Source organism: Oxyura jamaicensis, chromosome 1 (genome assembly GCF_011077185.1).
Source record: "Oxyura jamaicensis isolate SHBP4307 breed ruddy duck chromosome 1, BPBGC_Ojam_1.0, whole genome shotgun sequence".
In the NCBI taxonomy this organism is placed as follows: domain Eukaryota; kingdom Metazoa; phylum Chordata; class Aves; order Anseriformes; family Anatidae; genus Oxyura; species Oxyura jamaicensis.
In genome coordinates, this window is record NC_048893.1 from 15297227 (window position 1) to 15441405 (window position 144179).

At 39.0% G+C, this 144179-nt stretch overlaps 1 protein-coding gene across 1 annotated transcript; it reads left to right on the forward strand.

Annotated features, from left to right (window-relative positions):
• Positions 1-5427: 5427 nt before the first annotated feature.
• Positions 5428-107947, forward strand: CPNE8 (copine 8). The gene is made up of 20 exons (XM_035338256.1): positions 5428-5743; positions 17842-17882; positions 24393-24439; positions 37620-37723; positions 40266-40305; positions 43345-43421; positions 54942-55005; positions 58128-58231; positions 59381-59485; positions 64517-64558; positions 70820-70895; positions 78252-78305; positions 81701-81762; positions 88223-88269; positions 89138-89319; positions 91175-91302; positions 94880-94982; positions 98335-98392; positions 101231-101304; positions 106221-107947. The coding sequence occupies exons 1-20, from the start codon at positions 5622-5624 to the stop codon at positions 106407-106409; spliced, it is 1719 nt and encodes a 572-aa protein (XP_035194147.1). The 5' UTR covers positions 5428-5621; the 3' UTR covers positions 106410-107947.
• The last annotated feature ends 36232 nt before the right edge of the window (positions 107948-144179 follow it).

Genomic DNA, 144179 nt, shown 5'->3' on the forward strand with positions numbered 1-144179 from the left:
TTATGCAAATCCAGCTGATATTTCTTTGAAATATGAAAGGCCTAGATGTGAGTGGGCATGGCAGGAAGGATGGAATAAAGAATTCCAATCTTTTAAGCGTAGTCCAAGAACACAGGAAATGATGGAAGAGGAAGAAGTAGATTTCCTTTTCTGAAGTTAAGATACAGAATATCTGTATCTAAGATATTCAGGTTGGATATTAGGAAAAAAATCATCTCAGAAGGAGTGCTTAGGCATTGGAGAAAGCTGCCAAGGGATGTGGTGGAGTCCCTGTCCCTAGAAATGTTTAAGGAAAGGATAGATATGGTATTTAGGGATGTGGCTTAGAGGGCAATATTGGTGGTAGGGGGACAATTGCACTGGATAATCGTAGAGGTCTTTTCCAACATTAATGATTCTATGAGTCTGTGATACTGTCCATAAGTGCTCAGCAGATCTTGTGATAAACATACTGAGGTTTTATTTTGGAGCTGTCTGATCTTATACTCATTGAAAGCCCTTGATTATTATTTAGACTTCTCAAGATAAATTGTATGCAATCTTTTTGTCACCATCCTTGCTGCCATACTAAACAGTAGCACCTGAAATTGTCTGCTGCCATAAGCTAGTGATGAGTTGTCTTTCTAGAAAAATGGCTTAAAACACATCCTTACATGTTTCTGGCAACTTGTCCAGAAATGAAATCAGTCTGGCCCGTGGCTCATTCGAAGGTGTATCAATATTTCTTAATTCAAAAAGTACGATTCCTTAAACTGAAATCTAAACTGTAATCTGACTTCATTGGCTGCTAAAAACAGTACTAAAAACACTCCAAGACACGATTAAAACTTGAGATCCATAGTACATGCTTCACTCTGAGATGAGATCCAGAAAATGTGCTTTCTAGATCTAAAATTTCTGTTTATTGATGGAGAGACCTGACTATGCAGTACCAAGTGAAAGATGTGAAATGCATTACATGACTTCTCCTGGATGACTTTGAGATTGCATCAGAGGTCTTTGCTATTTTGAAGAGAGACTGAAAACTGTGACAGGAACTGATGCTACCACCACTTAACCTGGAATGACTATGCTATGGAAGAATGCTTTCCTTAGGATGTGGAAGGAAGTTTTATGGTTTTATTGATGATGACCTGTCTTTTCTGGCCTGTAATGAACTGGAAGCAAGCTTGAAATAATCCAGGAAATTTTACCTGGTGCTAAAGGTGCTGTGATGGATTACGTAGCCATCTCTGTAGATAAGGAGAGTATGGTGCAATGAGAAAAATGGAATCGGTACTGAGGTGTACAAACAAATGGAGTACTAACTGCTGTCGTAAAGAAATGGTGAAATCATCTGATGTCTCTACACTGATGACTCACGAACTTCTTCATGCTTATGCCATGATGACAAGGTGCTCTTTTCTCCTGCAGACATCAAGGATATATTTCAAAAGCTTTGATATACAGGCCTAGATACTTTATACTAATGAATGTATTCTCCTTGACACCTGTGAAGTGCAGATATAAGCCCTTGAAAAAAGAGTGTTTAAAGTGAAAACCTTGAAGGAGTGGAGATTTCTTCTTTATGTCTAACCTCTGAGTCAGACAACTCCTTTAGACTTTACTTTTACAAAACCAGAGCTTCATCAGAATTTGTGTGTTTTGAAAGTGGGCTACAAAATCATGGAATTACAGAAGATAATTCATAATAGACGAATGATCGACACACTGTATCACAGATGGTTTTTAAAGCCTGTGGTCTACATTCAGCCATAGTATTTGCTGATGGTTCTGCTAATAACACTGACCCCAGCAAATGCTAAATGTCTTGTCTTTGGTCACTGGATTAAAATAACCAGCAGCAGCAAAGAAAGAGAAAGTATAAGAATCAAAGACAGGAAAGAAAGATGTAATGATTCTCAAACTACGTTTTATACTGGCATTGTTTCAGTGCTATGTTCAGCTGTTATAAAGGACTTAGTTTTGCCTAAATTCAATCCCTTCTTTCGGCTTTTGAAAGAAACAGTTTGACAGCAACCAGGATTAAAAAAAAATATAATAATAATAATAATAATATATATATATTTTGGAAGTTAATCAATACAATTACTGAAAAAATGCTTGAAGAAGAAGCAGGGAATATATATATGCTCATCACAAATTCAGACTTACTATTTTGGTTGTTATACAAATGATTTTGTCTTAGAATCGTAGTTGTTTTTTCCAGTAAGGCTGAAGCTCACTTCTAATCTCACTCCTATACTCTTCCACATATTCTTTCACATCTACAAAAGAAAAGAAGCCATTCTGAGTTCCTTGGCTTCCTCCAGAATAGTTGGTGTTCTTTTGTTTGTTTGTTTTTAGGAGTATGTTCTTCTTTTGTTTGTTTGTTTTTAGGAGTATGAAGATTGAATTATAAAGTGTTTTTCTTGAGATGTCAAGTTAATGATCTACAAGGCAGAAAGCTGAGGAAGTGGAGGGGAGGAATCAGTGTTTGCATCCTGTGGCATTCGGGTTCAGTTATACTGCTGAAACCTGGAAACAGTGATGTTGTAAAGCAATTATTCAGTGTTACACATTACAGTTATTTTGGCATCTGTAATTTGTTCATAGTTTATGCTGTAATTACTTCAAGTATGTCCTTCATTCCTAAAACTGGGTTGCACTTATTGAAACAAGATATGTAGCTGTCTGATAATTAGCAACAGCTGACAATAATAAAATAACAATCACAAAAGAAAGTGAGGAAAATATATCCTGCTTTCCACTCCAAAATTTTCAGAGCCAATAATCTCATTCAAATGTCTATGTAGCACATATAAAAAACAGCCCCAATGTTTCTTTTGCACTGTCACCTGATGGCTATTTTGTACGCAAATTCCAGATATAGCCCTAATCCTTAGGTACTGTTCAAGTCACCAGACCATACTGGCATTTAAGAATGAGCAAAACCAAGGTGCCTCTTTGGAATGAGAACAATGTATATTTAGCTGCATCAGTGAGTATCTTTCAACCATCTCTTGTTTACTTTTTAGTTTTGATCTTTCCCATTTATATCACTCTTAGTGCCTGAGAACTATGTACTTACTCTAAGCTGAAACATTAGAAGATCAAATAGCTGTGCCTTGGTAAACATGAGGAGAGAACATGGGTATGTCCCCAGCAATACTGGTGACGTGATTTTCTTTAGCTCCTCCATTATTTTCACAGGATGCTCTACTTATGGAATCACCAATAATTGACTATTTTGTAAGCAAAATAAAAGATTAAAATCAGATAAAAGTATAACATCATCGAACAAAACCTTCATCTAACCTCATATCCTGTCTTCAGCAGTGATCTAAAGTGGCTTAGTAGGGAAGGATATAAGATCATATTAGACTCACATGATATCCTTTTAAGTTATACATGCCAGTAGTTATCATACTAGTTATATATAGCAACAAGCTATAGTTATTATACCTATTCATGCTGTTAAAGTTATTCATGACCTTTCCTGTGGGCTCCACTAAGTTTAAATTTTTACAGCAGATTACAAAGAGGGAGTAACAGTAGTATAATGCTGAAAACAACTTTTAAAGTTTTCTTAAGAACTGTTCTTTAGTTTTTAGTCATCTAGCACCCTATTCCTACCTGGCATTAGTCTCTCAAGACATCAACTATCCCTCACCCATCCCTTCACACTGCTGTATTGAAAAAGATAATGGTGAAATAAATTTGCTTATATTAGGATTTTCAGCTTTCAGTTTGCTGGCTTGGCTGACTGCAGACACACCCAGAATACTTGTGAAGCATGTGGTTTTCTGTCTGCACTGAATACTTCAAGGCTGATCTTAGAGGAAATACTTTGCTGATACCTTACGAGAAATGACTTTGTGATCAACAACTAGACGAGAAGGAATAGAAAGAAAATTCAGGTTACACCTACCTGAAAACAAAGAGGCAGAAGATTGAGCAGGGTGTGAAGTTGGAACTTTGTGAACAGAGATATCTGTGTTTATCTTCCTCGAGTTTCTGCCACTGAAACTCTGGCAAGATTTCAGATGTATGCACGGGAAGTATGTGTTCTGTAAATACGACCACGTTACTGTTTTATGTGCTCACACTGTTTAATCTGCTGACTAGAAGTTAAGCAGGTGTCTAAATTCAAGTTCTTTCATCATCATTTTTTGATGTACTACCTGAGATCATGTATGTAACTTGAATTACACTAAGAAGAATTCAGAGATGAAATTCAGAATGAACGTATTCTGACAATGTTTGTGGCTTCAGAATTGCATTTTGTCTTTTGGAAATAAACACATGAAACAGCTTTATTTCTACTTGTATAACCATAAACAGCCAGAGGAGTAGACATTTGTACAGGATTCGGGGTGATATCCTGTGATCTTTGACCTACCCTACATATTGTGCAACTACAGACATTGTAGTTATGTTGCGTAAATACGGTGTATTGTATAACTACAACGTGTGTAGTTATATTGTGTAAATACAGACAACTACAACACAGGTGTTTAGTTTGCTTGTGCCTTACTTTCCTGTCTGTGAAATGGGGATCGTATCACTTCCATCTAGTAAAAGCTCTGGGATGAGAAATTAATATTTGGAGCTACTTGGATGCCATGACAATGGATACAAATTAGACATAAAATTACATAAGAAATAAGATAATGTAACTTTTACAGTAATTGTGAATTACTTTGTACAGATTCAGCATGGCTGAATAAATGGTCTTTAAAGAAAGGCATGACCCTGCAGAAGAACACCTGAGGGTGAAATTCACATTTTCAATGTGTTAGTGTAGAGAACAACCACAGTAAAAACTTTTTTTTTTTTTCCCTCAAGTATATTGTAGTAATTGGTTTTGGACAGAAACGTGACCATAAAATCACAGAACCATTTAGGCTGGAAATGACCTGTGAGATCGTCAAGTCCAACTGCTACCCTAGCACTGCCACCAGTAAAGCACGTCCCTAAGCTCTACATCCACAATATTTTGCAGACCTCCAGGGATGGTGACTCACAGAACAGAATTATAGAATCGTTAGGGTTGGAAAAGACCTTCGAGATCATCTGGTGCAACAACCATCACCCTGCTACCAATGTCACCCGCTAAACCATGTCCCTAAGCGTTTCCCTGGGCAGCCTGCTCAGGGAGTGCTCAGGAATGCCTCGCAACCCTTTCAGTCAAGAAATTTCTCTAAGGATCCAACCCAAACCACCCCGGGCACCACCTGAGGCCGTGAAATCGGCGACGCTGTTGGTGGTTTCTCTCCGAACAGGGCATCGAGCAACCGGGCGCTCGCGGCCGCTGCAGCCGCCCCTGTCCCGCGCCCCCTGGCGGAGAGACGGAGCCGCCACCTCATGGCGGAGCCGCCACCTCGGAGCGGAGCCACCACCTCGGAGCGGAGCCACCTCACGGCGGAGCCACCACCTCACGGCGGAGCCACCGCCCTCCGCTCCCGGCTGAAACATTGCCGTGGCTGCCCCTGAAGTTGCTTCTTGCACCGCGTCCCCTCAGGCGGCGGCTCCCGCTCGCGGTGACGGCGTGGCGCTGTGGGGAGGGCCGCCTGGCGCCGCCTCCCTCCCTCCCTCTCTCTCCTCTCCCTCCTCCATCCTCTCTCCGTGCTGCCCCATCCATGTTCGGGCTGGAGAAGCCGGCCAGGAGCGGGGGGTTCCCCAGCATGGCGTCCGTGGGGGATTTTAACGCGCTCAGCTCCAGCATCCCGGCCACGAAGGTGGAGCTCTCCGTGTCCTGCAGGTGAGGCGGCGGCCGGGGGTGCCCCCCTCAGCGGTGGGGGGACGGGGCGGCGGCCGCTCGGACACCGAGCCTTCGGCGGGGCTGCTGCGGGTCCCCCCGGGGAAAAGCGGCTGCTGTGGCCCCGGTTGTCGCTGCCGGATCCCTCCCGTGTCCCATTCGGGTCCCTCCCGGGCCAGCCGTGTGAGGAGCAGGGCGAGGGGCGCCGCGCCGTGCCCGCGCCTCGCCTCCTCCAGCGGCTCTTTAACTTCTGGAGCTGTCCCAAGTGCCGCGGGTGGGGAAGGAAAAAACTCCCATCCGGAATGATCCCTTAATGTATTTTTATTTTTTGAAGGCTCTCTTGCAAAAGTCTTGCGAAAGCGGGCGTGTTACCTCGTCACGTTTTACCCCAATGCTGCCGCTAGTAAACTAAAAATAAGAAAATGCACGCCCGTAACAGAAATCCCAGTGTGTACAGCTTCGTTCCTCAACATTTATTCGGCCTCTGTGTGTTTTTCGGTATTTAAAAAATAACGGTTTCTCCCTTGAGGGAACAGAGAATTTTCTGTTGGAGGTCTAAAATTATTTTCTGTGGGTTTCTACGTGTGCGTTTCCATTCGCGTTTCGCAGCTCCGCTAATTGGGAAGCAGCCGTTCCTGTCGCCGGCAGAGTTGGCAGCGTCCAGCGGCTGATTTGAAGTGTCAGTGTGGTTTCCTGATGCGAGACGAGGCAAAGTTTGTACTACAGTCCCTCGCTCCATTTTCTGCTGTAGCTGCCCGAGAGTTGCTGCTGCTAACGCTGCTGCTTGTGAGGGCAAAAAAAGCTTAAATTGTCAGACTGCTTCCTCTCTTCCCTTAGCAAATAAAGTATGGCTCGGTGTTTTATCAAGGGTGCACGTCAGAAGAAGGCAGAGACCATGAGAAATGTAATACGATTGAATTTGGTATACTAAATCTGTCCCTAGGCTGACATAGGAACACGCTGATGCTCTGCCTGTCTCCACAAAGTTTACTAGCAGCAACCACAGAAACCTCGCTCCCGGGAAAGGCGTGCTGTTATGTGTAAAAGCAACACAGGACCTTTTATATTGCTTTTATTTTTTTTAAATAACCTGTCACCGTTACAGATGGCAGAATTCTTATGCTAGTTTTGACCCAGTTCATGATAATAGGAGTTTATTTCCTTCCAGGTATTGTTTGCATCAATCACTCTGCAATGTTTGCTTCTTACCTCAGTTTTACAGTTATTTGAGAATCCATCAGATAGTTTAAAAAGGCAGGTGTATCATATAGCATGATCACTGCTGATGTTAGTTACCTTATTTATAGCTAATTTCAGGACACAGTTTACATGTCAATTTCTCTGTACATCTCTTCAAAAGCCAGGTCTGTTTTGTTTAAGCTGGAAAAAAAAAAAGTTTTAAAAACAGTTTTTCACCCTTGTATGTCTCAATATCAAGTGTAGAAGGATGGGAAATACCCAGGTGATTCCCTTCTTCATGTGCTGGAATGACAGCTTTTGATTACAAAATCATGCTTTGAAATTGAGTGTAAAGTGAATGGGACAGAGATTAACCAGTAACATATGGCTGTGATTCATCTGTAAACACATTCATTGGTTAAAGCGCTGGAAAAGCAGTGCAAAACGGAATTGTGAAATACAGCAAGAGTCCACTGTGCAAAGTTCAGGGAATGCTGAAAATTCCTTACTAATTAGCAGTTGTATATACTTAAACATATGGAGAGAAATGCTTTGACAATAGTTTGAGTCATGACATTAATTTTCACTTGATATCTGCAGAGTTGTAGAGCCAATTTGATTACTAGTTTACATCAGTCGTTATCAGCTGATAATTATACCTTTTTCCTATATATTTTTGCCTTATTTATTTGTTTTGATTATAGTAATAATGGGAACTTCTTTCAGTTTACACGTGGTGTAATTGGTGGCCATTGAAGCAGTGCAGTGTGTTTGGTTCTATGTCTGACTCTGCCACAAAACACACTTCTGATTCTAGACAATCCTTTTAACTCTGTGTTTTCTGTTTTGGTTATTTCAGTTCATTATTCAGTAAGGAAACAGCTTCTACTCGCATTTCAGTGTGGTTCATCTGCTGGCATTTCCCAAGTCAGATTGCTCAGCATGCCCATACTGTCAACGTGATCAAACCAGCCAGGTTTCAGTACTATGCAGATGGGGTTACACGACTTCTTATTCTGCAAGCCAGCCTGCTTTAGCTTTGGGGGCCTGCAAGCCAGCTGTTAGGTGAGGTGCATCTCATGGCATTGGAAATCTTTGTCTATGAATGTCAATTGATGTTCTTCCAGGGTTTCTTTATGAATAAGAATCTTTCCTATGATACTCTTTGCTTATTGAACACCAGCATTGGCTGTAGTTTTGCAAATACTAGGAAGGCAAGATAGTCATTTAATTCCTTCTAATTATTACTACCCAGTGTGTATCAGACAAAAAGTTTATTATCTTCTTCCAACTCTTTTAAGATGTAGATTTATGAGCTTCTAAGGCTTTTTTATCATGAATCTATATTCTTTGGCTCAAGAACCAGATCTAATGTGGCAGAACATCTTGAACATCTCATCCCAGGGGATCTTTCGGTGTTGGTAAGAGTCCACTGTTGCCTGGACCAGTTGTTATAGAAGCCATCTCCTTCTGCGCCCTGTAGCTCCCTCCATCACGTGCCCAGGAACGCATCCATGGTCTGATGAAGACTGTCACCTGCCATGCGGTCTCTTTTTGACTGCAGGCTGGCATCACTTTGGATGATGGTCATGTGGTGAAAGAAAGGATGAGGACATTGGCCTTCCAGTCAATAACTGAAAGAGAATATAGGTTGTTCTTTATCTTTACTGTTGTTTTCCAGACAAAAGGTTCCTTTTCCTCCGAAGGTGTATTTGCATAGCATACCGATTTAGGCCTGTGTCTAGACTTGAATCTACACTTAGAAGCTGTGGGTGGAAACTTGTGGTCCCACGTGAGCTGGAGGTAAGCTTCAGGCCGTGTTTCAGGGAAGAAAGTAATGAGAACATTTGAGATTGCTCATCTTGTGCCTGCCATCCTGTATGTCCCTCTCTGGTCGTGTTCTTCGTGAACTGCAGTTAAATGATGGAGGAACTTCATATCCTGGTCCCACCTTCCCTACTGTCAGTGCAGTTACTCAGTGGGCTCTGACCTGTGTGTACTGACCTGGAGTCTCCTGACTGAGCCACAGTCTTTATGAAAAGTTATCTTACAAGGAGAGCCAAGAGTTTCATAATGTCCCATGTTAATTTACTTACTGAGTGAGAAGTTATCAAACAGAAATGTCTTCCTAATTTATTTTTTTTATTATCTATAGGAAAGTGAAGTTGTATTTTGATCATTTTATGACTTCTAGTATTTTATCAAAGATGCCATGGTCATCAGAGAGATGGCAGAAGGCTTATAAAATGTTGACATGGGTCTGCTAGGCTTTCTGCAGGGTCGAGCAGACTGTCCTCATCATTCTGGGTTTGTGCCGGGCGGGCTCTGTGCTGTTGGTGTTCCCGTAGCCGGCACAATATGTGGAAAGGCAGCACAAACTTCTGGTTAATTCAGCAGAAATACATTTGCTTGCCTGTGCCTCATTTGAATGAACTCTCTGCTGCTTCACAATTTGTACAGAAATCTCGTGTTAATGAATGGGCTGAATGGAATTAAGCAAATCCAGTTCTCAGTTATGAAAATAATCTATTTTCAAGTTTCTTGCGTGGAGGAACAAAACTTCCTACCTCAGGACTTTTGCCTTTCTGTTTGTTTGGCTGTCTGGAAGTCTTAACCAGTTGCTTTCTGGTGGTTGTGGTACCCAACAACATGTTTAATTATATTGTTGATTGTCCTAAAGATTGATTCTTAGCAAGATCTCTTCTCTCCGGCCCATATACCTACCTCCTTGGTATTTGGAATATTAATCATTTGATAGAAATTACCATGGCAGAAAGATGCCGTGATAAAAGAGAGACCCCACATAAATTCTTTGAGCTTGTAGCTCTGTGTAATACAAAGTACAGGAACTAAAATTCACCCTGATTGTAAGTCTGGTTTTCATTTACTTGCTCTTTGGGGTACATGTGTCCAGGATGGATTAAAAATCTGTGTAGTGGTTGTGTATGGCTGACAACAGAAGGTTGATCTTACATCTTTGTCTTTGAAATGAAACTTCCTAGACAACCAGCTGCCTTCAGCTGAGGAAAACTGGTGTTTCAGGAAAAAAACAAACAAACAAACAAACAAACAAACAAAAACAAAAACAAAAACAAAAGCATAGACATGGGTGGCAGTGTCCTTCAAAACAGTCACAGAGGTGTATTTCAGATCACCTGCATGGTTTGGTTTTCCCGTACGTGTCCATATTGTTTGAACTTCAACAGGCACACGTGTGAATTGTACAATTTAAGAATTTGAGATCTGTGGCCCTGTAGAGGCAGACTTGCTACTGTTAGGAACAGGTCCCAGGTTTCATGCAAGTTGTGCAAGGTCTCAGGACTTGTCAGCTTCTGTCTGAACTTGTCTCTGCCCAGCTGGAGCTTTGTTTGTGTTTGCTGAGCTCCAGCAGCAGTTTTTCTAATGACTGGGTGGCCGCTGCTGAGATAGTTTCACTTTGGCTTTATAATTGTGTGATATAACCGTAGTTTTTCTATAGATAATTTTAGTAAGTGGTTGTTTTGTGCAGAATGGGGTAGCTGTGACCCGCACAGAAGGGCATAGTGGGGAGCCTCAGAGTTTGGAGGAGGGAACCATCAACATCGTACTCCTCCTGAGATGTCCTGCACCAGCCCTGCCACCACCATGAACTTCATCCTCTTGTGGGATGCTCGCTGGCAGCTCTCTGTGACGCCCTCCCACAGCTGAAGCTGACAGTCTTAGGCCTCAGGAAGGGAATTCAAGCAAAAGCCTGACAGCAGAAAAAGGATCAGGTACTAGGAAGAGTGTGACAGCTTCAACTGTATTAAAACTTCCTGTATTAGTACTATTTTCCTTCTTTTCTTTTTTTTTCTTTCTCTGCCCATCTAAGCAATGCCTCCTCCCCCAGCCCACAGTGGCTGAGAAGGAACGAGGAATCTTACATTGCTGGTTTACATTCACTTTCTAAATGATGTATACCTTTTAAGATGGATGCCTTTGATGAATACCTTTTAAGAACAGTTTCAGAAAAAAACATGCAAAATCTGTTTTCATGCTTTATATATGGTTATACATTAATTAAAACATTCTATTAACTATACATCCTTCAAGAAGCCATATCTAAAATAGAACAGCATCTCCACAGGCTTGGATGGAGTGGGTAAAAGCAGCTGGAGAAGGACTGGTGAGTTGACATTAGCTTGAAGTGACAGATCTTTGGGCTACCAGGGCCCCTTAGTGCCATCACCCAGGATACGTCTCTAGAAGCTCAGAGCTACAGACTGGTTACCTGCCCAGCATTAGGAATATAAATGTAGATGGCTCATTTTGTTGTTTTCAAGTAGTAGTTGGGCTTGTGCTGAAGCAGAGTTCAACCAGTTTGTGTTGTGCTGTTGTGGTTTAACCAGGCAGACAGCTAAACACGGCACAGCCATTCGTTCACCTCCCACTCTGCAGTGGGATGGGGGAGAAAATTGAAAAGAAAAGTGCAAGAACTGGTGGGTTGAGATATTGAGTTCAATAAAAAAGAAAGAGGGAAAAAAAAAAAAAGAAAGAAACAAATGGGGAAAAAAAAGCAAAGCAAGTGATGTACAATGGAACAGCTCACCACCAGCCAAATGATGCCCAGCCAATCCTCGAGCAGCAGCCCCCTAGCCAACTTCCCATTGATTTTATTGTAAAAAGAAACATGGTTTTATTGTTCACCATGACACCACACGGTATGGGACATCCCTTTGGCCAGTTTGGGTCAGCTGTTCTGATTCTGTCCTCTCCTGGCTTCTCGTGCACCCCAAGCATACCCATTGGCAGGGCAGCAGGAGAAGCTGAAAGTCCTTGCCTCTGTATAAGCACTGCTCCGCAACACCTAAAACATCGGTGAGTTATCAGCATTATTTTCTCCTAAAACCCAAACACAGCACCAAACCAGCCACTGTGAAGACAATTAACTCTATCCCAGCCAAACCCAGGGCATGTTCCTAAATGGACTTTAATTTAAAGTGGAACAGCCCAAGTTTCTCTACAGGTCTGCTTCATCTGTAAGAGTATCTTTTCCTAACTAAGTATTTCTAGTCAGTTTCCACAAAACAACAGCTGCAAAACTATTGCTATGTTGAAGTATGCAAATTTTGCAATTTTGTTGTTTTAACCCCCAAGAGCAGTCAGCAGTTTTAGTAGAGGTGTTGACCTAGAACTGCTTTTGTACATCTAGCCAGGGAAGGTTTTCTGTATGTTGCCATAAAAACTTGTGCAAGCCTTGCTTCCCTCTTTCTCTTCAGGGAGTGACCTCTGAACCAATATGTTCGTAACTTGACAAAGAGTGTTACTTGGGAGGCTGACAATTAGTTCTTCATCTTCTTCTGAGCAAGAAGTGTCAGTTACTTCTCCAAAGAGATACTGTGGATGTTTTCTTAAGTTTGCTTATCAGAGATGCATTTGCTTTCTTCCCAGTCCTTCAAGTGCCCTAGGGAGGGGAGGGAGGCAATCTGAACAGAAAGTGAGAGATCATCCTAATTGCCTCTTAGTCAGGAGAACCACCAGTTTCTCACCTCTGGGCCTTCCCTAGAAGAACCAGTCATTCTGAAAAGAAGGTAAAACTCTGAGAAATTGTCTGGTCTACTTTGAGGTCCAGGGCATTTTGAATCTAGAGACGTGGAGGCTATTAGCTTCCTTTTCATTGCATTCTGGCAGAATACAGGAGAAGAGCGGGAGTAGCTATGGAAGGGTGACTACTTAAGCTAGCACTACAGCTGAATGGTTGTTTGTGAAATTACTCTGCAAGAAGTCAAGTGGACTCTTCACTCAAGTAGACTCTCTGGACCATATGTCGTCTTACTTGGGGCTGACTGTTGCAAGTCCAATGGTATCAGTTAAAGTTGAGGGACGGTGACTACTAAGGTGTAATACAATTATGTTACAGTCCGTAGTAAAGTGGATGTTGTTCTGCACAAAAAATAAAGAGGAAATACTTCTGTTTTTCAGGATGTTCCTTAAAAAAAGTGCATGGGCCTGTTAATAAGTGAAGGAAATTTAAATGCATTTGTTTAATGAACTAGGTAAAGCCAAAGCTGCATGGACAAGCAGAGCAGAACAGGGAATTAATTTGCTGCTTCCCGTGTTCAGCCACTCCCAGGAAAGCAGGGTTCATCACGTGTTTCTTGGGAAGACAAACACCATCACTCCAAATGTCCCTGTTTCTTCCTTCTTTCTCACTAGCTCATGTTGCTGAGCATGGCATCAGGTGGCATGGTCCAGCTGTCCTGGTTCTGTCCCCCCCAGCTCCTGGTACACCCACAGCCTGCTCACTGGCAGGGCAGCACAAGCACCAGAAAAGTCCTTGGCTCTGTGTAAACACTGCTCTGCAACAACTAAACACCAGTGTGTTATCAGCACTATTTTCATCACAAATCCAAAACAAAGCATTACACAAACCTCTGAGGAAAATTAACTCTCTTCCAGCCCAAACCAGGATAACTGATTAATGAGCTAGGAACAATTCATTTTCCCATGGAGTGATTCAAGTGTACTTCGAGAAAAGTAGGGTATGCTCATAGAAGAATCTAATACATTGAAAATGTAAGTTTTCTAAAAAATGAAATCAATCTTACATGGGTAACTAAATTTTGTTACCCGTGGGATGGGGAAGTGAATTGCAGAGGTAGAAGTGAGAAAACAGGTGGGTTGATATAAAGACAGTTTAATAGGTGAAGCAAAATACAGAATTTATTCATAGCTTCCTGTTCAGAGACAGGCATTGGGCCATTTCCAGGAAAACGTGGCTCATCACACATAGCAGTCACTTGGGTGGGGAATGAGATTGAGGAAAAAACAGAACAAAACAAACAAAAAAACACCGTGTGGGGTTGAGATAGGAGCAGGTATTTTTGAAACAAGAGAAATAGACTTTAAAATATTCAGCTCTGTATTTCCTGTGGTCTATTCTTCAGTGCCAGATTTCTGCAATTTCTGATGGAGGAATCAAATTTACTTCTAAGTTAAATATAAGAAGGGTTAAATTTATAACAGAAAATTACGGAGCAGGAAGTTAATACATTGATTATTAAAAAAAAAAAAAGTCAAATTAGAAGCAAAGTATTAATGAACTAGGTGAGTAAATGCTAGTTTTTAAGGTAGGTCAGTCTTTGTCAACATATATATGTTATGTATATACAGTATATTCAAATCACACAAAGCAACATAATAATGATTTCTGTTCAGCAACCACTGCTAACTAGATCATTTAATCATAAAAAATCTGGTTTAGAAATATGAGATCTTACAGTTTTACATGAAACATAGTAGAAAATTTTTGAAGCAAAGCACTGGGCAGAAGCTGTATCATATTGACAAATCTTTCTGGAGTTTGTGAAACTGTGAATAACATGATTCTGCAAGGCATAGCTAAATATGTTTTAACTTCTCTTTTTACAGATTTTTTTATTTTTTTTTTTTTATTTTTCACCTGTGGAAATTGCTCTCGTTATACAGATAAAGAAATCTTTATTCGAGCATTTCTAATCTTCTAATCTCCCTTGTATTTTCCAGTGTAGACTAAGTAGGTGTTATTGCCATGGCTCCTATTTTTTTTGTTGTTGTTTGTTTGTTTGTTTGTTTTCCCTTAGTCATCAATGCTACTGCAAGTGTTTTGGAAGGTCCACTCCAGAATACATCCAGAACAGGTGCAAAATGAATTCCTTCAGAATCTGTGATGGTAGAATAATACTTTCTGCACAGATGTTACTGGGCTTCTTTGCTATAGGTATTTGATGTACATGTTCCATTTTCCTCCAGGTAAAAAAAAGAAAGAAAAAAAAAAAAAAAAGGCTCTTTTCTCCTTTTTTATCCTTCCTTAAGACTGATAGTCATTCCTTTTCTTTTTGCATTGTTTATCTGAAAGGTATAATGGGTAGAGAACGAATATGCTTACTCTGTTCAGTTGAAATAGGAGTCTGTTTCTCTTGATATTTTGTTAGGAGGAAGTAACAGAAGTTTTGGGCATTTCTAGTTCCTGAGTTTGGGAGCTTTACTAGGAATGTTTCCCGAGGCAAAACAGCGTACCACCAAAGATAATGCTTTTCGAAGGAAAAAAGTTTTCTGATCAGACTCTGCAGAAAATGCGCTGTTGACTATTAAGGGGATAAAGACTACATAAAATTCTAGAAATACATCCAGTATTCTTTCTCCTTTTGCTTTTTGCATTGCTTCTGGTTGTAGCTTGTTGTATGCTTCTGTGCCATGCATACTTAAAGGAACATTTTGATTGTTTTCCCACTAAAATGAAAATGGACAAAGGAAATTGTGCAGTCTCCTGAGCTATTAGAGGAATTAGTGGGAAAATAAGGCTCTTTTTTTCCTGTTGACATTGGTCTTTAAGTTCCTTCCAAAATTGCCTGCACTGCTTGAACAGCCTGCTAAGTTCTTGTGTTGCTATTTTAGTTGGTTATTAATGATTTGGAAAATCAGACGTGTCTGCAAACTTTGCTGAAGACATTGTTTATTTATAGTAAAATGTACGAAAGATCAAATTGAGCATGTTACAAGCTGTATCATCTCAAAACTGTGAATTAGTGATACTTACTGACCTGAGTTACTGTGTTAAACTTCGGTATCTCAAGCCTTACCCTCCTTTAAGGGATGTCGGCTATATGGCAATGTTTTAGTTCATTAAGGCCCTGCACAGTGAATGGTTGATGACTAGGAAGATTCTCACAGTGTTACAGATTCTTACCTTGTTCTTACAACTTCCCATGGCAGGTACTATTTGCCTCTCTTGGAATCAGAGAAGCAGGATAGACTGAGCTTTACGATACCTGGGATGGCCAGTCTATCTACGGGAGGTCTACCCATAACATAATGCGCTATTTTTTCATACAACCCCTAATCTGAATTTTTCTAGAGTTTTATGACATTCTCAGATATTCATTTTGAGATCATAAAAACAATCTAGTTACCACAAATTAATTATATATCTAGGTACGTATAATTAAAATGAGATATGACACAATTTTCATTTTAGATTGGCAATTCTGGCATTGCAGAACTTTCTGTACCATACTTTGAAGCAGTTTGCAGTGGTCATTTTTAAATAGAAACTTGAATATACTGTTTTTCCTTGGTTTGTTAAGATTTCAATATATATTTGCACATTGTTGGTTAAGATTGAATACAGTCTCTCTGAATATAATCAAGTGTAAATATAAAAATCCCATTTCTGAATGGATTAGGGAAGTTCTGAAGAAGTATGTGCAGACTTCAGGTTCATTCACAGATACTAATCTTAATCCTTTGGCTAAATAAATATATGGTTCTTTTAAAGCTATCTTTTTTCATATTGCTTGTTCTGAATTGTGGATTTGGCAATATCTAAACTGGGGATCCGGTATTTTTTCCTTGCTGAAGTCTGAATGGACTGCTTTGAAAACCTATATTTAACAACATATTAATACGCATTTCAGCACTGGTCAGTAGCTTGAAAATGTGATTTAGATCTGAATGAGAGTAATAAATTGTGACCTTTAATGAGGCTGCACTAATTATTAAAAATAAGAAGTTGTAAGGCATGTAAACTGGTTATTTAATACATCTTCTTGCTCCAGGGTAAGATCAAAGAACTAATCAGGACTTGCAGCTACGTAGTGTATTCTTAAAGACCTTCAGTGGCAGAGATTTCACATCATGTCTGGCCACCTTTAACAACAAAAGATGGTAAAACAATGGGAAAGTTCAAGTTCTGTACTTGTGCAGAAGGCTCAGCTTGTGGTCAGGCCTGTTCCTTTTCGTTCTGCCTACATGAGGATCAGCATCATTTTCCTCTTAGACAGTCCTAGATTTTTGCTTCCTCTGGACTCTAGTGGCTCCATGAATTCCTTGGAATGCAAGACATTGGCATGCCTAAAACTTTATTGTTGGAATTAAGTGTTTGCCAATAGTAAGAATAAGAGACAGGTCCTCTGAAGTGGCATTTTTTGTTATTAAATCTCATTTATTTAGTTTGTGTATTTAATAGTAAGCCCTGTTTTCCAAAGGCATGAGGTTTTTGACTTGCATTCAATTTGTAGTCTATTGTGATGCCTAGAACCATTTTAACATCACTGCTGTATATCCAGCTATTCTCTGTTCTGCTTTTTTTGCTGTTGGTTAATACCTAACTTAATTTGGCTGCCTAAGTTTTATAGCTCTTTCTTGTCCCTGTTCAATAGTTTTCGGTTTTCAGGTCACTTTTCAGGATTGTCAATTTTTTTTATTATTATTATTATTATTTTCTTTTTATTTATTTATTTTTTTTAATTTTGGATGATGAAATGGTTGGGATGATGAATTGCTTTCTGAGAAAGAATGTTTTTTTTGGTCAGTCCTGCTCCTCTAGACTTATTGGTAGTAATAAGAGGGCTCAGGTATGGCCATGACATTAGGACTGTATCACGTAACAAAGAAATTTGTTCTCCCTACTTTTTCTTTTGTAGGTGCTTAGAAGTTTCCTATTTTTGGTATATGTCCTGTTTATCCTTTAGTTTTGCTTAACCTTACTCATCCATGGTAAATTCTTTTAGGTATTTGGTGATGGTTCTGAGATCTCATAACCATTCTCTTAAATGAAGTCCAAGCTTTTTTTAGTTCAACTAGCATGTTAATCTGTGGTAGAAGTTGTTGATTTAAAGTTATTTCTATTCTTGATGTCCCTTACATATATTTAATGTGCTTGTTACGTGTTGCTTTTCACTTCAAAATACTGGAGTTTCAAGGTTTAGTTTGCTCAAATACAGAATGTATAACAAAAAAAAGGGTGAGAAGACTCAAGGGATGGTGCTGACTGACTTCAAGTAAATCTTATGCAGTAGGAGGGGAAAAAACTAAGCAGACTTCTAATCAGTATTGTTAAAAACATACGTACATTGGCGTCTGATCTGTATTTTTCACCATTTTTAATAAGCTGACTTTTCTCTTTTTTTTTTTTTTTTAAACAGAAATCTTTTGGACAGAGATACATTTTCTAAATCTGATCCAAGTAAGTATATAGCATATTATTTTGCCTCCTTGTCATATATTCCAAACTTGTAAACACCAGATAAAAATTTAGAAGGGTGGTGTCTTTAATGTCAGTTAGGTTTACATTGTCTTTGTGACAGTTATTTGAAACAGTGCTGGTTATGCTCATAGCTTCTATTACAGGTACTGGAATTTTAAAGACTTGGCAATCACTCCTGCTTTCCTGAACTATATGATCCCTGAGTTGAGTAGTCAAGCTACATTTTCTTAAAATTAATAAATGCAGAAAAATCATTAATTTAAGAAAAATAATCATATGTTGTTCTAGTTTGTTTTCAAAGATACTTGATAAACAGGAAGCACTTCTTGCTGCTAGTACATATTGTCCTCTAATTTTGTTTGCTTTTTTTCCTGATAGTGGTTGATCAAAGTACTTCTTCAGTGTTAACTGACTAGTCATTAGATTATGTTGTCTCGGTCATGTTGTCTCCTCTGCAGCTCTCCATGTCTATTTTTATCTGTGTTCCTTTTTTTTTTTTTTTTTTTTTTTTTAATAAGCCTGGGCTTTTCTTCCTTAGAATAAATACTGTATGTTGTGCTTACTGACACTGGAAGTAGCCCGAGACATGCATGCTTCCATCTCGTGTCTGGACGTGTAACCGTGTCCTGATGGGATGTACTTGAATACTGAGTCATGTGGCAGTGCCAAACATTCGAGTGCTTTTGTAAGGGTCTATTTGTCGGTTCTTAATCAAAAGTTTCTTGAGAGAGATTCCACAATAGACTTTGATTACTTCTGCTTCCTGGGGAAAAGCTGCATGAAGTTAGGAGTGCCTTTGACATTTCTAAGCTTTAAAACTTCATTTTTTTTTAAATGGAGACATAGGCAATACCATACCTCTGACGTAGAGAAATCATGCAGAAGCAGAAACAAGTATCTTGCATATAGCAAACTGGTTTTTAAGCAATTTTGAAAAGTGGTCAATGATATGTTGCCCCTGATGAATTAAATTCAGGGCTTTCTGTATTGAATCAAGGCATCTTTCAGCAAAAGCAATGAGATGTCTAGTTTTTAAACTTGAAGACTATTAGGGATAAGTGCTTCAAGATTTTCTCAGGTAGGAAACTGTATTAGGCATAAATCACAGGATTTGAGTAGCAGGCAACTGCCGTGTGACTTGTGTGGGAGGAGGCCACGAATCACTTTGTGGCTGTCACAGTTAGTTGCAGTCAGCTTTGGAAGCCTTGTGAATAACCGCTGCCAGCTGGAACTTCTGCCAGCCAGGGGAGCACACAGTGCCCCTGCCAAAACACATTTCAGAAAGAGGCAGCAGCTAGGGGCTAGAGACACAGCTGCTGAAGATTCTCCTGGAGCCATACTTCTGAAGATATGCTGCTGGAAATGCACTCTTTAAACAAGACACTCCATGCAAAAGACTTTAGAAGAGTCTACAGTCTGGGGGCAGCCCACGCTGGGGCAGGGACACCTCTACAAGGGATTGTGGCTGGTGGGTGATCCATGCCAGGGAAGGGATAGGAAAACCTCTAGAAACATTACTATCTTTAAAATGTTTCTGAGAATTATTCCAGTGGTATTTTTTATAGATTCAAGTTGAAGTATGTGGAAATATTTTTTAAAGCATCATAACCTTGCCTATCACTTCCAAACATATTGCTTTCTTGTTTCTGGTAAGTAGCTTATTTAAAGCACTCAAATTGATGGTGTGCTTTGGAGGTCTAGGCTCACACTGTAAGCATCCAGTTATTCTGCCAATCAGCCCTGTCTCTCTCAGGCTAGCAGATTAAAAACATGTAATACAGTATTACCGGCCTTTGTAAAGAGAGAATGGGGAAACTGTTAAATCTAGAAGTGCTCGTGCTGTATTCACGTTCAAGAAGTGACTTGGCAAAGCAGCTTTGATTGTGGATACCCTCCAAACAGTGTAGATTTAGTATTGTGGAAGCTTTTTATTAGCTGATCAGTTTGCTGCCAGTGTCCTTGATTTCCATGCAGACATATGGGCCTACAGCTAAAAGGATAGGAGTGTGGTATAAAAAGTGCTATTCTTTTCTCTACTTGGAAGTATAGCAGGATATCTTTCCTCTGTGTCTGTTTGGACAAATGTCATGCTTACGCTGATCTGTAACAGTAACTTAATCCCGTTAGCTAAAAAAGGTGTCAAAACCAGCATCGTGGTTTCACAAGATCCACTTTTAGACCCACTGAATTCACAACCATCAGATCTCATAAAAGTTAGAGCCATGCAGAGTTCTTCTCTATGTTCAGGTCTCATTGGATTTGAGTAGACCAATTCTAATACATGTTTCAAACTGCAGTGCAGTTACCTAGAGATCATAGCTATTGTGAAAATTCAATTTTGACCTCTTGGTCTTTTGCTTAGAGAGAGCCACACGTGAATATAGTCGACTCCCATGTCCACAAAAGCTGCCTTCTCCTGAAAATAAAGAGGAACTTGTGATTTCTCCAGTTCTCTGAGGAAGCTTGCTTATCCGTTTTTGATACTGTAACTGCTACTCAGTATTTGTTCAAATGCCAGCCACTTCACTGCAATCTAGAATATTCTTGCCAAGAGAGATCTGGTACTTTGCCTCCCTAAAGGCAAATTACCAAAATAATGCAGAGTTATTAGACATAGATGGAACAGACTTGGATAGCCCTTGAATACTCATGAAGTATTTTAAACAATACTGAAGTCTCTTACTGACAATGCTTTCTCTTCAGTGGTGTCAAAGCAAGTCATATACTGATTTACTGTAATTTGGACTTTGCTGTCTTTCCAGTTTGGAGATTTTTTTTTCCTAGCAATATTTTTGAGAAAACCCATTCTTTTTAATTTTTTCTCATAGAGACTGAGCTAAAGCAGTGCATCCATGATGGGACAGGGTTAAGATGTTCTGCAGAAGAGATACAGATTAATTTAGTTGGTGTGTCTTCCTTGGGACAGTTTGGCAAAAACATGGTAATGGTGTGAACTAGGTGCTGGATCATGAAAAGATTTAGGTTGCATGGAGCCAAGGCCAACTGTGCTGTGGCTAGGGAATAGATGTTTTTATGTTTGGGAAAACTGAGGTGGGCAGTTTGGATGTTACAGTTGCCTGGCTAAATGTTGAGTATATATGCATTGAATAGGAGAAAGAATAGGAAAAGTAGGATAAGGGAGGCCCAAACTATGTGGGAAAGTGAGAATGGGAAACTACAGCATTTTGGGAACTGAATCTAGAACTGAGAGATAATGGTTGAAACATCTGCCCTCTTCTTCATTGAAAGATTTAATTTCATTTATGTAGAATTCGACGCTGTGTTGTAAGTGTCCAGAGTTTAAAATGACTAAATGTTAGTATTTTTGATTGTTGGTATCTTCTGTTGGAAGAGCTCATGCAGAAAAGCTGCATTTCTTTGGTTGCAAATTACTTCAAAGAAGTTGTCTAGGGTCTTCATAAAACCTTCTCTCCAGAAGCCATTAAAGTTAGTAAATCATGCCACCAGTGGAGACCAATAACATGGACAGTTTTGTGACAGTCTGTGGGGCAAGCAGTTTTAGAAGAAAGTAGAAGTTTTTAATCTGTTCTAAATTTTCAAAGTTTTTATCAGATAGTCTTTTCTAGGGCTTTCATCACCCTTTCTTTACATCCAAGACTGACTTTTTTTTGAAATGTAGTTTATGAGATGCACATTTCCATATTACTGTCAAACTTGCATCTTACATGTATAATAAAATAAATATTACTGATGATGACTATTAGTCTGTTTTAGTTATATATTAAGTACATGCCATATCTGCAGCTTAGCTAAATAGCAGAAAATTGCTAGTCATGTCATAGTACAGACTTTTAGTTCCTTTCTCGTCGTTTAAGTATAATAATAATAATTTAGGTATATAAATGATTCTTAAGCTAGAGATGTGGTCCCACTCCTGGGTAGTGGTTTTGGAAGCACTGGGGAGCCCCTGGGAGTGGAAGGGAACAGAAGTCTGCTAATGCTTCAGCAGTGAAAAAGTGGGAAGGATGGCATTGCTTACTGTATGTCCTCCAAAGAGAAAAACCCAAATAATAGTAAATTGACCATGAAGAAATTGACTTCAGCAGACAGAGAGGTTTGAGCAGCCTTCCAAAAGGTAGAAATAGAGTAAGAGACTGAATTGGCTTTAAGGTGGAGCTTTACTACTTTTTAACCCTTTTACATGTTGTGACTCCCATCTCATCAACCATAGCAGGAGACTAAAACTATCCAACAGTAATCTTTTTTTTAAATTTTTTTATTTTCATAGCTTTTCTTTCATTTGGCTTCATAAACTGGGGAGATAAGGCAGTGCCAGAATGCTTCTTTTCTGAAAATTTGATAGTAGAGGGTGTTTTACAGTTGTATTGTTGCTTTCTTCTCCTCAATATTAAATCTCTCATTTTTTAATATTCTTTCTGTTCCACAGCTGCAATGCACAATTGTTACTTGATTTACTGTATTAACACTAATACACTGGGCAGGATGTAGTACAAAAAGTAGAGCAGGAAATCGATGGTGAAAATGATTATGTTTAAGAAAAAACTAGACAATGGAAATATTTGAATAGCAAAAGTGCACATTATCTGTAAAGAGTGGCTTTTTCTCCAAATGTATATCAGTTGTATTCTCAACAGGGGTTACAGTTATGAGAAAATTTTAATTGCAAACTTAGATGTAAAGTGTTGGCAAAATGGACATAATCCACAATTATATCAGCTTTTGAAATTAGTAAGACATCTGCATTCTTGGAAACTACCACTGAAGACTGGAAAATATTTATCATTGCAGAACCGGTAGCCTTAGTTTAAAAAACAGTTGCCAATGGGGAAAGTGGAAGGGATCTTTGACAGACTACATGATTTTATGTTAGTAGGGTTATCTCCAGAGAATATTTCTTAGTTTGTTTTTATCTATGGAAACTTCCATTGACAACACTTCGGTTATCTGCCAGGATTATCTTGGCACGGATCTCAATAGATACAAAGGTTAGTCAGAAATTCAGTAGCCTTCAGACACATCCACAGCTGACTTTATGGCTTCCATTTCACTCTTTTTTCCCATTTAACTGCATTCTTTATGTAGTACATTTCAGCAATCTACTCCAAAGAGCGCTGTAAAAATAGGCTCATTGCTTTGGATTCATCCTACTACGAGCAGGGACCAAAGCTAGGAGTGTGATTGTCCAAGGTTTCATTTAAAGTAAGTGTAGAAAGACAGACATCTCCACAAAATGACTTTGATTATTATTATTTTTTTTTTTTTTGTAAAAGCTTTTTTCTTCTACATCTTACTTGAAAAAAAAAATAAAAAAGTATTAACATTTAACTTATATGTCAAGCTAAAATATTGAACTTGCTATTTTCCATTCTTCCTCTTATTCACTACTGCCTGATGTTTTTTTTTTAGTGTGGAGCAAATACCTTCCAAGTAAGAAGAAAACATAGTTTGAAGCTTGCCTTCATTTCTTCTTAGGTCAGTTTATGATTCTGACTTCATCGAGAATGAAACCAGGCTTCTACCTTTATTGTTCAAGGCAGCAACCCAAAATAGTGCTATTTTTAACCTTGTGCTGAAAAGTAATGATTGGCACAGGAGAAGAATTTGTCACAGAAAAGTGTTCGCATGTCTGTCTTTCCCTTATTTAGGAAAGGGTGAGAGTTTCAGGTTAAAATTGCTTTCAAATTGCTAGCTACGAGTAGTTCAAAACTGCAGAAAATAAAGTTTGCAGTACTCCAAGTGCAAATGATTTACACATATACCGGTGCTTGTAGCTGTGTATGGAAGACAGATAATCAGCGTACCTCTGTCACCAACCCCTGTGAGGGGAGCTGCGGGTGGATGTGTGGTGGGTTAGAGCAGTAGAAGAACAGATCTGTAAGCACCGTGAAGCCAGTGAGATTGTGCTGCTTGGTGCTTCAAACACAGCTTAGGTAGACAGATATCATTGATTCTATTTTATTACGTTTTAATTAAAATGATATATATGCAAGATACTTAAATATATGAGAATAATTTGTAGCAGAATTGAGGAAGAATACCTGAGAAATTTTCTCCTTTTCCCACTTTCATTTCCTGTCTCTTTTTCTAGTAGGAACCTCATTTGTTTTTATTCTAATTCTCTCATCTCTTGAAAGAAGCATAATTTAAAGTAATTATGCATTAGATTAACCAGGATAGTTAGACCATCCAGACCACCCACATTTAATGAAGACCTGCTTTTATGTAATTTAACTTCTAAGGATTTTAGGTGATTTACTGGAGGTCAGCCATAAAAGTCACCTCCCATTTCAGAACCACACTATTTATTAGCTCACTGCAGCAACAGCTAGACCATATTGTCACTGATCTGGGTAGGCATACTGAAAACTGAGGGGAAATATTACTATTTGATTGTCCTAGTTAATAATTTCAACAGCAAAACAAACTACAGAATCAGCTTATTTAATTTAAAAATACATTCAGTTCTGAAAATGATCAAACTTTTTTTTTTTTTTTTTCCTTTCACAGTCTGTGTTTTGTACACACAAGCCATTGGAAACAAAGAATGGAGAGAGGTAAGATGCACATGGGTATATATAAACTTTATGGGTGTGTTTAATGCTGGTAATTTGCCCTGGCAGAAAAACCGATGTGACAGCCTCTTGAAAGCCATGCTATACAATGGGAATCTTATGTTACAGTAAGCAATATCCAGTCACATTACTCTCAGTTTTCATATCTGTACCCATATGTCCATCAAAAGGGAAAGCAAAATAAGAGAAAATACGTATTTCCTATTTTATACCCACCATGAGTTTTGTGAAGTCAAACTTAACTATCAATGTGGACAAGGTTTGTGAATATCGAGAGGAAGACACTCAAGCAGCACAAGATCTAGGGGAAGATTTGGCTGCTGTGCCACTTAGTGTCATCAAAACTAACCCACAGGTGTGGTAGAGACCTGCTTTTCCTGTGCTTTAGGTGTGGCTGAATAGAGTATTTACCAGGCAAAAAGGGAGGGATGGTGTTATACATAGATTGCACTGTCTTCTTAGCCTATCCATGTAAGTACTGGAGAGATATGCCTTAAGAAACTAAATCAAACATCTCTAAATTGGGTAACTGCAGAATATCAACATATACAGCCTGGAACTGTCTCCCTGTGCTTCGTCACCTAATTCTTTTTCCTGGGAAGAGAAGCATTGGAGGAAGGGTGGTCATCTTTTCCTTCGTTTCATAAAATGTACTTCTTAGCTGCCTTACAGAGATGATTGTACTGTTCACTGTATGCATGCCACTGTGTAGCTATGTGTAGAGACAAGAGAGAAATGAACAAGGAGCCCTGATATTCTTGTTTTCAGAAATGATATTTTAAACGATTACTACTGTCTGAAAATTTCCAGCAGAAGGGCCAAGGCCACAGAAACCAGAACTCTTCCCTTATTTTTGCTGTCATTGCTAGTTGGCTGGAGAGACATATTTTTTGCTTTGCTGAAAGATAGTGAATATAGCTTTCAGTTCTGTCAAGCTGAGAAAATTGAATTTGTCTACGTCTTGGACAAAGCTCATATGACTGGGCAATATGTGAAGCATTTTATCTACTGTGTTTATAGTTAAATTGCTGCTCTCTCTTGTTCTGAATTGTGTACCAGACATGCTTTCAATATGCCTACAGGATCACATTCCTCTGATGATTTGTGTGAAGAAATGTCAGTTTGAAGATCCTAAATGGGAACTCACTATTCTTAACTAAATTGGCAGAAGTAGAGGACATGCATAGACCTCTGAATGCCTCGATAGGTAACTCTGAAAACAGAGGATTCTTTAGACATTCAAGTACCTAAGTGACTTGGTACAATTTGGTTGTCAAGCCTAAGCTGCTATTAAATCATCTGGATCATTTTTTGATCTAGGATTAAAAGTTTTTTGTCAGAATTTTGTTGTTGTTGTTGTTGCTGACTAAGGTGGGTGTGTAATTTGTGAAATTTTCATTCTATTCTGGTGTAACTGTTAAAATTGGTATTAGGCATTCTCCTTATTGTAATTGTCCTGATGGTTGAATGGTAATACTAGCATCTTTCTTAGAAGATGTTCCATGAGACAGTTGTGAGGTGCTTTAGGAGACTGTGAATGAAAAATTTCCATCTGGTTTCCATTTTAATAGATCTAAATTTGTAACCATTGAAGCATCCTACCATCTTACGGCTTTATATTGTTTTCTGCTGTTTTATCTTCTTCATCAAAGCAAAATAGGATAATGCACTTGTATTGTGTCTTCTCACTGATTACAGAATGTCTTGTCTAGATGATGCCCTTTGGCATGTGGTTATGGTATCAAGTGCCAGTTTAGGAGCTACAGGGGTTAAAACAGACTTTTAACATGTCAGTTGCTAGAAAATCTTAGCTTATTTTCCCTCGTAAGGCATAATTATCTCTATCTGGTCTATTATCTAGCTATAGGTATTTACGACTCAGTTGACTGTTTAAACTATTTATGGTTAATGGAAAAAGATAACTCTTGAGGGCAGTTCATCAGATCTAATTTAGATGTCCACTGTAGATCAGATGAATCATTCTTTAGAAATGCCTCTAAGTGACGATCGCTTTTGACTCTGTTGGATGTAAAGTTCGGTAAGTAGAATCCTGTTCCTAATAGCTGTTATGACAGTCAAAATTCAGAGGTTGTCATGATAGAGAGATAGGGTCAGGATTGCATTTGATATATTGTGGTGTATGATATTTATATCAGTGGTAAAACATATGGTGGTAGGTAGAAGACTAGTCGATAATGTACATTAGATGGGTAACCACGTCTTTATTTATTTATTTATTTATTTTTCCTGTCTGCTGTGGTGAATACAGTAATGTGTTTTTAAACAAAACTCTGTGTTATTTGTCCATTTTGTTGCATTAAAACACTTGTTCAATATTTTACTAGCTTGTAGAGGTAGACGCCACCTGGAAATGTGTGGAGAAAACTGAGACAAATAATAAGACCCTGATGACACATGTAGACATTAAGGAATGGTGTTCAGTCATGGCAACATATTTTACCTTGTTTCTGTTCCATATCCTTTTATCCATAGTTGTCTTCCTTCTTTTAGCTAATGATTTTCTTTCAAACTTGGGAAATGCTAAGGGATTATAAGCATAGTAAATCATTTCATAATCTCCATAATTGCCCTGGCACTCTGTTCTACTAGCGTGTTGTGTTTTTTTTTTTTTTTTTTCCCTCAACTGAGATACTCAAGTTGATTCAAAAGAATCATTAAATCGAACCCTTCATTTAATTTCTGAGTAGATGTTTTCTGGGCATTGACTCCTGTTTGCCTGCAGTACAGATTCTAGTGTTTTACTCAGTGTTATTCTTGCACACCAAATCCAAACAAAAAATGAAAATGTTTAGTTCTCAGTTTAGTAGGGTGTTATTTTTCAGAACAGTTCATCTGTTATCACTTGTAAGTTGATCATCAGCCGTCCATTAGTGTAATTGGCAACAAATTGGCAATATCACCAGAATCTGAGCTTTGGTTTTAAAAACATATACTTCCCCTTACTTTGTGAAGATACATTCAAATATGGCAAAGTATAACTTACGTATTGTTATCTGCAGAAGCCTTAAATAATATTTCAGAAGAATGTGAATTTCTTCATTTCAAAGAGGATGTTATTTCTAAAAACCAGAGAGAGCACTTTAAAGGGGACTGTTAAGTAAATAATAGAATTGATGAAATACTCTACCAACTGCAGTTTTACTGGCATTATCCAGCAATGGTAAGTGTTAAGAAACTGTATAGAGCAAGGCTCTGAGCCCCTGGCACCCACTGGCAGAATGCATTGGATGCAAATTAAATTTGTATACCTGTCTGGAAGTTATTTCTCTTGCTGGTCCTCATCATGTTGACTTCCAGCTTCACGAGCTGCCAAATGTTTTTGTTGTTGTTGTTTTTTTTTGTTTGTTTGTTTTTTTTAATATATATATATTCTCAGTAAATTTCCATTGAGTCTTCTGAAATTTTTCATGGCTTCTCATTTGTTAGACCTTCCTATTCATTAATCATGTTAACATTATTATTATTATTAATCTGTATGAAATATGCTAGGGGTGAGAAGAAGGTTCTGTTTTGATTGAGTCATCAAATAGAGAAGGAGATGAGGCAAAGTTGTGGTGGAGTTGATCCCCTGATAGCAAAGGTAGCCAGTTTGTAAACGAATGAAAGAATACTCTGTCATTAGGTGTACCTAGTTCCTATACTGTACAGTTTATCAACAGAAAGACTTCTTCATTTATGTGTTCACAATTGGTTATTCACCCATCCTAAATTCTGTATTTATTCTGTATTCCCCATGTTCATGTAGTGTTTCATTCATCCATGTGGAATTTCATCTGCCATTTTATTGTCTGATCACTCAGGATGAAAAATGGTCTAGTCTCTATACCCGTCTTTCAGAGTCTTCAGACTTTTCTATAGATATATTAGCAGTTCTTCAAATTCTTTATGTATATGTGCAATTCTGTAAAAATGTATTTGTTTTGTCCCTTTATTATTTCAGACCTTGTTCCAGATCATTTAGGTTTGTGTTGTACTGCAAGGGTCAATCACAGGAACTTGTTGAGTGCTTGCAAGGAGTTTTCATCCAGCAAATTGACCGCTTATTCTTACGCTTTCTTTCCTATGTACCAATAAATGAGTAACTTATTGTAATATTAATAATAAAACAAATTAATTATTAGTAAATGATAATTAAATTATTACATTAATAAATTGACATTCAAGATGAGTGTATCCTCTCTTTCTGTGTAAGGTATTATATAATCTAATTGATTTTGCTCAGAGTGAGCACTTAGTCATGTGTCTGGTAATTATGTATTTCAGTGTAGCATCTACAATTTCATTACTGTTTTTACCCTATAAGATATGCTTTTGAGTCTTCCTGTGTAGATTTCAGTCTGTCTTAAAGAAAATGACAGACATTTTTATAAATTATAAAATTTATATAAATTATAGATGTTATATTTTATATTTATTGTGATTTAGATCTTTTTAAGTGTACTAGAGAAAGTTTCTTTGCAATGATAGCTTGTACCCTCTTCAGCAGAGGGACAAGTGTAGCAGCTCCATAGAAAACAATACATGGAAGCAAACAATGAAGAGCATTGAAGAAGCCTACACTATCCCAATGAAGAAGAAAGAATAAATTTTCCTATTGTGTGATATTCAATTCACTGGAAGACTTTCTCTGGCAAATTTCTTAAAAGAAGCAACAGTTTGAGGGAATAGAAGTCATCTTCCTTTCAAGAAAGTCATGTTTCCTTTCACGGCAAACAGTTCATGGAAAAAAAGTCAAAGTGCAGAAGAACTAGGAATCCGTTCTGTTTTTTACATACTTAGGATTGAAGGACCTTCAGTTAAAAAGTGTTGCTTAGAAATCACTATAATTTGTACATGGAATATACAGGTCTAGTACGAGTGCCTGCATGCATGTGTTAGAAGCACCTTGCTGTTTTTCTGATAATTAGTATTTTATACACTAAAATAATTATTTTTCCTTTGGTATAAACACACTGTAGAATATTTTCTGACTATGTCTTTTCTGTAGTGGGATTGCCACTTTATGTTGGTTCTACCCAACTGGGCAGCTGAACTCCACCACAGCCGTTGTCTCACTCCCCCTCTTCAAAGGGAAGGGGTAGAAAATACGATGGAATGGGCTCAGGGGTTGATAAGGGCAGGGAGATCACTCATCAGTTAACGTCATGAGCAAAACAGACTCAACATAGGGAGATTAATGTAATTTATTAACTATCTCAAGGAGACTACAGCAGAGAGAAAATAAAGCAAACTAAAATCACCTTCCCTCACCCTGCTTCTTCCCAGGATCAGCTTCAATCTCAGTTCGTTTACCTCCTCCCAAGCAGCACAGGGGAACAGGGAATGGGGGCTGTGGTCAGTCCCTGACGCTTCATCTCCGCCACTCTCTCCGCCCCTGCTCCCCATGGGGTCCCTCCCACGGGATGCCATCCTTCCCAAACTGAGCCTGCGGGGGCTGCCCACAGGCAGCAGCTCTTCAAGAATTGCTCCCACACGGCTCCGTACCACGGGGTCCATCCATCAGGAGCAAACTGCTCCAGCACGGGTCCCCCATGGGCAGCAGCTCCCCCAGACCGCCTGCTCCTGCGTGGGCTCCTCTCCATGTGCTGCAGCTCCGGCCCGGGGCCTGCTCCTGCAGGGGCTCTCCATGGGCTGCAGCCTCCTCCAGGCCACATCCACCTGCTCCACCGGGGGCTCCTCCAGGGGCTGCAGCGTGGAGATCTGCTCCATGTGGGACCCATGGGCTGCAGGGGGACAGCCTGCTCCACCAGGGGCCTCTCCAAGGGCCGCAGGGGAACTTTGCTGCATGCCTGGAGCACCTCCTGCCCTCTTCCTGCACTGACCTTGGGGGCTGCAGGGTTGGTTCTCACTCCTCTCACTCTCCCAGTTGCTGTTATGCAGCAGATATATTTTTTGCCCTTTATTAAATCTGCTCTTCCAGAGGCCCAACCAACATTGCTCGCTGTCTTAGCTGTGGCCAGGTGCAGGTCCCTTTTGAATTCTTCTGGAACTGGCTGCTATCTGACATGGGCAGATGCTGGGCTCTTCTCACAGACACAACCACAGCAGCTACCAAACACTTGCCATGTAAACCCAATGCACACTTGTGAATTTTTTGTTTGTTTCCTTGTATCCTCTAATTCTTATGATTTGAGGCTATTGATGATTATTGTAACAGGATCATTTTGTTGTTTCTTCCCCCAGTTCAAGTTCCTTATTTGTTCTGTTCACATACTGTGAAACTAGGTTATAATTTCTGAGATGAGGATTATTTTTTGTTGTATATTCATATGCCATTTTGTGCAGTGAGCTTCCAAAGGAGACTGCTTCTTGGAGCTTCCTAAAGAATTTACAAAAACCATTTAGACCAGAGCCAAGAACCTAGTGGTAGTTTAAACTATTATTTATTTTCCTAAAACTGTTAATAGAATACGGTGTTCTGGCTGTTCATATTTCAGGCAAGATGTTTAAAAGTCAAAAGACAAGAGAGAAAAGTAATGAATTATTGAAAGACTAGATAAAATATGCCACACTAAAAAACTTAAGCTCATATTATTTGCCTAATGAAAGAGTGAATTAACGATAATTGTAATCAGCTATTAATATCACCACTATGAACATAAATTTCATAATGGAAAACATTTCTGTCTAACGATGTAATAAAAAGATCCAAGAGATGGAAAAGGAAATGAGATAAAATCAGCCAAAAAAAAAACACAAGGTTTTTCAGAACAGGCATAATTAATTATTGGAACAACTTTATTGTAATTGTGGTAAAACATCATAAATTTTAAAAACCAAGAAAAGATGTCTTACTAAATATTATTCTCAAGTTCAGTCACAGCCTTAAAGTTGAAGTAAGAATTAATTCAGAGAATTCCGAGCAGTTGGTTAGGTTAGACCTCAGAGTTACGGTTGCTACTTTATATCTTCTGATTGAGAAATACAGAACAGATATCTAACTTGCTAGTTTTATAGTTCTGATATTAAAATGAAGGTTATGATTTTACATTACCCTCAGAGCCCCTTGGGTTGGATCACTAAATTGAGATGGTGTAAAACTTCAAATGACTAAATAAATAAATAAATTTCCTTTCTACCAGGAGAACTTGCATTAGGAGGTGGCAAAGATTCATTCTCCAGTCCAAAAAATAAACAATTTTCTTGATTTTTTTTTCTTGAATTTCTTTTCCCTTTAAATAGTTAAATTGTTTTTCTTACTCACCTGAATGACATTTCTAAAAGTATTTGCTTGTTGGCCATGTTAAGATTTTAGCTTTACACAACTGTTAGTGGGGAAACTATGCCAGGAGGGGAACTAATTAATTAGCAGCTATGCTATTAGTTGTAAGTCACTGGATTATAGAAATAACCTGTTCTGTTTAAAAAAGCTTTAGTTTATTGGCAAAAGGGATTTAAGAAGATGATGTTTTGTTTAGCTGAAAAGTGTAGACTGATGATTTTTAGAGGCCAGTATTTCAATGTCATCTGTAAGACAAATTTTGACAATTAAGTAATTAGTTATATTACTTTAATATGACAGAGCTGTTTAAGTAGTCCTTGGAAAAAAGTAAACAGACCAAAAAACTGAAGCCTCATGTAAGAAAAGTCATTTAAAGTAATATAAAGAAAAGTTAGCTTTGCCACTGAATTCAATCTCTTGAGTTTTGTAACAATTTTGTTGTGAAGGCAGCAGCATAGCAGGCATTCTGTCAGGCCTCCTCTGGTCTCAGTCTGATTTAATCATCAAGATACTGCATATTTATCTTCTTTCACTGATAGGCTTCTGTCATGCATTTTAAATCAAGTCCAAAAGATTTCCCAAGTGTAACTGGTTATTGTTTTAAGTGGGATATTGTTTACTGAAAAAAATGCAGTTTTGCAGGGACTGAAGCTATTTATAAGTTTATATTTTACTGTTTGAAAAAATTAACTGACATTTAGCCACAATTTTATAAGAAATTATTTTTTTTTTTCATTTGAAGTATCTTTTTCTTCAAATTCATACATAGAACTATTTCTAATGGAACTGTAAAACTTAACAACCGAAGATATGAAACGTGACATAAGCAATGAATAATTTGGTTGAAGGGAACCTTTGGGTTACTGAGCATCCAACTCATCTGCTGTGTTTTGTTCAGTCTCCTGACCCAAGCAAAGCCATCTTCACAGTTAGGTCTGGTTGCTCAGGGCCTTTTCCCAAATCAGGTTTGAAATTCTGTAGTGGCAGAGACTGCACAATGCTCTGAGTGAACCATTCCAGAGCTTAATCACTCATTCTGGGAGGCTTGTTTCCCTATGCCCCATCATAATTTCCTTTACTGTATATGGTGATGGAAACATCTTGTCTATGTTTTCTGTGAACTGTCTGGCTTAGTCTTCTACAGTGCTGTTGAGGTAGTAGAGGGTGGTAGTGTCAGTAGATCCTCCTTTCTCCTCTCCAAGCTGAGCACACCAAGCTCAGATGTTCCAGCCTGCAGATCATTTTTCTTAGCATCCAGCAAGTGGAGGCTAGCGAGCAGACCTTTGCTTTAAAGCCTGAGGTGCAGAGGCTATTCTCTCTTACGTGTTTAGCCAAGCATTATAAAAGCAGTGTATGCAATTTCTTGATCAGTGAAATTCAAGTCTTCAAAGTATCATCTTGAGGCTTAGGCTTGTGTGGAATATGCTTGAGGATTGCACCCTTGGAACGGCCTCATGTTTGAGGATTGCATGTTCAGGGAATGGGCAATTGAACAGAAGAGCAAGCAGCTTTTATAGTATGAACTGTACATAGACAGTGAGGGTCATACATTATAAGTCTGTATTGATTTTCTGATTCCCGGTGGTATGAGTCCCTGTACTGTCCCTCAAGTGAATGATATGTTCTGAAATTCTTGAAAGCATTTTGATTGGGTTTCTCAAGTATAGAGCTGTTTGCTTCCTACTTCTCCAAGAGGGATTTGTTCAAGAGTGGGCTAGGTCTTAATTTAATTATTTCAGAAAGTCCAGAACAATGCAAGGAGGGACAGGGCCTTGCTGACCTTACTGCCTTTGCCAGTTTTCTTTTCAGGACCCTCTCCAGCTATCCATCAATCTTTGGCACATCTGACTCTGATTACAGAACTCTTCTTCCAGATCCAGAGCCACATTATTCATAGAACCAGAGAATCATGTAGGTTGGAAAAGAGCTTCAGTATCATCAACAATCAACCTGGCCACTGAGTCCCATCACTAAACCGTGTCCCTTAGTGCCACGTCCATATGTCTCTTAAATAACTTCAGGGCCTAGGACTCCACCACTTCTTTGGGCAGCCGGTTCCAATGCTAGACCAATGCTCTGTGAAGAAGCATCTGGTGCAACCTGTGATGGTTTCCTCATGTCCTATCACTTGTTACCTAAGAAAAGAGATAGACACCGTCCTTGCTGCCACCTGGGGAAGAGAAGGCTCACATGTTATTCATGTGTATAAATACCTGATGGAAGGGAGTAAAGAAGACAGAGCCAGACTATTCTCAGCTGTATTCAGTGAAAGGACAGGAGACAATGTGTGGTAAAATTCTGTTTAAACATAAGATTTTTTTATTTTTATTTTTTTACTATGTACACTGGAAAAGGTTGCTCAGAGAGAATGTGGAGTCTACACACTTGGAGGTACTCAAAACCTGACTGGGCAATCCACTTCAGCTGATCTGTCTTGGACCAGGAAAATTGAACTAGACAATTTCCCCGTCCCTTCCAACCTCAAGTATTCTATGATTTTTGTCTGTTTTATTTAGCCATTAACTTTATTCCTCTCTGAATGGCTCCTTGAAAGTCAACTGTAACCTCTTGTTGTGCAAACTGCCTTTACTGTTTCAAGAAGTATTACATCAGAAAATTATCAGTTTATGAAGGTGTCAAGTCAGAGGTTTGTCAAGAGTGTTGTGAGTACCCCTAAAGGGACTCTTTTGACAAGTTGATCCTCTGAGGTCACATCTTTCAATTTAAATGATGACTTGGGCAGCAGAAAGCACTTAGGTTACAGCTGCTTATGTTCTTCATGCTTCTCTTTGTCTTCTGTGTATGTAGAAGTAGGCCCCACATGATGAAAGATCCTCTTCAAGCTTACCCTAATCTGTGCGTTTAAAGGATTTCAGTAACCTTTTTCTTTTTCCTGCCTGGTGATTAAGGGGTCTCCCAGGACAACCTAGACTTAAATCTGTACATATGGGAAATATCTTTATCAATATCTTTGCATATGTGCATCTGATTCTATTGGACATAACATGAGAGCCCCAACTTAGTAAGTACTCTTTACTTACCTGCTGTGCCTCAGGTAGCTTTGCAAGTTACAGTGCAGTCATCCTAGGATCTGGTACACATCTTTTTGAATGCCCCGAGTGTTTTCCTTCTTAAGTAGCTGAGTGTTCATCAGATTTCAATGCTAACTGTGAATCTCCTCTGCTTGTGGCTGATTCCAGTGTTTGAGAGTATTTGGCCAGCTTGCTGTGCGAATGCAAATGCAAGAAATAGGACAAGCCAGGGAAAAAAAAAAAAAAAAAAAAAAAAAAACACTCCGATGATGTATTCTTGCTTAGAACTGCAAAATGGATGGTCCTTATGACCCCATTGTTTGCATTTCTCATTCCTCGTTTGATGCTTGTGTCAGAGAGTGGCTACTCGTTCTCAGTGCACAACTTCGGACAGTGCCAATTGCTTAGATATTGCTGCATATTTCATCAGCCATTCCAACCTTCAGTTTTTCCTGGCTCCAGTATTGTTGAATGCTATAAAGCATTCAGTTGACAGGGGAAGATTTTCTTTATAAACACAGAGATTTATTTGACCTGGAAGCTGATTGAAGACTTCAGCTGTTCATAAAAAATTGAATGCTGTTATTCAAAGGCAAAAGAAAGGCCTTTTAGCCATGCATATATTCCAGCCATACTTGTTCCTATAGAAACACCAGCTTTCTAGTGCTGCTATAATTTCTCATTCATAAATACCTGGCCACAGTAGTCACCAGTGTTGGTTCAAGAGAGTGTTTTTTGTTTGTTTGTTTGTTTTTTGTTTGTTTTTGTTTGTTTGTTTGTTTGTTTTTTGTTTTTTTTTTTCAGCACTCTACCTGTCCACTTTATTCAAGCATTTCAGAGGATATATTGAGTCTTTTCTCAAGAGAGTGACTTCTTTCACCTGAAACAAACTGTAAGGATTGGACTATTTGTTCATGTTCTGATCTGTTCCCAGGATTCGGTGCACAAATGCCAGCCCTCTCTTAAGAGATTCAGGGAGATCATTTTGAATATCCAGTATCTCCACCACTCTGGAGAGCTTCTGGAGATTTCTCCTGCCCACTTCTGTACAGTGCTTACCCCCTTCATAGTTATTGCTTTGGCTTAGGAGAGTGATTGCTCATGAGCGATCCTGCTTCCTAAACAATTTACTTTAGGACACGCTCAGAAGCCTTGCAGGGGATCTCAAGTGAGTTTCCAGTGAGGTCAGGAAACCATTCTATCTAGGTTTTAAGAACTGATGTGAAGTCTTGGCAGAGGGGCATAGTAATTGACAACACATGTTAAATATTATTTGTCTTTTTATTTGGAGAGGATATTGTTCATCAGGAAGATAGTTTTGCTTTTCTGTCTTACACGAGAAGTGCTGGAATATGGATATCTCTGAATATCATCACAACCAAACATCTCACAGCACAGCAAAAGTGAAAGTACCTAATGGGATTCAAGCACACTCTAAAGATGCAAATCACCACTGTGCCACTTCAGAAGACAGTTCCTGTTTCTGAGACTTTATAGAGCTGGTTCTTGAAGGTGTATGAACTTCTCTTGAATATTTTATTGTACCTGAGGTGGGTAGTTGATTTTCACAAGGCAGTCACACTCTCAGATATAGATGACCCATGTGAGTGAGTGGTGTTTGGAGTGAAACCCTTGCAGTTTGAGTGAGCTCATGCACAGTCATTTGAAGGAGAAAACAGTTTTTGAAAATAATGGAGTTCCTTTAAAGCACACAAATAATGTGGCTGGAGTTCTTTACTGCTTTATTTTAATGAGAATCAAGTAATAAAAGGAAATTACTGAGTTTTGAGAGGAAGTGACAGTAGAGTATGCACTGTCCTTCCATCCACAGATGTGTTGAGTGTTCAGGGCCCAGGGTAGGGAGGCTCCTGTTGGAGACTTGGGGGTTCGGTGCAATGGCTACAATCACAGCTGTGATCTGAAAAGTTTTTTATTTTTATTTTTATTTAATTTAGTTATGAGAAAGTAGCTGTCTTTATTCTTTCTTTATCCATGTTTATGGATTTAATTCGGTCCTGTCAATGAAGAGGTTGGCAGTCTTTGACTCATTCAAAGTTTGGAGTCACAAATTGCAGTTTTGAGGATTATTAATGATGATCTTTCAGAAAAGTGTCAACCACCTTTTCAGTAGGCTATATTAAAATGTCTTGGTATTTTCAATATGTAGGACAAAATGAAATGTTCATGTCATTAACTCATCCTTTTTTGTTTTGTTTTCTGTTTCAAAAAGAAAGTGTCTTGAAAGAACAGCTAAAACACAATACTCATATTTTATGACCTGTTATTTCTATCTGTGATGTGTATGAACTGAAGTCAATCAAAAGTTATTTTTTTAAATCTAAAATATTTTCTGCTTGTCAAGAGCTTGGTGTAAACACCAAGGGGGAAAAAAAAGTGTTTTGCAGAAAGCTCAGAGAGAGGAAATATAAAAAGAAATCTGAACTGAGGTGAAGTAAGAGTTGGATAGTGCAAAAATGATTCACTTCTAACAGAAGAACTAAATTTGCTAATATTTAAATCTATCTGTAGTAAGCAGTCTATGTAAGCTTTTGCTTGCTATTGTCTTTTTTGAGGAAAAAGTGGATTTTTATGCTACTGAATTTCTTTCTCAATTTTTTGTGGATTGACTTTGGGGTCTGATGTTTATAAAGTTTAAATCATACAATACAGATTGTGCACCACTCTTCATGCTGAAGTATGCAGTCTTCTGCCACTCTATCTTCATCCTCCGATCTATTCATGTGAACATAGTCATTCCCTTTCGTGACATCTGTTGAAGAGAAATTTTTATAGGCTCTTCCATAACTCACATATTGCTGATTTTGGAAGACTACTTAATTACATTTCCATAAAATACCTGCCTTAACCTGATAGTTTTCTTTTACAGTTTGGAAGAACAGAAGTAATTGATAATACTTTAAATCCAGATTTTGTAAGAAAATTTATAATGGACTACTTCTTTGAAGAAAGAGAGAATCTTCGATTTGATTTGTAAGTTAACAATCTTTGACTCTAATATTACAATCTCTGTAAACGCACTAAGATTTGTAAAGCACAAAATTAATTTGAAAAGAGATAGCATCTGTTGACATGGAACAAATAAGTAAACACGATTGATTTAGCATTGCTTCCTCAGAAATAAACATGTAACATAATAATGACTCAATTTTAAAAAATTGGTAGGTGTTAACTAGTCAAAATGTATTCATACTCACACTAATTGCTTTTAGAAAACAGTTTGAAATAGTTTTCATTTAGTGCATGTTAATCTTTTAGACGGCAAACCAGAAGGACAAATGCCTCTTCATTTGCCTAAAATCTAGCAAGTTCGTGGCAAAGCCATCCTTAAATCTTCCAGGGTTTAGTCTGAATGTACCATTTACTTATCCAAATAGTTGCTTCAAACTGACTGTTACAGTCTCTTTGATTTTATTTTTTTTTTCAATTTTCTGGAATGCAAATCAATCGTTATTTTAGGCAGGGCATAAAATAAATACAGCAGTGATTGCATTAGTGTTGATTTTTCCTATAGTAAAAGAAGGTATGGTGCCTGATAAATAGACATTAGCAAAGTTAATAAATTTACCAGTGTTTTTGCTGATTTTGTTTTAAGTTGCTAGCAGGGGGAATTGAAATAGTCTTGAATAGCCTCATCTATATCATAGAAGCAACAACAACAAAAAAATCATCTTTAATTTTTCTTTAGCTTTATCAGTCTTCTATAGCACATCACAATGCTACCTAAGTTAACAAGAAATAATTGGAAAGATGCGTAAGGGAAAAAGTTGCATTGTATTCAATACACAGATATGGGCTACCCGTTTCCATCTGGATTTCAACTACTTAAGGAGTGAAATGAATTCCTCAATGCCAAGATAGATTACAGGGTGATTGTAGATGGCCAGGCATAGGAATCTATTTGTTTATCTGTTGCCCTTTGTAGGCTGCATGTATGTTATGGGAGGAGAAGGTGTGGTAGAAGTGAAGACTAAAAGAAAAGAACCAAGGAAAAGAAAGCTAGACTCAGTCTAGGCAAAGAAAGGAAAATCTGTAAAGAACTTCTGGATAAGTGTGATCAGAAAAACGACTTGGATCTGGCAGGGGAAAGTCAGTCTCCCATTTGATTCTTGATTTATTCAGAGAAGTGGACCCCTGTTCATTTACAAAAGCTGTAAACGTCGTACTCTACTTAGCAGAAAGGCCTGACTTTTCTACTGTTGTTCCAGATCACCTTGTGACCACAAGTCTATTCTGAATTCACAGCTGAATGACGGTTTTCAATGCTTGCCTGCCCGTATAGCCAGAGTCCGTGAATTGTCTTCAAAGTCCTATAACTCTGATAGATTGGAAATGAATTATTGTAGAATTCTGAGTTAAAAATGTGACTCATGTAACAAATCATGGATTAAAACTTCGATATAGATCAAGAGAGAAACATATTTTAAAAGCTTACTTTTTAAATTCCTCTGCAACATTGTGTACTCCAATTGGCCAAAGTGTTATTTGTCAAGGACAGAAAGTTCTCATGGGTTTAAATTTCTGGCAAGAAAAAAGAAAAAGGCAGGCATATCCCTGATTCTTTTTTTTTTTTTTTTTTTCCTATTCAATTTCACCAGACAGTGTGGAGTTATTATTTTTTAAATCTTCTGTTAGTGGCTCCTATAGTCATTCTTCTGTTTACAAATATGTCTCTAAAACTTTGTCTGTTCTGCACCACACTCAGCTTCCCATCCTCCTGATTTCTGATCTGGTCCGCAGTGCATCATCCAGCCCCACAAACAGTTGTGGCAGCACAAACAAACGGGTCTGGGAATGGAAATGTGCAGTTAGAGGCTGAGATGGGGATTGGAATACTTTTTCAATTCCATTACTGGTATTGAATCGCATGTACAATTTGATAAAAATAATACTGGGGATTTTTCTGATAATGGTGGAAGACTGATAGTGTAGGGATTAGTACTCCCATAAGGATTCCTGTATTACTCATTTTTAAATTTATCTCAAATTCACAGAGTAATTTTTCTGAAACATGAATTGATAGTGAAAAGGAAACAATGATATTTGCTAGTTGGAGGAAGAACAAGATTATGATAAAAAGATGAAAAGAGCAAGTCAAATGCTTGCTAAAATAAATTTGATTTATTGGCAGTTGTTATTACTTAATTAATCAAATGACTGAAGAACTACCAAAGAAAATAGTTCACAAGGTATTTGGATATCTGCTAAAAGATTTGTTCTCATTTTTTTCCTGCTTCCATTCTTTTTCAAAGAGGAGCATTAGGTTAATTTCTCTTACTAGCCTGTACTTTGAAAACAATTTTATTTTAGATAGGTAGTGAACACTAATCCAGTAATCTGTGATGATTGCCTTTCTTACTGGTGAGACTTCCACTGAGGTATCATTTTGTGGTAGATTTTACACATTGAAATAGGTGAAAGAATTGTTTGATTTTCATTTTTTACAATGTCCTCAGATCTGTCATCTGGCAAGTTGGATCTAACTTTTTTTTTTTTTTTTTTTTTTTTTTTTCAGCTATGATGTTGACTCCAAGAGTCCTAACCTATCGAAGCATGTAAGTTTTTTCCTGGTTATTACTCTTTCTTGTACTGAAATGCATATGTTTTCCTAGATATGTTTATTTTATTTTGACTGTAAATAAAACCAGATGCTTAGAGACAAATAGAGAACTTGTGCTGTTACTTAATATAATGTGTAATGCTCACGAATATAACTTTAATGGGACATTCATCCTGTAAAGAGCATATTTAAGCACGTGTGCATCTTTTCACATATGGGATATGCTGCATTTTGTTAATCATTCTCCTAAAAATTGTAAATTTGTTTTGATTGTGTCACTATTATTATTAATAAAATTCTTTTATGTTCATGACATCTTAAACTGAAAGAGATTAAATGGCAGCTTTAATATTTAGAGGTGCCAGAGTAGAATTCAGGGGCTGCTGAGTGAAATTTTAAAAATAAACACAGGGAGGCTTTGGTAAGAGAACCTTTAAGAATCTGGAGCAGAGGAAAAGATAATGGAAGGAACATTGTGTGTGTGCTTTACAGCAAAAAGATGAGCCTTGCCTTTCATCTCCTGTGATATCCTCACTGTAAAGATTTAAAGTCCATGGCAAACTGGTTTCCTTTTGTCATCATGGCAAGATTTTCTGAATAGCCACACAAAATAGAAGTCTTCCTATGCTGACTTGGGCAAGGATAAAGCATTGTGAGCTTCAGCCCTAGATTGTTTGTTTTTCTCCAGTAACTAGTTTATCTGAATTCTTTTATTTTTTCCCCAAAACATACTTCATAGTACAAAAACCTAAAATATATATATATATATATACTTAAGAGGTGAGATAGCTTAGTTAATATGGAAGTGCAAGCAAAGATATATGTAAATATATAACTTACATTTCTTTATTTGATTACTGGAACAGGAGTTGAAGATTTCAGTATGTTGCTGAGTCCATTGGGAAAAAAAGAGAGAAAAGAAACCAATGGCCTTCTGAAGACAATTAAAGTAGATCTTGAATTGCCTATGTGCCAGTTTCATTGTACTTAATACAGGCTAAGCATGCTCAGACTGTTCTTTCACACACCCTGTTCTGCACACCCTGTTCTTTCAACAGTGCCAATTTCCTGGAATCTTCAAGTGTGGAGGGAAACTGTTGTTTAGTCATTAACATTAATATCAGAAATACCTCTTTCTCTCCATTGGCTTTAAGAGGAAGTCTATACAAGTTTGTATAGACTTGGATGTTTTATGTTGAAGACATCCAAACTGTGCCATATAATGTTATACTCGTGAAGAAAAATCCTGAGACTCCTGTGAATGATTGTAGCAGAGATTTCTTGACCACTTCAGTTCATTTCCATTGTTTCCTGAGTGCTCAAGGTTGCTCTACCTTTTGCTTTTCCCTCATCTCTTTCACATAGGTCTTAAGAATTTGGACAGTTAGTAAGTATGGACTGAGCAGAGCTTTGCTCGTATTCAAGCACTGGGAGCTTGGCTTTTCTGAAAAAAGACTTCTCATGTGGTGTAGTTCTCTGGTGTGTAATAACATCTTTCCTGTCGCTAAAAATTGCTGTTTACCTATTTCTTTGCAAATACTGGGCAGTATCATTTAATAGCTGAACATTTGGGGAGATAGTAAAGAGTAAACCTGAAGATTTCAATCTCAGTGACTGAATTTTGGCAAAATGGGAAGCAACTGAAATAGGTTGTTATAATGGCTATTTGAAATAAGTAGAGTAGACTTTTTATGGACAGCTGCCATTGTAGCTGTCTGTAAAAATGTTTGTAAAACAGGCTACCTGAAATAAGACTCTTAGGTTCATGGCAACTTCCAGATTTTAATAAATAAATAAATGAATGAATAAATTGACAACTGTAATTAATAATAGACTGTGGAACAAATAGGAAATTATCATAGAAGCTCTACAATAAATAAACATCAGGTTCTGTGAAGATTAAAAAAAAGAAGAAAATTGTTGAGTATGTGGTTTCAGTGTAGAAAATGGTGCGTTTTAGAATGTATCATACCTAATATTTTTAAAAATGAGTGAGGAGTATTTGCAGATGCATTTGACCCTTAGCCATTTTAAAGGACTTAATTTTGATGAAAACAGTGTCACAGTATCAGATCAGACAAAGGACACAGTTCAAAACTGTGATTTTGCAGCATGGTTTTCCTTTTCAGTGGGATTAGTTCTCAGACCCAATTTGTAATATGAACCTGTAACTAGCTCAGCTGGGAAGGTGACTCAGAGATGGGAATGAGTGGCCTGGATTTACAGAAGAGTAGGAATTGCTTGTACAGATATTCACTAGTGTATCATAAAGTTACGGTTTGCTGTATAGCGATCAAAGTGTTTTGATTCTTGTTACTGTTTGTGAACAAATCTCACATGCTACTGTTACTCCTGCTGCCAGTGTTGCTGGCAAAAATAAAACTAGCAAGCTGCTTTCATATGCAAGATAAGGAGTTGGACTGCAGCATATTTATTTTTTTTTTCAATATGCATACAAAACTGCAAATCCATTCATATTATGGTGCTACTTATGTTACGGGGAAATGGAATATGAAAATTATCTGATTTTTAGTGATAAAGTTAAATTATAAAATTGAAAAATAATGTATGTCATTAAAGCAATGCTTGTGTACGACTGTCAATCCAGGATGCTCACAGAGATCCTGCACAGTTTTGAATTCCTGACAACATAATTAACTTTCCTGAAATTGGTAGAATCTCTTCATAAAGGAGCAATCTGTTAAAGTGCTGCAGTTTGGTGAAGAAAAAGACATATTACTGATGGCGTTACATTTTTTTCCATCTCATTTTCATATTTTTTTTTTGATGAAAAAAGTAGTATAAAAACAGTATATGCGGTGTATTGGGATTACTTCTGTAAATGTAACCCAGAGTTATGTGAAATGTGTAATGGTGAGTCTGGTTTATGTTTCATTACTACATAATTATTATTAAGATGCAATGTTTGGTAGAATGTGTTTTACCCTGAAAAAGGCCCAAATAAATGGGAAAACATTTATTTTTTTCCTAGTGGAAATCACAATTTCTGAGTTCTTTTGTTACTGCTTTTCAGGACTTTTTGGGACAAATGTTCTGTACGCTGGGAGAAATAGTTGGATCACAGGGTAGCAGACTGGAAAAACCAATAGTGTAAGTATGTCATTCTGGAATGTTGTTTGAATACATACTGCTTCATTAGGTGAGAGTTGTGGGGTTTCTTTGCTGCAAGTTATCTTGATATGCAGAACTGGAAAACATGGCTTCTAAGAGAAAATGAGTTGTTAGGTACAGTAAAATTCTTTATTTTAATTTAAGTTTTGATGGTAATTTAAGTTTTTGAGACTATGGTAATTTAAATTTCAATGTAGACAAACGAAAGGAATTGTCCAATCCATATTTTTAGTCAAATATAGTGTATTATGCATTAGGAATAGTTTGAAGACAATACATTTTAAAATATTTTTCTTTCTTTTGCGTTGTAAATAGTTTATTCTTGTCAGTCAAGGCTTAGGAATGACCATGAAATAGAAGCAGTTTTGATTATGCTCTTATTATTGATAAGGTTAAATAATTGACTTCTGCTTCTCAAGAAGAATCATTCCCAGTATTTAACATGGATGCTAATTCTCTGGCTGTTCTCTGAATTTGTATAATATTTAAATAGTTGATGTCACAATTCTTAATGATAAATCACCTTTCTGTAAAAATATGAAATTACTGCTTTTTTACATGATCTCAAGTACAAGAAACATGTATATCATGATACCATTGCTAATATTTATTTTCATTTATTTTTTGATGAATTTTACCAAAATATTTGGGAATGTCTGTAAGATGACCATAGCTCTGCATAGTCACCTTTTCTTTATTAGGAAACATAGCTAGAACTAGAGTTCAGTGCCAGATCAAATAATGACTCTGAAGAATTTCCATCTCTGAAATTCACTTATGTGGTGTTGAGTCCCTGCTATAAAAGAAGTAGCCATTTTATCTATTCAGGTTAAATGAAGGCATTAGTTGGAATTAATCCATATCTCAAAGGATCTGTAGACTTATCACACACGAGTACTTACTTGCTCAATTGAGAATTAAATAAGTTTAATCTCAAATTTCTCAAAAGTACATTGTCACCAGCTGAAGGGGCTTGGTTGCATTGATTATTTTTCTTCTAAAATACTTGCTCTTTCTATACTTTGATAAAATATTTGGATTGTATCATCTAAATATACTAAATTCCTTTGTCATTCATAAGGATTTTTTTTTTTATTGAGCAGATAAAAAACTTGGACTAATAGGTAGTAAACAGTAACACCATAATTATTAAAGAAAGTCACAGTTTTACTTCAGAAGAAAAAAAAAGAAAACAGTTTATCGATAGTATATTATTAAGAATAAAGAGGTATACAAACAAAATTTCCTTAAGAATAAAATTTTATCCTTATACTAATAACCTCCTATCTTGTCCATGGGTATGAAATTGTCATGTTGCATAAAGATGAAAAAAAAACATTCCTTAGGTATTCCACTTTATAATTCAAGAAATAAAAACTACCATTTCATTTTACATTAATCCTGTAGTACAGGTATGTTAACTTACATCACTGATTTTAGCAATCACTAATTTACAAGGCTATCGCCCAATATTTACGGAATCATTCTATGCTTAATTAATCTTATCAAAGCCATAACATTGCACGGGACCTTGTAATCTGAGCAATATAAGACATTATAAAACAACCTATGCACTGAGATACCATATAAGAATATCTTTGTAACACAACCAAAAGACATTCTGAGTTCCAAATTAACATATCATAATGCTTTATTGCCTTTTGTTCAGACATCAAGGAAGAAAATGCCATGTTTTAAAGCCAAACTTCCCTACTTTTATTTCTGTTATGCCTGTTAATACAATTCCTGGTCAATGACACAATCCAACACATCAAATATTTTCTATTTATCCAACTAAATTTATCAAAACCTTTCATATCATCAATGGATTTTTCTCCATTGGAGACGATTTTATGTTTGAAAAGCACTGTTCATAGGGATATACAGATATTTAAAATGTAAATGATTTGAGAAATTCTTCACTATTATTCCTAAAAAAAATAATCCAGTAATTGAAAATATTTTTTTTATGCAAATGCAGTTTTTTATGCAAATGTAAACTACAAATTCAGGTATGGCATTGTAAAAGCAAATATTTAAAGGTATAGCTGGATATTTTTTGTGACAGTAATACCTTTTTTGATTTACCATGTTTGTTCAATTTGTTCTGTTTTGTTTTTTTAAACAGTGATTTCACTGCAGTTAGTGATCATGAACTTGGTTACTCTGTCTGCTGGAGTATTCCTGTCACATTTTACTGGGTTCACTATGAATAATATACAAGGGTTGCTTGATTACTTTTCCTCATCACTGGTTTGCTTGTAAGTGCAGGTGAAGTCTTCTGGTTTAGGAAACCTTATATAGAAATACTGACAAGTAATGTGTGGGTTGAGTTATGTTTCTGTGTGATTCCTTAAGGAAGATACTACGTTTGTACGTTGTCTTCCAAGTGGCTACTGAGCAGACATCTGTCATTTATAGGAAAATATTATTCTGGGCCAAACTTTGGTAAAAAGACCACAAACAGTACATATTTTGACTTTGTACTCACATAAGAAGAATCAATATCATCATAAAGTACAATTCACAAAACTCAGAATGTACTTAGTCTCTTAGTATTACTGCAAATAGAGTAAAACTCCCTAATTGAGTTGTATTCAATGATGGATTATTCCTCTGATGTAGGATGCTTAAGAAATGTTCCTAGCCATACACTGTATTCTGGGTATATGTATAATGTAATTGATCATTTCTGTTACTTAGGTGACCTTTTTATTTTTAAAATAAATAATGTCTTTAGTGGTTTATGTGGCTTATACACTAGTCATCTAGTAGAAAGGCTATACATCTTTTCATGTGCATTTTTTATATCCTGTCAACTTCAGACCTTAACATTACTTTAAGTAGTAGTTCTGAAGTCCTGTGAAAAATCTCAGAAGTCAGGATCTTGTTATCAATGGCCAAAACATAAGCTTTCCCTAAATTTTATCTTTTTTTTTTCTTGCTTATGTAAAGAACTTAATGTCATCAATAAATTAATAACAAAAAATAACATTTCTCTACGTTATATCAAAGAGCTTGATGATATGCAGAGGTAGCCCTAAAACTTTTAGCTTCATGAGAACAGTGTCCAGCTTCAAGGAGAACCACCATAGCCATCATTTTCCCTTTCAGTAACTTTGAGGTGTTGAAGTGTCATGCTAAAAACTCTTCTCAGTATTAGAATCCAGTTAAATTCTCAGTTTTATACAGATCCAACACGTTGTAGCTTGGAAATGCATCCAAAGTTTCATATTTCCATGCCAAAAATAATTTTAGGTTGTGTCTAGTAGTGCTTCTGGATGAAATAACAGTTCAGAACAGACCACTTAGACTGATAAATAGAAAGAGAATTTACATAGTTTTCTTTTAATTTTACATAAGTGTCCTTATAAAATCATAAAAACTTTTAAATAAAGTAAAAGAAATATTTTGGTTAAAAAAAGTAAGATTTGTATAATTACATTTTAAATTTTGAAAATATTCTAAATGGGATTTCATATTTTAAATATTTTAAATGGGATTTCAACTACTTGAATTTCTGAGACGTATAAAAAAATAAAATAAAATAAAACAAAAAAAAAATTGAATCACAAATGTGAGAGGTAGGCTACCACTGTGTTATAGGCAGGCACTCCTATTCTTATGCCCTTCCAGTCCATTAAGCTTGACTAAATTTTGTCTGTAAATGCCTTATTTCCAGTCATTTGGGTTTTATACAAAGGCGAATATCAGCTATTCAACAGGACTCATTATCATATAGTTCATGCTTTAAACTTGAGTGACATGAAAAAAAATGAAAAGTGTTTGCAAAAATTTTTTTTGTGTAGTACTTTATCAAAATAAACCTTTGGTTTAGCTTCCCTAATTTACAGTCGGCTGCAAATGATTCAAATAGATTTGTAATAAATGTAAGTTGTTAGTCCTCTTGCTGAATTCCATGAATGCTGTGATCATTACTGCTGCAACATCCTTTAACAGTATGATTTGTATTCTCTTCAGTGCTCAGAACTGAAGTTGATAATAAATGCATTTTGCTGAATTTCAAGGGGCTCCAGTAACTGTAGTTACAAACTCAATTTTTATGACAAATCCCTAGTAATCCCCTGCCCTGAAACCCTTCCTGCCTTCCATGCCCTCCCCCCCCAAGGACTATGCCAGTACTTATTTTTTAAACAGGGCTTAATTGTCCTATACATAAACAGTTCTATTAATGTCCCTACATATTTTGTTATTATTTCTCTTCTCTGTAATAATAGGACTGTGTGCATTGGAAGTGCTTCATTTTAAAGGTAAATAAAATCTTAAGCTCCTCTAATCATCTCTTCAAGATGAGGAGGGTTTCAGTATCTGCAGCATAATTCAGGAAATACAAATGACAAATATACAGTTTAATCTTAAAAACACATCTGTGCACACAGTAACATAGTATGTGTTAGAGGTAGTACTACTTCACTTTATCACTTCCTTAAATGACTTGGGAAACTACTGAGAAAAAGCGACTTTCAGATACAATAGTTAATTTCAGCAAACACTGTGGCTATTAGACAACAGTGTTTTGTGATTCACCCATCCTGGATACGGAACTTAGAAAAGTCTGGCCAGGAAATAGCCGTGAGGTCAAGTTCAGTAAGTAGTTACCTTCACAATGGAAAGGGTATGTTAGGCTACTCCCTGACCCATCCCAGAAGAGCCATCAGACTAGCAAAGGCCCATCTCCACCTCTATCCAGCTCCTTCCAGGGTTGTCCCAGGTGAGCCTCCGCACCAGAGTCTGGGGACACACACTGTCTGCTTGTTCTGGCCATGGTTTTCATTCTTTATGGTCAACAGGGTGATTGCATTGTCTGTTCACTTGAACATACAAATTATCCTGTGTTTGGGATAGGAGGTTGGCCTTATTATGTTTCCTTTACTAAAAAAAAAGTTCACAGACTTATGTTAACATATAAGCTAATTAGGCTTAATTTACGCAGTTGAATTGTAAATTACACAGTGAATTGCACTCTGAATTCCATTGACTCTTTTGACCAACTGGGAGCCTTTGGTGACTTGGCCAGAGACAGGTGCTGACTTTGGAGACACCCATATTCCTGTACTTTGTAAGACAAATTTTGCTTGAAGGTCTTTTTTTTTTTTTTTTTTTTTTTTCTCTCTTAAAAGTGTTAAATTATTCAGCAAACTACTTTTTTTTTCCAGAGAAAATTCCTGACATTTATTTTAAATGCATAGATTAAAAATAATCGTAGGATCACAGAATGGTTTGAGTTGGCAGGGACCTTAAAGACCATCTAATTCCAACTCCCCTGCCATGGGTAGGGACACGTCCCACTAGACCAGGTGGTCTGTCATCACTTGGTACAGATTAAGTGAATTAACAGATGAAATTTAAAGTTTGAAATGAGCTATGAGAAAGAATCTTCACTGATATCTTTTCCTGTTGGGAAAAAATGTCTTATAATTTCACAGTTATGTGGACCTGTGTAATATATTCTCTCTTGGGTAAGCAAGTGTAGTTTAGGTCTGTGCTTATAGAGGCTGCTCTGTTGTGTGTCAGATACTAAATGAACCTGAGCCAGTTTTCTCCTTGAAAGGTTTCCAAATACCTCTTCCTTTTTGTTTAAGTGATCAGGGTAAATATTTGTTTATGTTGTTGGGGTTTTTTTCAGCTCTTCCCACTGTTCAGGTTTTACTTTATCATTGGGGTTTTTGACAGTGCTGTGGCTAGACAGCTGTACCTCATTGATTTTTCACTCTGGACTTTCTGGAGTCTGGTTATCTTGGTGTCTAGGAGACATTTGTTATCTTGTTCATTAAATCATTACATTTCATTTCAAAATTGTTTGATTTTACAGGTGTATTTAAAGTCTCTGTACTCTTGGATTTGATGATCTTACAGGTCTTTTCCAACCTAAATGATTTTATGATTCGTATATATTGATACAGTATCTTTCCTTCCTAAGGATATCGTCTGCTTTGAATTTACAGTTCTCTTTACAAAGTCAAGTCCACATTCACATATTTTGAATGTTCTTTATGATTTTTCACTTGAGATCAGAGAGCTTTTTCTCTTCACAGTATTGCTGAAGTTCATTACAAGTTTGCCTTTTCTCTTCCCTGCTAATAGGTGTGCAAAGAAGGGAATGCTCAGAGCTGTTTTAGTCCCAGTCAGCCACCCCACTGAGTACCACTTTTTGTACTTAAGCAGCTTGAGAAAGTGAACTCCATCCTCTTAATGACATTCAAGTAAATTTTGACTTTATTTTTTTTTTTAAATAAAAATTAAAAGCACTTGAAGGTTAAACTTCAGATGTATCTACTTTCAATATCTACAAAAGCTCTGTGAGATTTGGGAACCTGTGGCCACTGTGATCTGGCCAAGGCCAAGTCAGACCGCCCACTACCAGGGAAAGTTCCTTAGAAATTCTACCCTGAAAGGATACTCTTGTTCTACACCTCACCAAAATTAAGCAACAGATCTCAAGCCTAAAGGCTCATTATTACAGTGGTCTACCAGGCAGGCAGAAATACATACCTTGTCACTGTCTTTCATGGTGAGAGCAAAACTGAAGATAAACATGCACACTTTTCTTCTTTGCCTTCATCGCAGGCATGACTTGCAGTTCTCTTGGTTTTACAAGCTCCATTGGATTATGCCTCAGAGGCATGAACTTAATCATGTTTGCTCTTGGCAGGTACGAGGATATCTCCTCAACCTCACTCTCTGTTTCTGATCGCATTAAGGGCTTTGAATTTGGTGTGCTCTGTGGCAGAAGACTCTCGCTCCCGGTATGGTAGTGCACTGCCCTGTTACCTATGTGAGCGTGAGCCTTTGAGTTCATGATACTAATTCTGCACTTCCTTTTACAAACTGGCCAGGTGTGGATGTGAACATCTCCTCTAGTTAATTTCTCTTGCAAAATAAATCTAGTCGTACAAGGTAGGGGAAATGGGGAATCTGACATTTTAACAGTAATTTTTACTCTCTTTAGTTATTGGGTTACTGAATTCATTAAATGCTTTCCCAAGACAAGCTCTGTGTAAGATCTACTCAATGACCTTGTGTGCCCCAGTTGTAATAGCATGAAAGGATAAGGTGCAGATGTATCTACTTCCAGAAATGACACAGCTTTATTTTTTCTCTCAAGAGACTGTCATCTTCCTTGAAATTATTCACAAATAGATATTTGTGTGTTCTGTCTTCCTAGAGAGAAGCTGCATTTGTAACTCTGAGCAATATTCCTTTCAGGATCTAATAAGTGCAGTCCTGTCAGGATTCTCTGTAATGATGAGGCAGAGCCATTGCAGAGCTTAATGGAGGTTCTACACCAGTTATTCAGATCTGAGTGCCACGGCTTGTTAATGAGGCTGCACTGGAGCCAGCTGGCCTATTTTGGGACGTTCTTTCTCCTGTCATCTTGCTGTCAACATAATTGATAGAAAAAATGCCTGAACCTTGGAAAAGGGACTTTCTATATATTTGTCCTATCCTCTTATCCGCGGTTGTGACTGCCAGAGGGCTAGTTCTATACATTCAGGGTTAAGACTGTAAATTTTTTAATGATCTGAAAAGTGTTCAATCCTCTCTGCCTCACTGCTCTGTTTACTCTCAGATGTTCAAATTCCTAGATAAACTGTCATCTTTCTCTGACTTTTCCACTGAGTCTCACAAGGTCCTCCTTTCAGTCCTTGTTAAGGCAGAGTGAAGTGACCTTTCATACTTATTTAGGTGCTGCAGATATTGTGTCTCAATCATGCAATCATTTGTTCTAAGGAGATAATCACTCCTCAAGGCTGTACCCAGTCTAGAGACATGCAAGTATTGTTGTGGCCTTTTCTGTCGATGATGGTCTCATGTTCAATTCCCTTAACAGTAAAGTTAATTGCTCCCTCAGAGACCATCCAATTATTTTGCCATCTTTGGGAATCTTTCCATGCGCATCTTTTTTCTAATGACAAAATCTTTCATTCTGTGTAATATCAGAGGCCTCAGGTGAACCCTGTGCCATAACAACCTCTGCCAGAAAGACATTCTGAACCACGTAAAAATTGCTAATTACTGTAGTACGCCCACAGCTTCTGGGCTCGAACCAGTAGAACCCTATATGTAGATCTTCCTCATATTTCACCTTCCTTTATTCAGTATGCAACCTACTCACACACTGACTGGCACATTTTCTATATTTGAATATCAGATAGCTAGCACTGAGAGACAGTGCTAGTGGCTGTGCAATACAGATTGCCCCACAAATCATATTCTGTAACATTTCCCAGAGAATCCTACCCAGAGAATTCAGTAGTCTGAAAATAAGTACTGTATTGTCACTTCAGTGCTATAGAACCAATTCCCGGACGGCTCACATCCAGATATTCCCTAAAGCTAAAGATGGGCCGTGGCACTGCATTCTGGGTTTAAACAGGCAGAAGTCTTCCTAATGTATTTTTGTATAGATAAGACCAGCATGACATTATTTTATTCTTTTCTCATGAAGGCATTATTGCTAGTTAAATGTTTTTCCATTTGGCTGATCTGTGACCACTGAAGTTTTTGTTAGGGTGCTGACTATACATTTAAGGATTTCTTGTCCTGGTGAGTGGTTGAAAGAGAATTTGTAAGAGAAGAAGCTCTTTAGCATCTGCACATGTCCCAGTCTTTTTTTCATGCTTGTAGTCTCATGACAAGGATAGAAAACTCATCCTTAATAGCATCAAAAACTGTAGAGGTCATTTGGTAGTTTTCAGTTCCTGGATGATGAGAGTTTTTTGTGCTATAAAGAAATTTTGTGCTAATCTTGATTAAGCATTTCACCTCTTTGCCAGCCATTATAGTAAAATTGTCTTTCTTTTGTAAGGCACGTCCTCTAGAACCTTGGTGATACGTCAAGTCAAACCTTGCTTTCAGGTATGACTTAACAGCGTGCACTTTTCATGTCTCGTTAGCAATCAAGAATTCCCTTTTTTGCTAACATACCCACCCAAATATCTTCAGGGGGTTGCCCCTTCAGTTTCTTCAGCTTTTGGAGTGGTAATTCCAGACACTTTTGGGATTGGGCCTGCCTTGGCCTCCGTGTTTGTAAGACAAGACAAAGCATGTCTGCATGTGCAAATCTCAGTTTGAGACTGGGAGGTATTGACTGTGATGTGTTATTTCTGCAAGCGAGGTGGTACAAGATTCTTCTCTATAACTGTTTGGTGACCAGCTTGTCAGAAATGGAGCTTGCTATTAGCAGTTTACTTAGTCCTCCAGCTCTTCAAGAGGTGATCCAAGTTGTATTTCTGATGGTTTGGCACATGACACAGTAACCTCTGGGGGTGGGATAAATCTATTTGAATTTTCATGCCAAAAGAGTTGTTTGGTGCTTTTTCTCTTAATATTGTTGCTGCTTGGGCTACCTCTCAAATACATCCCTAATGCCGATTTGCATCCGTCCTGGACTCAAATGCCTCTGTAGCAAGAGTTTTGGTTCAGGCCATGGTAATTCTGATACTGGTGCTTTCTGTTTGAGTGACATAGCCTACAGAATGGTGGTGCTGCAACCTTCTGCTTTCTTAGTTATGCTTCTGAGATTTCTATTTTTTCCTCACTTGTCAAAGCAGGGGTGAAGGTTATTTGTTACTTGAAACATTTTTCCATATAAACTCAATGACTCTTATGACTAAATCATTTCTGCTGCTGCTCTTGCTACCAAATTTCAAAAGTTTTTGCAGTTTCAACATGTACTGTTCAAAAAACAAAAACAAAAACAACCAACCACATTTTTTTTCATCTTTTGAAAATCTGGTATTTCACATCAAAATCCTATTGCTACAGAGACTAGAACAGATAGTTTTCAGGCTTTGAGCTGTTGAAGGGTGACATTTAAAACCAGGCGGTCAGAAGAAGTTGATGAAAATACGAATCTACTATGTAACACTTGATTGACCATAGTTTTTTTTCTGTTGTTTTTGTAAAGTTCTCCTGCTTGGACTTAAGGTATTATATTTTATAAGTTAAACCATATTAAATGGAAGGGTGCCATAAGATCTGTATGTATTTAAATTGTCACGTAAGATTTCATGTAAAAAATGGGAATAGCTTCCCTATGTACTATTATACCTGTGAAATCAGACTTCCCTTGTTGTACTGAGGATACTAGGTCCAGGATGAGAGTCATGTATCAAACATCCCATTCTAAACAGGAGTTTCAATGAGCTTCTGAAATCCTCACATGAGTTTGCATCAGTCCTTGATCCTCTTTATAATCTACTTTTAAGAACTATTTCCCCACCAGTTCTTTTTCTTTTCTCCCTCTCTCTTTCCCTTCCTCTCCCCTCCACTTCCCCTTGGTCTCCCCCATCTCTCATCCCTACAGGTTGCAGATATGGTGTAGTGTTGCTTAGAAGTTAACAGCCCATAGTTCTCTTTGCATCATTATACTTATTTTTGCAATGCCCTACCACAGTCTTGGTGAACTTATTTAAAATTATAGAGCTTTGTAAAAAAAAAAAAAAAAATAAAATCAAAAGGATTAAGGAAACTAGAAAAACAAAAATAAGAGCAACAGTAGATATTTAAATTGATATTATGTCATAACAGAAGAACATGAGTGCCCTCTAGTTCTCTTTGAAAAACCTGAAAAATATAATCAATTTAAAAGCATAATTTTACCTCTGTGTCTCCTTGGAAAATAATTTTATTCAAATAATTATATATTTTCAAGAAAGAAATAAAGAACTTGAAATTGAAGTAGCATAAGTAATAACATTCACCTTGAAAAAAAAAAAATCCAGTAGTAATTGCTAATGCATCTACTAATGGATTTACTAATAGCTGGTAAGAAATGACAGCATTATGCAACAAGTTGTATCTGAATACATGTACTTTTTTTTTTCCCCCAGAAAAAGTGCTAGTGCTGAATACTGACAGATTATTTGTTACTCTTCTGTTCCTATATACTGAAGATTTGTTTTGTGCTTTCTGGTGTTACAGCAGTGTGTTTGTAATTGCTGTTTGGGTGAACTGTAATTTAATAACTGCTGTATCTTATATTATGGTGAGATTATCATGTGTCTTCATAAACGTTTCAGAGTAAGTGTCTGTGTAAAAATGAGGCTGGTGTATAGTCTTAAATTTATTTTTGGCATTTTATTTAAGGAAAATCTACAAAAGGATCGTTTTCATGAATTTCTAAGCTGTAGAGTCATCTCTAAATAAAATGTTAATGAGAGAGTAAAAAACAGAATTTCTGATATTATCATTTCATCCCATTTAAACTTTTTATACTATTTTCTTTAAAATTAAATCTGTTTGATTTAAATTTTAACTGTTTGTCCATACAAACTAGAAGGAACATGCAATTTATTTAACAACTTGCTTAAGTTAACCAACATTTTAACACAGGACAAGTGACAGAAGAATGAAACTGCATAGCATGCCATCAGTTTTGTGACTTGAAAACTTAACTTATGTTAATCCGTCTCAGCTGTAGCTTTTATGAATGGTCTGAAGGCCCTGAGCTGATGTAGTTATATTTTCTTATAGAGGCATTCCTGGGAAGAAATGTGGAACAGTCATAGTAACAGCAGAGGAGCTGGGCTGTTGCCGAGTAAGTGTGTGTTCATTGCTTTTTGAAAAGTGAAAATGTTTTTGTGACTTACCCTACACCAGATTGTTAAAGGAAAAATACATAAATTCCTATATTTTGATATCTATAAGAAGTTAGGATATTTTTCCCTTATGAGTTACTCTTAGCTTTATGTAGTAAAGAAATAAACGGGCAAACAACTTGAATCATAAGGTTTTTGATTCTTAAATGAGTTTTAAATCTAGTCTTTGGTTCTCCAAGTAATCGTATTTTAATCTCTTAGTGTCCAATTTTTAATAAAGATCCGTTTGTTTCAGTTGTGGAATTACATTTCCATGACGGGATATTGATATTGCATGAACATCACAGTAAAATGGACCTTATAATTTAAAAACTTTATGCTAATAGTCATATTATTTAAAGAAATACCAAATTAATGTTTATTGGAAAAAGCTATTTAGATTTTTAAAAGAATCTCCATACAAGAAGTTTTATTTCAAGTTAAGACTGCCTTGGCCTATTAATGGTAGCTATAATCTTACTTATTTAATAGAAAGCAAAGTAATATCTCAGTGTGTGGGGGACAGTTGGGAATTTGGCTTGTTAAGGGGAGAGACATGGTGTGGTCATGACCTTCCCAAAGTGTATCACCACTTTTCCCCCTCCTAGGTGCTCATGGAGAAGTAGATTGGACAGAGGAGAAGGCTTACTGGTCAGAAAGCACCTGGAGCCAGGCCAGCTCTGTGGCTTCCCAGCACTGAATGAGCTAGCAACAAGCCGTAAATCATAGGGAAAAAGAGACTGGAAGGAAGAATAAGGAAGGATTATATACACAGGGTGATAAAGAAGGGTTGGAATCTGAAGGTGGGGGAGCTAGCTCAAACATGGTATATATTGAATGAGGCTGTAGTGTGTATCTTAGAAGAGTTTGCAATGACCAGATAGCAAATCTTAATGAGGAAAGCAATAATACCAGACATTTCGTGAGATCCAGGGGATCTAGAGAATACAAGATTAGATACATAAACCTACAAAAATGTCTTAAGGCTTGAAGAGATTTGTTTCTGGGGCTTAGCTTTTGCAGTTTGGTGATGTTGTTCCTTAACTTAAAACTTTCACGCCGGGTCATAAGCTGTTAATTCTTGATCTATTTCTACAATAGTAATGACTTTGTTTTTACTAATATGTCCAATACCTAATCTGTTTTGGTCTAATTGTCTTAAGTTCATTAGATATTTGAAGAAATATATTCCATAAGAAATAAATGCTTATTTTTTTTTGCCTTTTTCCAGTTTAGTTAAATTTGTGTTATTTCTCTGCAGAATTGGTGTAGTTGAATAGCACACAGGGTAAAATCTTACTTGCCTTTGTCAGACAACCTACCAGTCCTGCACTGTTATGCTAATAGGGTGCACCGACTCAGTCTCAGTTAACTCCCATTAACAGTGTCTGTGGGAGTGCACTCATACACACTACCTTTTCTCTGCTAATATTGAGTGGTGGAATAACCGACTTACAAAAAGCATGCCTCTTTGTGACAAGGATTTCTGAAAGAAGCAGTGGACACAACTTTATTTCAACTTTGATAGCAAGTGGAACCAGAAGAATTGTTGTCCTTGAACTATAATTTGTTAGAACAGATTATTCCTAATTCTGACTCCTTTAGTTAGGCTTTGTTTATTGCTTTTTTCCTTTGCTGTTACTTTTTTATTATTATTATTTATTTATTTATTTATTGAGGAAGGATCCTAATTCTCTTCTTTCTTATCTGTCAGATTTAAAGGGGAAAAATAATCTAACTGCAATTCAAGAAATTGGCTTCTTACTCATTTTTTTCTGTACACAAATGTTTGATCTGCTAGGGGATGAGTACTAACTTTGCCTTTGCTCTGCACAATGGCATCTCCTCTCAGCCTGTGTTCACATCTCTGCTTTCATTACAAGAGAATGAAACAGTAAATTCAGAGTGTTATCAAACCTGATGATATGAAAGGTGGCACTAAGTGATGGCTCTTTGATACAGATGATGTAGCAATAGGACATGCCTGTGTTACTAGTGAGAATGCTAAGTATGGTCCTGGAAAACGCCTGTCTTTCTCCTTTGTTTTGGGAAGTATTTTGGAACTTCTGGAAGTAGTGACTGATCAAAATATTCACACTATATTGGATGACAAAATGGACATATCATTTAATTGATTTCCTACAGAATTTATGCTCCTTTACCATTCCTAAGTCTAGGTTGCCATCACCCTGAGCATTTATAGGTAACCTTAAAAGAGACTGCAGATTATTTTTTTCCTGATACTCTGATCTATCCTTCAAGATCAGCTTTGCCATTCCAGTTATAACAAATCATTCGAAAGTCACAAATACATCATTAAACTCACAGTTGGAACAGGTCAGAGCTCTGTGGAGTTAGGTTTTGAGCATGTTCAAAGAGACTCCCCAGTTTTCCTGTTCCAGTGTTACTCCTCATAGTAAAAAGCTTTTTTCCTTGTATTTAAATGGAATTTCCTGTATTTCGTTTTATACCTATTGCTGGTACAAATTACTTTTTACTTATTACTGGTGCCCAAGGTTCTTGATGTCAATCCTTAGCACTAAATACCAAGACAGGCTATGAGGAACCCAGACTTTTCAGTTTCCTTTGTCACCTGGTCCCCTGCCCCAGTCAGTGGTGGATCATGTTTTCTCTAGTCTTCCTCTTGCTGACATTTTCTGGAAATGTCTAGACCTTAATTGCTAAGCCATTTGTTTTACAGAATGCAGGAGCAGACAACTGAAGGTGTAAGTCACTGAAGGAATAAGGTGTAGTTGTATCTCACTGTAGCTTTTTAATTAATTCTAACGTGTTCTTTGCCTATGCACCTACTTCCCTCAGAAGGCAGGTTTAGATGTCAGAAAGTACTAGAAAAAATCTGATTGATTTAGCACAGAACTTTATGCTTCTCCAAACAAATTCTTGGTTCCAGCAGTTCAAGTTGCACTGTAAGGACATCTGCAAGAATGTGAATGAGTAGAGAGTATCTAGAAGACAGATACCTCATTTAGTTTGTTTTCTATTTGTATTGTTAGTAGTCAATGATAATTTTCTTTTATCAAATTGCATGTTCTTTGTAATTTTTCTGTATTATCAATTTCAGGATTCAGTTTTAATGCAATTTTGTGCAAACAAACTAGACAAGAAGGACTTCTTTGGGAAATCCGATCCTTTCCTGGTATTTCATCGAAGCAATGAAGATGGCAGGTAGATAGATGCCTGTTAAGTACGTCTGCTGCTAAACAGTAGGCAACTTATTTATTTCCAGATGGTAATACAGTTTTCATTTTTTTTATATTTGTCAGATTAAGCTGCATTTCATTTATGTTTGGTGAATTTTAATAAATAATGTTATGCTGCATAGAAATAAAACTATTCTAACTAACATCAAATACTGCAGTTAAGGGTTTTAACAGTTTAATGTATGGTGAATATAGAATACAAAACATTAGTCAACATAGTTAAATAGCATGACTTTTGCTAAGATACAGCATGTCTTTAAATTAAATAGAATATTCTGAAAAAATAATCATAGCTTCAGAATATTCTAATACTTGTGTGTTGTTTTAGGTCAAAGTTCTTTATACTGCAAATTTCGAAATTTTTACAGTGTTCTAGGAAATAGAATTATAAATATCTCAAACAGAAAACTTTTTTTTAGCCATGCCTTCGCAGTAGTACCCTGGATAAGAACACAGGCCTTTGGAATTTAAGGAACATATTCTTTCAAAGGAGAATTTTAGTTACGTTTCCATGATGAGGTTTCAGAAGTATTTTAATCTTGCAACATTTAGAGAAATCAGAATGTATTAAAACATTGCATTTCGTTTGAGAGAAGGTGATTCTGGAATCTCATGGAGGTTTACATCTTTTACCTGAGACAGCCTTGGTTAAAAAAAATAAACATTAATTGGGGAACAAGAGTCAGAAAGCCAAGATTCCCTCAGCTGATTGTCTTAACTGCTAAACAAGAGTCAAATCCTCTCCAGACTTCTTGCCTTTGGGATCTGTGACTGGTTTCTGGTTGTACAAAGCCTGTTAAACCAGTGGGTTGGAGAGTGCTCTTCCCTGAACTAATTCACTGAGTGGTTGTAAGTCTGGTGGAAGTTTTGGGTGAAAACATTTTAGGTCTAAAGTTGTGTAGTGACCTAGTCTGTAATCACTCACAAATAGGTCTGTTCTCATCAGTTCTCCTTGCCTTCCTTCTCCTGCATTACACTACTCTTCTTTTCTTAGTTTGAACTTTATATGGACGTTGTATCCATGAATACAGATTACAGCTCTTTTTATTCTGTGTTTGCTGACACAAAATAAAAAGTACATAAACCCAAATATATCTTTTTTTTTTCTTTGCAGTTTTACAATCTGCCACAAAACAGAAGTTGTAAAAAATACATTAAATCCAGTGTGGCAGGCATTCAAGATTTCTGTCAGAGCATTGTGCAATGGAGACTATGACCGGTAAGCTGTAGGTTAAGCTTTCCTAGCATATACTTTTTTTTTTTTTTTTTCCTTACACATGTATTCTTTTATGGATCCGTTTTTTCTAAACAATTCAGTTATGGATGTTATTTAGATTATTTTACTTAGTATTTTGTAAGGATATTATGTATTCAGAACACCACATTAAATTTCCAAAAATGAAGCCAATATGCTAAATCTGTAGGAAATGCTAGCAGTGATGTCAGGAAAACAATTCTTCAGTCTCTATGTTGGTTAAGAAAGAGTTAGAAAGAACAAAACTAACTTGACTGGCCACTGTTACTAGTATGCACAAGGATTGATGTTAAATATATAATGTTTCAGTGAAAAAAGTACACCGATGTCTGCCTTCTTTGGTTGACATTACAATGTCAGAGGATGCTGATAAATGAGATCATTTAAAATATATAGATAGATGAGATAAGTAGATCTCATCTAGAGACAAACAGATGAGAAACCCAGACTTTAATTATGGTCTTGTTCAGATTTGATGTTTTCAGTGATTCAATGCAAAAGGGTCCATCTTTGAAAAACATGGTCATAAACCATGGTTTTACAAATGTTTTAACAATAATATCAAGCTAGTTAGTTAAGTTGAGGAATTATGGATATCATTACACTTCTTAAAAAATGGACATGCTAACTTCTAACAATATCAACAAGAAAAATTTTTAAGTCCCTTCTAATGACTTGTTATGTTGTCACTATTCATATTTTTGAAATGCATTGGGATATTGCTGTTATTATTATATACACAGGTAAATGTCTGGTAATTTATGTATCCTTGTTACCTGAAATCTGGAGTACTGCAATTATTTTAGTAAGACTCTAAGGAAGTATAGACTTATCATTAGTCATAATTCTTTTAGCAGTGTATAATGTAATATTTAGATTAAAATAATGAAAGAAATATGAAAGAAATATATGAAGACTAGAATAGGAGTATGAGTAATAGGTAAGCTGCATGTAGCCCATAGATTCAATTCAGCTTTACTTTGAGTGAAGGCTAAAGGAGAGAAAATACAAGAGATGTAAAATGTGCTTGTCTGGGTATTTCAAAGGCAAAAGGTCAAAAATACAGTTTGAATGCCTTGTAACCCCCTAAAATCTGTTTTATTAAGTTGAGTTTGGTATGGTCATATTTTATTATCTTTTATAATTTGAATGTATTTTATCAGTTCAGATAAAAAGTCAGTTAAGGTAGAACACCAGTTAATATAAAGGAGTTTTGTATTGCACTCTTCTAACCCTGAACTAATGTTCCCATCAGCAGAAGCCCAATCCTTTCTTGAAAACTATTACTACATGTAGGGAAATAAATAATTTATTTAAATTGATAATTTTCCTATGTGCGTGTCTTTGAAAGAATCTTTAATTTGGAATTTAAGTAGTTACTTTTTTCTCTACCTGACTTTTCATTTTCAGCTTCCATGTATGTAATTACTGTTCATTCATGTACATTGAAATTACTGTAGCACAAGGTCTTGCCATATCATACCTACATTACTTTATTAAGCTAATTAATCAGTGAAATGTATGAAGTAAAGTTATTTTAATCTGTTACCATGAAAGGCTAGTCTTTTGGGGAGACATTCCTTCAACTCGTAATTTACTAGCTGATGTCAGGGTGTAAACAGAAATGAACACTTGTACTGACTTGTGCTTTACTTGACTTAAACTAAGTAGTCAGTTTTGACGAAGCAGGACAGTAAGAAGTATGTATATTCACTAAGTTAAGCAGAATGCTTTCACAGTAATAAAGTTCAGTTTTTATAAGCTGCTTATTAAAAATTGAAAGGTCAAAAGCTATTTGATTTGTGATTTTTTTTTCCAGGAAAGTGGAATTGTTTTTATCATTCTTTTTGGGAATGACCATTCCTAGTGCTTCCTACATGGTCTTAGCTGCTTTATTTTGTGCCGTACTCTTCCAGTACTTGGTGTCACGTTGCTTCAAATTGGAGGAAAAAGGGTTCTCCTACATTCCTAATAATCTCCTTGTGAAGCACTCAATACAGTTACTGTCATTCATATTCATTTTTCTTTCAGTGAGATAGAAAAAAATGCAGAAATTTCATAATAAGTAAATTCTAATCAAATAGAATTTTAAACATATATGTGCATAATGCAAAGCAAAATAGTGCTCATAAATCTAGTCTCTGTACTCGGCACTGTTTACCATATTAAAGAAAAGGCTTTCATAATACTTTTTTTTAAAAAAAGATACTGTGTTAGCAGCAATATTAAAATAATTCCAGCATTCCAAAAAAAATAATAAAAAATATAATGGCATGCTTCAAATTATCGTGTGACTACTGTTTTCTCAGGTTGATTGTACTTTGAATTCTTTCTACATAATGTACTCATTGAATGCTTATAAATAAATGTCTCCATGGAACTTTGTAGTCCTGCCTATAATAATCATATTTCAAATGAACAAATACATTTTAGCTGTCAAATTCAAATTATTATCTGTTAATGACCCAAAAGAAGCATCAAAAGTTGTTGTTGTTGTTTTCATTTATTTAATGTGAAAACTTTTATTTCTAAAGGTGAGGTTTAGATTGCTAAGATCAGTTTGGTAATACATAAAAACATAAAACCCCAGAATTCTCTTTTGGATAGTGATAGTTTGACAGATTAGATTATGATGCTCTAGATTCTGTGATAGATGTTGGAAGGTGAGAGTAATGTAATTGGTAAAGGTATATATCACCATCAACATTCATTCTAGTTTTGGGGAGAATAATTCTGCAGTTAGCTAATGAATTTGGTTAGCTTTTCTCAAACTATGCCATCATACAGTATCTTTTAAACTACCACAGGGATTTTGATAGTAGTATTTAGTAACTTTAAAATTTTTATTATATTTTTTTTTTCTTAGTATGAGCTCTCAAATAGCACTTACACACAGTTATTTTCTGCATGAAAGTTTTAAGACAGAGGTTTCCTAAATCCCAATTTTGTGTAACTATAATTTCTAAAATGAAAATAGAGAAACTGGGTCCTTTAAGGTAAAATAGCAGTGTAGAGCAGGCTTAAAAACATGAAAGTTTGAAAGGCCCTTAATACAGTGCATATAGCCATGCATGTGTCATGCAAAATAGGTGAAACTCAAGGTTGGTGATCAATCTTTTTAATGTGGAATAAATTTTGAGGAAAAAGGAGCTTCATTCAAGGAAGAGTTGTTCTTACTGAAGTTGTACTTCATGAGAATTTATGTCAAAAATCTTAAGAATTGATCTTAATAATACAAGTTTTCCTTTTTTTTTTTTTTTATGTATTCAAGGTATTAAGTAGGTAGGTATGTAGGTATTCAAACACAGATTTGTAGGACAGTCCTAAAGTCCCACTGACCCTCATGTAGATCCTAATTACCAGTGTTATAAATCTGAATTTACCAGTGTCTTATCTGTCTTAGTAGTAACAGGTTTTGAAACCTAGAAGTAAAATAATGGTTGTCTGGGAAACAAACTCCATGATAATGCCTTTTTTACTAAATTAAATACTATTTCCTAACAACAACCAAACACTTAGGGGGATAAAGCAGGTTTGGAACTGTTCTTGATTTCATTCCACAGGAGAACAACTGTAATTTTAATTAGTTGTCATTCTAAGGTAATTTAACCCCAAACTGAAATGCTACAAGATAGATAAAATGTATAAAATTATGTGGTTAGAGCAATTAAATTTCAGTTGAAAAGAGAAACATCAAGAAAAAACAACTCCTCTTTTGCCTATTTTGGAAAATCAGTATTTTTTATTTGTATAATAACGTGCTAACTAGTCTCTCAATTCTGATTTAAATTAAATAAATTATAGTTAGTTCTTCTCTTGAATAAGTGTTTACACTGGGTAATTGTATGTTGCCAGACTTCAACGTTTTGTCACCCAACTTGCTCACCAGCTTGTGATTCACCAAGAGGAGTGTGAATATTCCCAGGGTGCCCAGGGCAGTCAGTCAGTCAGGGAAAAATTGCTGCCTATGTCATCTTCCCACCATGATCTTCTGATCCCATTTCATTCTAGGAAGCCAGAGTTGTGGATATGTTGCTTAATCTGGTGGTTATCTAATATAATCTGATGCAAGAACTAAAGAACAATTCTTTTGGCTTTACAATAATTTAAAAAAATAAATAAATGCTGCTGCACTTTTCTTTTCTCTTTGGTCAGATAGCCAAGCAGCCTCTTCCTCTATTGTGGGGTAAGAGGGAGTTTAAGAGTATGGGGAGGGTGGAAAGTGCAGTGTTTGAAGTACTACATATTTCTTTCATCTGCAGCCACAGGGTCTTCACAAAGTCATGGCTGAATCACACAGTTTTCATTTTTTCACCACTGCAGAATATTTAGCAAAGAATAATGTTGTCTACCAGATTGAAGTTTTGCTTTATTCTGGAGTACTTATTTTCATTTAAGAACCAAAATGTATATGCTAGAATTCTAGATGCGTGCATTACTTTGTACTGTGAACATCGTTTTCAATCTGTTCTATGCCAGGATTTTTTGTTTCATAAAGTGCTCCTCAAGTTCTCTACTTTTTGAGAGAAGAATCTTCTCAAATATATATATATATATTTTTTTTTTTTCTGAGATGTTACTACCCCACAGTAGATATCCCAAGATCTTCCAAGTAATAGCATATACCAAGAAACAACCACAATAAGTTCCATTTTGATGATTTTCTTTAAAAATGTTGATAGGTAATACTTTAAGGTTAAAGGATCAATTACAAAAAAAAATAAAATTAGAGCATAAGCAAGTAAAACTATACTGGTTAAGCTTCTAATATGTTTACTTGTTTCCTCAGCTTTCACCATATTTTACTATTCATTTATGAATTTACATTGGGTAGCCTGAGTGACTTGCTATTTTCTGCACCATGAGAAATGACTGTAAAAATTGGTCTTCTGGCTTTGGTACAGTTGATGTATCCATACTTTAGTAAAATATAAATATTAAAGGCAATTAGTACATTTAAATATATATATTGTTTTCTCTTTTTAATTTTTTTAGGACAATTAAAGTAGAAGTGTATGATTGGGATAGAGATGGAAGGTAAGTCATTATTGTTAAACTTCAGGATTTTCCATGCACATATATTTTAAAATGTATAAATATATTGTGGCCAAAATGGAACTAGAGAATAGTCTGTCTCAATATTTAGAGTCACAGGTACTAAAAAAAAAAAAAAAAAAAAAAAAAATGTTGTTGTGCTACAGTTCTGTCTTGTTTTGCAATTGAGGTAAATGTTGATGTATCATCCCATTTCGAACACCACGTCTCTATGTTCATACATGGAACAAGTAAGATGGAATGCTTTGTGATCTCTAACTGTTACTGTATATGTGTGAAAGGAGGGATAATCCATTTTATATTCTCCTTTCTTTGCTTCAAGTGTTGCTTCGTGAACTGCTGCTTTTCTTTTCAAGTAGGATAAAATGCCTGTAACTGATAGGCATGGTTGCCTAGTTATTGCAGTGTAGAAACTACCTATTGATTATCATAATTTCGGATGTGATGTGAATGTTCATTTCCATGCCTGTCCTCATCAAAGCATTCTTGTAAACTCTAGAACTAACTGTAAGACCTGTTTTTAAATAACTCCATCACTAAAAAGAAGGTGGTGGAATATATGTGGATTTTCTTTAGCTAATTTCAAGGTGAGGAATTTATAATTGTTCAACCCTACTGCCTTTACTGAGGATACATTCTTTTTTCTGAAGAAATCGGCTTTTCAGATTGACCTTGTTTTGACAAACAATACACAGTTATTTTCAGTCAGACTAGACTGATACCTCTTCTTTAAAAAATGCTTGAGCTTTTATCTTAGTATATTGGATAGAAAGCATATTCAGAAATCATGGTACTAGATCTTGCATGTAATACAAGAATGTATTGATTTCCATTTCTCTATCAGTTGGTCTGTCTTAATTATTTCTTATTAATCTTTATATTTTCAATATATTAATATGCATTTACGTTTGGATTTTTAAGGGTATATTATTTATTACATAGTAATGTCTCTGATGTTACTAAAGCATTTTTTTCTGGTATTATAGCTAATGATACTGTGCTGCTGTGGCCCAGTAGATCTTCTAATCATAATAGGCAAATATATCCTGTGCTGCCATTAATGTCTTGGCTGACAAGTGCCAAAACCAGTTTCTGCTTTCTCAGTTTGTACTTTTGTCTTCTTGGTTCTATCATGAAGTCTCTTGGTTTTTAAGTATTCTTACCACATGTTTACCCTCTATAAATACCACCTGCTAGTTCAAATTCATCCTTCTTGATTAGCTATTCCCTGAAGGGACAAAATAACATATTCTAGCAATTAAAAATATGGGGATTTAAATTATCAAAGCATTATTAGCAAAAAGTTGCTGCATCACTGTAAAGATAAATTTCTTTTAAATCCTCTGCTTTTCACTTAGATTTGAATCTTCAAAAAATGGGATATACTTATAATTGTACTTAATCTACAATATTTTGTGAAAATAATCTGATAATGAAAACTTAAATATTTACAAGTTATTAAAAATATAGTATTTTATTAATGTGTTGAGCCCCATGTGTTGACCTATTTCCTCCAAAATCAGAACCTGAGGTATAAATAGAAAAAAGGGAAGAAATCTGAGAATACTATATAGTTGCAGTTCATAGTGAAATTTTTAACATGCTGTGGAATTCAGGCAATCATTAGACTCTACTGTGCCAAACAGTTTGAAACATCTGCTTTTCCTCACATCTCACTCTTAATACCTGTAATACTAGTGTCTGATGAAAAGAAGAAATAAAGAATGTTACTTACATGTATTCCTTTTTATTCTAATCGTATGATTTTTTGCCCCTTGCCTTCCACCTTTTTTTTTGAATTTAGAAGCAGACAACACTGACGTTTCACATGTTAAATGCCTCTAAGACAAGGCAGTGCCCATCTCGTGTAACTTCAGACAATTTAAAAAATCAAGCAACTAATCATTTAAGCTACTTCAGTGGCAAACGGGAAAATTATATTCTACATTAATCTAGAATCCATCCTAACAGAAATAAATTGTCATTTGTTGTTGCCTATGGCTCACTAGTGATCCTAGCAAGAACATAACTGAGTGATCTAGCTTAGAGTTAACCAAATTTACCTGAAGAGAATCCTGTTCAAGATGGCTTAATTAGTCTATCATTTCTTTTGTACAAAGCCACTGTTACACAAATATGGACCCTTTGTTAATGAGCAGTCAATACACGATCTGATTACCTCACTAGGCTGCAACTTTTTGCTCCAGAGTTGTGTACTCTGGGCAAAAACAACATTTGAAAGATCATCAGAGAGCCTGGAGATAGCAAAGCAAGTTATACTGAGTATTGCAGATTATTCTGCAGTCAGTAAGACAACATTATTGTGCATGTACTTGATTTATGAATCAATATTATTTTATTCAACAGTCTTGAGTTAGAGGTGGTTTTTTTCATTTTTTTTTCCCTCATCCCTTGTTATTTGTGCTTTGGGAAAACAGCTCGAGGGTTGAGCTTCTTACTGTCAAGTTCATGAATTACATTCAGCAATTTTGTATTCTTAACTCTCATCTATTTTCAAACGTCACTTACAATTTCTTGACTAAAATGTACCACTGAACCATTCTAACATTAACACTTTTAATTAAGCATTTTTTTGTCTCAAACCAGTTTTGATATGAAAGTTGTTGAAATGTGAAACAATTGTTCTCATTCATAACCCTTTTTTTTAAGAGCTGTGATAACCCCCCCAAAACTTTTTGTGCTCTGAAATCACAAAAGTTGTTTTTGTTGCTTTAGAGATGCCCACTTGTGTGAAACTAGTGACTTCTTTTCTTGAGTGTCCTTATCAATGAAGTACCTGCAGGCAGGTATTGCAGGAGGACAAAATAAGATGATCTGCAACTTCCTCTTGGAGAGTTTCATACTTCATTTAAACGATTTTCTTCTTTTTGTGTATTTTAGCTAATCTAACATTTCCAACATAAATAGTTTTTCCCTAGTTTTAGTCACGCAATACACTACACTGATAGTTTACACTACAAGATTATTTTCTCTAGTTTACACATCCTCAACAGAAATACTAGCTTACTTGTATTTGCTGTGCTGAATTTTGGTGTCATTTATCTCTGAAAACATCTGGAAGATTCTGTACTGGGACAATGTTGCATTGATATCCATGACAAAAAATTGAATAGGAAAGTAGTCTAATGGATGTAGAATGGGCCTACCAGGTAAAAATAAATAATGAAAAAAAAAGGCAAATCTGCCGAAAATTATTTTCTTTTCTTACATTTGATCTTGAGCAAGTGAGCTGTGAGGGAGTAACACAGCAGTTCCACGAACCTTGCTAGAGGTATCTGATTAAGTGGTATAACTTATAAGTGATATAACAGTGTTGATGCACATTATTTGAGGTATTATTGTTTTATTAGGAAAGAGATATTCTTATAAACAGCTGCTTTGGAGCAGCCTGCTAAATTACACATATGCAAGTTCAAAAAAGAAAACTGGAACTTGAGAGGCAACCTCCATTGAGACAGACTGCACTTCAGTGAAAATTCCTAAGCGTACAGTAGGCATGTCTGCTCCATCTGAGTTCTGGGCTGTGTGAATACGAAAAGGAGAACATCAGCAATTCTCTGGTGTATTTATTTTTCTCTGAAGGCTTTTTTACTGAGTTCAGAGAAATTGTTACCTTGTATATGTGGTACAAAAGCCACTTCACATTCTTGACATTCATGATCTGTTACATAGAATAAATGTTTTTTTCTTGAATTTTAAAATTATAAATAGTGCTATATGAGCCTGGGGCCACCAAAACAGCCATCTGAGAATCTAAATACTGCAAGAGAGAAAAATTTATCTGAGAACCTTAACACTACAAGAGAGATCATAAACCTCAGATTCCAGGTGCTTTGAACTTATTTCTTGTCCTCCATGCTTGACCTCCTTCTCCAGTTGCTTAGTTCATTTTTAAACTGTTGAGTCTTACTTACTGACATTTCTGGTGATGATAATCCTTTCCTCCATTGTGTGTTTTTTTTTTTTTTTCATTTAGATCATTAAAAAATCAAAGTTAATAATTCTGAAAGTGTTTTTCAGCACTTTGGAGCATAGTACCAGAAGTGGCAATTTTAGGAATTTGGGGTTCAAGAGATTACTTGATGTAGTAAAAGTCTCTGATATGCAGTTCATGGACAAAACTGTTTTAGCCTAAGAATATTTGGTGTTAGGAAGGCAAAAGTCTGATGAAGACAACTATTTCTTTGGATTCTCAATTCAGAGACTTATAAGGAAATGCATGGGGTGCTGTGCGATGAGGAGTGTGGGGAGGGATCTTTTTCTTCTTAATACTTCCAGCAGGTGCTTGTTTTCCAGAGCCGGTCTAGTGGAGGAGCATGCATCCATCCGAATAGTGAGTGTTCAGATCTAGGTTAATGATCTTTTAAGAGCAGAGAACTCTGAGAATGATAATTTATGTCCACACCTTTTTAACTAGATTAGTCAGAGGAATTAAATCTTTCTAGCTCTTAACCAGTCTGTGAACATTGCCACAAGAAAAAATGAAGGATTCCAGTGTCTCTTAGAATTAAGGAAACAGTTACTTTTAAGCAGTACAGATTTTTAAGTATTTTTACCAGAGACAACATTTTAGAGAAAGGAAACAGTATCTCTGAAATTTGTTTCTTAAGAAAGAAGTCATTGTCTCAGAAGCAATTTCATAATCTCCAAAGTGGAGGGGGATTGTTCCACGATAGGTTGTCCCTTCTGAATCTGAGTAGTCGGTAATACTTCACTATATAGGATTTCTCAGGCTTTCTACTGGGTGCTTTGCTTATTTCATGGGCACTTACATGATGGCCGAACCTTTTACTTGGTTGGTTTACATATATTTTTGAATTTCCAGAGATCTCAGAATGTGAGATTTTTATTTGGGGTTTCTTTTTTATTTCATTAAGAATGAAGAAAGAAATTTCATGTTGCTATGGATTGTTCCTGTTTTTCCTCTTGCAATATGCAGATTTATTTAAATTTCATTTTAATATTTATAGTTTAATTAGAAATGTGCTGTATTTCTTAAAAACAAATTTTACAAGTGATAAAATTATGAAGTTTGACTTTCTATTCTTGTTTACCATTGGAGGGAAGGTTAAAAAAAAAAGTGTAAATTAGTTTCATAGCTCACTGGAAATAAAGGCAAAGGGTAGAGGAGGTACAATGCCTTGTTAGGGAACAACTATGAAAAAAGGGCCAGGGCCAGGATGGAATGGGAGCTGGAGCAGCAGCAGGAAGCATTCAGCTGGGAAGGGCAGGGAATGGGCACCGATGGTGTCATGCCCCCTGGCAGTTGTGTAGCTGGCTGCTAGACAGTCACCTATGTGGTTGCCGCCTGCTACAGATGTTCTGAGATGTGACACTGCAGGTCAATCCGTTCTGGAAGCCATGTGGTTTCCATGCTCCAGCTCCCTGACCCCAGAAGCCTTTCACAAGGCTGCTTCACCCAGGACGCTCCCTCTGGCCACCGTGCTCCCAGCGGGTACTTTGCTACATGCCATGCCCCAGTTAAGAGCTGACAAAGCAGTTTTCAAAACATGATAGAGCATAGCAGTGTGGAACTTATTCTTGGAACAGGAGTAGAATTCAGAAGGGAAAAGCTTGTAACCACTGCTTTAGTGTGAGGGTAAGATCTACTTCCCAATGGAGTCCAGTCCTGAGTAGCGTCAGTGGATTGCTTTTCTCCTCCTGGACAGGAAGAGACACCAACTGAGATAAGCCTTGGTCTTCCTCTCAAAAGCACCACTGAATGTCACATTACACAGATTTGTAGGGTTGGTCTTTTCTGATGTCAGTTACTCCTTTCTCACTCTTGATACTTCCCTCTCATACAGTCACAAACATCTGTGGTGCCAGTGGTGATCCAGTGAGAAAGCAGTGATAGTCTTTGATAGCCCACTCTGTTTTCTTAGAATCTAAGAAATTCTTTAAGAATCTAAGAAACTATTTCAGATTTTTTTTCATGAGGGGCAGATCACTAATTTACAACCTAGTCCCCATTATGTGGCTAAGCTAAGCAGAAGCTATCAGAAAGATTTAACCTAATAAATCATCTCTTCATTTTGATTACTAGTAGAGTAAGCACACAATGGAGGGAAAATGAAGTTTTTAAAGCAAATTGCATCTTTTGACATTGCTGCTTTCCTGGGTGTCAGTTTGTACTGGCTGTGCTTCTCTTTTTTATGAATATGTATATTACATATTTAAATTAGTAAATACTGTGCATTTGATTTGATTTTTTTTATATAGTCATGATTTCATTGGAGAATTCACAACAAGTTACAGAGAGTTGTCAAGAGGGCAGTCTCAGTTCAACGTGTATGAGGTAAGTATTTTGAGTATATTTACTCGCTTTCAGAAAATAAATGAGAAAACTCCCAGCACTTTCATGGTGAACTGATCAAATCTGCACAGTGCTTGTCAAAATCAAAGCTTTGGAATTTCCGTTTCTCTTTTTATAGAGAAGAACAGAAAATCTAAAAGTGTTGCTTCATAAATAGATATAAAGATGAGTATGTATGTGTGCATGTGTGTAGGCATTGGGCTGTAGTAGGACAAGAAGAGAACTTCAGGTTGGCTGGGTTGGCATGATGTAACTTGGAGGATCTAGTGGGTTATGCCTAATTTCTGTATAGGCAATTTGACATTTATTTCTCCTTTTGCCAACTGTTACACATTATAAGTTCTGCCTGGACTTCTGTAAGGCCTCTGACATGGTTCCCACACATCTTTATCCCCTAATTGGAGAGAGATGGATTTGGAAGGCTGGACTATTTGGTGAATAAGGAATTGGCAGGATGGCTGCATACAGATAGTTGTGGTCAGTGGCTCTGTGTCCAGGTAGAGGGTGGTAACAATTGATGCTCCTCAGTGGTCGATCTTGGGACCAGTACTGTTTAATATCCTTATCAGTGACATAGACGATGGGGTTGAGCACACCCTCAGCACGTTTGCGGATGACACCAAGCTGAGTGGTGCAGTCGATACACCAGAAGGAAGGGATGCCATCCAGAGGGACCTAAACAAGTTCGAGAAGTGGGACCACATGAATCTTACGAGGTTCAACAAGGCCAAGTGCAGGGTGCTGCACCTGGGTCGGAGCAATCCCAGATACGAGCACAGACTAGGAGAAGAACTCACTGAGAGCAGCCCTGCAGAGAAGGACTTGGGGGTTCTGGTGGGCGAAAGGCTCGACATGAGCCAGCAGTATGTGCCTGCAGCCCAGAAGGCCAACTGCGTCCTGGGCTGCATCAACAGAGGGGTGGCCAGCAGGGGAGGGAGGGGATTGTGCCCCTCTGCTCTGCCCTTGTGAGGCCCCACCTGGAGCCCTGCATCTGGGTCTGGGGTCCCCAGCACAGGAAAGATGTGGGGCTGTTACAGTGGGTCCCGAGTAGGGCCACAAAGATGATCAGAGGGCTGGAGCACCTCTCCTGTGAAGACAGGCTGAGAAAGCTGGGGCTGTTCAGCCTAGAGAAAAGAAGGCTCCAGGGAGACTTCATTGTGGCCTTTCAGTACTTACAGAGGGCTTATAAAAAGATGGAGTGCAACCTTTTACATGGGCATATAGTGATAGAAGGGGGAATGGTTTTAAACTAAAAGGGGAGATTTAGATTAGATGTTAGGAGGAAATTCTTCACTCAGAGTGTGGTGAGGCACTGGGACAGGTTGCCTGGAGAAGCTGTGGATGCCCCATCCCTGGAGGTGTTCAAGGCCAGGTTGGATGGGGCCTTGGGCAACTTGCTCTGGTGAGTGGCACCCATGTCCTTGGCAGTAGGGTTGGAACTGGGTGGTCTTTAAGGTCCCTTCCAAACCAAGTTATTCCGTAATTCTGTTATCCTATGCTAGTTTCTTTTATACAAATATCCAATGATACCTACCTCAAATGCAAATTCATATGTGTGTGATCTTGTGCAGACTTCAAAATCTTTACAGCTTTGATGCTGGAATTACAAGTGACAGAGAATTTATCTTGTTGGGGCTTTTTTTGTTGTTGGCTGGTTGTTTTTTTATGTGATCAGTTACGATCTTCGCTTAAAAATTTGCTTCGTATTTCCCACTTGGTATTCATTCATCTGCCAGCTGCTGGGATTGTCAGGCAGTTACCAGTTCAAGTACAGGGTTTTACATCTTTAGATAACTTCTGTTTTAAGACCTTCTCATGTACACTACATAACTGTAAACTACCTCTACGTTCCCTTTGTCGTCAAGGCCCTATTGCCAAAATTTTATAGGTTTATTTATTTAAGATCTAGCAAGTCCCTCATTTAGGACTTCTTTCTCAATTTGTTTGTGATTACTGGGGATTACTGGGATTTGGAAAAAAACAGACTCTTTTCCCCCATGGTCAAACTTTACTAGTTCATGAAAGTGTGCTGTAATTTATTCTCACAAGCAATCAAAACACTTGTACAAACAAAACCTGAGCTGCACAAACTTAGGGTGTCATGAACAAACTAATTTTCAACCTTTTTTCTTCTTTTTTGGAAAAGTCCCTTTAAAAATGATTCCAGGTTTTGGCACAAAAATTGACTCCTTAAGTCAAAGCATTAAGACTCATGTATTAAAACTTCATTTTAAAGTTAATATCTCAGAAGAATTTCAGTCTGGAATGAAAAATATAATGTGAAATTTCAAGGTGTGTTAAATGAGAGGGAATAGGAGTAAAATATGTAAAATGTATTTTGGTCACATCAGCTTTATTTTTGGTAGATAGTGTATAGCAACTCCAAAAGCTGTGGATGTGCTCCACAGCTAGAAGCAGGACAGATGTCCTGGAATTATGCTGCCTGAGCTAGGAAGTTCTGTTTAAATTGTCGTAGCCTAATGATCAGTTCTGGTGCTGATAAAGCATAGTCATCCTCATTTTGGAACCACTGTTCTGCACACACTGGCTTGCTTGGTTTCGTGTTAAGCTTCTGCACTGTATTGCATTGCACACTTTGAGTTGTCTTCCAGAATTCCAGCGAAAGGAATGGCTTAATGGTGGACTTGGCAGTGCTAGGTTGGACCAGCTATCTTAGAGGTCTTTTCCACCCTCAATGATTCTGTGATTCTATGAACTGATTTCTTTCCCATGGTAGGACCATAAAAAGTGTTTTGAGTTCCTCCTCCTTGGTGTGTGCAAGTATACACATGTATGTACCAAAAGCCAGTATTTTCCACTAGTTTAGGTGGTGCAGGTAATAGGCAGCTAAGTGTAGTTGCCTGAATGCTGTGTGTGTCCTTTCATCATTGCTTTTTCTCCCAGCAGAAGAGTGCTTTGGTACACTGCAGTACCTGAGCATCTAATTTCTGATGGTGTGCATTCTTGATGTTTTTGCACAGAAACCCACAGCTGTCTTGTGATACTGATGGTGTTTGGGAGCAGGTGGTTTGCTTAATCAAAGCAGTGTTACCATAAAGAGGTACTCCCCACAGAGGCTCAAGAGTAGCAATTTTCACATGGAAATAACACACGTATTCCAGGGACCTGCATAGTTCTCTGTTGGAAATGCACACTGTTGCATTTTCAAATACGTAGGCACATATCTAGCCATTTGTGTGAAAGCTGTTTGGCACCCTCCATTCCACATATGCTCATAGACTAAATGGATGGATTGTGCCCAGTATTTTCATTTTCTCTAAGCTAAAGTGCTCAGTCTGTAGGGTTTGCTCTATAGGTCTTTTGTAGCCTCACTTTTCGGAGACCTGCAAAGAGCATTCCTTTGATTTTAACTTTACTTTTTTTTTTGTTGTATTCCTCAGTCAATTCTATTATTTTTGCTGTCTTTCATTTCTGGACATGAGCATTCTTACAACAGAAGAAAACCTGCTATTTTGGCAGGGCCCAGTCTGTGCTGTGTTTATTATCCCAGGGTGGTTATACGCTGGGGACAGAGAAACCTTAGAAGTCTGTGTGTGAAGTTTGTATCGAGTGCTTCCGATCTTGGAGTCATGCACCCAAAGAATGGTGTTAAAGGTAGACTTTTTTGATGTGCATTTCCCCATCATTTCCAAAAGGTTTCCAAACTTACTGATAACTTTGTAACAGATCCTTTATAAACTGAATATAAAATATGGGATCTTTTGTCCCTTTCAGAGTTTATAAATTGTGCATAGGAATGTTCCATTCTCTTTATGAGGTTACGTTTAGTTGTGCTTTCCTTTCTTTCATACTGAAAAGGCTATAGTCTACTCAGTAATGAACTACTTACAAGGTCTTTATATCAGGTGAGTAACGAACATAACCCAGGAAAATGCCACATCTGCCAGAATTCCTAAGGGAAAGATAGAAAAGGCAACTGTGCATCCTGGTGGAAATTACCTTCATTTTGTCTCAGTTCATGGAGCCTTGATCGTTTGGATTAGACCTTGACTCATCCTCATGCAATAGATTGCTGTCATCACACCGCAGTACTTGTCCCCATTCCTGGGTCTGATTGCTAGCAGGACTGAAATGGAAAATGTCATCATACAGTGAGCCTTCCCATTTCTCTAGAGGAGTTCTCTTAGCATACAATGCTTATTGCATCAGCAGATTCAACACTTGTCCTATATAACACTGACCAAATGGACAGCTACTTTGCCTTCAATTTACAATGCAGGCAACACAGGCACTTCTGTATGATGCCACCTTATCAGTGTGGATTCATATGGGCTGTAGTTGCTTTGGGGATAATTCTGTGACTGACTGTCTTGAGGACCGTGCTCCTGTTCCCTCTCTGTCTCCATGTTGATAGCAAAGCTTATTCTTTCATTTAGGCTATCATATGTGTCTGGATTGGTGAAACTCCTCACCAGCTTGTCTGTAAGATTTTCATGGAAGCAATCTTAATGCCATGATCAGAATTTTCTCAATTCTGCTTGTCCCAAGAATACTTAGAAGTAAGACAAATTTAATATAATCGTGGTTACCCTGGCAGATATTTTAATTTCAGCACCTTTTCTCTCCCTAAGTATAAATACGTAAGACCTTCTAGGTTGTAGGTATGGTTGAAGGATTTAGGTCAGCTTCTGCATTTACACCGTGAGTTCTAGCATCATGCATTTTGCATACCTCGTGGCTCTCAGAATGGAACTGTGGTTTTAGTTCCCCAAGGAAAGATATTCTTGCAAGTAAAGAGAAGGAAAGCCGATGTGGCTATAGGCTGCTTTTTTCTGTATGGTATGCAGATTTTGGTTATTCCGTAAGCCTTAAGCCACTCCTTGGTCTTGGTCCATTGCCATTAAACTTCAGTATTTTGAACTGTATCATACTCCTTAAAATAAGTGGTCACAAATATGATGGTTTATGCGAGCAACAATGCAAGGTAGGGAAAAAGGTTGCTCTAATTATGTGCTGCACTTTTATTTTGAAGATGAGCAAAGATGCAGCAGTGCAAAGCAGGAGAAAGATAAGTTAAAGCCATGTTTTTTATTATTTAGATCCAGGATGATCCCTAGAGTTACTGTAATTTACAGCAGCTTCCTACAGACAGTGTCACAGCACAGATTACCATGTGCGGTGAAACTGTCCTCTCTTATTGTATCACCAATGTGACTCCTACCCCAGCAGGAATGAATTCTGTCATAACACCTTCAAGTGATTTTGCAGTTTCTTAAATACAGTATCGATGTCTTACTCCCAGCAATCGCATACATTTCCTCAACATCCCATGTTTCCCTCCCCACATCACAACCCTCTGTACTTTGCTACTGCTTCTGCATGATCTGTCCGTGCAGTTTCACAACAAAAGAGACTGGACACATTCTTTTTTAATTGTGTTACAGTTGAAGACTGCCCCAAGGCAGACAGAGAAATTTGTGTGTGAGTGGTTTTGTGTTAGAAACACTGCTCTAACAAGCTCTGTTCAATAGACTTGCTTTTATGAGGTAAGAGTTTATGTAGCTTTCTAGGTTAATGCAAGAGTGTGAGGCTTTCAGAGGCTAAAAAATGTTGTCTTATAATAAAGTTAACTGAAATTTGAGCAAAACCCTCATAATTTTTATAATCATTATAGTACCTGCAATTATAGGGGACAGAGAAGCTGTGAATTAATTCATCTTTGCTCCCAAGTAGATGCCTTGTTTCCCCTGATACTTCAGTCCAAGCTCGAGTGCATTTCCTAGCCATTCCTAAGAAGCCAATTGTCAAGGTACCTGAAGCAAAAGATTCAGATGAATCTCCTTTTGGGCACTTAATGACTGCTGGCAAGAAATATTCTGCTAACTCAGGCCTGACCACTGGATTCTGGAGCGATGTGAATGAAGGGCCACAGGGCAGGCAGGCAGTCTGTTACCTTCATCTTCCTATTCCGGGCATTTGTCTGCTGGAGTCACCTGGCTAAGATTCTGGTTCAGCAAGAATTACTGCATAGTATCTAAACCGCTACTATACAGATTTAATTCACAGCTCACCCGTTCAGCCACTGTCATTAGGAGGGGGATGGGTTGTTTGGGATTTTTGAGGGTGTCAGAAGGCTTACGTATGTGTTACACAGGAAAAGGTTTGAATAATACTCAGCAGCTTGCACTGTGGCTTATTGCAGGGAAATAAGGAGTCACGCTTGTTTAGCCTGTTCTGGAAGACGTCACATGATGGTTATCTCTTCTGCTCTTCATTTCACAGTTGCTCTATGCTGTGCGAGGGATATAATCTTTAAATGTAATTTCATTTTGGATGGGTGAGAATTTTGGGAAGGCATTTTACTATTTTTCCCATTTTCAGGCATAATTGGTGAAATGTTTTATAGCGGTTAAGGGACTGAGATTTCAGTTGGGAACGTTTTCACTCCTTGTCATTCACAGAACATCTGTGAGTAGTTTACAGTAAAACTTGGCACTAAGCCACAGGGGTTTGAGTTTTCCTGGTTGTATAGGAGGTAGTCGATCAACCTAATTAACAAAATAATGTTTTGCTTCAAATTCCATGTGCAATTTTGAATAAACCAGGAATACATTTTTAACAAAAGTGACTGAGACTTGCCTTTAGGTGTTGAGAAGGGAAGCAATTTTTTTTTTTTTTCCCATGGCTACAGTTGGAGATTGTATGGATGTGACTTCAAGACATTCAAGAAAATGGTTTAATGCTTTGTAGTCCAGTTCTGTGAAGGCTCTTGTGTACTGAGAGTGCACGTATGCCAGTCAGGTGGTGGTTAGTGCCATTTTTCATGAAATAACTAGCTTGTTTCTGTTTTGAAACAGTATGATCTGGGCCTTTCTTGCCTTGCAATTGCTGTTTCTGTCATCACATACAGAAGCCAGGAGTAGAACAACTCCCATGTTTCTCAGACAATACTGAGAAGATGGAAACAGATTAACCAAGATATGAAGAGGTGCATTGTAAGCCAAAGAAGTTATGACCCTGTACATGGGGATGATGGGATCAGGAGTACATAAAAACACAGGATTTTGTGAAAATTCAAAGTGTTACACTGAGCACTCAGATGTAATGAACACTCTCACTTCTGTTGTTTCAATCCCTTACTTGTCAAATGTGGGTAGCAGCACTGGCTTACCGAGCACGTGCCATGAAGATGAATTCACTGTTTTTGAAATACGTGCATATCCCTTCGTTGAGGTGCATAAGTAAACTAAACAGAAAGCTGAAAAATTTTAGATTCCACTGAAAATAGACTATTTCTTATGTTGAAAGCATTGTAACAATTATCTTTGTGATCAGTCACAAATGATACTGCTTTAATACTTGTATCTGTGTTTCTAGGTAATAAATCCAAAGAAAAAAGGAAAAAAGAAAAAGTATATTAATTCTGGAACAGTAAGTATATATTTATAATATTACTGTGTGCTCTTTTCTCTTGAAATAAAGTGTAGTTTACTTGTAATGTAACAGGGTTAGAATAGCACCTTTGTGAAGGCTACAACAGTAAACTATTTACTGTACTATAGCATTTCTTTTCAGATTTTCATTTGAATAAAGTTGATAGAAGTTGTTTTCAAGTGTGCTGTTAAGTTGGTAATGATTTTAAAAGTGAATTATACCAAAGCTGGAGACAGATTCTTGAAGTTATATCACTGGACACTGTTGAATTTTATCTGAAACATACTTGGATTTTCAAGAGTCGATTTTATTTTTAAATTTGACTGCTGAGCTAGCATCAGTAAGTCATGCCCATCATGCTAAACCAAAAAGAGTCATAATTTGTTATTGCCAACAGGTTTTTGTAAATTTATCTTGAAAGATCTGTTAGTATAATTTGGGATGAGAGTTTAATGTCCTTTTATCCATATTCTGTTATGAACCATTTGCTAGCAATGCAAATTATTCCCTTGTACTAGTTTAACGTGGCAGGCAGCTAAGCACCAAGCAACCATTCACTCACTCTCCACCCCCTAACGGGAGTAAAAAACTTACAAGTTGAGATAAAGACAGTTTAACAGGACAAAAATTGGGGGGGGGGGGGGGGGGATAAAAATTAAAAAAAAGCAAGTGATGTACAATGTTCACTTTCCACTAACTGATGCCCAGCCAAACCCTGAGCAATGACAGTCCCTTCAGGCCCACTCCCCCCGTTTTATTGTTCAGCATGATGCTACATGCTTTGGGATATGCCTTCGGCCAGTCTGGGCCAGCTGTCCTGGTTCTGTCCCCTCCCAGCTCCTTGTGCACCCACAGCCTCCTTGCTGGCAGGGCTGAAAAGTCCTTGACTTGGTGTAAAACTGCTCTGCAACAACTAAAACATCAGCATGTTATCAGCATTATTCTCATCCTAAATCCAAAATACAGCTACCATACCAGCTACTAGGAAGAAAATTAGGACTGTCCCAGCCAAAACCAAGACACCCTTCAGGATTTTCTCAGCTTCCATGTTCTGGCATCCATTATTCTCAAAACATCGTCTATGAAAAAATAAACATAGATGTTGAAAAACTGTATATTAGATTTTTTTTTTGAGAACACATCCAGTATGCGTTGTTTTTTTTTTGTTTTGTTTTGTTTTGTTTTTTAACATGAAATGTTCAGCAAGTACTTCCATTCCGAACTATAGCCTTGAAGGAACAAATTGTCATTCTCACATTCTTCTATAAGTCTGTTCATCAGTAGGAGAATGATGACTTATTTTGTACCTTTATTTTAAAAGATAAGTAGTCACTAGCAGTCTGTCCATGAAAATTTGCCATGCAAGATCTGATTCATTACATAATTTATGCTTTGCTAATATATCCCTTTTATTAGACTTTTAGGTGTTAGAATAAATTCTATTAGGCTATTCGTCTGCATTTGAAAGAATGTACTTTACTCACGTTTGGGCAGGCAGAATCAACTGTGCCTTGTTATCCTTGGTCTCAAATTACATGGAAATTTACAATAAATGCTTTGGTGTTAGTAATTTTCTTTCATCTTTCCTTCTCTGCCAGTGTTCTTTACCGTTGCTTTTATAATTTCTTTATCAATATCTTTTCATCCCTGTTTGCTCTTACTTCTATTCTGTCTTCAAGTTTCCCTTAAGTTTCTCCAAATTGTCACGTTCATGTGTGTTTGCCTGCAGTTTTGTTTTTACTTCTTTCTGTCATTCACCCAAGGTATTCATTGTCCCAACAGATACCTAAATTTCCAAACCACATAACCAGACGTGGTTTGGAAAGCCACCAGCATTCTCACTAATGGAGTGCTGGCTTCTGGAAAAAAATTAGCAAAGTGGATATAGATCCTTGACTGCTATCTCACTGCTGCTTTTAAAGAATACATTGATAGTTGCCATCTCAATTCAGTATTACTTAGGAGGTCATTTTAAGTTCAGACTTTCAAACTACATGCTAAGAATAAATGTTTCTGAATATGATTAGTTTCAAACAAAGCAGTCAGATTTAAAATTCACTAATACAGAAACTGTGGCATTGGTAGTTACTATATGTATGGAATTAAACACTTTGGTAAGTAAACCATTTCTGAAGAGTGTTGTCTGTTTGCATTTTTTACTTCTTAAAATTAGATTCACTGAAAACATTTGCTTAAATTAATTAGGAACAAGATGACCGACCACCTGTAATAATAGATGAACCCTTGAAATGACTCTGAAGTGGGAAAACGCATAGAAATTTTAGTCTTATATTCACGACTATGCTACTTACAGTCTGGTAGAACTTTGTTATGATCTTTTGTTCCCAAGAAGAAACGTAAATTGGTGGTTTTAATCTTTGCAAGTTACTAAGAACCACAGAGAAGCTGTGACGAATGAAGTAGGATAGAAGACAATTACTACCTGTAATCTTGTTCTGAATATAAGTTTACATAATAGAAATGTTTGCAATTTTTATATTTTGCTGAAATTGGAAGCAAATAAAATTTTGGTTTTATGGACAAAAATCTACCTCATTTTTATTTCTTGTATCTCTCTGAGTGAACCTGTTTTGAATGGTTTCATAAGCAGTTTTCACTGATTGCCTGATGCATTTTCTGTTCGGAGAAAATTTTGTGTCACTTTATAAATAAAATCAAAATAATACGGGCTGAATTATTTGCTTCATGAATGTTGTGCAGCATATGAAAATCTTGGATGCCAAATCTTTAGTTAAATTTCTGTGACTTGAGTGCTGCAAATGCCAGTAACACTGCCTGTGTCTTGGACCCATGTAATTTCTGAATGATGAAAGCTGAGAGTGAAGAAATTTCTTATCTTCACATATTTATATAGTATATTCCTCTTTAAATATTTATATTATATACGTGTGTGTGTGCGTATTTATATATATAGCTTACTAGTTTTTCTTCATTCTTGGATTGTGTCAATATTCAATACCACTTCTAATGTAAGATGGGAAATAACATAAATAATTGTAACTGAATTCTTTAAACAAAGTAGAAGTACTCAATGAGTACTTCAAAATGAATAGATACATTATCATCTGGCCTTTAATATTCACGTAGAGAAGTAGTATATAGTGATCAGAAGAAATGCACATAGTAACATGCCCTAGAAAATGATCTTCCATTCCCTATCTTTCACTTAAAAAAACCATACACCAAAACTAAACAAAACAACAACTAAAAAAATAAATTTAGTAGACTTCCAAACTTGTTTCTTCCCTTTTTTTTTCTTCCCTTGTTTTTTACATCTTCTTTTTTCACCTCCAGAAGCGTTGTGCTTATGTCTCTACTTGTTCAATTGGAAAATGACAATTCATATCTTACTCTCTTGTGTTTGCTTTCAGGTAACATTGCTTTCCTTCCTAATTGAAACAGAAGTTTCATTCCTTGACTATATTAAAGGCGGGTATGTGATTGTGATTGGTAACAATTTTTTCTTGTTTTCACAGTCTCATTGTAATTCACTAATAATTTGTATTTGTACTTTGCATATGCTGGCTCCAAGTAATTTATTCTTTCCTTATTTAGATAGAGGCTGTACTTTCTTATGGAAAACCTTCAAATAGTTATTGATGTCACTTAAGTTATGGAGCTTCATTTATGGAATAGGTATTGGTACAAAAATGATGACATTGAGTAATGACATTTGATCAAGTAGTGATAACTGGATTAACTGAAAGGGAAGTATCTATATACTATATCCATCTCTATATATCACACTAGTAAAATGCTGGGTTATTTCTTCTGATGACACTGAGCTTTGGTGTATTTAAAATTGGCATTTATTCAGATGCCTTTCTTCAAAGGCATTTATTTCATATTAATTATCTCAAATTTATATCATGTTAAATTTCTCATTTATCGTTATTTTCCACAAAAGGAAATGACCATCCATCCATGTTTACCAAAAGTTTGCATAGAATGAGGTACATGTGTACATGGATGAAGAAATGGTTCTACCTCTGATATGTTTGTTCTTTGAAGTGTATTGTATGTATATATATTTTATTGTGCAAATTATTTTATTCCTCATTCATTCAAAGTTTGTCTCTGCAAGGAGGGCATGGAAAAGGAATGGAGGAATCAAGTTTTATATCTAAATTTGGAAAGAATAGAGTGGGTACACATATAATCTTTTCAGGCTGAGTTATCACATTTCTCACCGAGATGTTACAATGCCAGTTAATAAGCTCAATTATCTGCATTCTGTAGACAAATAATAGAAATTCTGAATACAAACACTTTGTTATTCTTATTGATATTTTGTGTATTTCTCTGTAAATGCAAATCAAATAAGTCTTGTGGTATTAATAATTACCACTTGTAAAGATTTTTCCTCTTTTTTATAAAGGATTGGAGTATAATTTAGTAGAATGTGCTTAAAAGTCTGAGCAGTAATACTTATCATTTAATTATTTTATACAAAGTCTTGTTTGGTGATTCATACAGTTATTTCTAAGTACATGACAGTGAAAAACTGTAAAGGTTTTTATAAAATGTTACCTTTCCTTCTGCAACCTATGCAGTTTTGTTCTGTGAAAGCATGACCACTAGATTGAATCTCAGAGTAAATTTCTTTTGCTTTTCTCTTCCTTCCTTCCTCTCATTTAATACTACTACATATCAGTCTCAGTCCAGTTAACAGATTTTGGAGGGAGGGGGAAGTGAAGATTTCCTCATTTATCAGCCAGTTTTCCCATCAAGTATGTTTTCCAACATTTTGGTTTTAGTTCCCTGTTTTTCTTTCATTTAGTTAAGCAAGGGAAAGAAAACACTGAATCTGCAGTAGGTACAATATTGGCTCTTCTATAAATGGATGCTTATGAAATACTTCATGTTCAGAACTTTCGTTGTAATAGATTTGAAGTGTCTAGAAGTAATACTGATTTAATGGAAAAGTTGACAGCTTTAACTGTAACAAATTGGGATTACAGTATTGATTTGATTCGTATTTTGAGTCTGCATGTGTTTAATTGGGATATTCCATTATAAGTATCATCAGCGTGACTGTTGCTTTTTTTTTAAGAGCCATGCAGAATGAAATAGTAGTTTGTCCATAAATTCTAATTTAGTTTTATTTCAGAACACTGGATTTTATATTAGTATGGGCAAAAAGAGATGTCTCTTTTACATCTGTGGTGCATCAAGTGGCAACATTTTGGTAGCTGGCTTTTCCTTGTGTCTTGACACTTAATCACATTTTACTACACTGATCTTCCCACATTTAAAAGAGGGTACATTGTGCTAATATATATATATATATTTCAGAATGAGATTTCCCCTACCACTTACCAATTGATAGCATATTTTCCTATCAAAACACCTCCCAGTATGTGATTTAGCCAGAAATATGAGGGATATTGCCTTGAAGAGGAATGCAGTTGAAATAATCCTGCTTTATAGGAATGACTATGAAACAAACAAACAAACAAATCTGTTAAGGTAGATTAATTTATAGGTTGCTCTGTTTTGTCTGGAAGAGAAACTGGGCCCGAAAAAGCTGCAAGACTAGTATAAAGAAAGGATATTTCTGTACAAAAGTTTCTAGATCGACCTACTAGAGTAGGGTGCGAGCTAACATGCTACTTTAGACATTCGTAAATCATGAAAATTTCAGGAGCTGAATCCTCCTCTTTCAGTCCAAAAGTGTTGTCATCTTTTCTGTCCCAGATTAGTAGTAGATGAGAGGAAATGCTTCTGTACCATCATGTTAAAACTTGCCCTCATCCAGGTTTTCAGATACGAACACCCACATGCTGTTTGGATCCTAAAGGCTTTGGGCATTCATTTTTAACTGAGCTGTATTGAATCATTGATGGCCAAAATGGAAATTTAAAACTGATTTTATGACAGCAATTTTCATCCAACCAGTGCAGCATTTAACGTAATGACGTTAAATTACATAAATAACGTAAATATTTGATGTTCTGAGGAGACCTCGTTGAGCTATAGCTGTGAAGCAAGGGCTGCCATAGCTGTGTATCTCAGAGGCTTAACCAGGTATATTGTATCCTTGGAGAATAATTAGAAGTAATAAAACTCTACAGGAGGAATATCCTATATTATACAGCTTTTATCAGGAAAAGGTTCTTTATGCTGATACTGCATTTGCAAGCATCTGCAGAGAGGAAATTAAAAAATTACTGTCACTGGGGACTTTTTAAACTAAATGCCATGGTGACGATACAGACCCTTGGCAGTGTTAGTTACTCCATTAGCTCAGTTACACATTTCCACACAGTAAGTGATTCTCAAACTTTCACCAGCTCCCCCCTGCTAACAGACCAGCTGTTTCTCTCTGAAGCCACAGGAGGAAATCTGTGTTTTCATCCAACGCGCTGTTTAAAAATCGGATGCTGTCAAGCCTAGTCAAAAGATATATCCAGGCTTAGTTTGTTCCCTTATGTCTATCAGTTCTGGTAGAGCTCTTATTGAAAGAGGCTGGCTTTTACCTTGCTCTCCCAAATACACAAACAAATTATCTGCTCTGTGGTGAAGGTCTATCTATCTGTGGTGTCTTTCTATACCAGCTAGATGGTAGCACTAGTGATCCCTCCAGCTTTGAGTCCACAAGGCACATAGCTGTGCTTGGATGTCCTCTCTGAGCCCTCCCTGGGTCAGGACACCCAGCACCTCAGCCTGCCAAGCAGATGGCAATGTTTTAGCATCTTTTGCACACTGTCTCATGACCTTGCAACCTCACTGAAGTGGCGGTGTCACAAGCTCCTCATTAAGTTGCTTGAGGAGTGTGCAGCTGGAAAAGCAGGGGCACAACCTCAGTAAATGAATTTCCTGATTAGAAATAACTTACTTTTGAAAAATCTAGGGAATTAGAAATATTTTAAAATAATGGCAAAAAAAGCCTTGGACCTTTGCCTCAAGTAGTTTGTCCTTTCCTCTTCCCAGGGCCTTCCTGCCGCTCATTGTGGGAAATTCTGCTAGCATGTTACTATCCTGTGCTCTTTAAGGATTTTAGATCTGGCAGTGCCTCCTTCTGCAGGTCTTTTGATTTCTCTTGACAAAGTTTGTCTTGCCATTCAGAGCAGTAACCCCTACTGGGTACACCTTCTTTCATCATACATTAATGTAGGAAACTAGAGTTCCTCCTTCAAATCAGACTTTCTGTATAAAAAAATACGGATCTGAGGGAATGACCAAATATGATAAACCACGAACCTTCTGCTTTCAGAAGGCCATGTTTTAATAAAATATGAGGTTTGTAATAAAAAAGGAGTTCATAAAATGGTATCTTTTTCCATCACAGAATTCTTATTGTTAGAGCAGTTAAGTTTCCCCAAGCAATGATTTTATCTGTTGAATCTTCCACAGTGGTGTTCTGTGATAGCAGCCAAATCACATGAATCAGACTTTTCTTTTTTAAGCATCTCACCAAGTCAGCAGTAGCACTGTACATTCCTTGTCAATGCTGAGGTCAATACTGCTGCGTGCTTATATTGAAGAAATGAGGTGCAATGCTGTATCAGCTGAAAACAAAACAAAACAACAACAAAAACATGCAGAATGAATAGAAATGTTTAATTCCAGCATTTCAATTCTGCATTTGTAGAACAGCTGTAAGGTGCCTTTGCTTCACAAGTATGCTGAGGAAATAAATTAATTGTGAAGCAGGAATAATAAAGGTCATTAAAAAGTCACTAAAAAAATGAATAGTATTGTCATCAGGGCAGGGGTCTGGTAGTGTGCAGTAAATGAAACAGACTGCTTTGAGGATAATGGAAATACTGAGTGTTGCCCATCCCTTGCCTGTTCTTCTTTGAAGAAGATTCTGCTCTTGGTGTGGTGTGTAGGAGAGATGGGTGGGTTTCAAACGGAATTTGATCACGTTGTTAATGATGGGAATTGTGAGTGGATAGGTTGGGGTTGAATTCAGAAACTTGAGAATTTTTGAGTACTTCTTACACTGACTGCTTTTCTAGCCCTTTTAAATTATTATTATTTTTATTTTGATATCTGTATAGGTCAAACAGTTGCCAGTATGGTGATTTATCTTTTCACAAAATGATGCATTACATAATTGAATAATGCTGTATGTCATTGCACCTAAACAGAGTGTGGCTTACCATACATTGCCATTTTCTGTAGCATAGTACTATGTAGATTTTGTGCTTCTCTAAACTAAAACCTAACCAATATTATTGCCACTAAATTCCCTAAATGTGAGGTATTTGTGTTCCATATTGCATCTTAAGTGTGCTACAATGGCATTTTAAGATTTTTAGAAAAACATTCAGGGCTAACAACATAGCATTCATATATGAATGTGAAAAAGAAGTTTTTGGTTTTCAGGATTTCCTAGGTGTAGGTGCATGCTTTGTGCTTTTTGGGTGCATTGAGAATCTTTCTTTTTCTTGTCCATTTGGTCTTACCTTTGAGTAAGGGTATAGCTTAGTGACTGGTTTGTTTATTTTCTGATACTCAACATAGAGTTAGGACAAAAATAAAACAGTTAATGTTTTTGTGTGCTTTTGAGCACTGTTTGAAAAATTACCTTCTTGCTTTTTAGAGTGATACTGTACGTCCCTTCTAAGAGCATTCAACTACTCATGAAAACACCCCAAGTTTCACTCACAATTTTGAAATGAATACTTGCTTAGATTTCCTCAGTGTCATAGGAAACAGCTGTTTGTATTGTTTTAAAGTCTAAACTAGATTGTCCTGAGTTAAACCCTAAGGTAGCTCAGCATCTCCATCCTAAATAATCAACTGCAGTTATTTTTCATATTTCAGATGTAACTCCAAGCTTAGAAGACTTTTTTAAAAACAACTAGTTAACCATCTTAGATAAAGCTTCAGTTTTCTTGGTGTGTTTTAAAATTTGGATTGTTTAATCATGTATCTAAATTTGTCTTGAAGACTTCAATTTCGGATGCTTTTTTTAAATTTTGAGCACCCTTATACCAAATGAGAGATTTTGTGGCTACTGTTCATTACACAAAATATAGTAATCAAAGATCTTGTCAAAAGCCAGGTGTCAGACTGTTGATATTTAATCTAAATATGCATGAGTTAAATCTGTTCAGTAATTTTCAGAGAGCTTCAGTCTTTGCTAATTTGGTCAGTAAGTTCATAGTGGTGCACACTGAGAGGCAGAAATTTGAAGGAAGATGTAAAAGACTTAGTCTGAGTAAAAAGTCAATTTTCAGATCCATCCAAAGTGTTCTGCCTGATCAGAGTCTTACTAGTTAAGAGATTATCTCCAGAATGGCAGTATTTTGTCCTGAAAGAATTTATGGAACAGAATTGCATTTAATGGGATTGCCACTCATTAAGTCCATCAGTGAATAATTTTTCTGATAATAATAATATGCTAACAAATGCATGATAATGGCTTTACTTAGCTACCACTCAACATTCTTGCCCCCAGATTTTACTTTTACCTTCCAAAATTTTTCTTGATACACTCACTCAGAGTATTGACTATATTCACATGAATGAACTCTCCTGCCAAAAATTATGCTATCCTCTCCAAATATTTTATATATAGTATGATTTCAAACCCATTTTGACTAAAGACATGGTTTAATGTTAAGAGCAGGTTAGTAAAACCCTACATGCCTTGTCAAAGTCATCCATGACTTGAGCTAAACTATATCCAAGGAAAAAACAAATGTTAATGTTGAAAATGAGTTAATCGTGTATGTGGATCGTAAAAACTTTTTTCAATATGTTAGTACAATAGTGTTGTGTACCTCTTTGTTGGAATATTATAGAATTGTTTTCAGTATATATTTTCTGTATTAGAAAGTCTGTGTCCTGTGCTTTGTCCACAACTGATATCATCTCTTGTTTATTTTTCCATATAACAGTTAAGCTATTGATAAGATTTGTATTTGCTTATTTTACAGAACCCAAATCAATTTCACAGTAGCTATTGACTTCACAGCCTCAAATGGTAAGAATAAAAATACGTTTCTTCTATATTTATGTGTTGTGTTCAGTTTTAAAGCACTTTTTTGAGACAGTGTATGTGTGTGTACCTGTAGCAGTGTTGTACTTAACTGCTTGGTATTACTAATTGTTTGTATACTTGTACCATCTGGAATCAGATGAGTAATTACAGACTAGAAACCAATTCCTGTCCAGAAAAGCAGACAAAAGACAAACAGAACAGCTGGACTTTTTATTTTTTATTTTTTAAAAAAAGCTATGTGCAAAATTAAATTAAGTAGGAACAGTTTGCAAATACTTCTGTACCTTCTGATTTTGTGTTTATGTATTTATTAATGCTGGGAGAAAGTTGGCTAAATTAGAAGACCCCCTTGAGAGGGAAAAAACAAAAGGGTTTCAGGTAAAGTGAGGCTGAAGTGTGGTGAAACTGAAATAAATTTTGATTCTCCTCCAGAACTACTTTCCAAATCTCAAAATACTTTTGTGTATTTGGAGTTGCACTTGATGATCCGTATGGGTCCCTTCCACCTCGAGATATTCTATAATTCTATGATTCTGTATTTCATCTTAAAAGTATGTGTAAAAGTATTGTATGTTATAACAGTGATACAAATATACAAGTTTAATCACAATTTCTTGCTGCCCTTTCAGTAGTGGAAAAGGTTATAGCTACTACTATTAACCTATTAAAAAGGTATTCAGAACATTGCATTTTTTACCTGACTTAACCACAAGTATGTATATAGGAATTTTAATTTTTTTTCCTTTTCATGATCTTTTCAATTTCTGCTTTCTTAGATTTCTGTCATATTTAGGAGAGAAAATCTGGGAGTGATTCAGTTGTAAAGTAAACCTGACTCTTGCTTCAACAGGTAATCCTTCACAGCCTACTTCACTGCACTATATGAATCCCTATCAGCTGAATGCTTACGGCATGGCACTGAAAGCAGTAGGTGAAATAATTCAGGACTATGATAGTGATAAAATGTTCCCAGCTCTAGGTTTTGGAGCTAGGCTGCCTCCAGATGGAAGAGTATCACATGAATTTGCATTGGTAAGCTAATAAATATATATGAATATTTTTTGAATTTCTGTACTGCAACCAAATTTATGGAATTAAGGTTTTAGTCTTAAGTAATTACCGGGCAAGTAAAGAACAGAATATGATAATTCTTATGTCTAAAAAACTACTTCAAAAGTTTCATGCTAGTGAAGTTACTGACAGAAGTCCAGAGTCAAGAAGTCCCTGTAGGCCGAAAATAGTAATAAACCTCATCTGCAGCAGCATGAGAAATAAATATTTGAAAGATTTCAGTTTGAAGCTAATATATCTTAACATGCAAGTGAACCATGATCCAAGATAATCTCATATTATTGTTGTTGTTGTCTCTCATTTTCTGAGATCTCTTTATCTTTTACAGGCTGCTACTTTAGAGATTCCTAGAGACAACTAAGTGGAGTATAGGATGAGGTTACAGGAACAAATCTGAGATTTTGTATATGGGCCAGTTAAATTACAAAGCTAAAATCCAACTGGATTTGCTAGAAAGGTTAACATGTTGAAACTGGTGTTTGAGATTAGTGTGGATGTTTATCTATTTGCTTATTTTGAGTTTTTTGTTCTTACTTGAGTAGGATAAAGTTCTCAGCAAATGTAGGTGTATCAGGTGAGTTTCAATTAGATAGCAGCAAAGACATAGCAGAATAGACAGGTGATGGTAGATGTGTATTTCATCTGTTAGTGTGTGCTAGAAACCAATGCCACATTTCAAGAAGTTTTCCATATGGATGGCAATTTAAAGCAGATGTAATTGCAGATATTAATTTGAATCTCAGACTTGCCTTGGACTTCTTTTAGCAAGTTCAAAAATATGGATATAGATAGTAATTAAGACTATTAAAACAGCAGAATTATTCCTGGCTACTTTCAGATTTTAAAAGTCTAAAATTAATTAACACATAAGGCATTGTGGGTGTTTTTACAGGAGGAATAAACAGTCTTTCTTCCTTCTTGCAGACCTAAACATGCATAGTTGTCTCCCATTTAATTCTCAGCAGTGCTTTCAACACTCTTTTTTAACATTCCAGAACAATTCCATGGAAAAACCCTTTTGCTTTTCTAGATTCTCAGGGAGATACAGTGTACTTTAGAATAAGATACTGGCACATTAAGTCAATGAGGTGTTGGCATAAGGAAGAGAGTAAGGTGATTTGGAAGATTTGAAGCCTTACATGGTTTTCTGTCTAGCCTGACATGGATCATTAATCTGGAATTTAGCCTTTACTTTTATATTATCATCTGAAAATAGGTGTCCTCATAGAGTCATCATAGAACTAGGCAGTAAAACACCTACCCAAAGAATTCACAGTCTTATATGCAAGTCCCAGCTCATTCTATGGGTTTCCAGAGACTAAGTTCATTCTTAATCAGTTTATACCAGATCTAAAATGAGTATTCCAATGCAGAACACTATACCAAAACAATGAGGAGGTTATAGCTTACCTTATACTCACATGCTATATGAAGATCAGGATCTGGCTCCCATTTCTTTTTCTTCATGCTTTTAGAATAAGCAATTATTGAGACATAACTGTGCTCCTAAATTTGATTCTAGTTTTACATTTGTCCTGTAATTCATACCTTAATTCCCCTTAAGATGGTATTTTTGTCTGGGAACCTGTGCCAGTGATTCAGACTGCATATAACGTGAGGCTGCTAAAACCTCTTCTACAGGCAATTAATATTCAGATCCAGTCATAGCTCTTACATTGGACACTGCTAGCAAACTCTTTGAATAGATCCTTAAACTCTTAGGTCTTTGCCATTTAAAAATGGACAGTGGATAATATTCACTAAACTACATCATTTTTGCTTCATTTAGTGATTATTTGTCTCTTACTTTCATTAGAATGGAAACCCTCAAAATCCATACTGCCATGGCATTGATGGAGTAATGGAGGCATATTATAGGAGTCTAAAATCTGTCCAGCTTTACGGACCTACAAACTTTGCCCCTGTAATTAATCATGTAGCAAGGTAAGCATAACAAGTGCTTTACAAAAACTTACTGTTTGTACAGCTATTGCATGTAGAAGACATGCAATAACAGTTACATGATGCCAACATTTGAAAAAGGTATTTATGATGTTTTTTCTCCTTCTAACATGATTAACTTATACCTGTAAGTAGATCTGAAGACCTTGTTCTAGTATTATGCAGACTTTGAGAGCTGATTAAAAGTAAATAAAAGTGATCCAGTTGATCTACCCTGTGTTACAATCTTAGGAGAATTCATAATGAAAATATTATTTTTGAGATCACTCTGCTATGTTCCCTTTTTTTTCATCTGAAGCACAGTAATCAGAATTTTCGATTAGAATCACGGATAAGACATAAATCTATCAAAAAATTCTTAAAGTGTAATTTTTAGAGATATGCAGTTCCTTTAATCTCAATGTCAAATACATTTTGGAGGGTTCTCTGGGGCTAAGATTCTCAGCTAGTAAGGGTACTGTTAAAGCAATTGTACAGCCTCTGCTGGGAGCCACAACGCTGTGTTATGCAACACCTCCTCTAACTTCTCAAAGTATAACCTTTCCCATGTTTTTAGAAGTTTCTCAAGGAGGATAATGTTGCCTTATCTTGACAGACAAGATCCTGTCTTACAGTATTCCACCACGTGTTGGTATAGGAAAAGAAGTACAGATCAGATAATTTAACTGAGTAACTACCTGAATAAATTTTATTGTATTCATAGATACATAGAAAGAACTAATATTCATAAAACAAGCATCAGGGATATGTAAATCATTGCATGGTTAATGTTTTATTATGAGCTTGCAGTTATTGTAGTAAAAAAATATTTATCTGTTCTATTTATTTGTTTACCTGCTTTATTTATCTGTTTTTGTTACTGCTTTTGCTGTTGTTCTACTGCCCAGTAGTAATAATTTGCAAATTCTATGATGCAAATAATTGGCTGTGCACTCCAGCATGGCTAGAGAGCTCAGTTATTTATCATTAAGATTAATTGCTCTATCTTTGCATCATACTATTTAAATCATATACATGTATAATCCATTGCTTGCCCTTAGCAACTACTCCTTTTAGTCTTCCCTTTGACATGATCTCTGTAGTAGCAGTCCTCAGACTGTAGTCTTCTGTCAGGAGATCTGCCAGCCCCTATGATAGATGAATTCCATGTATGTGTCATTGCCATGTTAACTGGAAATGAAAGTCATTGACTTCCTTCTTCTTTCGAACGGATTGTACGGACTGAGCTGGGCTGGTTCAGAATTTGGCAATTAACATTAAGCCAAAAAAAAATCTAATACCATCAAAACATAGGCATAAATTGAGTTCTTCTCACCACTTTTTTCTCTTGAATACCTGTCAGCTTTTCCAGAATTGCAGAAGCCTTTCACCATCATTTGTAGTTCTTCCACTGAACTTCTATCTAAATATCAACTCATTGCAAACTTTGGGACCCCCTTCTGATAATAAATCACACTACATTAGAAGTGGAAATGCTAAATGTCTTAATTTCTACTGCATGACCATCATTAATGCAATCCATGTAGTAACCCAGTTCTCAGTAACAGCATCTCCCCTCGAAGTTCAGGTTCTCAGCTATTTCGTTGACTCTCATAGACATGGCAGTAGAAACGATGATAGTTACTCCTCTGATCCAGCCTGCAGTTTCTTTATTAACCTATCTTCAGTCTCAAAGAAATTTCTTCTTCCTACATCCCTCCTACTTAAAAATACATCTCTGATGAAATCTCTGGAAACTATGTCAGATATTACTGTACTGTTGTGATCTCAGAACTCTTCCTGAGGTCTTCAAGCAGGTAATGAGTTAAAGAATACTTCCCTCGCTAGGATAATTCCTAGCTAAAGAATTATCCAAACTACACCAGGTTCTCTCTACTGTCTTGTATCATCTCCCCTTCTTGTTTACGATCTTTGTTCCAAAAGACTGCAGACTGTGCTCTTTTCCGTGGATATTTTGAAGTAGTCAAATTTCTGTTCCATTTTTTATAGTGTAGGCATGTAGACTTAAGTGCTCGGAAGGGGTAGTGCATTTTTATTTTACTGTCTCATCTGATCATCCCTTATCTCTGAAGTCATCAATGAGGAGATTATGAGTATTGTGGAAAAATGAGATAAAAGAAGTCTTGATGTTGTAGTGTAAATGTATTCCACAGTAGGTCTTGTTAATCTATACATTTGATTCCAGTCCCTACTGCCAACATACAAACAGAAGTTTGTCAGGTTCGTTGACTGTGTGGTTTTTCTACCCATCTATATCCTGAGAAGGAGAAGGAGGAGCATGATGGCTTTGTGAGAGTTGTAGATTCCATTTCATACCCAGTCCTCCAAACTCTTGCAAGTGTTGTGATTACAGCATCTTATTTACTGGCAGCACTCACTTGCAAATTTACATCAGAGTTAGAATATTCTAAATAACACCATGAACATCACTAGAACACACCCTGTCCAGTGACCAATAAGACAGTGAATTCTGACAGTCTTATTGTATACTTGGGCATATGTCATAACCAAGTACATAACTCCATAAGGAGATATTTTTTTTCCTGCTCTCCACACTACTCATGGCCACTCTTCTTACAAAGTTCCACTACCTGACTCCTTGACAGCACCAAGAGCCTTCATGAAAGTAGCAACTACACAGGCTGCTGTCGAGTGAAGCAGCAAGTGGAACATCATGCTCCATGCAAAACCAATTATACAGGACACTTTGACCCTTGGGATTTGAAAGCAAACAAATTCCAGTCTTGCTTTCTGATATGCAGGTCACAGAGTTCAGTGGAGCTGCTGCAGACTCACTGTCTTTCAGAACTTTCCAAATCTTCAAAAGCTGTTCATTTTCAAAGAGCAGTTGCTTCTTGGTTCCTTTGGCTGAGGCAGGACTGGAATGGCACTGTATGTGTTTTGTCTTACATACAACACAAGGAGATGCTTGAGTCTAGAGGGCCTATTTACGGGTGGTATAAAGGGGTGTAAATACCTAAGCCAAGGTTTCAGGGTGCATGTTCAGCCATATTACAAATCTATACATGAACTATAAATCTGAAAATGAGGTTAACAGTATGTAACTTCTTTTTATAAGACAAAAAAAATGGTGTTTATGTAGTGTGCTAACTCCTGATAAATTTTATTTGTGCTATAAAAACAACCATTCAATAGTAATATATTCTCTGCATACCAAACTGTGTTTCCCAAAGGTAATACCTATTAAATAACTTTCTAAAGACCCATTGTTCTATAAAATGCATTCAGTCCATGCTCCTTTTGATGGTGATACAGGCCCCATTTTTAACTGATTCAACACATGCAGATTATCAGTATCAATATTGTATTAGTTACAGTTATTGTATTAGATACTTTCTAATGTTCCCAGTTAAAAGTAGAATGCCCATCTTGTCTATGAATATCTTAACTTTTGGAGATCCACTGCATCACAATTAATTATTTTTGTTAGTCCTTAGTAGTCAAATTAAAAAATACATCTTTTCCTCATATTAGCTCCTTCTGTGTAAAAGGGTTTATTTTACTATTATAATGCTCTTTTTTTTTTTTTTTCCTTTAGATATGCTTCTTCTGTAAAAGATGGCTCCCAGTACTTTGTTCTTCTCATTATTACAGATGGAGTTATTTCAGATATGGCTCAGACAAAAGAATCCATAGTGAATGTAAGTTTTGCAAAGGTATTGAAATATAAGATATTTCTGGGTTTAAATATTTTAGGCAACAAACTAAGTCTGTTATTATTTTAGGCATTAAATTAGTTCTGTAAATTAACCATTCTTTCCAAACAGAAAAAAAAAATCATTATGCACAAAGATTAAAAGAAACCAAAAGTTGTATCTTACCTTAATTAGTGTTTTGTGGGAAATGATACCATTCTGTCTAACACTGTATGTTCATACAACTTTTATAATCTGGGTCTTGGTTCTTCCTTCCTCATGCACATCCCACCATTCAGTATTTCATAGTGAACCTTCGTTTATTTTTCAAATAATTGCATACAGCTTTGATTTTTCTTTTTTTCCCACCTTCTAAAAACTGCCCCAAACTTTCTGGTCCCAAAGGTCAGGCATAACTGTCAGCTGATATCCTTTTAGATAGTTCCCATGAAATTTAAAGTTCTTAATTGTTTCTCAGTCCTTCATTATTTTCAATATTTTTCTCTTCAAAACTGCTATGCTTATATGTAATATTCTGCATTACAAACACATTCCATTCTTCTTTTGCCCCTGGGAAATGTCAGATGAAATTACACACACAACCAGCTTCCATCTAGGGTTTGAAAAGATCTATACCAATAATTTTAAATGCACCACAGTGGATCTAGTTACTAGGAAAGTGATGGGTGAAAAGCCTACATTAAAATAATTAAGCATCATGTCAAAATGAATGGTATAGAATTAAGCAGCATACTTTTGAAGGCCCACTTTCACTACTTCCTACAGTAGTACCATTCCACTTGTAGGGTGCACAAGAAAATATTACTGAAATGCTCCATCTCTCACTGGAAAGCAAGATGCCCTCAAGCTCTAGCCAGCAGCATATGGACAGAGTTTGTATGTTGATAAGGGCTCTCTCAACCCATATGATAAATTTTTACCTCTTCCAGTTAAAAATAGGATAAAGCCACTCTCACTTTTATAGGAGATAAACAAGCTTTTATCTGAGAAGTTCATTCTCTAGTCTACCCTGGTAGTTTGTTATATAGCTTCTTTTAAGTGGCAAAGTTCCCTTACTTCAAAGTCCATATAGAGGGTAAGTAAGACACCAGCAAGTTTGATTGGTTGTGAATTTGTAAGATAAGTAATTTGTCACTAAGAATTATAGAAAAACCTTGTTTCCATGAGTAGGAAATGCTACTGGAATAATAGGAACACTAGCCATTACTCTGCAACTGTCTGCAAGTACAGCAGATGTATTATTAGCTTGGAATGAGCACAAATTCAGAAATACTACTTTTGATGAAGATTCATTAATTTTTCTGCGTAGTTCTTGCAGTGTGAGTACAGTATACCATGACAGAACTAATCATATGCTATCCAATAGCATTTTTTTCAGTCATAATAATATTTGAAATAATAAAAAGGGCAGTGATGTTAAATACAAGTTGATGTGTATAAGGCTCGGGAAGAGTATATTTCATTTTTTATCGCTAATTGTGCTTTATACATCCTCCTTTTTACAGCATATATGTCACACATTCTGTTTTATCAAATTGTTTAAAGGTTATGCTGTCATTCCCTAAATGCCAACACCAAGCTTATGTGCAAAAGTTGAACTCTTTGTCTTTTCACTGACCTTGCCACTTACTGTTTCAAATATATTGTATCACATAGCACTGTGTCTTTCTAACTAGGAATGTTCTTGAAGAATGTTTTCTTTATACTCAAATGCTGAGATTCTAGAAAACATCTGAGAAACAGAAGGTGTTCCACGCTGTTTTAAGTAGAGACTTCATGTCTGAAAAATACTTTATACTTACTGTCAGTGTCTTATGCAGTGTATTGCAACTCAGGTACAGTTGCACTCTCTTCATGGTCCTGGATCACCGAGTGGCTGAGGTTGGCAGGGACCTTTGGAGGCCATTTGGTCCAACACCCCTGCTCCAACAGGAACACCCAGAGCCACTTGACCAGGACAATGTCTGGTCTTTAACCAAGACCTTTAGTAGCATATTGGTATTTAAATTAACTAGGGATTATTATATCTTTTTACTTTGCTACAAGATTTTAGTTGGAAGATTGACTACATAGTAATACTTCATCGTGAATTTGCAGTCAGTGTATAGCACACACTGTACAATGTAGAGTGGTGAAGCTCATTAGTGATTTATGGAATGTCATACTTTCACTGTTTTAGTTAATGTGTGTACATCAATTAACTGTAAGCCTTCTGCTATAAGAAAGTTGGTTTTATATGCAATGTTATGACAGATCAAGAATGGGAAGTGGGGATGGTGCATCTAAAAAGAGAATGTCTTTTAGATGAGGCAGAAAAACACTTCCTATATTCCAGAATAAAGCTGTAACAGTACGTTCTAAAACCACCTGACTTCAAACTTCAGTGAAGCTGAGTTTAATTTAGCAGAAAGCATACAGCTATGATTTTTGGCCAGTGTAGACTCCTGTTTAAAATGACTGTAGACATTTCACAGTTCAATGGAGTATCTCAATAAGGAACATTTGTCAGCCCTGACATTTGTTAGATGATTTTTTTAGTTGTTACCCTCCTCAAAAGAGCCAGTTTCAGATGATTTCTCTACTGGATATCTGGTGCTGCTATCAGGGCAGGAGAATCCAATATTTATGATGCTGTCTTTGTAATTTTAAAGGTTTTACAGAGAGTTCAGTCTGGGAAAGCCAGATATCATCTTTGCCTTTTTTCATTGAATAAAAAAAAAAAAAGTAAAATTAAAAATCTTAAATACAAAGCAGTTCAATATCTTGTTTATTTTGTGGCATGGATGATTAACTTGAATAAAACGTCATTCGTGGAAGAAATAACAGGTAGATTTCTCAAATAGGTGATTTATTCTCCTCAGAAAAGTTGGCATAAGATCTATGTAAAAAATACAGAGAATCGGGTAATTCCAAGCAGCTATGTAATATCGAGAAGCAACAGAATACATTTAAATAAATGTCAGACTGTCACTAGGTACATATTTACAATTACTGTCAGTTTACAAAAGATTCTAAGAGAAATTTGTCTTCCTAGTTGTCATCTTAGTATTAAATCCTAGCATAGTTGTGTTTAATTATGATCCTATATGATTCAAAGACTTTATAAGGAAAAAATAAATAAAAATAATCATCTGCCCTTTTGTCTTCATCCAATATGCTTTGTACGTAGCACTTAAGCAGACAATTTGCACTCAACATTTTAGGAGGTGAGGATGAGGAATTGCTCTTTCAAGCATTACTTCTGCACATCTTTTGTTCGTATTGTCCTCGGATCTTACGTCATAGTGGCAGAGGTTATGCAATGCATTAAACCTCCTTTTTTCTTCTTCTTTTGAAGGCTTCCAAGCTTCCAATGTCAATAATTATAGTGGGGGTAGGACCAGCAGAATTTGATGGTAAGTGTTTTAGTGTTTTTTAGAATGTTTTATGTTTGTTTACATATTAGTAATATGTGGTTTTTCAAACAAATATTGTTCTTTATAAAAAAAAAAAAAAAATATAAAAAAAAAGGAAACAGAATATGGAACAAGCAGTAAGCACCGTTGACATTTCCAGCTGGATTGATTGATAACTCAGTATGATTACAAGCTACCATGTCGAGCTGTATAGCCCCTCAGGCTCTCTGTTCAAGTCACAGAACCATATGGGGGCTGAGCATTTACATAGCTCTAGAAGATGAGTGGGGAAAAAAAAAGAGTAAAATAAGTATACTCAAGTAATTCTGAATATTTTCAACATGCGTATTTCATGTCAGCTGAATGGAAATTTGATCATGTGTTCTTATCGCAGCAATAAAATGCTAAGAAAAGTAAATAAATTTGAAGAAGTGATATGGGTTAAACTGGGTTTCACTTTATAACAGACCTTACTGTCTACCAGCATGGGGAGAATATTACAGCAGGGAAGAAATCACCAGGATTATTTACATATGCTTTTTTATGGTGTTCCAGAACAGCATTGCATCTCTATTGCAATGACTAAGCTGCTTCCATTATTTGGACTAATTTATTAAGTGGCATCTTGCACATCAGCGCACTGTGAAGTGTAGACATTCCCTTTATATCTGTTTCTCAAAGTTATACATCCTTTTTTTTTTTTTTCCATTTTAGTACTTCTGGTTAGACAGCATGTCTTCTTTTGTACATGAAACTACCATGTTTCATTTTGTGCATGAAACTACTTAGTACTACCACAGGTATATAATGTAAGTAGTTCTCAATGACTATACATTTAAATTCTTATACAAATATTCCAGGAGTATGAAAACAAGAGGAAAAAATGATACAAGAAAAATACTTCATTGGGGTTGATTTTCTCATGCTTTCTGGCAAGTTTTGTGTTAAAGTATCACATTCCTTTTTCAGAGTGTCCAAATGGACATTCACACTTCAGGTGACTGTATGCCACAAGCAATGAGAAGAGACCATTTCTCTTCATAAAAGCATTAAGAAGGAAATTTGCAAGCTTTACTTTCCCCCAGAAAATTCAAACTCTAGACCTATGTTACTTATTTTTTCCTCACCCCACCTTTGCTTTTTCCCTTTCTCTGTTTATCCAGTCCTTGAGTTTGCTCAAACTCCTCTTGACTCTGCCAGCTCATGTAGATTCTGTCTTCTTTTTACTTCTGGAAGCTGTCTTTACTGAGTTTTGGAGATGTCATCCCTATAACTTTTGTTAAAGCAGGATTCTGATTCTAGTGCAGGATACAGTTTCCATCTTTGGACTGATGCCCCATGAGTGTAATTCACCTATTAGATGCGTGTCAGATCTGTAGACCCTCAACACTTGAGAGGGCAGAGAAATTACTTGTCCCACATACAGAAGTTCTTCCTGGAAAAAACAACAGTCTCCATGTTTGATGTGGACACTGAAAAAGTGTGTGTGTAGGAGCGTGTACATTCCAGGCATACTCTTACAGTTCAAAGGCAGTCTAGCTTCAGTTCTGCTGTAGAGAGACTGAGCTACTTCTCTCCAGATATCACTGCCCACTCTAGATCTCAAAGGCCCTGGGGGCTACCAGAGGGATAAAAGTCTGGAGCATAGGTAAAAGTCTGAAGCTTTGATAGATGTTATGTACCTTTGGCACAGCTTTATATAAGGATGTCAGTATGACTACGAAGGCTCAGACCAGTGTTCTGTTTTGCCCAGTGATCAGACTGTGAAATGGCCACAGGTATTTATCTAGAGAATGTCAGAAATGAAATAAGCAAAAAAGATATTTCCCTGAATACTGTCTTTAGTTCTGAATTTCCTGAGCAGAATGTGGTTTATGTTTATTTTGGAAATTTTCAGTGGATCTTTCCTGCAAATACCTGTCCAGTCTTCTGGCTTGAACATATGTACATTTTTTTGCATCAATAGCAACATCTAGCGATGTGTTCTACAGGCCTACTAACTATTTTTTGCAGAAATATATTCTTCTGTTTTGTTTGAACTTGGATCCTGATAGCTTTATTTATGCTTTCGAGTTCTTGCATTGGAAGAAATAGGTTTTGAAATTTGGGGTTCAGTGAGCTCAGCACTGTTTGTAATTGCCTAAGAAGCTGTAGTGCTCCAGGGCTTAGATTTTCATACAGTGTACTGAAAGAAGGATTGTAGGATTGCTGATCCAATGGCTGAGCAATTATTTTGTAATCCCAGGTCCATCCATTGCAACACTGACTGCAGAGCTGGTAGGCCTTTCTACAGAGGTCTAGAATGGCTTCTGGGTATATTGACAATTACAGTTTTCCTGGACCCTGTTCAAAAAAAATGCAAGAGCTAGCTAGTAAATTTAAGAAAATTATTTTAACTCCTAACTCATGTGTAATAACAGTCATTACATTTCCAGTATGAATGTTATTGCCTTGTTGTGCTATATCCTTTGTTACCTTCTGTAACAATAGTTTCTGAAGATGAATTCTTCTCCACCTATGAAAGTATGAATATAGCCTTACCACAAGGATATGCTTGCTGGTTTGGGAGCTGGAGGGATATAGTGGACCTTATCATGGTGTGTTTTGTTCTGAAGATGAGAATAAAGGCAAAAAGTAGGTATTGTTAGCATGAAAAAGTACAAAATAACTACAATGAATGATATATTCTATAGAGCAAATGATATTAAGAGTTACCTTAAGGTAGCAATTGTTGGGTTTGTTCCTCTAAAAGTGTAAATTGACAAGTTTTCCTCAGTAATGCTTTTCTTTTGAGTAGTTGAACTCTCACAGATAAATTCATTTGTTTCTTTTTTAAAGCTATGGAAGAACTGGATGGTGATGTAGTCAGGATTTCTTCAAGAGGAAAGTTTGCAGAAAGAGACATTGTGCAGGTGGGAGAGAAAAATTGCCCTAATCATTACATTTTACTGATCCTTTTTGTTTTGACTTCTTGTTCTATCTATATTCCCACCTTTCATTTTACCTTTGCACTGACATACTTTATCTTACGGATGTTTCTAACGAGCTCAGAAACTCTTTGTGATACCTCTAAGCCTTTATATAACACAAAACACTGGATATGCATTGAATAGAAAATGATCCCTAACTGGTAACACACTGAGATAGTCTTAGGGTTATACAGCCATGGGAGAAGAGTTAGGTGCCTCTGCTTTCCAGGTTCTGCAATTTCACTGTGATTCCATGAAGAAAAACTGCAACTTCTGTGGAAATTAGCAGTATCTAGACCCCTAGCAAGTGGATTCGAGATGCTTAGGGTATCTTCCTTTGCCTCTAACTGCCACTACAGAAGACTGTGAGTGTCTCCCAGTTCCCGTGTCCTGTCTTACACATATGACCATGTAGATGCCTCATGCCTCAAGGTATCGCAGATGATAGCAGGCAACTGTGTTCAGGTGACTGAACAAAGCCTTAAAAGTGCTGTTCTGACCTGCATTCCACAGGATCCTCCACTTCTCTGCCAAAGCCCTCTGGTTCTGGTTCTGCTCACTGCCACCGTTCAGTCAGCCCGATGATTGTCATTCACACCTAAGCAGCCACTTGCAGGGCGGTATGGTAGCTCTGCATGCACATACCCACCATAATCACCTTTCTGCCCAAGAGCAGTGGATTTCTAGAAGTCTACAGCTTGTCCAAACCATGTATTTCATCCAGGCTCCTGGCACCCTTTTTTGGCTTACTGATTACATACACACCTGGAAAGACTTAATTTTGTAATTGTTTTCTTGATCAAATCAGAAATTAGATACTCATTTTTATTTTCATGGGATACTAAAGGGGAACAAAACACAGAGAAGGGCATTTGATGGCTCAGCATACTAGTCCCTGCTTGCTGAAGGAAGTATTTAAGAAGTTGATATTTGAAAAGTAGCAAGTTACTTAAAAGTTAGATCAACCTGGTGACTGTAGAAATAATTTTATCTGCCTAAGGTATCCAGCCTAAGTCAGCTATAAACAAGCTGCCTTCAGAACGGGAAGTGCTTCAGGATCCCAGACTAATATTTCTGCAAAGCCCTGTGCCGTGTCAGAATTGTTAAAGCTAATTCACATACCTCTGGCATGCATTTCATTGTGTGCTTTAAATATATGCAAGGTAATTGTACATAATTTCTCCAAACAACAGAATCTCCTAAAGCTGCTGTTTTTACATTCAGTGAGCACAAACAAATAGACTTCTTCAAATGTTATACAAAAGATTAGTGAAAATGTTACGCATCAGAAATATTCTAATTTCAGCTGAAATAAAAAAATTCAGTGAATACATTTTTGTGTTTCCTTGGAATTCATTGCATATCAGAAATGGAATAAAACATTTATTTACTGTGAATGTATTTCAATCAGAACTTTGCCCCAAGCCATACTGAATTAGCTGAAGGCAGTAATATTTTGTGTGCTTTCTGTCTAAATAATAACAAATACGTTATAGTCTAGCTACATAAATAAAAAGGGATAAAGACAAACCCTTTAAGTTTAGTGTGACCTGTGTTTTGTAAATGGTAGGATAAAACTGACTTGCTTTTATAAAATAAACTACTCAAATATAAAAAGATAATCTTTTTTGTGTTTGTGTGTTTTAGGTTAGTTAAAATTAACTAGTAAACCTGACTGTTAATTTTAACAGTCAGTATTATTGTGAAATAAGTAAATTAGGAATGGAGAAATTTGCCCGCTATAAGTGACTCACTGTATTGATAATATTTACTACTGGCTGCAGTTCGTGGAAAGACGTGATCTTTGTTTTTCCCTCCTTGCTAATAAACATAAGTATTGCAGGGACTCTGAATTATATGTCTACCAATTCTTCCTCAGTTTATTTATTTTCTGCTCCTTTGTTTTCCTCTTTTTATTTTTTTTTAGGAAAATATTTACTCATGGTAATGCACCTACTGTTTCTCTTGAACATTTTGTGTATTAACATTTTATATAACCTCTCAAGCTAAAGGCAAAGCATTTTGCATTAGTTCAGTTTCCCTTCAATTTTTCTTACATCTTGCATTCTATAAAAGATTTCTACCACCTCTGCTTGTTCTGTGTGGTAGCTCTAGGCCTTGCTGTCTTTGCCATCTGTCCTTGTGTATCTATGCATATGTTTATCTGTCCGTAGTTCCTCCAACTCTTCTGATACCTATATACCTTAAAGAGAGGGGAGGGAGAATTAATGCAGGCCATCTGTATTGTATAATCGCATTTCAACAACTTCACTGTTGAAGTAGCCAGCCTTTGCTGCAGGAAGTGGTCTGAGTTTTCATGGCTGTAGTTAAGGTGATCTCTTCAAATCGGACACATTTGCTTTTTTAAACAAGACAGCATATGTTTTTTACATAAGACTGCATTATAAAAGGAATAACCATCTGAGAGGGAAATGAACACCAAGCTTATCCCTTCACAGCTGAATGTGTAAACTTACAGGCTACAGAGATATTTCCTTTTTTTGTTATTCTAACTTAATGCTTCTGGGGACAGTTAGATGTATTCTTACCAGTAAGGTGATGGAATTTAAGAAGGAGCAAGCTGTTGAAACTGGGCAGTGCTGTGCTGGCTTCTGGAAACCAATGGTGCTTTTTTTTAATGATCTCAAGAAGTCACTTCCAGACTCAGCTATTCTGTGACTGAGTCATCATCTTCTAAGGAGCTGCTTGCTGGGGAACTACTCCAATCAGTGGCTGTTTATGCTTGATTTGGTCACAGGTTTCAGTGAAACTCAACATAGTTTAAGCACTGAGGATTGAAGCTCTTTATCTGGCAATTTGAGATCCTCATCCAGGAAGTGAAGCAAAGAGCCAACTCTTAGTTGAATTCTAAACATATTTTGGTAGGAGGCTGATGCCTTGATAGGGACAATACTGGACAGTTTGCAAAGCTCGAGATTAAGCATAGGAAAGTTATTGCTAATGCTGTCTATGCCTCAGGTCAAACCCAACCTTCAAATTCCCAAATTTTGCCTGAATGGAACATTTGATCCCTAAATTCTGTGGGATATCTCCATTTCCAATGTGGCTGTTATTTCCAATCCCAGAGCTGGTTGAACTTTCTAGGTGAGCACCACTAAATGTAATAGTACCACATTCTTTTTATCCATCTTCCCTTGTTACCCTCTTCTTCGCTCTTCTGATTTTTGTGGTGGATTTTGAAAACAATATGCAAGTAGCATGCAACAGTGTCATTCTGCATGTGCCATTGTTTCCATGAATCCCCATAGAATCTATAGTGATAGTGCCTTTTAAGAACAATTTTTAATTTTCAACTATTTTGCTTTTGATGAACAAGCTATGTTTTTCATATCCTGCCTCCTTTAAGCATTTTTTTTAATATTGACTCCACTGAAAATAAAGAAGTTAATTGCAAAACACCATAGCAGAATGGTAGCAATAAGCTTCGTCTAGTTTCATAAGTCCAGAGAAGTGCTTTCCAGAGCTGATGTAAAAATGATTTAATTAAGTTCTTTATTGCTGAAAGGTTGCCTTCATATTTTTTTTTCCAATAGTTGCTTTATTTGTTTAATATATTAAGTAGATCTCTTTTGTTGTGTTTTGGGCTTTTTTTCTGTCTTTCCTGGAAGACTCACAGAAATGCGGTGCAAGTTAAACTTTCACTGTAATTCAGTGGTCTCCTAAATCTTGAAAGCTTTAGTGCTTTCTAGAAAAATGAAATTTAATATAAAGTCTTGGTTGATGTGCATCCAAAAAGACAATTTTTTTCAGGTTAGGATAATGGGGAAAAGGGTCTGCTCATTTTAGAGTTCAGCGGGAGATGAGACATCTCTGGGTTTGGCTTCTCGTTCAGTTCTAGTTTTATCCTGGAGAATTATATGAGAAAAGTTAACAATTAAGTCTTCTCTGTTTTACGAGGGGAAAAAGGTACTGTTAGGGTTTGAATTCTGCCATAGCCTACCATATCAATACCAGATGTAGCTTTGGACTCCAAATGACAATTTTGAAAAGTCACCCAACTGCAATCCTGAGATAAACACCAAAATTTGAGCAAGAAGCAGAATTTCAAATAAACCTTCCTTTCACCACAAACAATTAGGTAACTTTACCAACTATATCTCTGCATGCTGTTTGCTGTGAGTAAAAAATCAAGGAGCCTAGATTGTTTCTTTTTCCTTACCAGTAGCACAAGCATCTTGTTAATTATTGTGAATTTCAAGGAAAAGCTGGTGGCTAACTTTTTAGGTGTAGTAGATCTGGGTATCCCGTAATGCATTCTTTTTTGAAATCAAATCTTTTTAGCTTAGAGCCTTAATGCATCTGTTAGTGTCAGGTAGAAAGTATTGAGTTGGTTCATAGTTCTGCTCAGTATAATGAAAAATGATTAAGAATATAAAGTCATCCATTCTTGTTTTGTTCACTTCAGATGGCAAAAATTCTGTCCACAAATTGCCAGAGCAGAGACAGTCTGTTAGGAGAGCCCTATACGAACAGGACATGAAAGCTAAAAATAGCTTTGTGAAACAAAATTATTTTATTGTATAAAAAGGGTTGAGAGACAAGCCAAATATGTCAATAAAGTATGTAACTGGTAATCTGAGCCAGCCATGGTTTAAGAATATGAAGAGCTTCACCCAAGTAAAGCTTGATACTGTTAGACAGTAGATTTTTTTAAATTGAGATATAATTTGTGTATATAAAATACAAAATATGTATGGGCATATGCATATATAAAATGTGTAAGGTAGTAGTATATTCACATACCTTAACTCCCTAGATCAAACCTTCTCATTTTTGTGTTGTAAGATGTCTTCTGTGTTTGCGTAATGACCTGTGTGAATATATCTTTCGTTTTGTAGTTTGTGCCATTCCGGGATTACATTGACAGAAGTGGAAACCACGTGTTAAGCATGGCAAGACTTGCTAAAGATGTTCTAGCTGAGATCCCAGACCAGTTTCTGTCCTACATGAGAGTCAGAGGAATAAAGCCATCACCTGCACCACCACCCTACACACCTCCTATTCATGTGTTACAGACTCAGATTTGAATGCTCCAAAGTGCTTAGCATTTTTCACAAGTCGAGAGTCTCTGGATGCAGCAGTAGCTTTTTGGAGCTAGAAAAATTCTCTTCACATACCAAAATTCTCCATAAGGTTGCATGAGCAACTGAAAAGCTTTTAAATGCTATGATGAAAATGTGTATGTTCTCTCCGAGTCCTTTTTTTTTTTTTTTTTTTTTTTCCTTCTTTTGGACAAGAAACCCTGCTTTTTTGATCTATTTATTCGAGGGGAAAGCACAAGTCAGGATTTCAACTCAGAAGAAATGTCCTCTCTGAATACTGTGTGTACATAAATGTATAGGAATGCTATTCCTCTGTATCAATGTTTACATGTTACTATTTTTAAATTTCAGTACTTTTATAACTATTCTTAAGAATACAAGTTTGGAATATTGATTCACACGTCTTCTAGCTTGCAATAGTTTGTCACAAGATCACAAGAGAAGCAATATCTCTTTGAATGTTTGTCCAGACAAATACAAATGGGAGTTAAGAAAAGGACAACTATATACGTGTTTTCCAATACCTGAATTGCTTCAATCAGTGCTCAGTAATCTATTCATCTTACGCTCTGAGAATAAGTTCCTAAAATGTGAATATCGTAAATTGTGTATGACTTACGACCAACTCCAAACTTCAAGGGGGAGGTATGTGTATTTTTTCAGAGATTCTCCAATTTCTAAGTTTATCTAAGTTTACAGTTTTTTAAACTAGTTACTGAAGCAAATTAGAAGAGTTACTTGCTATAAGTAATTAAAGAAAATTACCTCAAATCAGAACTTTGAGTATTACAGTTGACTCACTGAGCTCATTAGATCTTATCATGCATTCCTTAAAGCACTGGAAATTTTGCATCAGAAAAGTCTTTTGGTGTGATTACAGCAGATGTTTTATAATGGATCATTTTAAACTTAATTTAAAATTATAACTTTTTTGTCTAGATTGCCCATTCAAAGGGATGCTGGCTCTTAATATTTGGGTTTATATTGTCATTTAATCACATTTCCATTCAGGATGCATGAATGATAATGTTAATTAACTGGTTTAAAAATTGCACAACCATGTTGCTTTGTGCACAATTTTGTGTACTGAACTACCCAAAAATTTTATTATATGCCTGTTCATATATAATTATGAAATGATTTTGCATGTACAGTTTTTACAAAATACACAGTTTTGTGAGTTTGTGTCAGATATATTTTATTTAGAACTAATGGCCTTAAATTTCACAAAACTCCTGAAATGATTGTGAATTGCCTTCAAATACTGTTAAAACTGAACATTTTTATTTTTTTGTGTGTCACAATTGTAACTGTCTTGTAATGTAACTTCTTTTCTTTGCATATAAACTGTTTACTACTTCTGTTTCTTACTACTGTATGTGGTAATGTACAGTATGAAACTAAGGTGCGTTTTTTAAGCATGAAAAGTTTTTTTCCAGAAAGCGTATCTTCAATATTAATGGCATATAACTATATAAAAGCAGAATCTTCCATTTTTAAATATATTTAAATTCCTTTAACTATCTCATGCGGGAAGTTCCTTTTTCCAGATAATTATTCTGTTAGTAAGGGAAAAAAAAAAAAAAAAAGAAAAAAGAAAAAAGTTTGTTTGTTTTTTTTTGTAGAAATATTGTTTTATTTTTGTTTCAAAACAGTTTTTACATAAATATGAATTTTAATTTTCTCACCAAAATATGTATTTCTTAGTGGATTGGTGTTGCATGAATGAAATTTGATACCTGACAATTACAAATTTTGATGAAAGTGCATCATAAAGAATGTTTAAATCTACTGAATGGTGGTGGTGTTCTCCTTCCATCTTCTGCCTTTATATTTCATACTTGCATTCTTGGCACTTTATAAATAGCTGAATTAATACTGTATTTCTGTTGCTTCATTCTGTTAGATGAATCTTTATGCTGACATTTGTATTAACTCACATGGGTCCATGTTTTTAGCAGGTTTTCATCCTAAAGCCAAAATTAGCAATTTATGTTAATCAGATTCCAGGTCTTCCAAGTTTTTATTTCTTCACCTGTTATCTAGTAATGATATATTTATCTGGTGTTTTATCTAGTATTTATTCATTTCAGACTGAGTTATTAAAAAAAAAGAGTGACTTTATTAGCTCTCATTTAATCAGCACCTTTTATTAATGCAAAGATCAGTCTCAAAATTAACAGGTGAGGAACTTTTAAAGATTGTTATTTAATCAATTTAATTAACAAAAAATGATGATTAATTTAATAATTAATCCAAAAAAAATCAGTCCAGCACCAGTTCCAACCTATTCTGTTCTACACTGTTTTTTTTCCTTCTGTTTGGTATTGGAGTGTAAGTTTTACATAATTAATGGAAAGAAAAAGATGTAATCAGAGGGCTGATTTGTCCTGGGACCAGTACTGTTTGACCTCTTTATCAATGACATAGACAATGGGATTGAGCACACCCTCAGCAATGTGGGTGACACTAAAAGAGAGGAGATTTAGATGAGATGTGAGGAGGAAATTCTTCACTCAAAGGGTGGTGAGGCCCTGGCACAGGTTGCCCAGAGAAGCTGTGAATGCCCCGTCCCTGGAGGTGTTCAAGGCCAGGTTAGATGTGAGGCCTTGGCCAACCTGATCTAGTGGGAGGTGTCCCTGCCTATGGGAGTGGGGTTGGAATTGCATGGTCTTTAAGCGCCCTTCCAACCCAACCCATTCTGTGGTTCTATAATCATATGACTAAGTGGGAAAAGGATTTTTTTCCAGACTGGTGACATTGTGTGTTCAACATCCTAATTCTGTAATGGGTAGGATACCGCTATGCAGGCCCACAGTCATGCCAGTAATAACGATGAGAGTCAATGGTCATAACTTTAATTTCTGCAAAGCATCATATGGAGACATTTTTCCTTCTGGCTTTGTTCTGAAGAATAATGAGCCATAAAACTCCTGTTCCTTCCCAAGAAATGCTCGCTGCTGTACTCTCCAACAGGATTTCCAGTTTTGGACTGTCACTTCTCCAACCAGAGAGTTTTATCTAGTTCTCCCATATCCAGCTGGACTTAGAGTAAGGTGTCCTGGCCAGGCAGCAGAGCATAAGCAGCTCTATGCAGAGCTCAGGATCAATGTAGTGCTGCACATGTTGGGCTGTAAATTCTACCAAGCTGTTGTAGAGATAGCATTTCATAATTAATAGTCTTCTTATTCTAATTACTAAATAATACCAGAGAGTATTTATATTTAAGAAAGGTAAAGTGTGACATGATGGGACAAAATGTACAAATGTGCAGGGTGCGAACTGTGCAAACGTCCTAGAAATTAGGAAGGGCACTGTCTCATGGAGGGTATAATCTGAGAACAAATTTTAGGTTTCATTAAGACTAGCGTGTTATCATTTGCCAATCTGGACAGAGAAAATAGTTTGATCTTAGTTATGAAGAATATAATTCTGTAATTGCAGGGAAAGGTGGCAGCCTACACAACAGAATTTTCGTGGACTTCAAATCAGCTTACGTCTGTACACAAAAAATGTTTGTTAAGGGTGGTCCCCAGGGAAGTATTTGAAAGAGAGAGAAAGAATTCAGGAGAACAGGTATTCGCTGGAAAGACACATTTTGAAAAGCTGGAAATTCTCAGATAAATAGGGTCAGATGAACATCATTCCAGAATAATTCAAAAAATGGCTGAAACAATACGAATGATAAATGATTATCATATCTGAGTACTAATAAAAGGACACAAATGACAAATTATGCCAGTGCAGCGGGAAACCAGGGAGCATAGTAAGAGGCTATTATGACTGTATCAGAAGTTCTTCAAACAGAAACATCAAAAAGAATAGAAAAGGAGACTATGTTGCTATGGGTAAATGTAAAAGATTAGCACAGACAAGTGTAAAAAAAATCAGGACAGTGAAGCACTAAGTAGGTGCATAAAGGCCAGTAAATCCCAGGCTAGAAAGGGAAGGAAAGTCGGGGCCATTATTTAATGAAAAGAACAACTGAAAAGTAAATCTAGAGAACTGAAATGTTAGATGTCTCTTTTTCCTTCATTCTTCGTAGAAGAGGAATAATCATTGAATTAAGTGGCCAGTTCCTCTCTCCATCCTTCCCCCCAAAAAGTTATCTAGACCTAGGTTTACAGCTACCAATAAAAATGTGTTAAAAATGCATACTTCTGAAATGATTGTCCTGAAAAGCAATATAGTAAGCTTCAGGATAAAAGAAAGAAACAGCTTCCATGTAATTTTATTAAAGCTTTTAAATTACATTTTAAAGGCAAAGAGGGAGATAATGGCTTCATCTGAAGGGCTATGAAATACTACAAAATTGGTTAGGCTGTGTTCAGAAAAAATGATAGCAGTCTTTCATCGTCCAACAGGAAAAATGTATCCATTGGTCTTCTGAAGGGACCGGTCTTCCTTTTGGTACTATTTTGTCTTTGCCACTGATGCCGTGATGTATAAAAGGCTTTTATTAAATTAGCAGGTTACAGCAACTGGAGATAATTCAAACACTTTCAAATATGGGCTTAAAACTCAAAAGTATGTTTGTGAATTAGAAAAAATACCTCTAAGAGAAGCAAATTCAACGAGTTCAGATAAGAGTACTTAAGTAGCACCCAATTGCAGTATTTTCTGGCTATGCAGCAATTCTGCAGAGAAGCGTTTGAGGTTTGTCCTGGTTTCGGCTGGGATAAAGTTAATTTTTTTTCATAATATCTGGTATGGTGCTGTATTTTGGGTTTAGGATGAAGACAATGTCTCTAACACCGATGTTTTCATTGTTACAGGACAGTGCTTACACTGAGTCAGGGACTTTGGCTGCTCGAGCTGCCCTGCCTGCGAGGGGGCTGGGGGTGCACAAGGGGCTGGTAGGGGACAGAACCAGGACAGCTGGCCCAGAATGGCCAAAGGGATGTCCCATACTGTGTGGTGTCATGCTGGACAATAAACTGGGGGCTGGCTGGGAGGCTGCTGTTGCTCAGAGACCAGCTGGGCATTGGTTGGCTGGTGGTGAGCAACTGCGTTGTACATCACTTGTCGTTCTTTTTTTTTTTTTTGATTCTTTTTTATTTTTATTTTCCCTTTCTTATTAAAATGCCCTTATCTCAACCCATGAGTTCTTGCATTTTTACCTTTTTTCAGTTCTGTGCCCCATCTCACTTGAGGGGGACTAAGTGAGCGGCTGCGTGGTGCTGAGCCGCCTGCAGGTTAAGCCCTGGCAGGCAATGGTGGATGGCAGAGCAGACACTGGGCAGGAGATGCTGTGGGACGTTCTGAATGTAGGCCCCCTGAAATAATCATTTTCCCATTCTCAAGATATTAAGGCCTCAGTTAGTGTACAAGGTCCAAGTTTTGAGACTTCAAATAAGCTGCGGATTGGTTTGAAGAAGACTGAGAGGATGGTCGGAGTGAGCAAGGCAGATGGCCAGGAAAGGTTTGAGTGTGGCTGGCCTCCCTGCCAGAGCTGGTCTGTAATTTGTTTTGTTGATCGCAGTAAACTTCCACAGCAAGGGTCAGCGTGAGACAACAACTTGACCTACTGATGTGGGAGAGCAGGTGGACGTAAGCGTGTCAGAAATATTTTCAGGAAGGAGTGGCCATGACCATTTAGATCATTAGGTTTTTGCTTGATACTGCTCCTTTCTCACATGAAGTATGCTTCTTGTGTTCCATGTTCATTTCTTTCAGAATGCTTTATGGCAATACTACATTTTTCTTCCATCCCTCCATGACAGATTATTGTTTCTTTGCCACTCCTTTGATAGGGCATGATTTCATGTTTATTCCAAGCCAGCCTTTTGCATTGATGCCCATTGCTGTCAGTGTGTCTTGCCTTAGCTGCCTGGTGGTGACTGCTGCTTCAAGCTGGCCATCTAAACAAAGATGTTTCTGAGCACGTGCTTACTGCCAAACACAAAATATTATTAACTTTTATCACTGGACTTCTTATTTGATTAATTTATTTGGCAAATAGATCAAAGGCATTGAACCAACTGAGCATTCATATAGATAGACCATGGACAGAAGGTGTACTAATGCTGAGAGATACCTGCCCCGCACGTGTGGTGCCACCACTGTGATTTCCATGGGTGGTAGGACAGCCTTCTCAAGCCACCGCCAGCTGCGGCCACACACTGAGTAATTTCATCACGTCTCTATTGGTCTGTTTCCTAGGGAGCAAAAATCCTACCAGCCTCGAGAGGAACATGATTGTCCTAATAACGGGGTGGACATGTGTGTCCCCTTGCCACAGGCTGTTATCCGTGGTTCGGTTTTCTTTGGGCTGGTCGTGAAATCAGAGCAATTGACTGCATGTGCAAAGTGATTAGCAATGAAGGCTGTGTCTTCAACTGAGTGGGCCATCAGGATGCAATCACCAGAGAAAAGGAAGGCGCTGGGAAGCGAATTGGCTGGCTTCTGTGAGCACAGAAATACTGGGCAACTTCTCTGCGGAGAATAATGGAGTAAATAATCCCCTCACCATGTCATTAAATACTTCCACTGGCAAAAAGCCCCCAAAAGTATGGAAGCGAGAACAGAGCCTTGACTGATTACTTTCTGTGAGCAGGAGGGAATAGAAAATAGCAATAGGTTGTCAAACCTGGAGGAAAGAAGGGAGTTCTGTAGGAGTCTCTCGCGTATATTGCTGGTAAATATTGTCATTAATGCTATTAACAAGGGATTAGAGGCTACATTTATAAAACCAATGAATGTGTCAGATCACCAGGGCTGCAGGCTGGGAGGCTTGATTAGAATTCAAAAATGTTTCTGATAAATGAGAGGGAAGGTCAGGAATCAGTGAGATAAACTGCTGTGAAAAAGAAGTGGAAAGTGCTGCATTCAAGAGAAGAATAAATAAGCACAAATGAAATGAAAAATACCTGGATAAGCAGCAACACTGGAGTTAATAATCTGCAGATTACAGCTGCACTCCAAACAGAATATGAATCAAATTGTGATACCTAAAAAGCAAAGATCACCCTGGAAGAAGTTAACAGCAGTAGTGGCTGTATAAGACAAAGATGCTTATTGCTTGCCACCAAGCAGCGCTGAGCCTGGCACTGGGTCTGGACCACACGTTAAGGAAGATGTGGACAACTTTGAAAGAGTCCAGAAGAGAACAAGAACAGGGTGTTTTTTAATTGTTGAGGAAAAAATAATAAAGCAGTTGGTTATGTTTTGTATGCAAATGACCGGAGGGACCATGCTAACTCTGTCTGTGTGCAAGGAGGTGCTGTAATGAGCTGTTCTCAGAGGTCAAAGTGATGGCAGCTGAAGTTATCATTTTTGGCAGCAAGGAAGGTTTGTATGGGATGATGGACAAAACTTCCTAACTAACTGCAGAGCACCTTCTAGTGTGTCTCAGGGACACTGGGTAATCTGTGTCTTAGAAATTGTTCACAACAGGCTGGACAGCCATTAGGGATGGCCTCCCTCTGAGAAGGGAAATAGTACATGAGGTAGTTAAATATCCTCCTGAAGTCCTGCTTGTCAGCCCTGCAAATGCAGGCAGCCATATTAAGAGAGCAAAGAGCAACGCAGCTGGAGAGGAGGCAGAGGACTGGAGAGACCCATGGCATGAGTTCAGGGGCTAATTATGACTTCCTTTGCTAAATTGGTCTTTTCAACTGAAAAAGAGAAAGGGAAAGAGCATATTTCCCACAAAGTACTCGAGTACCAAGTGTGGTATGGTCATGGAAAAGGGCAAATGGCACCTTGGAGCAGCTCAGGGAGGGCAGCTTGGGTAGGTGGGTAGGAAGGCAGCAGGAGAGCTATGGAGGGCTCGGGTAGGATGTCATCCAAAAAGTGTATGCTTGTATGTGTACCCAGTCACCCAAACCAGAGGTGGTTTAATTCAGGTGGGCTGGTGAAGAGGATATTCCCATTTGATGGACAGGTGAGACTGCCAGGTCCCTGGGTGTGTGACCAAAGGCCAAGAGCAAAGCTCTTCGCTTTGATGATGGTGAACATTAGGGGAAGGGTTAGATGTGCCAAGTGAGCTAGTGCCAAAGCACAGCGAGATGGAAGTCTCAGTGTACAGATCCCAGGTTTCTAAGTAGAATTGCAACAAGATGCTGCAACAGCAGTCACTGTAGCTTGGTTCAGTGAGAAACTTAATGAGTTTATGAAAGAGGTGACAGCATGTTGCTGCCTGAAACATCTGGGAACTGAATTCCCCACTGTTCCAGGTGGCAGGCAGTCATGGAGGGGGACAACCTGCCTCTTCCCTCTGTGCTGGAGAAAACAGGAATCAGTGTATTTGGTCAGACGAGTTGCTTCCTACTTCTCATCTGCACAGCCCTCATTGCCTTGAGAGGCCTTGAGCCGTGTGGGGAGCGCGGCCATCATGGTGCTCCGTGGCCTTCTCCTTGAGCCTTCTCCTTAGGCTCTCGGCCAGGCCTGTTCCTCTACCAAGGGCCTCTCTAGAGGGGATGGAAGAACGGGAGGCAGCGATGGACCCTCTAAAGCTCTCCTCCCCAAACCTCATAGCCCCCTTCCCTGCTCCAGGGACCTTCTGTTTTTCAGAACAGAAGGCAGAGAGCCTCAGAAATGAGCTGAAGGAATGAAGTGAGGAGAACCTGTGTCCTGCGTGGCCTCCAGTGTGGTGCTGGCTACTCATCATCTACTATAAAAGCAGCCAGAAAGCCAGGTCTCATGAACTGGGCACCAAAATCTCTGCATGCTTCAGATGGCAATGTCAGCATCCCACATTTCCCACTGATAAATCGGTAGAGCCAATTTTACTGATGCACTCAGCCAGCTGTGGTTACCTGTCATTGAACAAAGGAACATCACACGTTACTGTGAGTGATGCGTAATAGCTCGGGAGCTGGAAATTATATTTTAAGCATGTGGGCTGGTAGGGAAAAAAAGAAATAAACAGAAATATTTCCTCCAATTCCTTTTCAGGGAGGGACATCAGATACGGAGTTACATCCTCAGGATTCATAACACCAGGCGATACTGAAACACTATTTCTTCAGTAACAAGACCTGGCATTTTCCTCACATCTCGAACTCACTCACCAGTAACAGAGGATTAAGGCTTGTGATAAAAGAATTGAAGCAGCATTTAAGAGATATTGGAATAGAGCCATAATTGGACTAACACTATCAGATGCCCTTAAATCTGTGCTTTGCATCTTCGTCATGTAAAACTTCAAAGATAAATGTCTTTTTGGTGTGGAGGGAGAATCATTTTGTGGTGTGAGTGATTCGTTAATAATACCGTCCCCCACTGGCCTTCTTTGGAGCTAATGGTTTGCTCCTCCAGTTGGAGTTGCAGACAACCTTTTGTTGCAACCATGACAAATATTTGACAAAAGAAACCCCACTGGCTTTAAAACTGAGTCATCCTCATTTTCTGCTATCTAGGCCTCCTCTAAAGCTGTCACCTTTCTGTAACTTAGACCTGTACAAATCTCCTGTGCAAATGTCACTTTGGCAGCCCTTTAAAAAGCTTAGAACAAAATTCCATTTTTTTTTAAGCATTTTACTCTGCAGAATTCACAGTGTGGAGAAATTACACCTGCTAATGAAATTAGCTATTTACCCCTCACTAAATTCCCTTCAGCGTGAGAATAGGCATTGCAGCAGATAAAGCCTTAAAAAAATAAAAAACCAAGTCAATTGCAGACAGACTGCAATTGCTTCTGAAGTTATTTTTCTCATCTTGATAAGCCTCTTGGAGGAATACAAATGGGAAGAAGGTGATGCCATTGTGAGTGAGGAAAACCACTGAATCGCAGCATTTCATTACTGGAGAGAGGCTGTCAGCTGCACTGCAACATTTCCCACTGCCCTGGAAGAATTAGTGAGAAAAGAGAGACACGTTTCATGCACACCCACAGCATTAGCGAGGTTCTTTCTGGCACTGCTAGATATTTAACAGCACAGAGATTTCAAATGCTCGCTGATGCATGCACTGTGTCATTATCAATAGATGTGTCTATTACTTGTCATTCCAAGGAAGTATCACGTTTCCAAAAACTCTTCTAAACAACGGCAAAACAAGCTGAAAGGGTGCTGTGTTTGAAACGTGTTACACTGAAATAGGAACAAGAGGATATTTAAGGTATTGCTGCGGTCCATGGGCAGATGCTCCCTTCCTCTTGCAGTAAAAGCACCCTGGGCTCCACACACCGGCATGGCTCTGCTTTGGGAAGGGAAGGACAGCGCTCATGTCTGAGGATATTCGTGTGAGTATCACAGCAAATGAGGTAACAGCTAACTGTTTAGGACTATTTCCTCATGGGAAAATGCCATCCTGAAGCAGCGAGGGCATCAGTGAATCAAGAAAGCTTTAGGAAGCGAGGGGCAAATACCCACCATCACTAGCGAACATGTGCTACCATTAGATATGGCACTCACTGATTTATTTTTTAATTGAAGGTGGGAACTAAATGAGAGCGACTAGCTGTGATTACCAGAGAACAAGGTATTCATCCAGGTTTGTAAAGGGAGAGGATGGAGCAAGAAGGAAAGCACGATCCCCAGTGCACCCAGGACACCAGAGCTGGCACCCTGCAGCACCATTTGCCCTGGCATTGCTGGAGACCTCCCTGCGAAGAAGTGACAAGTGCAAGCTGTAACGGGAAGGCCCTCAGCACCTGAGCAGATGACAGGCAACAAAGAGCAGCTGCCAAATTGACCCCAGTAACACCTGGAGCCACCCGGGGAGAGCAGGTTATCGTGGGTCTGAGTTTAGGATATCATTGCCAAAGGTCTTTTGGTTTTACATCAGAGTACTGAACTGCAGCTTACACGAGTGTTTTTTGAAGAAGCTTTAAGCATGAGGGTTAGGGGGAAGCTGACACCAGCTGAATGCAAACTGAATGTAGATTCAGGAGGAAAAGGCAGAGTTGTCCTTGGGCACTGCTCCAGCAGCAATACCATGTAAGCAAAACAGGTAGATGAGAACGCACTCGTCAGGGAAGCGCAGAAGGCACTTTCTTTGTTTTGCCATGAGGGCTCCAGGTAAACCTACCTACGAAATACGAAAGTGGGTGCCTGTGCAGGTGAAATTTCCAAGGCCAAAGGCAGCACTGCACCACATGAGCTGGGCGTTTCAAGGTGGAAACACGGGATTCCCCCTGCCCTCAGTGAAACCCCAGGAGCAAGAAACATTGGAGAAATGAGGGGACCAAAGACACCCTCACTGCCCTGCAGCTTGTACTGCAGGTTGGTTCAATAGCTCTCTTGTTGTGTGCATGGTTTGCTTGGTTGGTGGGTTTTGTTAGTTAGTTAGTTTTTTTTTTATAGTGACTGAGTCATTATGAACAAATGCTGTCTGTCTTACGGACAACTTGTTTTGAGACTTAATGGTCTTCCTTACCCAAAGCAGCCAGCCTGAAGTCAGACCCAGAAGGAGCTTGAGTGACACGGCTGTCCAGAACCACAAAGGGAAGCACTATCTAGGGGAAAACATTTTTCTCCTCCTTTATTTCCATTATTTCCATCCGTCAGGGCCAGGGCAGCCGACTCAAAGGGTGTATGGATGCTGCAGAGAGCCCCCTGCCAAGGGCCAGGGACGGGTCTCGCCCCAGCAGTGTCTGCAGACAGCCCAGGAGGGGCAGGTGGTGATCTCTGAGCTTTTGGTGCAAAAGCTTCTCCTGTGAGCAGCCTCCAACACCCCCAGACCCAGGCGCTGCCTCCCAGGAGCCAGCAAAAGAGCGTGTGAGATGAGCTGGAGTATTGAATGAGTCAGATGTTAATCTGTTTCTGCTTTACACCTGCCTAGTTGCAGACAAAACTTCAGTTAAACCCATGCAGAACCTGAATTTCAGGCTGCCCACAGAGGCTGTGGGGTCTCCTCTTTGAGGATCTTCAGAAGCCGCCTGGACGTGGTCCTGGGCAGCCTGCTCTGGGTGTCCCTGCTTGGGCAAGTGTTGGAGCAGCTGGCCTCCAGAGGGCCCTGCCAGCCTCACCTTTCCGCCTCTGGGAATAAAATGAGGGCAGATTCAGAGCCTTCATGGTCTTTGAAAAGTCACCTTTCTCACAAGGAAGCCATCATTTTCACAGCTTGCTGGGAGCAAACAGGAGGCGATGCAGTAATGCATTATCCCATGCCAAAGGGTGCTGATGAGCCTGCTGGTGGGCCCTCACCTGATGCTCCCCCTGGCATCAGGACAGGCTGTCTGAGGACACAGGCCTTGGCAGAGCAGGGTTTCAGCAGCTCCAAGGGCAGCAGCATCCCACAATAAAATTTTCCCTTCACCTCCTCACCACTCATTTTCTCATCATTCCAGGATCACTCCTTTCAGATTCATTTTTTAAAATGAGGAAATAGGTGGGCCCAGCTGACTTTGTAGCAAAGGTCTGTGCAAAAAGATGTTACAGGCATGTCTGTAAAAAAACTTTTCTTCTGTCTTTTGTCCTTGGGAGGCTGCTCCATGCCTGGACACCTCCAGCAAGCCCTCTGGGCTCCTGACGCTCGGCCAAAGCTACCTCTGCCCTGAGCCACGTAAGCCCCCGGGCGCATTCTTGGAGGTGAATAAGGAGCCAAATATACACGGGTGACTCACGCTCCTCAGGAGCATCAGCTCATCCCTGAGTGACACCCAGCATGACAGCTGGGTCACGAGTGCCACCCCGCACAGCCGCATTTCAAAGCCTGATGTTAAAGGTTTTGCAGCGGACCTTCCGAGCAGAGAGTGCAGGAATGGAGTCACACCATGGAGTGACACCAACAGTTGGCTGCCACCCGTGTTTCATGGCCAGGACCTCCACCCTGCCCTGCCCTGAGCCAGCCCACACTTGCCTCCCCCAGCCAAAAAGGGAACCAAAAGATGGTACAAGCTGAGGAACCCCCTGAGAAAGCCACATCCTGTGGTGTTTCTAGCCTGCTGCCCCTGGCTCTGCTGGTGGGACGTGCAGCCAGGCAAGCCCTCAGCCACGTGTAGGCCCCTTCCCGCGGCCCTAATTGGGTGAAGCACTTAGATCCATCTGGTTCTGTCTAATAGGTCTGCAATCTGCAGAGATCTGAAAGGACTGCTTAATTCCAGGAAACCTTTCTCATCCTTTGATGTGAAACACTCCAGATTTGTCAGACGCCAAGGCCGCTGTCCTAGCACAGCAGGCCCTTGGAGCAGCAGATTCACTCCTCCCGCAGCCAGCAGAGCTTTCTCGAGGCAGGTGGCATCTCTGCTGGCCAGCTCAGGGAGGCACGGGCAGCTCCGCACACCTCCAGCAGCCACAGCAGCATTGGCAGCACAGATGCTGCTTCCCCACTTGATCATTAACATGGCATTGAGACATTTCTGTGAGGAAAAGAAAAGGGGCCTGCTCTGGAATTGACAAAATTGTCTTCAGGGTGTTCCATATCTGGATGGGAAATGCTGAGTTATGCTTCTTCAGAGCACAGCAGAAAAGCAGACAGGCTTTGGGGGCTGCCTAAAGCTCTGCCAGGCTCTCGCAGGCATGAACTTGGGATCTGGGAAGAAAAGAGTGGGGAGAAAAGACTGGAGGTAGCACAGAGCAAGTGACAGGGCCTCAGAGCTGTGCAGCCCAGCAAGGAGCCCCAAGGCATTTTGGAAGCAGCAGCAGCAGCAGCATTCACTCCCTGTGACAGGAGGCTCTGCCTGGAGCCTCCACCAATGTCTGGCTGTCGCTGGAGGACCCAGGAGCAATTTCACACAGGGCTCTGGCCTCCAAGGAGCCTCTCCAAGGAAGTCGCTAGGGATTAAGTTCAACAGAAACATTGGATTCTTTGTGAAGCTCATGAAAATCCCCTCTCATAGTATCACAGGAGGGTTGAGGTTGGCAGGGACCTCTGGAGGTCACCTGGTCCATCCCCTGCTCAACCAGAGCCACAGTTGCCCAGGAAAATGTCCAGGTAGCTTTTGAGCATCTCCAAGGAGGGGGACTCAAAACAAGTGTGGGCTGCAACACAAGGAAAGGCTGTCCCACAGAGCTGCAGCTGCTGCCATGAGTTTTAGTGGAAGACACAGGAGAGGTAATAACATTTCTTGGCCTTAGGTGGAGAGTGACAGGACTTGCAAACATGGTCACACCTCCAAAGAGACCCAAACATTCCTGTCACTCCTTCCCCAGCTCGTGGTGTCCCTGCAGCCAGCAGGGATGTACAAGGACTGGCTTCAGGAGCATCAGGGTCTGGGCAGGTGCATGGTCAGAGGGGGACAAGGGTGGCAGGGATGTGGGGTGGGTGCTCGTGGGTAGAGGAACTGGCACAGCACCACGAGAGCAGCTTAAGGGGGTTCCCTCAGGAGAGCCTGCAGAGGAATTAGCACTTAATTCTGCGTAGTGTCAGGGAAAGAAATAGAGCACAGTGCCAGCTCCCCAAAGGGATAACAATGCCACGGAGAGCTGTGAAGAGAATATTAAAGTGAGAAAACTGATGAGTTGTTGCTGACCTAAAAGCAGTGGTGGGAAAGCCACTGTAAAATTGGATCCTTCTCGTGGTGTCCGGCCAGGGATATGTTCCTGCTGCAAGGGCAGGAGACAGCCCAGCTGAGAAGCAGATGGCTTGGGAAGAACGAGGAGCACTTCAAGGAGATTTTAATTCCATTTAACCATATATCCCATATTTTCTCTCTTTCGACGTAGTAATTAATGTTTTGCTGAAATCAATACTAGTCTCAAAGAAGTCTCAGTGTATTAATGACATATAGTTTATGTGTTTGTCTATAAAAGCAAGCAGTGATAAGCTGCTTTAATAAGTGCATTTTCAGTTGTCCAAGGTTCAGCGAGTCAGCAGCTGGCATTTATCACATTGATCATGTCAGTGCCACTTATCTTTTATAACCAGATCTGAAAGGAAGATTGTGTGCAAGACATTTCCCCTGGCAGCATTGCTTACTCCTGCCTAGGAGGGAAAAGGCTGTGTGGCTCTTATGCAACAAGTTTAGGCATTTTCTTAATTAAGAATAAATCCTATATATATATATATTCTTTCATGTGATTAAGTAGATAATAAAAATACAGACTACCCTTAAGCACAATCACAGACGAAACATTTGGATGCTGAACAAAGAGGCCAAAGAAAATTTTAATGTAGAAAAGAAAGACTCATCTACTAAGGAGCCAAAAATCTATCACTGATCGGGAAGACTGCACAAGGAAAAACAGAGACGGAAGGGGAAAACTCATCTTTTCCACAAACAACATCTGACGAGGGCAAGGGGGCTGGGTGCAGGTGGCAGGGGCTGAGGACAGGCCTCCAGTGCTGTGAGCTCTGCACCACACGAGCCCCTGGTGGAACGAGGGAGTTTCTCCATCACTAATTTCCCCCTCGGTGTAGTGTGAGCTTGTGCTTAATGCCATGGTTTCCAGCTTGCTGGAGAGATGTGCTAAACCCTACACACCAAAGTCCTCTGTCATATCGATCCACCTGTGGCATTTCCATTCACCCAGAAGTGCTAAATAGACTCGGGTGCACTGACAAGGCCTTTGCCCTGTTCCTGGTAGTGCTGTTTCATTTCCCAGCTCTAGTTCCCATCCCTGCCCAGCCTTTGGGTCCCGCTGTTCCATTTTTAAGAAGCACAGGCAGTGACAGATGCTCCAGGCTCCTGCAGCCGCCATCCCGATGCGGACATCAGTAACTGCAGCACCGAGCAGCAGGGGACTGTGGGCCAGATCCCAGCCCATGACAGCACTGCCATGAATCACACAGGACAGTGATGGATCAGAGAGCAGCCACCCCAGTGCCCCAGTCAGAGGGGTGCAGATCAAAGCCTCCAACATCCACAGACACGTGCCCGGGTGGAGGCAAGGCTCAGCACATGTCTAGCTGGATGCAAGGCAGCATCCTGTGCTTCCAAGGGCTGGGAAAGCAGCATTAATTTTCCTTTAAATTACTAAGTGTATATTTTTGTTCTTTTAATGAATGAGCTTAAACAGGAAAAGCCTTAGAGGGTGTGGGATAACTGAGCAGATATAAACCCAAGCCAATGATTTTTCCTTAATTTCTTCTACAGCATGTCTTCGAGGACATTAGCCAGAACAGATCAGTTGGGAAAACTTTATTTGTCACCTGGGCAACAGCTAGCATCTCCCAAAGAAAATACTGTCTTGTTCCCCTCTGGATATTACGTCTCTTAATTAGTGTAATCTATTTAATCTGCTCTGTTTGATTTTTTTCTGCCCATGGAGGCTGAGAAGCATCTGCTCTTAAACTTGGACTTGTCACTGTCTCCTCTCTCTTGCGCTTAAATAGCTCAGAGCCTTTCTGTTAACAAGTGGTTATGTCAACATCAAAGGCACGGAGATGCAGCTGGTAGCATCCAGTTCCCTTGTGTCTTGAAATTCCTCTTCACTCCAGAGAAGCACTGGTGTAAGTGCTGCTGCCATTCCCACCTGGGTCTGTGCCTTCGTGAACCACCTCTCCCCGGCGCACAAAAGCCACTTCATCAGAGACGTCTCTGTATGAAAAAAGTCTGCCTTGTCCATACAACTTCCAGAGCTGCTATAATAGTCGTTAAAAGAAACTAAATGTCTTTTGAGTGTCTTTCTCCTTCACCATTCATGTTCCCTTCACTTCTTGTACATGTCTCTCTCATGCTTCACCTGCCTGCCATGACCTATGTCAGCTCACAGCTCTGCTGCCTCTTCCCTCCTCGCTCACTTTTATCTGTTCATCCGCAGTAAAAACATCCTTGTTCTGAGGTCAGATCTCTCTTTTTAGGGCTGCTTAGGTGGGTGGAAAGTACTTCAACCAGAGGAGACAGCCTGGATGGCCTCAGAGGCTCGCAGGCTGTGCGTGCAAGTGGCCTGGCAGCACAGAGCAGTGCAGGTGTTGCAGACACGACCTGGAGCTCTGCTCTGCACCAGCACCCCTGAGCACAACCCTCTACCTCAGGGTCTGTCCTCCAGGCCGGCCCAAACACCAAGTGTTTTGCCTAAAGGAGGGAAGATCTCCCCTGAACTGTCAACCAGTCTCTGGGAGATATTCGCAGCTCAACTGGAACTGACTCTGAGAAACCTGGTGTAACTTGAGCAGGAGGTTGGAACAGATGCCATCCAGGGTACCCTTCTAATACAAAACCCTCTGTGATTACGAGACCTTGAGGTAATGGAGCCTGTGGAGGTGAGCAGCAGGACAGGAGTGTCCTTCCTCAGAAGGTGTGATAAACTCTCTGTTCCCTGCTGGGTACACAGGAGCATGCCGCTTTAGAAAAAGCGGAGCAAGGGTGGCAGGAGGGTATTTTCCTCAGAATGATCATGTGCTCCCATTGAGGGTGGCCCTGGGATTCCCACTGGAGAAATGACTGGGATTTTTCATAGCTCCAGCATTGCCCTCAGCCCCAAAATAGTCAGTGCCTGTGGAGATGGATATCTGTATGGGGACCTTAAAGGTTTCTCATCTGTGCTGGCTGCCTGACAGCCATAGCAGCTGAGGTCCCTTCCATGCCACACCACTCCTGGTGCCTTGCCCCCAGGAGGGGAGGCAGATTTAGGATGGAGCAGTGGGGTCCAGGACCACACAACCACATCCCCTGCACATGCCATAGCAGCAGCACTGGCCTCTTCAGCAGCACTGGGGAGAGGATCTCCTTCCACACTTCTTCCATGCTCTTGAGGAAATCTGCTTGCTTGGCAGTGGCTAAGGAAGCAGGGAGTCGATACGTGAAGATTGGTCTGTGTGTATCAGCCAAAGACAAGGACCCCTGAAGGCGTATATTAGCGCCGCTGCAGTTATCTGCCTCCCCTAGCCAGCTCTTCAGCAGGGATCTGGACCTGCTGAAGGCAACCCTGGCACCACCATGACATGAATGAGGGCTGGGCTGGAGGTGGCGCTGAGATAAGGACATGATTCCCCACAGCAGGCTCCAGCTGCACATGTTGAGGGTAAAATGCAGGGGTGATCGATGCCTGTTGGTGTGCAGCTGGAACAGCTGTGATTTCCGTGATGCAGTGTGTCTCTGTGTCTGTACGTCATGCCTGTACAGCACGGAGCTCAGCCAGCTCTTGGTTTCTTCTGCTCTCTGTCACAGGACGTATGCCAAGCAGTGGGCAATTCGAGCACTGCGGTGTGATCAGCTGGCTGGATACAGAGACCAGATGCAAATCCACTGCCCGTCTTCTCCACTGCTCTAACTACACTAACACTGTGCATTTCATCTAATGAATCCCACAGTTAGAAATTTGTGATTGCTTTTTCCAGTATATATGGCAAAATTCACATATGGCGCTGTGTATGCTTTGGAGTTTTAACTGGGATGAAAAATGTGTCAAAAAATATGTAGATGGGGTGCAAAAAGGTTGAAAAATGTAAATCCCTGTTCGCCCAGACAATGGAGATGGGATGCAGAAGATGCATTGGGTCCAGATGCAGTTTGCTGCTTTCTTCATTGGGTTTCATGGGCAATCCTGCATCACCGGAGTGAGCAGGATTATTTGTAATGCTTTTGAGACTCAGTTTCAGAGACATCGCTTCTCTGTTCTTCTAAATCCTGAATACTTGCAAACAAGTATCCGAGCGCTTGTGAGAAGGTTGCAGAGGTGTCAGTTGCATTATTTATTTAGAAAGTGACTTTGGAAAAAAAAAAATGAGAAGAAAGGGAACTGCTCTAGCAGTAACCCTTCAAACATTTCAGCTGTCTTACTTTGGTTTTGTTGTTTCTTTTTTTCTTTTTTTTTTTTTCTTTTTTTTTTCTTTTTTTAATGTTATAAAAATGGCCTTTTGTTCTTTCGCCTTTCTGTTCCCTCCTTGTCAGGTTTACTCAGATTACAAGTCAAAACAAGCTTTTTTCTTCTATTCCATAGCGTGGATTTACTGTCAGAGAAGAATAGGCCTTTCCCTCTGTTATAAATATCATAATAGACAACAGACAGCTGGTAATAAACCATGTTCCATTTCCAGTGAATTACTGGAGTGGCGAGAGCTCATAGATCTGTCTGGAGAGCAAGGAGTCAGCCAGGAGTGAAAAGGTTTCAAGTGTGACACCTCACTTCACTGCGCTGGGCTTGGCCATCACCGTATATTTCTGGTGACAGCCGGTTCTTGGCTCATTTGCTGAGCCTCGTGGGCCGGCCCAGGTTCCACCACACAGGTTTTAATCTCACTGAATGCTGGGAAGGACTTGGAAATTATCTTTTTTCACCATTCAATGGATGCTTTGCTCCATTTTGCTCTGTTCAGAGGATGCTTTTGCTGCCATGCAGCAGCACGAGGCCTCTCCACCAACACCTCAGCTGGAGCAGAGTGTGTTTTCTTGTCTTCTTTCCACCCCTAGTATCATCTGCCAGGAGCCACTGTAAGAGATGTTAATGCAGTTTTCAACAGCAAAAGAGACTTTCTGATCTGCATTTCTCTTCAACATAGGTCAGAGGACTTCTCCTCACGCTTGCCTGAGACAGCATCTACAGATGCAGGCTGTGGTATGCTGTGTTTTTCAGAAGACTAATTAAAAATCTTTGTATGAAGAAGAGGTGCTCTGTGACTCCTCCTGGGTACACCCATGGCCCTTGAAATCCTGAAATCTCTGACACTCGATGTTACACCTGCTTTCAGCTCAGGGTTAGAGCTATCCAAACACGGGTCCAGCTCCCTCTGACAGAGTCAAGCCACTTGCTCTTCTGCTCTCCAGTCTCCCGCAGATCAGATCCTTTGGCTTGAGGAGGAGTCCTTTGGTAGGGGACATGAGAAATGTCCATCTGACGGACCTGGTACAGGCTCATGTGTCTTCTCCTGCAAAGCACGTTCCCTGCCAGAGACACTGTCAAGCAAACAGATTTCCTCAAGGGCATGGAAGAGAGTTTGGGAGCACATCCTTTCCTTAAAGCTCTGAAAAACCTGGGCTAGAAACAGCCTCAGGAGGCCACCAGGGCTGTGACCCTGTGCCTTTGCTGCAGCCATTCCCAGCAGAGGCTTGTCTATCCTGTGAGGAATAACTGAGTACTAATTACAGTCCAGGTCTGCTCCATGTAGTTTCTTTCCAGATGTGGGCAGAGAAGGGCACATGGCTCGGGCTGTGTCCTCTCTGGCTAGCACCATAGCTGGCACATTTTATTGTGTCCCTCCTGCTTCTTCAGCAGGAGCACATCAACCACCAGGCTCACCTGGGGATGCTGGCAAACATGCTCTGAGCAGGTGGGTGGGGTGGCTCCTGGGCCAGCACTGCCCGAGTCTGGCAGCACACAGGGCAAGCAGGAATGCATGTCCATTAGCATCTGGCCATGCAGACAGAACTTCTATCAATTTAAGGGCCAGAAAAGAAAGTATTTCATGCCTCTGGAGAAGGACACCTGATCTTCAGTGGATGCAGAATATATTCCATTGTCCCACCTCATTCATTTTACTTATGAATTACCCTGCTGAAAGTCTTTATTTTCCTTAAAGTTACCACAGATTATCTTCCAGCCACTACAGCCCCATTTTAATGCCATTGTATAAATTGATAGTACCTGTCTTCTAGATTATTGCACCTCAGTCCTCCCCCTGGATCTCAAAGCTTTCTTGCCAAAATACAATTTGTTCTCGTTAGCGATATCTTGGGACAGCCAAGTGAAGGGACCAAGAAGGCTGGAACTGTTAGGCTTTAGCTAAGACAAAGAAGGGAGACACAACAGTAGGCACAAACCAGTAAATGCTAGAGGGAAGATAAATCAGGTGCTTCTCTGAGTCTTTTCCCCAAGGAGCAGGGTGATACAGTGAAGGAGCACAATGCAACCCCTGTGTAAATTAAAACTGATGAAAGAAAATAGGCCTTGCAGGCTAGATAATAAATCTTTGCAGCTCACTGTTCCCAAAGTGCTATCGAGACTTTGTCTGCAACCAGGAGCCTTGCCGTCCCCAACAGGGTGACATCTGCTTGTCCCCTCCCTGCTGCAGGAGGGGCCCACAGGCCATCAAGCCCCACGGGCTGCCAATGGCACTGAGCATGGGGCTCCTTTAATCTTGGACTTCTCCAGGCTGCAAGTTTTGGTCCTGGACCCTGTCAGGCTCTGAGTACGGCACTAAATGATCTATTCCAGTCCTACCTCCGTGCCACAAGTCAACTGTGAAGACAATTTTTGTGCTTGCGGTCAGCCGTGGACAGAGCGGCTTTTCCTTCATCTCTCAAGTCTGTCTTTAATTACTGATGGAATCTATTCTGATTCTCTCTTCTGTGATCCCAAAGCCTTTACACTTTCCTTCCAATTGTCATGGATCGAGGAGCACAGAAGGAGCACTTACTCTAAGTGATAACTGCTAAGCCATTTTCTAAAGAGCTTGGATCACATACCGTGTACTTTGTTCTCTCCCTCAGCTTCCTTTCCCATCATGTCCAACTATTCTCACCAGCAGCCCCACACCCAGGGAGAAAAACCCCACAACTGCTAGAGAACCACAGATCCCAATGCCCTTAACTAATGTCCTTCTGGACAAATCTGAAAGCCAGCAAACAGTGGAAGGCAACAAAAGTACAGGGCAGAGCTTGTGCAAGCAGGATAATCCGCTGTACTGGGACACTGCCTCTTTAAAGACAAGTCTTTTGCTGGGATGTTCAGAGCGTGAACACTTTCAAAAGATCATTAATACCAGTCTGAGTGTTCATTAGGCTCCAGCTCCCAGAGGAGGTGAAGCCTGCTTCTGCTCCTGCTTAAGCGGCCTCAATTTTCAGGGCAATCGACAACTTTTGCAGACCCTGCACCCCTCCAAAGATCGATTTCTTTGATCGCGAAGCCATTTGCATGTCTGAAGCCTAGGAGAAATCAATGACTCCTAATAACAGGAGCAAGGGGCCACTTCTGGACTCTGTGGCAGGAGACAGGCTGCAAATTAGCACAACTATGCCAAAATTAGCCATTTACAAGGCCTCTAAATATTGACAGGTTTTCATCTCCTCTCATTTCATCCGAGTCTATTTGCTATATCAAGAGGGTATGGTTCGTTTTTGATCAATTTTGTTTGTTCTTTTCCTAAGGAAGCTTATCTTGTAAGTCATACAATACTTCTGAAGACAGGGAAAAAATACACATAGAGGCAGGTGTTGGAACTGAAGCCAGCTTCAGAGGAATCAAAGGATTCATCTGCCTTAATATTAGATGTCTGCAGTACAAATATCTATAGATGATCCCATCACCCCGAACTCCCTTTCTAGTGAAAAGCGAGAGATGGGCTCTTGCAGGGTGCGACTTAGCTGGACTATTTTAGGCAACTTGGTTAGGATGAAGTGAATGTTCACACAAGCTGTGCCTATTTCTCTCGGCTGACTCTGAAGGAAGTCCAGCTCAGATGTGGGTATTTGTGCATGCAGACTGGTGGCTTGCTGACACCTCGGGGACTTTCATCTCTGTGGAGACAGCCAGCACCATTCTCTTTGATCCCAACTTTTAGTGCAGAACCCACCAGCCCAATAAAGCAGGAGCTTGAAGCTTCCCCAGGGGTGTATGGGGATGCAGGCTGTGCTGCAGGGAGAAGGGCCCAGGAAAAATTGGGATGCCGCCTTCGCCTGCAGTGCTGGACCCCCTCCTAGTGCTGCCCAGGGCTCTGTCCCTGCCTGCAGGCACTGCTGGTCCCAGGCACTGTGGGAAGCTGGAGGTGGCAGGCATGGAAAAAAAAGTCAAACAGTTTTAAATAGTTTAATTCAAGACTTCTGCCACTCCCAGTTGTTCAAATACCATTCTCTTTTCATATTAGCAACTCATTCACTCTCCGGTATTGCAGTAAAATATGACTTACATGATCTGATTATACATGCACACGCCTTAAGAGTACATACACGCCTTGTGAAAATCAATTACAAATCTCCAAAGGACAATGAAGAACTAAAAATAACAAAAACATCAGGAAGCATTATACCCTTGTGGGTGACATTAAAAAAAAGATGCTGACTTGATAATGAAGCAGCAGTGGTATGGCTTCTTTCCCTTCCAGGCCATTTTTAAAGATGTGCTGAATTGATTTAGTTGTGTTTAATCAACTGAAATTGAGTGAGGTCACAAATTTAAGCAAGAAAATATGTTGCGTTGAAGACCTTAATAGGGGATAATTATTTAATACAGGAGGCAGAAGTCCGCAATATTCCTTCAATAAATCTCCTTTTAGTATATGGCTGCATCTAGAACTTTTCCTTGTGAGCTTTGTTTTGCTCATATGTTACTTTAACTTACCTTTTTATTTTATTTTATTTTATTTTTAATGCTTTGCTAATAGTTTTCAGCCCCCAGAAGTTCTGTTTTTCAATTGGCACATCTCTGTGGAAAATACTCTGTTTTTCTCTGGTGCAGATGGGTCCCAGGGATGGAGAGCTGCTGAGGGGCATTCACATTTCTGGGGCAGGACAATGTTCCTCTGCCTTCCTCCTCTTCATCCACCAAGGAAAATAACCGATCTCCAGCCTCGATCATGTAAAGGCATGACTTATGTCATTACAAAGCACAAATCCTAAAATCTGCTGAACAAATTGTATCATTCAGCTACAATAGAGCCATAAGAAAAGGGCCTATGAAAATGTTAATAGACTTAAAAGCACTGGGAGGCAATTTGACATATTTCCAGTGGAAACCAGCAGTGTTAACACGTAAGCATCAGAGAAGATATGGTAAGATATTTTGCCATGGTTACAAATACAAGGACAATAAATATGTCTGATCCTTTTCCAAGAAAACAGGAGAAAAATAACTGGCAAGGTGCCTGCTTGTAAAAGCAATTTCATTGTATAAAGGGGCCTGCAAAAAGAGTCCTGAATAGTACGCTGCCAGGCAGGGAGAAGGAGAAACCATTTCTGCATGTTAGAGGCACTGAAAGCATAACCAGAAATAAAATAATACTTCCTTTTGAACTTTTCATAAGGGGGACCAGCCTAATAAAACTGATAAACTAATAAAAACCCTCTCTGGTTTCAGCACCCAGCAAGCCAGACAGCTTCTTTTCTTCTTGCTGATAGCAAGGAGGGGCTTTGAGGATGCAAGGATTAAGTAGATAAAGCAGTCAAGGGAATTTTTCCCCCTGACCTCCAATCTGCATTTTGTATCACTGGCAAATTCCCTTGCCACCACCCAGGAGCAGAGTCACTGTCATTGAGGCCTGGGAATTGTAACTTCGGTCACCTTGTTCCCTCCAGGTCAGGAGGCAGGCTGCTGGGAGCGCATTTCTTCTGAGGAGCCAGCAGGACTTCTCTGAAGGGGCTGGATTTAATTCCCATCAAGAGATGCTTAGAACAAGGTTATCTGTAGAGGCAGGTCATTTCCTGTGCAGTTTCTCTTGGCTACGAGGTGAGATTAGTATAGCTGTGTCATGTCACGCTGGCACACTTACTAGTACAGAGCTACACACGTGCAGCTCTCAAGCCCCTGCCCCACATGCTGTTTTCAGTCACTTGCCCTCAGTTCAAGCCCATACTGGAAGACCTAGAGTGCCTATTTCCTGCATGTTCCCTGATCCCTCCGAAGTAATGGCTGTAATTCTCCCTGGGGCATTCAATCTGGTCTGTCCCAGCACATTAGGGACAGTTTAATACACTTACCATCAAGGAAGGAGCACAACAGCCTCTCCAACCCCCTCAGCTCAGCTTTCGCCACATAGCTCTACTTACCATTTAGTACCCTTCAGGTGAAAGTGTTGGACACCTCCCCAGGGTGGTGGACACCCCTAGGCTTGTGCTTCCAGCTGTCTGCAGACTCTGTGGGACAATGTTATGTTTTTCAGAATACTCCACATCTCCCTTGCAGACAAAAAGCTCTACAAGCACCACTATTCTTATGCAAAATATGTGGGAAGAGATTTCCCCAGCCACTTATGAAAGCTGTGTGTCTGACACCCATTTTTGTCATGGGAAAAAAAAAAAAAAAAATTGTCCTCAGATTCCCCAGTCAAGCAATATAGGACAGGCACAGCTAACAGGTACTGTAGGTCCTCTTAGATGTGATAGTTAAAGTAACTAAAAATAGCACCTGTGATGGGGATAGATCATGGTGGCCTCTAGATCTGCACAGGATTCTGCTAACAGGTGTGTGTACTGGGTTTACGTGGCAAGGTTTTTGTCATGGGGGGGCCGCTAGGGTGGCCTCTGTGAGAAGAGCCCAGCAGTTGCCCCATCTCAGATAAAGGCCAGCTCCAAAGGGACCCACTGGCCGGACCTAAGCCAGTAAATGATATTGGTTGTGCCTCAGTAAGGGCAGGTATAAGAAAGGAGAGAAAAAAAATGCTGCACAAAAACAGCTGGGAGAGCGAGGAGTGAGAACCAACCCTGCAGCCCCCAAGGTCAGTGCAGGAGGAGGGCAGGAGGTGCTCCAGGCACGCAGCAGAAGTTTCCCTGGGGCCTGTGGAGAGGCCCCTGGTGCAGCAGGCTGTCCCCCTGCAGCCCATGGGTCCCACATGGAGCAGATCTCCACGCTGCAGCCCCTGGAGGAGCCCCCGCTGGAGCAGGTGGATGTGGCCTGGAGGAGGCTGCGGCCCATGGAGAGCCCCTGCAGGAGCAGGCCCCGGGCCGGAGCTCAATGTTTTGTTTTGTTTTGTTTTGTTTTTCCAGTTTCTCACTGCTCTAGCTTGTTAGTATCAGGTAATAAATTACATTAATCTCCCTATGCTGAGTCTATTTTGCCTGTGATGATAACTGTTGAGTGATTTCCGTGTCCTTATCTCAACCCCTTTTCATCATGTTTTCTGCCCCTTTTCCTCTGGGGGGTGGAGGGGGGAGTGTGGGAGGAGTTGTGGTGGAGCTCAGCTGCCCAGCTGAGTAAAACCACCACAAAGTCGTACTTCCCCACTGCAAAGGCAGAAAATAGACAGGTTTCTAAGAAGTCCTGCCATTTTCACTTCTGTGCTGTGCAGGTGACCAAGCACTGGCACAGGTTTCCCCAAGAGGTGGTGGATAGTCTCTTGTCCTCAGAGACCTTCAGAAGCCGCCTGGACGTGGTCCTGGGCAGCCTGCTCTGGGTGTCCCTGCTTGGGCAGGGGTTGGAGCAGCTGGCCTCCAGAGGGCCCTGCCAGCCTCAGCAGTTCTGTGATTCTGTGTAACTTTCCTTTTAACTTGTCCAGCTGATTTCCATCAGGGGTATTGGGAAGCCCTTCCCCAACAGCACTGATTACACAGGGCAAAGTAGAGAATGAATCCTAATTCTGCATCCAGTTGCCACAAAAATTATTCTAGACATATTTAAACGGTGGGTTACAACTTTTTCACATATTAGTTTCCCATCAGCAAATCTGCTAGCTTGCACAGCAAATCTGGGGTGAGGTTCATCATCTGACTTGTGACAAGGAGGACAGTTCCAGGGTTTTTTGACTAAGTGCCAGATACCAGTGTAGGTGGGAACGAGAAACTTAGTTTCTTGTGTGCACTCATTTGTGGTCATAAATAATGCAGCACCTGGAAGCAGTTCAGAATACTGCTGCAGAGGGCTAGCCTCTGTATCAGCTGCTCAGTGCCAGAGACACAGAGACAGTGGGAGGGTGCTTAGAGCAGCCGGGATGAGAAACGCTGCAATTCCTCTGACAGTGGAAGCGCACGTCCTTGCTGGTCCCATTTCTTTCCTGTTATCCACAGATCTTAAATGTCTCACATATCTGACCCCTTTTACATATGCATCTCTCCCAGCAATAATTCCCTAACAGTGAGTGCGAGATTGTGTTTTCCGAGGTCAAGAGAAGCAAGGTAGTAATTACAGAGATAATTGCTTTTAATGCATTTTTCACCTACAGAGCCCCATTAAAATGTTCTTTGCAGAAGAATAGAAAGGAACAATGTTTTAACGTTAGACAAAGAAAGGTTTACAAGAAACACTTTCTTTCTCCTTTATTATATCCAAGTTCCTTGACAGCGATCATGAATTAATTTTCACACAGCAAAGTCATTTATTGTGGAGCAGGCTCTGCTAGCTGCATCTGAATAAAGAAACTTGGAAAGCACTGACAGTATTGATAATAATTAAAATCAGCTGAAGGACACTGATCAGTACACCCTAGCCAGGGTTAAATTACTCATGTGTCTCTTAAAAATCTGCTAGAAAGAAAAGGCCAAAGTATTAAGACCTGTTGGAGCAGAAAGCATGTAAACCATATTTTCCTCCATCGTTACACTGATGGTGTTTGACAACGATCTGAATTAATCCCTGTATGTCCTGCAACACTTTCTGGCTTAGTGTCCCTTACTTTCACACTGAACTGCTCGTATTTTACTTGTCTTATTTATCATCTCCAGGAACAAAACTGCTCAGGCCACCTGCAGCTGTGATCCCTCTTGTGCCCAGGTAAGAGCAGAAGGGAAGCCGCTTCTCCTGCTCCTGCTTGAGCAGGCGGTGGGAGAGCTATGGGTGGCTGCCACGGCCGAGACCAAGATATGAACATCCCTTGGGGCACCTGTGGGTTCTTGTGCAGAGGGAGCACCAACAGGGAACTGGCCCCTTACAGCTGCCACCAGCCCTGACTGATATCTTGGGAATAACCCCTCCATGGGGGAAGTGCCTGGGGCTGAATTTGGGTTATCACAGGCAGGGGAACCATCTTGGTGGGTCCAAGCCCGTTCCCACTCTTGCTGGCAAGCTGGGGCATGCATCAGGGTGGGATGCTGGTGCAATCCATTGCCACCACCCGTCCCTCCTGGTGATGGCCCCACATCCCCAGCAGCACACCACTGCTGGCTCCTCCTCTGCTTGGTCCTTCTCAGCCCTACAGCTTTTCCTGCAGGACTGCCACGTACCCAGCATCATCCCCCATCCATCTGTGCAGTTGACCAGATCTACCCAGACACAGGAGTTCCCTTTTGTTGAATTGATTTTAATGTTTCAGGTCAATTTACAATCTGCGCAGATAACACCATAACACCTTCCTTTGTTGTGTTTGTAGCTCTTCCACCTCTGTACAGTTTTTAAAATCTAATGTACAAACTCTAGTCACCCAAGTCATGGGTGAAAATCCTGATGGGTCCCCGATCCCAGTCTGAGCCCCCCAAAAGGCAGCTGATCCCGGTATTCCTTTGGGCAGTGACCCACTGACAGTCTCTGATCTGCACAACAGACCTGTGCTCACCCTCTACACTTTCCTAGGAATTATCTGTCTAGCTTGCTAACGAAAATCTCATGTGAGATGGAATCAAAACTTTATTATAATCTAGCTGTGTGTCATATACTGCTAATTACCCTGTCACAGAAGCAGATTAGATTGCCTTGACGTTATTAGCATATGACAAATCTACATTGGCTATTACTTGTATATTTGTTATTTCTGAAGTGCTTGCAAATAGGATGTTTATTTGTTCCAGTACTTCTTCTGGGAATCAGAATTAAGCTGAATGATGTGCATTTACCAGATCCCCCTTCTGCCTCTCTTTAGAGAAAAATACAATTTTCTTTTATGGAGTTTCTTGGTTCCTCAGTTCTCCTACTCTAAAATTGCTCAGCCAGCTTTCAAAGTGTCCTTGGAGAGCATCCAACTTTCAAATTTCATCAGGCTCCAACAATTTCAAAATATTTTAAGTATTGCTGTTCTTTCTAACATATTTCAATTTCCTGTACTTTCCTTTTAGCCTGAGTTTGCACCATTTCCCCTCTGTTTGATCACTACAGATGTCTCAGTGAAAACTGAGTCAAAAAAGACATTCTGCAGTTCAACCTCCTCAGTATCATTTGCCATTATCTTTTCTTCCACAGTGAGTAGTGGACTGATGTGTCTTCTGATAAATCTCTTTCCATTAATGCCTCCATAGACTGCGTTTTTTGGCATTCTTTATTTCTTTTTTTCACTTGAATTTGATTTTCTCCCTCCAGCACATGCTGTCCTTTGATATTCATCCTCACTCACTTGACCTCATGACCATTTTCTCTGTACTCCTTTCTGTATGAGTTCACTGAGGAGTTGGAATTTAGCCAGACTGGTTTCTTGCTTCAATTTCCAGCCTGCCTACATGCTGATAGTTTCCAACTCTATCAAAACATCATCCTTTACAAGGAATGGACAATTGTCCTGAGCTATTTCTTCTTTTAAACTATTTTCCTACTAACTATTTTCTACTACGTCTCTTTTGTTATTGAAATCGGTTTCTTGAAGCCCGTTGACTTAATTCTGTTTTGTTTTGTTTTGTCCTCCCTCCCACTTTTTCCTAAGAGATGTTAACTGTACCATTTTTGGTTGCTGTCACTTACATTATCCTTGTTTCATTTTCTTCTGCAAGCTCATGTCACTCTTTGATCATCATCTTTAATTATTTGACCTGATGCCCAATCTTTGTGCTTCATTCTTGTATCTGAGATTGTCAGCGCTCCAACATCAGCTGGATGAGTGCCCCACTGCCCTTATCTTAGCCCAAGGGAAGGGTATGTTTGCTCTCACAGAGACCTGCCCTCAGAGGTCTGCCCTCCGTTTTGGGGAGATTTCAGGGAAAGGTATCCTGATGAGCAGGTCCAAAAGGCCCTGAGAACCATTCGCTTCTGAAGGACAGCTGTGGGCCAAAAGTGATGCCTCAGGGCATCTCTCACGGCACCAGTCTTCTGAGTTTGAGCCCCTTCAACCTCTTGTCATCATCAGCTGCAAATAATTTCCACAGGAATTAACAGAAGAACATCATAGCAAGACTCCTTGGACTTTTGCCTTCTTCCAGATCATAAGACTGTGACAGACATTTCAATATAAAAAACCCTTGAAAATAACATAGCTCCCCAGCTAGCACACGTCTGCCCACTTTGGCTTACATTGTGTGTGGACAACAGGATAAAACAGAGAATTAATAGTCTGTCCCTGAGTAGTCTGTCCACTCTGGCTTACACTGTGTGTGGAGAACAGGATAAAACAGAGACCTCATGGTCTGTCCCTGAGTAGTTAGCTTCAGTCTATCAGCTGTACTCTGAGAATGCCTAAAGAGCGCTGAGAGGGAGGTGACAACACAGCAAGCAGCTAAAGTCAGCCATGAAAACAGACATATTAATTTGAATCCTAAAAAGAAAAGCTAAAACTTGTCAAAGGACCCGACCCATTAGCTGACCTCCCACATCTATCTTGGCTGTATGTGGTGGTTCATAATGCACTTTCTCTTCTTGACATTTCACCGACACAGCAGGAGCCAAATTAAAACTTAACCTGCCTGCACAAGAGATATATTCAGGTAATTAGTGGTAACAGCTGCAGCTTTAGCTTCTACTGACCTTAAAAAAAAAGGTGAGGTAGTAGCTGTAGATTGTCTCCAAGAGCTGCACCTCCCTGCAGCAGTGCTGAACAGCTTTAGCAATCCAACCCTGGTGGGGTTTGACCAAACCCTAGGGGATGAGAGCCAGATCCCTCCATGGAGTAACTCCACCTCCACACTGGCAGCAGCACACCAGCCCTGTGGGGACCTTGCTGTCTCCAGAGGAGGCTGTGGAAGCACCATCCATGGAGGTTCTCAAGATTCAGGTAGGTGAGGAGATGGCCATGTCTTGCTTGAATTCTTGAGGCTGGGCCAATCACTTCCAGAAGTCCTTTCCATCCCACATGCCTGTGAAGCTCCAATGCCAGTTTCCCACCCTCCCCAAGCCAACACCAGACTGGGATCCAAGCAGAGAGATGGTCCAGGTGGCTCCCTCCCTCAGGAAATACTAGCAGCTGGAGGGGAACTGGGCTACCAAATACTCAGAGAGAGGATGTGTTTGCCTTTTGGGGTTAAATCAGACTTCCAAAACTGGAGTGAGGCTGTGGTTCTTCCTACTCCTCCCTGCACAGTCTTGCTTGTTTAAGCAAAAAATTGAAATCTTGAAAACTTTTAAATTTATTGTTCACCACTGAGGTGTGACTTTGTGGTTGAGGTTTCTGGAGATGAAGACAGCACTGATGGGAACTTTCTTGAGATGGTCCCTACAAATGGAGCATGGTCCGAGCTGCCATTGACCAGGGCTTAGCAGAGAGGTGATACATGCAGGTAAGGTGGTCCCAGCAAGCGCAGGTTTGCACCCAGACACCAAGAAACATCTCTGGGAAGTCAAGGCCTTTATAATCACCTCCCAAAGACATTCCTCATCTGCCATGGACAGTTCAATCCTGGTCCTTTTCCATTCCTTGAACCAATTCCTGTTCGAATTGGCAGGCGGCAGACAGAACCATTGCAGTGCTGTCATTAACTCACTGAATATTAAATGGCATCAAAGCTCTGTAGATAAAATTATTTCAAGGACTAATTACTACCAACCCTTCTGGCTTTAATTCTAGACCTGAAATATTGCGGTGTTAATAAAAGAGGATTCACAGTACATGAGACATGTGAGAGAAGATTCAATTTGTAATGATAATTTGAAACATTTTAATAGGATTTCACCAGCAATATGAAGATTGGCAGTTTAATAATTTGTGGAAACGAAGAAGAAAAGCTCTGACAACGTATACAGGGCCTTACTGAAACACCCAGAAGACAGGGGGGGAAAAAAAAAAAAAAAACACTAGAGATCCTGGTGCAGAATAAGCCAAATATCTGGTAAATTTCTGATTTGCATTTCTAGAGTGAGACCTGCTCCCACAACAGCACTGCAGCTCTGGCTGCAAGAGCTCAGTGCCTGAAGCTGATGGGGAAAGGAATTTTAGGCTTAAACTGTCCAGATTCTGCCTACCAAAACCTTCAGTTGTGCCATCTTTGCAGCAGACATTTTAAGCTGGCATTTTGAGGAGCAGCTTGGGTGCTGGACTGAAAACTTACAGCAGATGGGAAGGAGATCTCCATAAGGACATCCTTGGTTCAACAAAAATCATCACAGTAACAACCCGGGCTTGCAAGAGCAGTGCCTTGGAGAGCCTTTAGTTTAAGGAGAAACTTTAAAAAAAAAAACTGCATGTGAGGAATAAACCATGCCCTGCTGCTATATCCTGTCCCCCCCGGAAGTCCTGTGTGTCCCCCTGGCTGGCTGCGGGCTGCTTGCACAACGCTTGTGCCCTCAGGAGGGATCCTTTGTGGTTCCCTTCCACTTTGCAGACAGAAAGAGGGAGGAGGATTTCTTCTCCATTTAGCCAAATCAGGGTACTCTCTGCAGAGCAAAGAGGTGTGAGCACCAGCTCTGCCCTGCAAGCCGGGTGCTCGAGCTGGGCAGCAGGGGACAGTGGTACCCCAGGCATCAGCAGCATCTTTAACATGACCCTAGGCATCTGCAGTCACTCGGCTCCTGTTAACCCATATTTTCTGTTCTCAACCATGGGTGGTCAAGAAGAGGCCAGAAAGAGAGCACAGCCCAACTTTGTGCCATACGTACCGTTAAAAGGTCACAGTAGCTTTTTGTCTGTATGGTGTCAAAAGACACAGATGAAAGAGACAGGTTGGATCTGTCAGAGATTCAGCAGAGGTACATGGCATGTCTCTGCTGCTGTAAAAGGATATTATTTTGTCAGAGCAGAAGCAGGCTTTTGAATAAATCCCCAAATCCCCCACCTCTCCCGATGTACTTTGCCAATCAAAGGGATGACAATATCGTGTGAGGGAGAACGTGGCCCAGGCAGTGATACAGGCTTTTAGGAAAGACAGGGAAAGAAACCTCTGAAAATAAAATTGCTAGGAAGTTAAGCGAGAAGTTTGATAGGAAGACATACTCCATGCTGCTCCTCTGGTCCCTGTGGGTTTGGTAAATTTGCTGGGAGGGAGAAGGTTTTATCTCTCTGTTTAGACATTTTCTAAAAGTGACTGTAACATAATTATAGTCTTGTAGAAATGCATCCACCACCTTTCGGTTCTGGCTTTTCAAACCACACAACACGAAAGACACGGCTTAATTTATGCAAAGCACCCAGTGTGAAGGTATATTTTGGTACAGAAAAGCATCCTTACATAGGAAACTGTATTTTCTGATCAGTTTCTCAGATATTGTTGATGCTAATTAAAAGCCCGTTCTGTGCAGCTGGAGGAGAAGAAACTCCAAACAGAAGTGCCCATTTTTGAGAACTAGGAGGAAAGACTTTGCTGTGTATCGGGCTTATCTGGGGTGTGCTGGGGGTGCTCGTGCTGAGCACGTATTCGCAGCCCACCAGTTGTGGGATCAGTCTAGGATCAGCAAGTATTTGCAGCCCACCAGCTGTGGGATCAGATTAGGATCTTTGTGTCTGTAGCTGACAATAACTCAGCAGCAGGTCTGTGAGAGTCACCATCCCCATCAGACACCCAGATACGTCCCCTCTGTTCGAGGAGGGGTGGAAAGCAGGCGGGCACCCTGCAGCGGGCTGCCGGGACTTGGTGTTTGCACCAGAGGTTTTGAGAAGGATGGGGCTGTGATTTCTTTTGTAAGCCTAATCAGATAGCAAAATAAAACCAGGGAATCAGTATAATTAATTCAAATCCATGCCTGGCACACAGGTTCTCTGTATGAGCCATCTTTCAAGTCAGCATAAATTGAAGGTTAAGCTGGCCTGCCCTGTTGTAATCAAAGCAACCCATGGGCGGTTTAATTTTAATTACAGCTCCTGGGGACCGTTTAGGTGCTACTCTGGATGCTGCCGAGGCTTTATAAAGAAGATTATTAAAGTTGTCAGTCACAGATCATGAAAGTTCATAAGCGCAGAAAGAATGGATTGATACCAGTTTGTCCCCAAGCAGAGAGCAAGGAGGATTAAATAAAAAGCAATGTAAATAGCCATCTCAGATCTGGGAGGCATTTTAGACTTCTCCCTGAAAGTTGCTACATCAATGCAAGTGATTATTCCTGATTTGACTGAATGAAGGAGAAGAATGCTTGGAAATGAGGCACTAAAAATATTGTGTTTCAGATGGGGAGGTTAAATGGCAAGAGTAGGTTTTCCTCCACTCGTGTGGCCCCCATCTCCGGCACAGAGCTACAAACAGCCTCCTTTGTAATGGCAGGGGCTACCCTGGGGGTGTGGGCTGCCCTCCTCACAGCTTAGACACCAAAAACATAAAGTTAGACATCTCTTAGGAGCTAGCCACTTAAATTCTCCCTGCTATCAGTGAGAAAGAAGGGAGAGCAGCTCAGCCAGTCTATTTGTTAGCTGCTCAGCTGCCTCTGGGTGGGTCAGCTGGCACCCAGCTGAGATGAAGGAGGGACCTAGGTAAGCAAATTAAGAAGACACCTGAACTGTAGGTGAATAAACATCTAATGAGCCCTTCTCGTCTCCTGGGATGCCCAGCAACGGGCAGAGAAATCCCCTGTTGGGGATAGGAGTGGGGCAAGGGAGCCCTACCCCATCTCTGTGCCCAGCCCTGCACAGCAGGATGGGGACTTCCCTTCCCCAGACCCATCAAAGCCTGTTCCAAGGAAAACTCAAGACTTCTGCCTTGTTGATGGAGGGAAACATTTTCATAGGACAAGGGCAGTAACATGAGGGCTGCAAGATCTGCCCCTCCATACAGCCTGAAATCAGTTATTGGTGGCAAATAAGCACCTGATCATGTATATAACATGCAGTACATACAAAGAGCTGTACACACATGAGAAGGAAAATGGCTAATGTTTGTGATTCTTAAGAAAGATGATTGCCTGGCTCTCTCATTTGACATTTCAGGGTTTCTGCAAAGCCCTCCAAAGGGAGGAGGCTGTTTATTCTTTGCGCCTCAAGGAAAGGCGAGGAACATATTTCAGTTACTTTCTGCTCACTGGGTTTTCTCACGAATTTCAGACACTCAATAATTTCAGGTTAATAGGAAGCAATAACTCAGAGCCCAAGTCATTCCTCTAGCAAATGCTAATGTTAATCTATAAATAAAACATACATTGTAAAGCAACAACTCCTGCGTGGCGGTGGGTAGCAGCCAGCCTGCTCTTAAATCTTCAGAGCTGGAGTTTTGTGCAGCATGAAAACCTCTGGGGGTGATTGGCATGGCAAGAGTGCCCATGGTGTTTGCCAAACACCCCGACCCTTATCCAGGCAGCTATTGTGGCCAAGTTGGGTAGAGGAGGTGGAAAGAGATTCCCAAAGGTGTTTTCCTCCGCCTCCCCAGTGTCAGCTGGGTCCGCTTTCAGTGCCCAATACATGGCTTTCCTGGTGGAGAGAGGGGGTGCTGACGGTGGGCAAGGACAGGGGCACTGCCATCAGAAGGGAGAGATCAGGATTTTCACATTTGTCCTGGTGTTGAGCAGTAGAGGCACTCAGACACCAGCTTGTAAAGCACCTTGGGGTTGGTCTCTTACCTTTTCAGGTCACCTTTAAAAGATTTACCAAAAGCAAGAAAAAATGTAGGTAGCAAAATGTAAGGCCCATGATAAATTGATGAGAACCAGTTCTGAGAAGGAGCAAAGTGATAAATGTTTAAACAATACACAGTCTTTCGTCTTCCTTTTATTTATTATTTTTTTTTAACCACAAAACAGAAATTTGCATTACTGCCTTTTCTCTACTGGCCACAGAAATGCTGGGGAATGAAATAAGCAGTTTCAGCTCCAAAAGCAGATCATAGCTTTCACGTACTACTACTGAGGAGAAAATAGCATCCGAGAGCTTTAGCTGCTCGGAGCATGAGTCACCCTTACATAAGCATCTTCACTGGTACGGAAAAGCTAAGACCTGGCTTTGGACCCAAGCATTGCACCACGGGTGGACATTGCTGTATTAATAAAGTATTAATAAAATATTTGGAGCAACTTGGACACACGGCACTCCAGAAGCCATGAGGTTACTCTTGCTGAATGATGAAACAGCCCTTTGGGAGAAGTTTCCTGGTGGGAGATGTCTGGGGGTGCAGATGGCATAGAAATGTTGTGGGGTGGAGGTTTCCCATTGAAAAGTCAGGGCCAGGGCTGTGTTCCCACCCCAGGAGCTGCAAAGAGGAGCCCAGGAGCCGCGGGCAGAGCTCACCCCAGCACCAGGTATGAGTCCAGGTCCTGCTGCCTGCTCCCTGCCCTCAGGGTTTCCCCTTGTGGGCTTCAGGAAATTGCTCACAGAGAGGAAAGGCTGCCAGCCAGGGGGCAGAGAGGGAGGTGGAAAACCTCCCAGAGAAGCAGGAACCGAGAACATCCAAAGGGAAATTACTGTCTTCATGCAACACTGCTTGTCTCCGTGCTCATTTTATTGCTTTATGGAAACATCTGTCAGGCAATAAGCCTTGATTTTCATGTTGTCAGTGCTGCAGGAGGAAGGTAGAGCTTTATCACTTGGAGATCTAGGCTCTGCTCTCCAAAGCTTTCTGCTTCACTTTTAAGCAGCTTGCGGCAGGGATTGCCTGCCTTGTGCCTTCTCCAGCAGGGACCCATTTCGTGCCGCTGCCACTAGGAGCTATGATAATTAAAAGAATTAATAATAATAATAAAATGGCATATCTTTCCCTCCATGGCTGGCTCTGTAGGTTCACCATTAACCTTTCAGAAAGAGCAGTAAGCAAACAGCAGCCAGAGACACTGTAAGCCGAGCAGGGGGGGCACATCCCCGCTCTTGTGCTCCCACTTCAAGCAGCGATTGAGGGCGTTGTATTTTAGGAGTACCGTTATATCCTTCATGGGAAATTACTAAGATTTCAACTTGGAAATGAAATCATCACCTACAGCCTCAGTGGTTAGCAGGAGGGACCTTCAGTGCTGAGACACGTTACTTGAAAGCACAGCATTTAGTAACTGAGTACAGTTGTAGTGCATTAATTGTATTGAATATATATTAATTTAGCTGTGAGACGTGATAACTGTATAACTGGATAATCGGAGGCCTTGGTTCCAAAATCATTTGGGCAACTGCTCTGTGATACGAGGATCAGATGTGAGCCCAGCTCTGGAGCTTAGTGCTGTCAGTGATGTTCCTACAGCGATTTATGTCACTTGCCTGCTCACGCTGTGGAGATGGTTCCCGTCGTGACGCAGTCCCTCCTTACCTGCCAGGGACACACCAGTGCTGTCAGTCACCTTCAGTAAGTCACAGGAGGGCATCAGAGAACCAGCAATAAAGCAAGTGCCTCAGTGGTGGGGACGGAGCGAGGCTGGGCACGGGGATGAACGTCGAGAGGAAGCGTGGCAGGGTACATCTAAATTAAGAAACGCACTGACACAGGAGGCTGACTCATTCGTGTGACAGTGAAACAGCCTTCAGCCCATACCCCACCTGGGGCCTTCAGTGGTGAGTGTCATATGGTGATTTGTCACCTCTTACTGAGGTCTGCAGGGGTGGGACTGGTCACCCCTGGGGACAGAAAGCCGCGGAGTTGCTGACAGCATCGGAGACAGCAGCAACCACAGAATCATAGAAACATCCAACGGGTTGGGTTGGAAGGGACCTTAAAGACCATCTGATTCCAACCCCCGCCATGGGCATGGACACCTCTCACCAGCCCAGGTTGCCCAAGGCCCCATCCAGCCTGGCCTTGGACACCTCCAGGGATGGGGCAATGCAGGGTCCCAGCTCACCCAGGGGTGACTGACTGGCCGTGTCACTGGATAATTCATTGTAAGCAAAGGGATGCCTAGGCCAATCTCATCTGTGGAGCACTTTCTCCCTGTTGCCTGCACTTTGTGCTCTATAATTTGAATAGGGCAGGTAACACAGCTCATTTTTCTCTCACCTGCTTTGGAGCGTGCAGGTCCTGCAAGAGCTGCTGCTCTCTATCCTTCTGGGAAAGGCAGGGTGACTTTCCTGGGGCAGAGGGACACATGCAATAACCTATAAAAGTTAAAAATACAACCAAAACATAAGATGTTTTCTTGGGAAAGTAAGTAGTTAGCCCCATCTGGTGAACAGATGTGTGCTGCCACTGATACCTGCTTCAGCACTTTTAAAAGGCTGCTGGACAATTGCAAATATCCTTCTAAGAGTAGCTATAAAACTGGTATATTAAGCAGAGCCTAAAGAAGTTCAATTAAAAAAATAATAATCTAATGTAAGGTTAAGGACGAACACGCTCATCTTAGTATATTTAGAGTTGAGGACTTCTCCACACTGCCTGGCAGGTGGTGGCAAAGAGCCAGAGCTTCATCCAAATCCCTGGAGAAGTCAAGGTAGTCCTGTGGGTGTTGG

What these genes read in the sequence shown, in the direction of transcription:
- CPNE8 (XM_035338256.1), top strand. Translation starts at nt 5,622, where the DNA reads ATGTTCGGGCTGGAGAAGCCGGCCAGGAGCGGGGGGTTCCCCAGCATG. An exon ending in GATTGGGATAGAGATGGAAG is followed by an intron (nt 64,559 to 70,819) that starts GTAAGTCATTAT and finishes TTTTTTATATAG; the next exon opens with TCATGATTTCATTGGAGAAT. An exon ending in CTCAGTTCAACGTGTATGAG is followed by an intron (nt 70,896 to 78,251) that starts GTAAGTATTTTG and finishes CTGTGTTTCTAG; the next exon opens with GTAATAAATCCAAAGAAAAA.